Below are 144,179 nucleotides of genomic sequence, written 5' to 3'. Positions count from 1 at the left end.
CGAAAGAAGCCTTTAAGTGGAAGGAAATACTTATGTGGAACATTAACTAAAGAGTTGAGAAAAAGACACATAAAGTGCTGCAAAAATATTTTTTATTTTAAAAAAGAAAAGACTGGAAGTTTTCGAAATGTGGATGTGGAGAAGAATGAAGAGAATTATCTGAGTCGAGCTTGAAACGAATGAGAGGGTGTTAGAAATGGTGGAGGAGAAAAGAACAATATTTTATATTGAGGAGAAGAAGAAGAGAAACTGGTTGAGACATTGCCTAAGAAGAAACTGTATCATGATGGATGTGCTAGAGTGCATGGTGGCAGGAAAGAGAGGGAGAGAGCGAAGAGGGCTACAATTAATGGACAATATTAAAACAGATTAAAACAGGAAAGTAATACGTCAAAACGAAGAGATTAGGTGAAGAGCATGCAGATAGAAGCTTCTCAGTTGCGGCAAGTGACCTGCCAATAATACCAGAATACCTATGATGTTGATTGGGGGGGGGGGATGGGAGAGTGGTGAAAAGAGGTCAGAGAAATGTTTAAATGTATAAATGTATTTTTATAATAATAGTATGCATATTAAAATATGTTTATTTAGTGCCACAAAATGATGTTTCAAGTTAAGTTTTGTAGCTGATATTGAAACTAGCACTGATAAGTTTAATACTTTTTTTTTCTATCCAGACCTCTAAGTTTAATGACAAGGAAGAAATGTAAACAAATAAAGATACATGTATCTAATCTTAATGAGATTCAAATTACGTAGGAAATAAAAATCAAGTATTTTAAAGCGACTTGGTTGTTTGCTAAAGGTAAAAGTTTTTGCATATAAAAAAAAAACGCATTTAGAAAAAGAAAGGATCCTGCATCCTGCTGTAAAGAGAAGAGTCTTGTACAAGAGCAAATAAAAACAAAAATAAAAGAATGTAGCAATATGATCATAACAGGGTTGCAAAAATCTTTTGGGAGAAATTCATCACATTTATTCATGTAAATTCCTTTATTCCAATGTGTTTAAACTGTAGTTGTTCTAAAATCTGAGTGGTAGTTTCTTACTTTTTTTTATTTAGTTTTGTTTTACTGTAAAAAAATATAATAATAATAATAATAATAATAATAATAATAATAATAATAATAATAATAATAATAATAATCATCTGTGGTGAGGAATTTTTCTTTTCGTGATTTTAATTTATACTTTGTTATGCTATTTCTGTTCACATTTTGCAATAAATGTTAATACTATTCATGGTATCTAAGGGACATTAGTTCTTTTACTTGACTTTCTTCTAAACGGACGAAAGGAAAGCATCTTGGTTAAATAATCTCTAACAATTAACAGGCAAAATTATTGCCAATTTCATTTAAATCTTTATATCATGATGTAAATCTTCACTACCACTAAAAACAACCCAAATAGAATATTTTTCTTATGAAAATTTTGTATGTAATTTGAAATTAAAAGAACACATCAGGAATTCCAAATATACAGCATAACAAAGCATTTATTTAGGCATAAACATAATATAGTATATATTATACACATAGTTTACTTCAATGAGCATCGCAGATAGGAGTACTTTTGAATCACTACGCTCGTACTAAAGAATGTTCAGCTCTTAATACGGACAAAGGAATTTCGGACAAAGATTGAGATATAGTTGTTTAGTCATTTTTTAACAACCAGTTAAATGAATTATAGTTGTGAGTGTGTCAGTGATGAGTAAAATTCTTTCTCTTAGTTGTTAAGTTAGGCATGGGCAAAGATGCAGGTCTATGTTTAGAAATTACTGCCAATTTATTCGTAAATGATATCGAATTAAGAGTGTCTTAATAAATTCATATTAATGTAGTTACACTTGTCACTATAGGGTATATAAAAGTGTGGTATTGTAAAGACTAAGAAAGGACGGAAGACTGCGTTTAGACTCTTAGTTTAGAAGATTTCTATATTTCCCAAAAGAAAAAAGTTCAGTGTTGAATTATGTTAAATTATTGTATGCACCGCTTACAGCGCTATATTGCCTCACCTCTGGTTGTACTAATGACGATTAATTTCAACTATAAATCAGCATGCATCAAGCGCATCTTGATTTTTTACATGAATCAAAGATAAAAATAATTTTCTTTGCATAAAAGTCCCATGATAAAGCTACGGGGTTTAAATTTTAAAATAAGTTTTAATGGCAGAATCACTTGGTTTTTCAATATGTATGAGCATAGATCTGAATCTATGAAAAATAATACTACTTCCTTTTTCTCTTTCCCGTGACTCTCGAAAGTGAAGTTATCAAAATTGCAACATATGTGTCAGGCATTTACATTATATTACACATGTTAAAAGAAAGAAAAAAAAAATTGCATGAAGTTGAACCATTTAATTCCCTGTATACGAAGCATTAACGATTCGCCGAACACCCCCTCAGGATTCACAATTGATATACAGTTCATAAACTGAGACTTGCTTGTCAGTCCTTTTTCTCTGATTTTATCAGCCTATTTAATCAGCTTCAATATCCTGTAGTTTGCAAGCAAGCCAGTAGAATAACTATGCATTTCCTTATTCAGTTTCATCTATTGCAGCTCCTATGGTACAACCTTCCATGGTATTTAAAGAATTGAAGATGGAAGGATTTATTGTGCATAGATGGACGAATCGCTGGGAAGAAGGTATCCAGCAAAATCTAAAATGGATCAAAGAGGTATGTAATTTTTATGTAAGTTTTTAAAAATATATTTACAAGGGATACATAGTTTTAGAAAGACTCTGTGCTATATAGGTTCGTAATGTAAAGCGAAGACAATCTAAATTCCTTGTAGAAGAGGGATTTTTCAATTTGTTTACTCGGGTATATGTAAAGAAAGAATTTGAACTTTCAAAACAAAATCATACAACTTTCGAAGTTCTTCGCCTCCCCCCTCCCTCCCGTCATATGAAAAGAATAGAATAAATAGGAAAAGTAACTTACCTTGTGCTTCCGCGTTTATTACTTTAATTGAATATTTCTTTCCTTGGTATCACCGGATCCTTACTTTTACATCTTCTATCGTAAATATTTGTTTTAAAGAACAATTAGTACGTAGTATTCCGTAACTTAATGGATTGAAATAGTGTGAGGTCACATCCTTCTCGTTGCTATGATAAATCGCAGTTTTATTTTCTAAATAACACTGGCTAAAGACCTAAAAGCAAAGAGAAATTATTGATGTGTTAATTTCAATACTGCAAACATTATAGAGTAAAAGAAATACTTGTATTTAAAAATCAATGGATGAAACTTCGAAAAATAGGAAAAGCAAATAGGTAAATAATATGTTAAAATACAGACAAGCGTTAAAAGGGAAATAAGTGAATTCACAGACCCTGTGAAATGTTTCTCCTGATGTCAGATTTTGTGTGTTAATACATTTTGACGTTTATAATAAAATAGGCGGTTTACACAATTTCACCGTTAAGAAGATTAGCTGTTTTATGAAGAAATCTAAATAGAATCTCAACAGGTGTTTTCTGAGGATATTTACATCACTTCGAAAGTGGATGTAGACAAATTGCTTCCTCTTGGAATATTTCCCATTTACAAGCTTTGCTTTAGTAGATTTGAATCCGATTAAAACTACTCGCTGAGCAAAACGATACGTGTATTGTAAACATTAATAACGTGTAACAGTTTCGCCAACTATTCACTTGGCTTCATCAGACACTATCTAGTGTCTGATGAAACTAAGCGGATAGTTGGCGAAACTGTTACACGTTATTAATTTTTACAATACGCGTATTGTTTTGCTCAGCGAGTAGTTTTAATCAGATTCCTCTTGGAGTTAAATCGTCAATTGAAAATTATTTCGCCACTTCATACCCAATGCCAACAAAAAGTGCAGAATTAGCTTTCAGAAGAAATTCTCATTGACGAACGACACAAGCCAAAGTAAGAGTTCAACCACCTAAGTTCTAGAATTCACAGTTTGTAAAGTGGTAAATCTGCCAGTGGAATTAGTGTTTACAGCAACCAAAAAGTGAATTGAGAGCCAACCACATAGAGCAATAAATTAAAAGACATATTATTGAAGTATACATAAATTATTAATGTGAATAGTATTTTCGTATAAACAGTTAGTTGATTTGTAAATAAAGAAACAGTTGTTAAGGGTAACGATAAACAAAGTTAAGTCACGGAATATCTCACTACTTGCATTTTAAAAGAAAACAAAAATTATTATAGGAGATGTAAAAGTAAAAATCTGGTGACACAGTAATAAAATGGTGCTAATAACGTTTCTAAAGAGGAAAGAAATATTCAATTGAAGTAATAAACGGAGAAGCATAAAGTAAAAACACTCTTCTTATAAAATGTGCCCTTAGCTTATATAACGAGATAAAAGATGATTTTTTTTTTTTTTTTTTTTTTTTTTTTTTTTAATTTAAGCCCAGTGTTAAAATAAAATTATATCTTGTCTAAAGAACTTTTTGCGTAACACCTCGCAAGCCTTCCAAATTTACCGAATAAATCTTGCTTTCAACTTTTGTCCAATTCACATAAGTCCCAATTTAATCTTGGATTTTTTGTTCTATTATAGAAGATATCCGTTACTTTCTTTGTAGTACTATTATTTGATTTTTCCAAAACTTGAATTTATTTCATGCAAAGCACAGTTTTTCAAATTCTGGAACAAATTCCAGAGTGAGAAATTCATTTCTAATGTCTTTATGTCCTCCCAAAGTCTAATGGCAATCTTTCTGTTTGTATTCCTAACATAGAACTCATTACACAAGCGAAAGACTTGGAAAATTCCACTTCTATAAGGTTATATGCGTTTCCACATTCCTGCTTATTTCACAGTTGCTTAATCCGACGTTGGCTTCAGAAATAATATTTATCCTCTCTTTTCAGGGTCAATTAAAATACAAAGAGACCGTAACCAATGGTTTCGAAAACATGCCAAAAGCCTTTATTGGGATGTTAAGAGGGGAGAACACCGGAAAAGCCGTTGTTCAAGTATAAAACTGAGCGGTGAGTATTTGTATTGAAGTGAACTGTAAATAATAGTTCTAATGAACACAATAGTGAAATTGAATAAATGACTACAGAAATACAGCATTTAATATATTAACTTAGGTTTGGATTTTCTGACTCGTATGCCGAACTCCAATGTTTCGTCGGTACAAATGATACAAGCATTCCGTCAAACTTCCTCCGCCGCCACCACAACCACCATCATCGTCGTCGTCGTCATTATTATTATTATTATTATTATTATTATTATTATTATCTGCTATTTGAATAGACCTGTTCTAGCAGAAACTGGTGTTATTTTTGCAGAAAAATTTGTGCTTGGAGAATGTCATGAAATTTTAAAAAAATTATTGGCAACATCAATATTCAGTGGTCAAACTAAGCTGCGTTCTCATTGCATTTATGAATCACTAATATAGTAGTAAAGTCCATGCAGAGATCAATAACCAGGCTGCCTTTATTTCCACAAAGATAAATATTCGATTACATATTTCAAAATAATTATGTGCTTGCTTGAGCACTTGCTTGTGTGTTGTTAGTATATAGCTACGTCCGGGCTAGCCAATGATGCATGCAAATTGTTATCTGTAATTTGAACTGTTTACTTGTACTCTTCATGTTTCCTTCTCAAAGGAAATCATCATATTGTATATATATATATAATGTTGAAATCTTACAATAAGGCGAACAGAGCTTGATATACAAGATATTTATTTATTTCAATGCCCTTGACAGAGCAATATTCTCCACATTTATCAAATAGCAAATAACGGGTATACATATGATAAATTACAATACAAAGAAATAATATTAGAAATACAAATAAAAATACTACAAATGATGTATGAATACATGAAAAATTGATAAGGTAATAATGAAGATACAAGAATGACTTCAAATTTAATACAAGACTACTATAAACAATTTAATACAAAGATATAAGACTATTGGAGTGTGCAAAACACGTGATTATACATAAATACTTCAAATTGAGACTTACATCTAAAAAATAATTGTACAAATAATCTGAATCAAATACTGTCATACTTGTAATAACCGGGAATTATAGATACGTATTGAACATAAGGGAAAGAAAAATGAATGGTTATCCCGTTAACAATTAGCTGATTGTGAGTATTATACAATCTAATTGCTGGAGAGTGTTAATGTTGAACAGTATTTGATTAGCTTATAAAAAATGGTGTGTGTGTGTCTGTGACGTTAAACGCACATATTTTACATTTAGTTTGATACATTGCATAAAGTTTTGAGCATCAACAAAATACATAGGTAATTAGTAATTCTATACAATATAATATTTTGCGCAGACAATCTACGAGTAACTAACAGGAATAGAAAATTTCCGCAGCATAGCAGAATACAATATGCTATTTACTTTTGCTGATCTATTGTATTTGTTAAAATACAAATAGCAAAGAAATTTATATTAAATACGCTCTATGTCATCAATGTGAATTTGAAATTAAAGACACCAGATTTCACAAGCATATACTAATTTATTACGTAAAATTGATAATATAACATTTTGATTGTAGAAATATCAGTCATAGGATTAATTGTTGTTCTTACAATAAAACCAAGGTGTTTATACGATTCGTAAATCAGTATTTCAAATGGAAATTAAATGTTAATTTAGTATCAAATGTAATACCTAAATCGACAAGATCGTTCTTATCCAGCTGAGTTCTATTGATACAATATTCATATTTTATGAACCAATTTTCTTCGTAAAAGTTCTAACAGGGGTGAATGTTATTGTAGTAGGTATACCTTATATACATGATCTAGCCAATTTCTCTTGTGTAAATGATGAAATATGTAGAGTAAATAACAAACTCAGGAAGTGGGTGAAGCTATACCCAAACTGTACATTTGTTGACGTTGATGTAGAGAGATCTTGCTTCACAAGACATGGGCTTCACCTAAATAAAATAGGTAAAGAAAAAATGGCAAAAACACTAGCAGACATGATACAAAATAAAACCAAATTGCAACCAATTCCTCTGCCATGGCATGAAATTAATTCCCCAATCATCTCTGATGGTCAGACCAATATGCCAGTAATGACCGATACAAATATCCAGGTATCAGCAATAAGTAACGATTCAAGTGCAAATGTAAAAAGTAAAGATTCAAGTGCAAAGGTTGTAACCGACCCAAATGCAAACTTTGGGAAGGGAGAAAAACAACAGAAACCAATGAGAAACAAAAAGCTTCCAAAAAACTTATCAGATGATTTTTTAGTGATGATAAGCACAAACAAAACGAACCAAACATAATTCCAATAAAGGTATATCACCAAAATGTGCAGGGGTGGAACACTCAAAAAAGGCTTATGTTAGAAATAGCGATGCTAGATGATTTACGTGATGTAGGAAACATAAAACCCGGTACAGATATCAATACAGTGAAACACTGTAAAGTAAATCAGCTTAAAGTATTCCATCACAATGTGCAGGGTCTTGGCAATAAGCTGGACTTTATGGATGTGTTAGTTGAGACAGTGTTGTCAACTGCACATGTTATTTGCATCACGGAGCATTGGTTAAGCTGTACTGATATTAAATCTGTAAAATTAAAAGGTTTTGATTTGGCAAGTCATTATTCAAGAGTTAACTTGATTCATGGAGGAGTTTGTATATTCGTTCATAATAAATTAAATGCTGATGAAGTTGATGTATCGATGTTCAATCTGGAACTTCACTTTGAAGTAGTTGCAATAAGTCTCGCTCATCAAGTGTGTATATGTAGTATTTATAGATCTAATTCGGGTAACTTACGGGTATTTTTTAGAAATCTTGAACTTCTTCTTGACCATCTGTGCAAAAGATACAATATTATCATTTTGTGTGGTGACATAAATATAAATTGGATGGTTAACACTAAAGTTAAAACTGATTTACAAAACCTATTAACTTCATTTAATCTCAAAGCTATTGTTAAAACGCCTACCAGATTTGGAAAATCAGCACTTGATCAAGTAATAGTAAGCAGAGAGTGTCATAACCACAAACTTGAAATATTCAACCCAGGATATTCAGATCATGATGCGCAATTAGTTAGCTTATCGCTTCCATCAACTAACTTACCAGTGTTGCAAAATACTACCAGAATTGAAAAAAGGTTATTTTCACCGAGTAACATTAGTTACTTTTGTTATTTGTTGGCTCTTGAGCCATGGGATGGAATCTATTCAGCTTCCACTATGGACGAAAAATTTAACTCCTTCTTAGATGTATACTTGCACTGTTTTAATGTAGCTTTTCCTCTCATGCCAATTAGTAAATGTAATAAAATTAAGAAGAGTTGGATTACAACTGGTATTCGTAATTCCAAACGAAATTTAATTAAGTATGCTAAACTGCTTAATGATACAAATGTTTCTGATGTATTCAGAAATTACGTTAAAAAATATAAGATAACATATAAGAAAGTTATTAAGACAGCAAAGCAAATGCATAATTCGAAAATGATTAATAACTCCAGAAATAAAATTAAAACTATGTGGAATATTATTCACCAGTCGGTAGGACTACATACAAAGAAGGGTAATATTGCAAATTTGAATCACGTCATTTTTGACAATAAAAGAATTACAAACCCTGCTGAAATTGCAAATAAATTTAATAATTATTTTATAACTTCTCCTCAGGTAGCTCTTGGTGCTCTATCCCACCAAGCTGGTACAAGTGGTTCTTCAAATATGCCTTCTTATCCAAAATGTATTTTTGTTACCCCGGTAACTATTGATGAAATATTAGCAATTATAGGAAAGATGAGAAATAGCAGTTCTGCAGGTCTTGATGAAGTACCGTCCACTATTATAAAACAATCTGCTTCGATAATTGCTCCTCACCTGACTCATGTAATAAATTTTTCCCTTCAATCAGGCATTTTCCCACAACGGTTAAAAGTGGCTAAAGTGATTCCCTTGTTCAAAAAAGGCAGTCGTTACGATATTAAGAATTATCGCCCTATCTCAGTTTTATCTGTATTTTCAAAAATTTTTGAGACGGTAATGTCAAATAGGATAAGGAATTACTTACGTTCCAATAATCTAATATCATTATCTCAACATGGGTTTTTAAGTGGCAAATCTACTGATTCTGCAATTTTCGATTTTCTTAGTACTGTTATGCATGCAATAAATAATAAAAAATGGGCAATTGGACTCTTTGTTGATCTTACTAAAGCATTTGACACTGTAAATCATGATCTCTTACTCAAAAAATTAAGCTTTTATGGTATAAGAGGAACTGCCAATAAATGGATCGAGTCTTACTTGAAGGATAGGTATCAGATAGTTCAAATTACGAACGAAAAAAATGGCGAAATGCATAAGTTTAGTAGTTATAAAGGTACAATACTAACTGGTGTACCTCAAGGATCAGTGCTTGGTCCATTGCTCTTTCTTATTTACATCAATGATTTGACACATGAAATGTTGCCTAATAAATGTGTTTTATTTGCTGATGACACCAATGTTATTATTACAGGTAACTCACGACATGATATTGAATATAATCTAAACACTGCGTTTTCACGATTAAGTAACTGGTTAAGTAACAATAAGTTAGTTCTAAACAATGATAAAACTTCCTTGCTAAATTTTTATTATCCTCTTCAAAATAAATTTATTCCTTACGTAATGGTAAATAACAAAAAAGTCGACTTTTCTATTTCAACTAAATTTCTTGGTGTCACCATAAGTTCGAAACTAACTTGGAATGAGCATATTTCTCAACTCAACAAAAAATTAAGTAGTATTTGTTTCGGCCTCCGTAGACTAAGAGGTAATGTCACAACAGAGGCCTTAGTTTCGGTGTACTATGCAAAATTCCATTCTTTAATAACTTACGGTATTATTTTTTGGGGTCATTCTACTGAATGTACTAGCACGTTTCGCTTACAAAAGAAAGCACTAAGGGTTGTGTTTGGATTGTCACCAAAATCTTCTTGCAAGCCCATCTTTCGAGGACAAAAAATATTACCATTACCTTGTGCGTATCTATATAAAGTTATCTTGTTTACCGTAAGTAACAAACACTTATTTATAGAAAACAGTAACGTCCATAAATACAATACTCGATTCGTTAATAATTTGCATGTTATCCCCCAAAATTTCTCGTTTTTTCAAAAAAGCGTATATATTAACTGTACAAAAATTTTCAATAAGTTACCTGACTTTCTAAAACAAAACAAATCATATTCTATGTTTAAATCGGATCTTCATGAGTTCTTAGTAGATAAATGTTACTACTCGGTAAATGAGTTTTTTGAAGATAATGTATAAATGTTTTTTTTTTTCTTTGTTAATTATATTATGATTGTATAAGCTTAAAAAGTCATAGTTATGTATGTATTATTTTATCTAAGTTTTTTTCTATACCATATATGTAATTATTTTGTAATTTTGACAACTGTATGCGTGCTCGAGAATACTCTCATTTGTATGCAAAACAGGCAAATAAATAAATAAATAAATAAATAAATAAATAAATAAACAGACCATTTACTAATATTGAATGGTAAATTGTTAATTATACTCCAATGATGGCATGAATCAAAGTCCTGTTGTAGTTCAGAAGAATCAGTAGTTGAATTAATCCCCTTATAAGTTTTTAAATCATGAATATTCAGTAATGACTGAGTATTTGACAGCAGATGACAAGTCGTTAATGAAAAGTAAAAACAATCAAGGGCCGCACCGTAATTTGGAAGTCGAGAATGAGAGGTCTCTTCTTTCCGATGGTCTTCCTGACCGTTGTAGTGCGTTGTAGCTGCATGGACTCTTTCATTTGTTGCTCTTCGGTTGCAGAGTCAATCTGTAGCGACTGTATTTCGATAGAAAGTCAAAAGTATTTTGTTATTCGTCACTTTTTTTATTTTCTATTTATATTTTCATAGACTTAATACTCGACACAACACAAGACCTAGCATTGCATCTTAGTGTGCTTAGAGTTACTAATTAAACAGTTTAATAACTTTGAAGAACATTAATAATTAAACGATGTCTCTGATCATAAATTTATATATGTGTAACTTGTTTTTCTATTGCAAATTATTCAGTGCGTCAGAACTTGTTCAGATGTATTGTTTGAGCATATATTAATGAATTTCCAACCTTGTTTCAGGTACATGCAAACTTCAGATAACTATTTTGGGCGGCTAAGATCAACTTTACCTGATGTTGTGCCACATAATAAGTTCATTGGAATCAAGAGTAACAGCGAATTAATCACTTTAAGAACAGCTTCCATGTATTATGTATATCGTAAATGATTTTGACTGATTTGTATTTAAAATGCATTATAAAAAATCGCTTCAAAATATGTACAAGTATATTTTTTGATTTTTAAATAAAATTTTCTTTTCTATATATATATATTTTTTTTTTTTTCGTGTCGCCAAACTTATGAAGCTTCTGAGCTGCCGTACCGTTTTTAAATCCTACTGTGAGCTACCAACCAAAAGAATTACCAACTTTTAAAAATTGTTTATTGCTTTTAAATTTACATTTTTAGTAAATATGAAATCAAACTATCTAAGTTAGCAAATGTCTAATATACACACGAAAAACATAACGTTTAACAAATGTCTAATATACACACGAAAAACATAACGTTTAGCAAATGTCTAATATACACACGAAAAACATAACGTTTAGTAAATGTCTAATATACTCACGAAAAACATATCACGAGCTGAGTCCTTTTGTGGAAGTTCAATATTAGTGTTTCAGTTACGACGCTAGAGAAGAACAAGAGGAGTTCCCCAAAGGTATCATCTGCTCCCTACTGCCCCCTTCCCCAGTCCAGGTCTATAGCTAAGATTATTTCATTAGGGCACACCTTCATATTGGAAGATTACAAAATTATTTTCATGATGCATAATATTATTACTGGTGTATATATATATATTAACTTTTTTTTTAAGATTTTGCTTCTTGCATCCCTGGCTTTTTGGGCTTTTTTAGACTTTCAGTCAAGCAGCTACTGTATCGTCACTATTTATCCTAGGATCGTGGTTCATACCTCATTCTCTTCAGAATAGAGCTGGCTTTCAAATGGTGCCACTTGCATGTTCATACCATATACCAGAAGCGGGAAAAAAATGTCAAAGTGAAAATTTCGGAGGGAAAAATTTTTTCTCGAACTTTGGCCCCCCCTGGACCCCCCCCCCCTGTGTGATCGTAGTCATCTAAAAAAAAACCTGATAAATAGTACTTGGTATACTGAATGTGTGTGCCAAATTTCAAGTTTCTATCTTGAATAGTAAGGACGGGAGAATTTTTATCAAAAATTCCCACAATGCCCCAAATTACCATAAAACACTATGATCTCAGGGAAAAAAATTCCTGAGACATCCCTAATTACCCTAGGACTACAATCCGCCAGTCATTCTCTTCAGAATAGAACTGTCTTTCAGGCGGTACCATTCACATGTCTCCATCATGTATCTAAGGCGGGAAATTCCTGAAAAAAGGGATTTTGGGGCAAAATTTCCCTTTTTTCAACTTTTGCCCCTCTAGACTCCCCTGTTTTTACGCAGAAATCGGAAAAAAACTTCTGGTAAATACTACTCGGTGGACTGAATGTTTGTGCAAAATTTCAATCTTTTACGTGAAAAAATAGGCCCGCCAGAAAAAATTTCCCTACCATGTCCCACTTTTACCCCATACAGAAGTATATTTGGATAAAAATTCACTGAGATGGCCCTAATTACCCTAGAATAATAATTCGACCGTCCTTCTCTTCAGAATGGAACTGCCTTTCAGACGGTATGACTCACGTGGTCCTATCATGTACGTAAGGCGGGAAAATGACGAAAAACGGGATTTTGGGGGTAAAAAATCCATTTTTTTTACCCCTTTGCCCCTCTGGTTCCCCCCTGTTTTAGCACTGACATCGGAACAAAAAACCTGGTAAATACTACTCGGTGGACTGAATGTTTGTGCAAAATTTCAATCTTCTACGTAGAAAAATAAGCCCGCCAAAAAATATTGAACATAGGCTTAGAAAATGAGAAAAGAAATTTTTGACTTATGACGTCATCACCCCCTATGTCTGGACGCAGGACGGTCTGAAACCATACGTAATGTCTTCTACAAGGCCTGTGGACTTGGAAAACAAACAAACAAAAAAAAAAAAACGGACGAAAAAGCTCAAATAGAAGAGAAATAACGCAATGTACCATGAAAAACGCGTATGGTACAAATTGTACCATAGGATCCCCAAAGGGTTAGGGCACACCTTCATATTGGAAGATTACAAAATTATTTTCATGATGCATAATATTATTACTGGTGTGTATATATATATATTAGCGTTTCTTTTAGATTTTGCTTCTTGCATCGCAATTTATAATTTCTGTATCGCATTTTCGGAAGCGAAGGCTATTTTAGCTGTACATGAAATAACAAATGTAAACAGTTTTTATATGTAACGAATACTTATATATTGTCATTCTACGGATTACGTAAGATGTATCTGGTTTAGAATATATAGTTTTTTGTTTCTTTGCCGAATCCGTAATATCATCGAGAAACGGAGGATTGGCATTACGTACTCTACAAATTGAGCCTTCATTTTTTGTGGCAAAAACAATAACTGAATCCGTAAAAATGTTAATTTCCGAACTTATATTATAGCCAAATGCTGCCTGGATCAAGTTCATTTTTCCATTTTTTAACAGTTGTAAACCAAACACTATTTTTCTTGTAAACAACTTCAATGAAAAAAAGCCAAAGTAGCAAAAGAACATGTCTGTATTATCATTTACAAGGGAAGCTTTCCAATTGCTCGATGAGTATCGCATTGAAACGCACAAGTGGAAGAACATATTGCAAGATGGGAACATGCTTACTAGGGTATTGCAAAAAAATTTTTTTTCGAATATTTATTGTCCCCTCTATCATATTCTTACAATTACTGAAACAAATTTGTGTGCTAATTTTAAGGTCTGTAGGCCACGTTTTGACCCCCGCCCACCCCCAAAAAGTTTTAATTAAAAGCGCACACACATAACACGAAGTAACTTTTTTAATGTTTTTGCTTTTTTCCTTACATATTATAACCAAGGCAGAAATGAGTAAAGTATAGAAAAAGAAACACCTCAGGACGCGGTTCCTCCAATTTTATCCACAACAGACCGACCAGTGCTTCGAAAGGACGGTAAACAAATGTCTAAAGCATGGCTCTTAGGTAATTTGTTGCAAGGTTTGACCCCGAGAAAAGGACCTCAACTGCCCACCAATGGGGATGTGCTTCGCTATTTTCTTTTCCTCACTCGTGGACCCATGCAGAAAGATAAAAGAGATGATGTTATAAAACACGTTATTCTGAAGGCTGAGCCATTTTCGGAACTTTCTGACATTCCTGTCACTGCTATCAAATCGGGACATTCCAAAGCAAAACTCAGTAAATTAATTGTGCAATACTAGAATCTGCGGAAACATAAAACAAGAAAGAACTTCCCAGCTGAGTGTGAAAGCTTTCTCAAATCTCTTCGTCTACTCTTTGACATAGCGCACGACAATGCTATTTCTATTATCGAACATGACAGATGTAGAACTAAGAAAATGCTTCTGGAAGATGTACACTTTTTTAGAAGATCAACGAACATGTCGGAAAATGGAGTTATGTGGTCTTGATAAGACACATTTTGCGAAAGTTATGAGGAAATTATCTCATCACGAAAAGGAAATTGAGCGTCCTGCAAGAGAGAAGCGTCGCCAAGAAGCTTCAGCAAAGATAAGCGCAAGTACTATCCTGGAACTTGATGAGATCGATAGCCTCGATTTAAATGATTCGGATAGCTTGGAAGTTGAACCTGAACCAACTGAAGATCCTTTGTTTGTATTTCCATCAACAAGCAATGGCGCAGCTGGTACAGGTACTGCTCGTAGAAAAAGTGCATTGATTGATTTGAAACTACCCAGAAATCCATTTACAAGCCATATCATATCAACTATGGGGGACAGGCTTAATCTGCCAAGTGGTCAACGAACAGCATTCATGGGAGCAATTCTTACAGAAGGGAGTTCCATTGGAAAAAGCTACTCTTTCAACTAAAAGCACATGGACAGCAGGTAAAAAAAAAAGAAAACAAAGAAAGATTAGCGATTCTGGTATCTGGCATTCCAGGCTGTGAAGAAGGCAAAATTCTTGGCATCCCAGTAATTACAAACACAACAGGTGAAGAACAAGCAAGAGCTACGTTTTCCCTTGCAAATGAGTGAAATGTTTCAGATAATGTAAGATCCCTTGTTTTTGACACTACAGCTTCGAACTCAGGGCGGAAAAGTGAAGCTTGTGTTCGGTTGGAAAACCTCTTTGACAAGAAATTGTTTATTTTAGCTTGTCGGCATCATATATTTGAAACAATCCTAAGTTCTGTTCACAAAGAATTGTTTGGTGCAACATCAGGTAATGAAAACTCCGAATTTATTCAATTCAGAGACTCTATTTGGTTAACTATTAACACAGAAGCTGGTTTTAGGACCCTGGAAATCAAAGACAGGAGTCTGAAACTTACTATGAAAAATTCTAAACAAGCACTAAAGAGAATACTTTCTACTTCAAATAAAAAAATTACTACCTCATGATGACTATCGGTAGAGTGCTGAATTGATGTTGATACTCCTGGGTGAGACACCTGAAAGAGGAATACACTGGCTGAGACCAGGAGCAACGCATCATGCTCGATGGATGTCATCCATTTTGTATCCTGCAAAGATGTTTGCTTTCAGTGCTCAAGCAGGATATGACAAGGACATGATTAGTAAACTGGAAGCACTATGTAAATTTAATATCCTATTCTGCGTTGTAAACTGGCTCTCTTTATCCATTGGGGCTGATACAGCGTATAATGATCTCAAGCTATGGCAAGACTTAAACAAGTATTGCAAGTATGATCCATAAGTTGCAAATGCAGCCATAAAAGCCATGAAAAGGCACTTCTGGTATTTAATCGAAGTATGTGCTGTGTTCACTCTATTTTCGAACATACTTTCCTCTTCAAAACAACAGATTGCTCGAACATTACTCCGAATTCCTCAGCCAAAAAAAGTTTGAAAGGTGCCATCCAATTTTTCCTATTCTTAGCCAAAGTACAAGACTATCATCCCTTATTGGGCCTAAATCCTGGTTTTTGTTTCACAGCATGGGAACTGACCGACTGGCTAGGAAAACCTGTTAGTGAGTGGCACAATGATCTCGATTACCAAGAAGCTGATATATATATATATATATATATATATATATATATATATATATATATATGCAGTATGTCAAAGTGGTGAATGATCTGTTAGAACGGGCTGTGAAACTAATCCAAGACTTCTCAACAAGTGTTACCAATGATGAAAAACAAAAACAGTGTTTATTGCACGTGGTCAAATATCACCACAAACAAATCCCTAACTTTCGAAAAGAGACATTGAAGAAATTGACATTCTCCTCCACAAAACCTTAAACCAAGTCATTTGATGTAATTATGTGTATTATGTAGTACTCTGTTACTAAACTTGTTTCTATATGTAGTTGGCAAACAAGTCTTATACAATACAAGTAAAATGCTGTATTTTTAATTTATGTAGAAAGATAATATCTTATAATCAATACATCTCACTAAAAGTGTCATTGAAAAAACAAAATTAAGAAAATTTTAGCAAAAATCCTCCTATCGTAAAAAATCTTTTCGCTTGAAAATGGAATCTAAAGTAAAAAATGAAAATCTATAATTTCAAGATATTTAATGTTCATAAGGATATATGTATAAGTTAAGTAAATAGTTAATCGTTGTTGGGCGGGGGTCAAAACATCACGAAATGACCTAAAATTTGGTATGCATTCAGATTTGGTCAGTTGAAACAACATAGGAGGGAGGCACCATACAATTTTTAAACTTTCAATTTTCCCATACTTACATGCAATGCCCTAATGCTTACTATGACAATTCTCAATGTCGTCGAACAGGAAGTATAATGAGTTTCCTCCATAGCCCTTGAATGTTATGTACTTTGGTCATACATGCTTTGGATGGGATATGAATCTGATACACTGGAACTTGTTTTCTCACGAAGACAAATGTTGCAAACTCAAGATGATAACAGTCGGTGGTGATTGTGATCTCTAGTACATCATTAATGCGAATCGATGTCAAATGGAACACGATATGTGATCGTAAGTTCAATACGAACACGTTTACTCGGTGCAGAAAAGGGACACGCTGAAACCACAACGCAAAAATGACTTGACTTGACAAAAATTTCCCTTTTTTGTGAATTTTCTTCTCTATGGTAAATGCTTGAGAGATTAGAGTGGTTCCATTTGAAAGACTGGTTCATTCCAAAGAAAACGAGGTACGTATCATGACTTTAGAATAAATAGTGATAATACTGCAGATACTTTACTGAAATAATTGACTAAAAATGTGTAAAAAATGAAAAAAATAAAGAAATCGAGATTTTTTTGACACACGTCTGTTGACTCTAGCAACATGAGTCATACCTCATTTTCTTCAGCGTAAGGCAGTCTTTCAAATGGTACCACTCAGAAGATAAAAATGGGGAAAAGGGAATTTTTTCTTTTAAAAAATCCCCTTTATTCCATTTTGGACGAGATTTTCCCGCTTCTGGTACACGATAGGGACATTTGAGTGGTACATTTCGAAAGCCTGTCTCATAACGAAACCAACGAGGTACAAACCATGATTCTAGGGTAAATAGTAATATGTCAGGGATTTTTTGAAAAAACATCTCAAATATACCTTTTTTTAAAACCCATCGTCCATGTTTGTGACGTCACAGCCCCCAGACAGAGCACGCGAGGCTGCAAAATGCCCATAAAATATGTTCTATGATGCTTCCATATTTGAATGAATGCAGAAAACCCGGTCTAAAAAGCTTTACGAGAGACTTATAAAGCAAATTCCGAAGGTCGACGCCATGGCACAGGTGTTGTGCCATTATAATTTAAAAGGGATAATAAGTTGCTTGGAAGTTAAAATATCTTTTTAAGATAAAAAAAAATACTTTACCTTAAATAGGGATGCGCACGAGACGAGTCGAGACAGGATTTTCCTGACAAGATTCGAGTCGAGACACGACTCTTCCAATAGAGAAACTTTTACAGTACATTTTCGAGATGAGACAGTCACAAATCTTGTCTCGTGCGCATCCCTAACCTTAAATACAACTAATTTTTAAATATATAAGTGTTTATGTTATCCCTTATCCGTTTAGCAACTGTAGAATAGATTGCTTTATATTTAGAATACTTCTCATCAAAGCCGTAGCTAAGTTGGAGGGCCAGCGCGGCGGTTGACCCGGGCGCTGATAGCAAGAGGGTGCCAAACGAGCAAGAAGAAAGAAAAGTATAGGAAATGAAAATAGATTTGTTAACAAATTTTTTGCTCGCTACGCTCGCAATCCAAACGTTTCAATAAGAGTCAGAACAAGTTTTTACTTATTACTTTTTTAAAAAAAAAAAAAAAAAAAAAAAAAGCTATTAAATACGTATGATTTCTTAATGACGATGTGACACAGTAATGCTGCCAAGTAATGACTTATAGTGTACACAAGAGCGTTTCCAAAATCAGAAACGGTCACAGTCTTAAATACGTACGTATTCGGTGTTTTGATAATGATGAGTTTGGTTAGTTAATCACGTTTCTCTACCCAATCGTTTTAATCACGACGGTGAGAATAAAGGTATGAAAAATGAAAGGAGTGAAGAGACACACAAGTTGTTGTTTGCGTGGAAATATTAAAAATGAAGGTAAACAAGGGGAATAATAACGTTCTTGAATTTGAAAAGTTGTATAATAGAGGCTTAATGGGTCAAACTTTACCCCATGAATTTTTTTCTTTTTCAAAGACTGATCGCTACTAGTGATTTTGTTTTTATTTTATTGACATATGAAATGCTTCTAATTTAAAGGAATTTATTGGGATCATTTCTCCATCAACCACTTGTATCGCGAGGATCCTTTTTTGTGCTTACGTATCTAGTTGTGTGATATTTTTTATTTATCTACATACATACAAAATACACACACACACATTATATATATATATATATATATATGTGTGTGTGTGTGTGTGTGTGTGTATTTTAATATGTTTATTAATAAAAGTAACCTTAAATTCAAAATTTTCAGTCATTAAGAAATTAAGTAAGTACTATAACTTTAAACATACACTATGTCATCAAAAGTATCCGGACACCTGGTTGAAAATGACTTGTATGTTATACGAAACTGAAAACAATTAAATATCAATTAATTTCGAAGCTCTAGTAGTAAAAATGACACTAAAATAACACACTATTAAGTAAGAAGTTGTGTCAAATATTATATAAATTATCCTAACAGTGATGGACATGCTACTTATAAACATAGTTAAACAATTAAGTTGAGTTGATTTTGAGTTTAACGTCCCTTTCAGCAGCGAGGCTATATGAGACGAGACCTACTGATTAACGTGGAATCCGAACCACATGAGCTCCCACCGGGAAGCGAACCCGGCTCTCCCACGCCAAAGGCACGTACGCTAACTGTTTAGCCACAGAGGAGCTCAGTAAAACGATTTTGTTCGTGAAAGAAATTATTTAACTGTCAGGTATTCATTGTTATTTAATATTTGGTGGTAATATACCTTAAGTTAAAGTTTATCTGGGAAGAATTGGTAGTAACCACACCACAAAGGTTGAGAAATGCTTTAATGGCATACAACAGGTTAACATGAACTATTATGAGTGTATTCCTATTTCCTGCAAATGGGTGTCAATTTAATTCTGGTGTTAGCTATGTTCTGTTTTGAGTACATAAGCTTTTCAAATAAGTGTTGGTACAGTTCCCATCAGACGAGATATAATAAAATGTTGAAAAATATTCAACATAGCTGGTACCCTGAATTGAACTTGAACTTTTAGACTTAGTATGTGAGCATTAATGGCGAAATAGGATTATTAGGTCTATTGAATTTAAATATGTGTACAATCTGAAGTTTGAAATAATTCACAAAGATAGAAACATTAGGCTATGTATTGTGGTTTATCATATTTTCTTTTTCACGAGTAATGTTAAGATCACGTGAAAAAATAGAGACTTTCTGAACCTATTTTGTTACAAGTTCTTGTAAAATTGAGAAGATACTTAAAAATAACAAGCAGCAGGTGGTCGAAATAGAAAAAAAAATTTTAAAAAAATCAGCGAATTTCGATGGTCAAACGCAATTTTTTGCTCAGTTTTATCAGGCAGATATCGAGATAGTATCATGTTGAAGGTCCGGATTATTACTTTTTATTCATAAATATACCTAGTAGATACCTGTAGCCTCTATGCTGATAATGATTTCTTCTAAAAATATCCTACTGGTAACGTGAGACAAAACAAAATATCAGAGAGCTGCATTTGAACATTATTTGCTGAAGGAGTGTTCTTCACAAGAGTGAAATATAATTTATCTTTGCTACTGGGAACATTTTTATTCATTCGACCGGAGAGAACCAAATGAACGAAAGTATGTCTGGAAGTAACATTGCTGTTGGTTGCCCTAACCTTCTTTCCCTTCTCTTGCTTTCTCTCTTTTTTCTAAATAGCGTGATAATTTTAGTTTGGCGAGAATCGGTCACATGCTATTAAAAGTCACGTTATACTTTGTAGATGGTGTGGGGAGCCCCAGGCTTGGTCGGCAAAAATTGTATATGACGTGAGGTGTCAAAATGTAAATTATGCTGAGGCCCTGGAGGGAGAAGAGGAAGGCGTACCAGTGATGGTGAGGTATGTCTCTCTCCCTTCATTTGACAGCAGTCTTACTTCACACCAGGGAAGACTGTCTGTCATCGTGGGTCCCATGAACTATGAACTTTTCTTATTTGCGGTAGAGACTGAAGAATAAAAAAAAATGTTGAGACTCTTTAATTTGAACACAATTTAATTAGATAGAAAATCCAAACTGTTCCTATGTAGATCTATGCTACATTTAGTATTAAAAAGAAAGTTCCGATTTTGAGATCTACACAGGTCTCATAGTTCATGTGGCCCACCTTGATTATTCGCTCTCGAAGTGACTCATGGACTACAAAAAACAATAGTGGCTCATGTAACATGAGACTGATCTAGTGACACCAACAGAATACACATTACAAAGGAATACTATTAGCAGTTAAGTTCAATGAAGCCGCCGAACGACGTCCACCTGAAAAATAGAAGTTACAATTCATTTGTTATAGTTATGTACTCACCACTCAACATGTGACCATTGAGGATACCTTCAGGGATTCCAGAACGAATCTGACGTGAAGTTAATTTTGATAACGTTTTAATATATCTCCTTGCAAAACAAACTTTATATACTCTTTCTCACAAATGCTGTACACATTAAAAAAAATAAATTTTACTTTTTACGCAGTAGCTACTGTATTCATGTTTGAAAGTTCAAGTCCACGCGCGTTATTTTAAAGTGGTCTTCTTACGACATGTCCTCGATGATTCCAGGTCTTCATCACTGTCTGGTGTCTCCAGTCCGCACGCATTCTTCCGTTTATGCGTGACGTCCCTCTTCCCAATTAGGACGGTTTTTTCGAAGCTCGGTCTCGAAGATCACGCTGGCTCCGTAGTTCTCTGAATTTGCATCTCTCTCTTAATTGTAGAGAGTAACTGTAGTCATGTTCACAGTAAAGGTGACATTGGCGCGTCACACATTACTGGATCCTGGGTTACGTGGTTCAAAAGTCCCACTATTCAAAAATATATTGGTTAAAATAAAAAAAACACTGTTCATGGTGTGTTTACGTGCGATGCACAGGTTAAAAACAAAATATCTATACCGATGAAAGATTGAATAACATCGCTTTACTATGTACGAAAATGTTCTAGCGAGTTAAGAAAACTTGCAGGAAGTGCGTTCATTGTATAGGGGTGCCACACTGTTTGTCCACTAACACAAGTTAATAATTTTCACCGATTGCGTACATGTTTCAATCGATAGCTGGATTTGGTGCGTACTAACACCCCTAACTACCTTGCGGTGATGAAGAAAACTAAAAGTTAATTCAGAAAATCACACTCCCGATGGGGTCATATATAGGTGATATTTCCCCTATCTTTCTATCTAAGTAAGTTGATACACATTATAACGTAGTTTTTATACACTAGCAAAGACTCGAAGCAAAGTGTCTGATGCAAAGACATGAAGTATCCTATGACAAGAACCGAAGTGTCTCACTCTCAGAAGCGAAGTGTCTGATGAACAGCCCCGAAGTGTCCTGTGACCTCCCTGGCAACCGTAGATATTCGGCTCGCAGGAACTACAAAAATATAGACTCACTTTTTGTCTATTGTTTTTCTTATGGGTCAACGTTTCCCTGTCTTACGGTAAATACAGAATTCTTAAGTAGGTCACCACTTTACACACTGATATTTTGTTTATATTTACACTCTGGTGAGTTCGAGTTAGTTCATATTATACTTTGAACTTTAACAATCCAAATGATATGAAACACTACACCTGTCATGCACAGGAAGACAACAAAATCATTAAGCAAACAAAACATATTAAAAAAATACACATTCCCCATTCCATCAAGCACTCACGTGACAGGTGGTGCCATCTGTAAACAAGCCATGTCTGACGCGGGGTGTAATCACAATACAACTTTAACTTAATTACACTCACCCCTGCTTATTTAACATATATGCAGCAAAATTAAACATTACATTAATAACAATACACAATTTACTTGATAAATGTACTATAATACATAACTGTCATTACCTTGTGTGGGGATAATTAATATTTTGTCTTCCTGATGCATCGGCGGCAGACGCCATCCTCCATTTTTGCAGACGGACGCTGCTCAACGGGTTCAAGAAACTGCCTGGAAATAGTACTTTTAAAGCGTACTATAAGAGTACGTTATACTTTCGGATATGGGACATACCGTAGTAAATAATCAATTTGTAATCGGTTGCATCCAAGAACCTTTAAAATTTAAATACAATCAAATTTTCCTAAAGCCAACTCACATTTTCAAAATCATATTACTCCGCGAATGGCTGACGCTAAGTTAGTTCTAAGCGGTGGCGAGGGACGCGGGTAAGGTGTTAGAATACGTCATCAAGTTCGTTTTTGACACCGTATTGTTCCCAAAAACCAGCACCAATGTGCGACTTGGATACAAAAGAACTGTTCACGTCTGAACGGCGCTATGTTGGAGAGTAGCAAACCCATCTCTCATCCACTAGTCCTGGACATACAATTGTAGTTCTCTGCACAACTATATCAGAATAGTCCTATCTCTGGTCTCGAAAAGTGTAGATAGCTGGAAACAGTTGTACTCTCTCAGCTGCAGTACTTGGGTGTTCTGCTGGAGGCTACGAGTTCGCTGAACTGTATGTTGAAAATTTTGAAACGTCTCCAAAAAAAAAAAAAAAAAAAAAAAACGTAGTGCTTGAAACTCTTCCACCCACTTCCATGAAATTAATATGAATTCAATACAGAGAATATGAGTACTGTTGGCTTTTAACATTTAATTAGCATGATTTGAATATTCAAATCATTTGATATAATATATAAGTGATTAATGATTTACATATAATTTCCATTTTGATAGGCAAAAATTCTGATACATCATTTGCATATCAAAATTTAAATGACGTACGCACTAGGTCTTTACAAATTCCCCCCCTTCGATATGTTTTGAGAGTAAAAGATACTTAGCTATCAAAACTTATCGAAATACTTCATTACACAAACAGTATATTACAATAAGTGCGGACATAAATGAAGATATTTCTAACAAAACAATACTAAACAATACATAATAAAAACAATAAAGAAACTTGTTCCCATAATAATATCATAGCATAATACATACACAAATGATGAAACTATTAATGTTACACGTAGATAAATATTTACATGAATATAAAACGAAGAGCTCAGTTCTTCGTTGTTTCAGCATTCTCTTCTTCAGTTGCTGGAATTTTTCTGACTTTCAGGTTCTCTTTCTTGGTACCGCTTAAGCAAGTAAGCGTTTCTTTTCATCACTGCCACTTTAATCTGTGGGTCAGCGAGAACATACACATTCTTGTCAGTTTTATAGAGGATGAACCAGGGCCCAGAATACATTAGTAGTATCTTTTTCGAAATTCCGGCCAAAGCATCAGATTTCGGGAATACACGTGCTAGCACTAACTGCCCTACATCATAATCTACTAAAGTATGATGAGAATCGAAGTATTTCTTCCTGGCTGCTGCATTCTTCTTTAAATTCTTGTGTGCTACTGCTACGAAGTAATCCTTATCAACTGGCCGTTCAACTTCGGGTATCTAAAATATTCTGGCAACGTCAGCAGTGGACGAAACTCTTAGATGCAGCTCATAAGCTGAAAACCCTGTACTAAGATGCTTAGCACTATTTAGGCATCTTTCCACTTTGTTTAAGTGTCTTGGCCAATAACGTTGATTGTTATGGCAATACTTTCTCAACATCCTGGTTGTACTCTTCACTACTGTCTCTGCAGGTTCCGCTTGAGGGTAATAGGCAGTAGACATGTAATGCTTCAGTCCTAAGGCCTGGATCTCTCTCTTCCACTGATTACTACAGAACTGAGAACCATGGTCCGTCAATATAATTTCAGCTCGTGGACACAGTTTGAGAAACTGTTTCAATTTCTGTAATGCCGTGTGAGTGGTTGCGCGACGACATGCAAAAAGACCAACTAATTTAGAGAAAACGTCAACAAACACAAGGATGTATTGGACACCACCAATACCTCGCACTAGTGGTCCACAGAAATCAGCTGCAATGAACACACCAGGCTTCTCAGGAATAATTGAGTTTAGTGGCCCACACATGTAGGTGTGTGGGGCAGTAGCCTTCTGACAGATGACACATGACCCGCAGTATTTTCTTATCTGTTCTCTCATTTTGGGCCAAGTGTATGTTTCGACAAGCTGTGGTATCAGCTTCGAAGCGGATAGGTGCCCACTTTCATCGTGGTGGTACTGCAGAAGAGGTCGAACCAAAACTTCTGGGATACAAATCTTTACACCATCCTTATCTTTCTTACATAAGTTTCCACTAAACACAATATACTCATGATGTTGGCTTTTGATCTTTCTTGACGTTTCGGCACTCTGTGTCGCCTTCTTCAGAGGACCGTAAAAGGCATCTGAAGATTGCAGTTCTGGCAACACTGCTATTAACTTCCGGAGTTCACACGGAACTTCCTCTAGCAACGACATTAATGTCTCGCATAACACTGGCTTACTATCAAAATTTGTCACGTTACTAGTCTGCGCTGGGTAGCGTGAATGAAAATCTGCTTTATTGTCGCGTGAGCGAACAAATTCAAAGGAAAAATTTAAATTCGCGAGCCCTAAGGCCCAACGTGTAATACGTTGATTTGTCAATCGACAATGCAAAATGAACTTCAGTGATAAGTGATCGCTGCGAACTTTAAATTTCCTTCCTATTAAATAATATTTGAATTTAGCGACACCCTCTACTAAACTTAAAAGTTCCTTCTCTGTTATAGAATACGCCCTCTGGGCACTATTGAAAACTTTTGAAGACATCCCAATGATCCTGTCTTCACCATTGTCGTCTATCTGATATAGGATACTATTACAACTCCTATCACTTGCATCTACTTCTAAAATGAACTCCTTATCTGGAAGTGGTTTCTTTAGAACGATTTCTTCTTAAAAAATCTCCTTTATTTTGGCTAAGGCATCATCATGCACTTTTTCCCATTTAAACTTAGTGTTCTTCTTTAGAAGATCAAACAGTGGAATTAGTACCTCAGAATAACGATTACTGAAGGGTCGATAATGTTGGAGGAAACCTATCAACTGTCTAACTTCCTTCACCGTCTTTGGAGGTCTAAAGTTTACTACTTTCTCTATCTTTTCCCTGTCTTTTCTGATTCCTTCAGCAGACAATTCGAAACCTAAAAGTTTGACATGTGTGCGTGCAAAAACACATTTCTACAATCTGAGCGTTATTCCGCAAGTTTCTAGCCTAGTGAAAACTTGGTCTAGATGGTCTAAATGCTGTGTAAAATTATATGAGCCTACTGCTAGGTCATCTACGTACGTTTGACAAAAGCTCTTTACATCATCTCCTAGTACCAAATCAAGTGCCCTTATACAGGAAGACAGAGACGTCTTCGTACCAAATGGTAATCTGACGAAGCAATACGAAATGCCTTCGTGCACAAATCCAAGATACTTCTGAAATTCCTCTTTTACACGTACTTGGAAGAAAAAATCTACTGCATCGAAAACTGAAAAAATATTTTTGTCGCTCAACTCTTGTAAAACATCAATGGCGGGGATTGGTTGGTCTGTTTCTCCACAAGTGACCCGCGAAAGAGGGCGCCCATCGATACATAGGCGTAACTTCCCATTCTTCTTCGGTACAACTACTAGTGAATTGCTATACGGCGTGGCAGCCTTTTTCACGATTCCCCATGCTAGAAAACGATTAATCTCATTCCGGACCTGGTTCTGGTAACAATGTGCAAACGGGAACATTTTTGAACGAATCAGTTTTGTGTCGGTTAGGTGTATCTCATGTTCATAACCTTTAATGCAACCGGGTTTCTCATCAAACAGCTGTTTATGTCTTATGAGGAGGGAGGTGAGTTCTGCTCTCTAAAAATCAGTGAGATCAGTGTAGCCATCTACGTGCTCTTTAATATCACGCTCAGTCGCGCGTGTTTGAAAACTTTTCCACTCTTCTGGTGAAAACACGGTTCTGGCCAACTCTGTGGGTGTCGGGTATCCTCTAACTTGCGACTTTACGGGTGGGTTGCTCTCAACTAGCCTATTCTTCCCTAACACCGTACCCATCTCATGAGTGCCAACTTGTCTACCTCTTACAAGTGAATAACCGTTACGTTGATCTCCGCCTTCGAGATCGTCAAAACTAAAAATCTCCTCAATATGTCTTAGCACTAGATCTTCATATGATATTTCGACGTCTTTGAAACTCACATCTACTTCTACTGGCTTCTTCAAACTGAACACCCCTCTCCCATAGTCTAACACAGCGTCAGTCTCAGCAAAGAACTGAGAATCAAGAATCAACTTTCTATTCAACCCTTGCACTACTAATGACATAGTTTCAAACTGTTCTCCATTGATCGATACTTGCAATAAAATTTGACCAAGAATCTTAGCAACATTACTTCCGAATGCTGACGTTACTTTCATGTTATTCGTTCTAAGGAACGCAGGTCTGGGGTTATTATCCTGTACTGTTTGCCACAATTCACTACTGATGGCGTTGATACTCGAACCTGAGTCCAACAAACCAAGTACCGGTTGAGCGAACACGATAACTTCAATTTCTGGTAAAGTTATCACGTTATTTCTAACAACTAGGTCATCACTAGTGTCTAATAAATTATCAAAAATTGCATTCGCTTGATCATATTCAGTTCGATTCAACAGTATTACATTTCCATTTCTCAATCTCAATTCTAATTTCTCACTATTTGTACCAAAATTGACTGAATTTTCCTTAAAGTGTTGTTTGTCAATAATTTCCTGGCACTGATTACAACTGTCACTAGCATTTACATCTACTTCTTTGACCAATGTCTCATTTTCATCTGTCTCATTACTCGAAATTTCCAGCACACATTCAGTTACATAATTCGATCTCATTGGTGTGTAATCGCTATCCTGAGATTCCACGCTAATGGGATTCCAAATGTGTGCCGAATGTCCTCAGTTACGAGATACATTCAGGACACGCCCACTGTTATCAGACTGTACTTGTCTCGAAGTACTTGCGCTAGTCTCGTCTCGTGTATCGTACACTTCGAGAACCTGGATTTGTTCATCTCTACTGTGTCTCGTCTGGTGGTTAGGCCTATTCCTATTGCCTCTGTTGCTACCTCTAGTACCTCTATACGAACTAGTTCCACTGCCTCTGAACCGATTCTGTCGGGATTCATTTCGAGGATTACTACTAGGCTCACTATTCTCATTAGATCGTTCTAGCCTGCCCCTACTATTTCTAGTATACGGCCCCTGTTGTGCTCTGTTACGTCTCGTGTTACGCTTGAAGTTCCCCCTGCTGATTGATTGTTTTCTGTCACTTCAATCATGTTTATATTTCGTCGCTGCTGGTGATTACCGTTCTCCCTTTGCGTCAATTGAACTTCGTTTACTAACGCGAGCAGCTCTGAGATCCTTTGTGGCTTCGCACTAATTAAACACCTACAGATCCACTGAGGGAGCTGTCTCGGTAGTAATTTCAAAAGGTTTTGTTCGGAGGGTCCAAAACAGCATTTCTCTGCAGCTGAGTAAGAAGGTACTCACTCGGCTGTCTGAAAATTCGGGGGTCATAATGACTCATTAACAGCGTTGCACGCAGAGAGGCTAGACGATCGGAGCTTAAGTAATTTTTCTTAAATTCCTCAATGAAACTAGCGTAATTGGTGATCTTATGTTGCATCACCTTATACCATTGCAAACTAATTCCTCTTAATGAGCGTGTTAAGAAGCTAACTCTGTGCTCTGGCGCTACTCCTGTTAATTCAAAATAATTATCTAAGTCTATTAGATAATTATGGGTAGCTGATTCGTCCTCATTTCCATTGTATGACGGTAACTTCAGGTCTCTGTGCATGAATGAGTTCATTGCAGTGGCGAGTTGGGCTGCTTCGCCACTACTTTGAACTGTGTGAACGCTTCCGTGTCCTCCCACACGTGATGTTGATGGCACAGGTTCCCTACTGTTACTCGACAACAGTACAGGCGGGGCTAACAAATAGCTCGTGCTGGGACCACTTTCGACGACTACTCTCTCCTCAGTTTGTTGTGTCTCGTTGTCGCTTGAACGAGACGACAACCCGTCTCGTGCAGTTAGTAGCGTCTCCATCTCGAGTCGTAAACTCTGTTTCACTTTTTGTATCTCACGGGACATTTCGTCTCGGAGATCCTTAATTTTGTCTCCCAGCTGTGCTGTGCTTTCAGATCTCAGTGTAAATTCACATTGCACTGTCTAAAGTTCAGCTCTGATTTCGGCCTGACTGTCTACAATGTTTTCTACGCTTCGGTCGACTCTCTCCATTCTCATGTGCATGCGCTCTACTGCATGATCGATGTCTGTTTGTTTGGTGGAGAGGTCACCTATCCTATCACCGAGGTCCTTGGATCGAGTCTCCCCGTCGCTGATCTGAACTGTCAGTGAACTTTGAGCATCTTTCACTGACTGCTCAACTCTGCGTATCTCGCTACTACATGACGCAATCGAGACTTCATTAGACTGTACCCTATCACTAACTTGTTCTAATGAATAATGTATCCTCTGACTTGTACACACTAGCTGTGTCTGCAGCTCCATGTTGGAGGTGTCAAGTCTCCGATTGACTGAAGCAATTGAATCATTCAATTGTTCAAACCTCTTATTGTTCTCTTCTACAAAAGAATCTAATCTTGCTACTAAAGACTTCTCCAGTTTTTCACAAGCAGACTGATTACCGGTACTAGCTCTATGTTGTTCAGCAACCAATGCACTAGACTGCTCAATTTTAGCCGAAATAGAATCTAATAACCCGTTTAGTAGTCTCGATAAGTCTGCAGTTGTTACGAATTGAGCTCTGGACTACCCACTTCCGGTCTCGGCGACTTCACTTCCGGTATGTACTACTTCGCTTTCCCTGTTTGTTGCCTCAGCTGTGTTTTCCTGGACAGGTTGGCCACACTGTCCATCAGCTGGGTCACTGTTTTCTTTCTCAGTGACGTCACCGGAACGTAGGTGACTGTCACCGGTTTCTGAACCTGCTACATCCTCGGTTACCCTTTCAACGCCTATTACGCTATGTAATCTATCTAGCTCATTGGCGTTCTCTGTGATATTGACGGTAACATTATCGTTAACTACTTCCGCTTCCAGCTCAATACGCTGAGCGTACTCATCTGACCTAAATTCTTCTTCCATCTTACGTGTCTGAGCTCGCGTTACCGGCATTTAATCAAAATCAAAACAAACTCTAATTGCCTAATGATTATCAAAGCACAAAATCTTTCCCCCCTAATTTTATGCAACTACACATGAAACAATTTTATAATCATAATAAACACACATTCAAAAATAAATATACGACACTTCAACAAGGTTCTTGGATACCAAGGGGACTGAATTTCAAAATTTTCACGCGGCATAAGAGATAGAGAAAAAAATGAAAAGTTACTGCTCTACCCTTGTACTTCTGTTGGTGTATCAAGGTAGGTACCCTTTCGGCTTACGCTGCAAGCGTATGCTTAGCCCCTAAAGCTCGGGCGCCAAATTGTAGATGGTGTGGGGAGCACCAGGCTTGGTCGGCAAAAATTGTATATGACGTGAGGTGTCAAAATGTAAATTATGCTGAGGCCCTGGAGGGAGAAGAGGAAGGCGTACCAGTGATGGTGAGGTATGTCTCTCTCCCTTCATTTGACAGCAGTCTTACTTCACACCAGGGAAGACTGTCTGTCATCGTGGGTCCCATGAACTATGAACTTTTCTTATTTGCGGTAGAGACTGAAGAATAAAAAAAATGTTGAGACTCTTTAATTTGAACACAATTTAATTAGATAGAAAATCCAAACTGTTCCTATGTAGATCTATGCTACATTTAGCATTAAAAAGAAAGTTCCGATTTTGAGATCTACACAGGTCTCATAGTTCATGTGGCCCACCTTGATTATTCGCTCTCGAAGTGACTCATGGACTACAAAAAACAATAGTGGCTTATGTAACATGAGACTGAGTCTAATGACACCAACAGAATACACATTACAAAGGAATACTATTAGCAGTTAAGTTCAATGAAGCCGCCGAACGACGTCCACCTGAAAAATAGAAGTTACAATTCATTTGTTATAGTTATGTACTCACCACTCACCATGTGACCATTGAGGATACCTTCAGGGATTCCAGAACGAATCTGACGTGAAGTTAATTTTGATAACGTTTTAATATATCTCCTTGCAAAACAAACTTTATATACTCTTTCTCACAAATGCTGTAAACATTAAAAAAAAATAAATTTTACTTTTTACGCAGTAGCTACTGTATTCATGTTTGAAAGTTCAAGTCCACGCGCGTTATTTTAAAGTGGTCGTCTTACGACATGTCCTCGATGATTCCAGGTCTTCATCACTGTCTGGTGTCTCCAGTCCGCACGCATTCTTCCGTTTATGCGTGACGTCCCTCTTCCCAATTAGGACGGTTTTTTCGAAGCTCGGTCTCGAAGATCACGCTGGCTCCGTAGTTCTCTGAATTTGCATCTCTCTCTTAATTGTAGAGAGTAACTGTAGTCATGTTCACAGTAAAGGTGACATTGGCGCGTCACACATTACTGGATCCTGGGTTACGTGGTTCAAAAGTCCCACTATTCAAAAATATATTGGTTAAAATAAAAAAAAACACTGTTCATGGTGTGTTTACGTGCGATGCACAGGTTAAAAACAAAATATCTATACCGATGAAAGATTGAATAACATCGCTTTACTATGTACGAAAATGTTCTAGCGAGTTAAGAAAACTTGCAGGAAGTGCGTTCATTGTATAGGGGTGCCACACTGTTTGTCCACTAACACAAGTTAATAATTTTCACCGATTGCGTACATGTTTCAATCGATAGCTGGATTTGGTGCGTACTAACACCCCTAACTACCTTGCGGTGATGAAGAAAACTAAAAGTTAATTCAGAAAATCACACTCCCGATGGGGTCATATATAGGTGATATTTCCCCTATCTTTCTATCTAAGTAAGTTGATACACATTATAACGTAGTTTTTATACACTAGCAAAGACTCGAAGCAAAGTGTCTGATGCAAAGACATGAAGTATCCTATGACAAGAACCGAAGTGTCTCACTCTCAGAAGCGAAGTGTCTGATGAACAGCCCCGAAGTGTCCTGTGACCTCCCTGGCAACCGTAGATATTCGGCTCGCAGGAACTACAAAAATATAGACTCACTTTTTGTCTATTGTTTTTCTTATGGGTCAACGTTTCCCTGTCTTACGGTAAATACAGAATTCTTAAGTAGGTCACCACTTTACACACTGATATTTTGGTTATATTTGCACTCTGGTGAGTTCGAGTTAGTTCATATTATACTTTGAACTTTAACAATCCAAATGATATGAAACACTACACCTGTCATGCACAGGAAGACAACAAAATCATTAAGCAAACAAAACATATTAAAAAAATACACATTCCCCATTCCATCAAGCACTCACGTGACAGGTGGTGCCATCTGTAAACAAGCCATGTCTGACGCGGGGTGTAATCACAATACAACTTTAACTTAATTACACTCACCCCTGCTTATTTAACATATATGCAGCAAAATTAAACATTACATTAATAACAATACACAATTTACTTGATAAATGTACTATAATACATAACTGTCATTACCTTGTGTGGGGATAATTAATATTTTGTCTTCCTGATGCATCGGCGGCAGACGCCATCCTCCATTTTTGCAGACGGACGCTGCTCAACGGGTTCAAGAAACTGCCTGGAAATAGTACTTTTAAAGCGTACTATAAGAGTACGTTATACTTTCGGATATGGGACATACCGTAGTAAATAAACATAATTTGTAATCGATTGCATCCAAGAACCTTTAAAATTTAAATACAATCAAATTTTCCTAAAGCCAACTCACATTTTCAAAATCATATTACTCCGCGAATGGCTGACGCTAAGTTAGTTCTAAGCGGTGGCGAGGGACGCGGGTTAGGTGTTAGAATACGTCATCAAGTTCGTTTTTGACACCGTATTGTTCCCAAAAACCAGCACCAATGTGCGACTTGGATACAAAAGAACTGTTCACGTCTGAACGGCGCTATGTTGGAGAGTAGCAAACCCATCTCTCATCCACTAGTCCTGGACATACAATTGTAGTTCTCTGCACAACTATATCAGAATAGTCCTATCTCTGGTCTCGAAAAGTGTAGATAGCTGGAAACAGTTGTACTCTCTCAGCTGCAGTACTTGGGTGTTCTGCTGGAGGCTACGAGTTCGCTGAACTGTGTTGAAAATTTTGAAACGTCTCAAAAAAAAACGTAGTGCTTGAAACTCTTCCACCCACTTCCATGAAATTAATATGAATTCAATACAGAGAATATGAGTACTGTTGGCTTTTAACATTTAATTAGCATGATTTGAATATTCAAATTATTTGATATAATATGTAAGTGATTAATGATTTACATATAATTTCCATTTTGATAGGCAAAAATTCTGATACATCATTTGCATATCAAAATTTAAATGACGTACTCACTAGGTCTTTACAACTTACTTTTTTAATATCAGAACATGAGCAACTCTAAAGGTGTGACTTCATCTTTATAACCATCTCAACCCCTGTGGGGGAGAGGGGGAAGCTAACGTGCAAATATTAAATTTAATGTTAAATTCGTAGTAGAAAGACATAATGTTCGATTGGGTTGGGTTTGAATTTAGCGACCTCTTAAACAGCGAGACTATATGAGAAGTGGGATCCAAACTGCATGAGCTCCTGCCGAGAATCGAACAGGATGTCCTGAACCGGAGAAGCGTACGTTGACTATATAGCCACGGAGGAGCTCTCATCATTTGCGAATTCTAATTGGGAAGTATTGGATTTTAATACTTTTTTCTCTATACACTGAAAATAATTATGAATTTTAATTAGGAAATAATGTCTTGTTTTGTGCAATAGAAAATATTAATTTAGCCGAAATCATATATTGTATAGAAAGACTGAAACTAGATTGGAATGATGATTTCTGGTGAGTCTACCAGCAAACCTCAGCAACGATTCGCGAGGAAAACTCAAGAACAAGTTTTCTCTTCTGAAAGCAATAAGACCAGACCAGGGAGAAGGCCGTGGAAAGGGCAAGAGACCACATGCTGCTCGAAAACCCTTTCATCTGAGCCGTTTTTACGCGCCGTATTTACTCTCGAAGTTAAAAGCAGCCAGATTTTTCCAGCGTATAAAAATTCGGTACGTAAACGTACGCCAGGTCCCATACACTAACGTATTGACAGCTGGTACAAGACTAGCGTACGAAATGTTATGGTTACGACTGAAAAATACGTCAATGTATGACCGACATAATGAAGTAAGAATGGACCATGCTAGTTTCAAAGTCATGTCCGTGGATACAGTGAAATCCAACACGCTTCCTATTGCGGAATAAAAATAACTATTTGAAATTCAACAGAAAGAGATCAAAAACCACTTTCTAGATTTATATGACGTCGAGCCGTCGCCTCTGTAACAAGATCCCGTGGTTTTGCCATTGGGTCACTCATGAGTATTCGCTCTCATCTTTCAATAGTTGCCAATTATATCAGCCAAGAAGTCGAGCCGCGGTCAGTTATTCAAAGTCTGTTATTGTGTGGTAGTGTATGTCTTATCGTGTCGTTTCCAAAATTACCGTGGAAACGGATGTTAATACTATTGTAATGAGTGGATTATAAATTCGGGCCTCTTGTATCTACAGCAGTGATAAGTGAAAAAATGTTAAATTCTTTGTACGTAGGTGTTTCTTTTAAATGAAGCTGCTGTTGAATCGGGCTCCACGGTTCTCGTTGCCTATTCATATACTACAATTGCTATCAGAGTAAGAACTATATATACACATAAATTTGGAATAAAATTTTGTAAATCGAAATGTAACTTCATTACACCAATTTCTGATAGCAATATTAAGATTTACTACTGATAATTTCTTTTCTGATTTTTTATCGCGTCACAGCCATAGCAGATAATTCCATTACTACCAAACTGTAGGCCTATATATGCACACGATTATCATAAATACACACAATCTACGTACTTGACATAGTTCGTGGATCACAAGTGTTTACTGATATTAATGTCCTTAAGAAAATATTTTGTCGTGCTTGTTCCGGAAAGTATATCCTCCCCGGAAAAATATTTTGGGGCAACGTGCAGTGGGCGTTCCTTTGCAGCCTATAGTACCTCTTGTTCACTAATACTGAAACTGTCAGTGCTAATGGCCTTCCCTCGTTTTTTTGAATGGTACAAATTTTTCTGGGTGTACGAAAATGAAAAAAATTGCCAAAATTCTGTGCTATCTAAAACTTGAATTTGAAGATGTCAACTACAGCTGATCGAAGTGACCCAAATTTTTAAATCACCCTCCCTCGTTTATTTTAATTGTACAAAGCTTATTCTTGGGGGACAAAAATGAACAAAAATTGGACAAAATTCTGAGCTACTTAAAATTTGAATTTGAACATGTTGCACTAGAGGTGACCGAAGTGCCCCAAATTCTGAAATGGCCCTCCCTCGTTTATTTGAATGGTACAAAGTTTTCTGGGTGTACGAAAATGAAAAAAATTGAAAAAATTCTGAGCTACTTCAAACTCGAATTTGAAGATGTCTCACTACAGGTGATCGAAGTACACCTAATTTTTAAATGGCCCTCTTTCGTTTAATTAATTCGTACAATTTTTTTCTTCGTTAAACAAAAATTTAAAAAATTGGAGAGAAATCTGAGCTAGTTAAAATTCGAATTTGAAGATGTCGCACTACAGTGGAACGAAGTGTCCTAAATTTTAAACGGCCATCCCTCCTTTACAATTTTTTTCTTCGTTGAACAAAAATGGACAAAGATTGGAGAAAAATCTGACAAGGAAGGGTCACGCAGTGGCTCCGCTGAGATCCGAACGAGACAACTGTGTTTGCATTTGATATGTTATAACTAGACGAATCCCAAAGTTACGTGCCACCGGGCGGTATATCGTGAGTTACAACATATTTTGTAATGTAAGAAGTACAAAAAATTACCTGGCAGAATAGTTTAAACCGAGTCATTTGTTCGGAAACGGTTGGGTAATTGGAAAACTCGGACAATACGTATCCCATCATTTCCAAGGACACAATTTTTTCGGATAAAAAAGTTTGCCCCAGGGTCCTCGCGGGGTCCCAGACGGGGTCCAACTCAAAATTTTCGAATGGCAAGGGGTGTCAAGTAGCACATCGTTTGAAAGCTGTTGTAAAGTGAAAGAAAATGCAGCAAGTCTCGACTCTCTACGATAACCCTGTGCAAAATGGCGGAGGGCCAAAATGTAAACAAAAACTTAATTTAAAAGTCCATGGTCACCCCTATAAATCTTAAACGGTGAGACAAATGTGAAAATAGGAAAGGGAGTGTGGCATTATTTTCAAAGTACAACAATTTAAGTGGGTCAAAGTACTCCACCTGGGACCATGTGGGGACTCTGGGACAAGACGTTTTCACTTAAATCGTTGTACTTTGAAAATAATGACACACTTCCTTTCCTGTTTTCACATTTGTCTCACCGTTTAAGATTTATAGGGGTGACCATGGACTTTTAAATTAAGTTTTTGTTTACGCTTTGACCCTCTGCCATTTTGCACAGGGTTGACGTAGAGAGTCGAGACTTGCTGCATTTTCTTTCACTTTACAACAGCTTTCAAACGATGTGCTACTTAACACCCCTTGCCATTTGAAAATTTTGAGTTGGACCCCGTCTGGGACCCTGCGAGGACCCTGGGGCAAACTTTTTTATCCGAAAAAATTGTGTCCTTGAAAATGATGGGATACGTATTGTCCGAGTTTTCCACTTACCCAACCGTTTCCGAATAAATGACTCGGTTTAATCTATTCTGCCAGGTAATTTTTTGTAGTCCTTACATTACAAAATATGTTGTAACTCACGATATACCGCCCGGTGGCACGTACAACTTTGGGATTAATTTAGTTATAACATATCAAATGCAAACATAATTGTCTCGTTCGGATCTCAGCGGAGCCACTGCGTGACCCTTCCTTGTGAGCTAGTTAAAATTCGAATTTGAAAATGTCGCACTACAAGTGAACGAAGTGTCCTAAATTTTAAACGGTCATCCCTCCTTTATTTGAATAGTACAACATTATTTTTTGTGTGGAAAAATATTGAACAAATTTCTAAGCTAGTTAAAATTCAGATTTGAAGATATCGTACGGCAGGTGACACAAGTGTGAAAATTTTTAAATGTCCCTCCCTCGTTTATGTGAATGGTACAAAATTATTTCTTGGATGGATAAAAATGGACAAAAATTGAACAAAATTCTGAGGTAGTTGAAACCCGATTTTGAGGATGTCCCAATACAAATGATCGAGATGCCCATTATTTTTTAATGGCCCTCTCTCCTTTATTTGAATGGTAAATTTTTCACGTGCACAAAAATGGACAAAAGTTGGAGAAAATTATGAGCTAGTTAAAATTCGTATTTGAGGAAGTAGCACTACAGGTGATCGACGTGCCCCAAATTTTGAAATGGCACTCCCTCGTTTATTTTAATGGTAAAAATTTTTTCTTGGGTGAACAAAAATGGACACAAATTGGACAAAATTCTGAGCTACTTAAAATTTGAATTTGAACATTTCGCTCTACGGGTGCTCGAAATGCCCCAAATTTTGAAATGGCCTTCCCTCGTTTTTTTGAATGGTACAAATTTTTCTGGGTGTAAGAAAATGAAAAAAATGACAAAATTCTGAGGTACCTAATACTCGAATTTGAAGATGTCGCACTACAGGTGATCGAAGTACACCTAATTTTTAAATGGCCCTCTTTCGTTTATTTGAATGGTACAATTTTTTTCTTCGTTGAACAAAAATGGACAAAAATTGGAGAAAAATCTGAGCTAGTTAAAATTCGAATTTGAAGATGTCGCACTACAGGTGAACGAAGTGTCCTAAATTTTAAACGGCCATCCCTCCTTTATTTGAATAATACAACATTATTTTTTGTGTGGACAAATATTGAACAAAATTCTAAGCTAGTTAAAATTCAGATTTGAAGATATCGTACGACAGGTGACACAACTGTGAACAATTTTTAAATGTCCCTCCCTCGTTTATGTGAATGGTACAAAATTTTTTCTTGGATGGTTAAAAATGGACAAAAATTGAACAAAATTCTGAGGTAGTTGAAACTCGATTTTGAGGATGTTCCAATACAGGTTATCGAGGTGGCCAAAATTTTTAAATGGTCCTCTATCCTTTATTTGAATGGTAAATTTTTCGGTGCACAAAAAAGGACAAACATTGGATAATATTCTGTGATATTTAAAATTGGAATTTGAAAAAAAATGCACTACACGTGACCGTAGTGTCCTGCTTGGTGAATGGGAAGGATATTTTTAGATTCTAGGTAGGAGTGCAATCTTTCAACGATGATGCGTTTTAGAATTTTGCTAAAGGTAGATGTCATTTGAATAAGTCTATAGGAAGATGTGGCAGTAGGGGGCTTGCTTGGCTTCAAACCCATGAGTGTTTTAGAGGTTTTCCAGTCCATTTGAAAGAATTCGGTAGGGAAAATGAAAGTATAAATGAGGCCAAGAAGTGTCAGGAGTATAGGAGGACTTTCCTTAATGTATCGGTACCTGGGGCAGAGTTTCGTTTGCGATTAACAACAGTAATAATTTCAGCTGTGGAAATGGGTGTTGTAAGTGGATGATTTGGAAGCACATGAGATATATTGGGCTGTAACTGGGGAGAGTTCAGAGTTAGGTTGGAAACAGGATGCTGAGCGGTGATATCGGAAATCGGTGTGGGTGTGAAAATTTCCTGCAATGATCTGCAAAGGCGTTGGCTTTATTCTGATCACTTTGAAGTGGTGTGTCATTATGGAGTAGAGGATAGTGACGTTTAGTGTATTTACCGCACAGAGCGTTAAAGCGTTTCTAGAATTTGGAAGGGTGACTAGTGTCATTGAGGTTGTTACAAGTTTTAACCTAGTTTCTCAGTTTATATGCCTTGAGATAATTTCGAACAGTGCGTTGCAGTTGATTAAGGTGATGAAGGGTTTCTGGTTTGCGAGTACGAACATATTCGCGATAGAGCTGGTGAGAACGGCGTGTCATAGTTAAGTATTGAGGCGGGACATGTGGTTTGTATGGAATGGAAGATGAACATGGAATATAGAGTTCTGATGCATGAGAAATGGTAGAACTGATTGTAGTAATCTCTCGTACAGCTGCTCTTCCGTATCTGGTGGTTTTTGATTAGCAAAAAATTGGGAAACATGATCACGATATTTGTTCCAGTCTGCTTTGTCGTAACGAAGTGATAATCGAGGGAGGGGTGTGTTGGCAATTTGAGGGGCGTGAGTGTTTTGATAGGTAAATTTGAGAGGTGCGTGATGGCTGCCAATTAGATAGAGGACTTCGACTGTGCAGTGGGAAGTTATAGTTAGAAGAGATGGCCACGTCAGGCGTTGTCTGAGAGACAGGACGAGACGGTTTGCGTAGATCATGAAAAATTTCTCTTGTATGCGAAGTAATAAACTGTAAGAACGTAGTACGTTCATTATCTGTGCGACTATGGAAGTTAATGTCCGCCATGATGAGATAATGTTTATAAGTATTTGCGATGAGTTGAAAAAAGCAAGAAGGGTCTGATGTCCAGATCGGATATAAACTATGATGAGAATGATTGCGATATTTGGAAAATACGAAGTTGTGATAACATGATCTGGAAGGTTGGGAAGCGGACAGGTATGGCGCCGAAAGGGCAAAGTATGGTGGAAGCCAATGGCTGCTCCACCGTTAGCTCGTTGAGCAAGAATCTGGCTATTGCAGCGAAGTATGTTTTAACGGGGAATGCGGATAGTATCAGTAGGTTTTAAAAAAGTTTCGTTGAGAAGGAAGGCATTCACATTTTCTTCCAACAGGAGCGCATCAAAGAGCAGTTTGTTTTTGGACAATGATCGAATGTTCAAGAATAGAAATACAATACCCATGATAAGAGGTAGTATGTGGAAGTAGTTATTGGTTGGACGACAGATTTGTGGAATGAACATAGATATCAGTGTTAGAATAGGTCGCATTGAAGGAGGCGTGGAATATGATGCCGGCAGCATGAGTAATTTGTTGTAAGATATGTGGACGGATAAATGGATGAATTTTTTGTAATGCTAGAGTTGTAAAAGCTAGAAGTCTATCAATAGTGACGGGGGTCGATTCTACGGGAAAGTCGGTATTGGTGGATGAATCATGTGTTTGCTGGAGCTACTAGTTCTGGATGGGATGTTTCTGGCGAAGGTTTATCCTTGCATTTGTAGCTGTAAGTGGAATGTTGTTCGTTGCAAGTAGCGCACCGAGGTGGCTGAGTTAGATTCGTATACGAGCGAGTAGGATGTGTGCCAGCACAGTAGCCACATACGACAGTATTACGGCAATTGACAGTAATATGTTGGTTATATGCTTGGCGCTTCTCACAACGAATTGGTAATGGGGGTGAGGACCGAGAGGGTTCCACACGATGTCGTTGCTTATATATGTAAGCACCATTAGCAGGTAAAATATCGATGGTCTCCTGAGAGGCACTGAGGATCCGCACCTTATACGTGGGTCCTTGATCGCTCTGAATGCAAAGAGCTTTTGTGATGGTAAGACCCTCTGCCCGTAACTCTTCTGAAATTTCATCGTCGGTGTACTTCGGATCGACACCACTTATAACCACAGAAAGGAGAGGAGATTTCTTAGGTGGTGGAGGTTGTTTGCGCCCAGATAAACTAAGAGTTTCTATGGTGGCGTTCTTACCGAAGATTTCAAAGGAAGGTTTATTACGTACAATGATGGCAAATTTTGGATCATGCGACTACAGTATAATTCCGTTACGGGTTTTAACGACTCTAATGAGATTGATGCTTGGAAGATATTTGCGTAACTGTAGAACTACAAACTCGACATTGTCGAATTTTCGGTCAAAAGTTTGGAGTAAGAATGAATGAAGCTGATGATCGGATGTTGAGGGAGTGCTCAGAGATGATTGTGAAGAGATATCCGCAGTTCCCACGTCCATGGCGTTAGATGTTGACGGCGATGTTTCAGACATGCGCAGTCTCTTAGCTGGCGGTGAATTTCTGACACGCTCAGCGTAGTTCTCCGTGTGAATGGGCGATCGCGATCGGCTGGAGGCGTTCGAGACGGTGGAAACATTGGAGCGCTCTGAGGCTCTACGATATCTATTGCCGTCCTTCCGCTTTTCCACCTTCGTGGAATGAGCCGATGGGTGACAAAGACTGGGGGAAATCCCCTATGACGACCATCCATCAAAGCTCCAGTGATCTGAGGAGGATCCGCCATGGAGATATAGAGTGGGGCCAAATCCCGAACTTGATGAACCTAAGATGTGTACAATGATGTGATGAAAAATGATGTAGGTGAGGTGACCCGTTCGGATAGCCACCAAAGTAGGAGCAAGTTTCCGGACAGACCCGTAGCTCTGCACACCCTGGCTTGATCAGTCTGGAGAGCAGAGCTCGTAGGAATGATGCAGAAAAGTGTCCAGGATATGGAAAAGGAAGGTTTACAAAAAGCACAATAGCCACGCTATTGCGGTTGTCACTAGCAAAAAACGCTTGCGATCGAAAGTGTAACGTTTAAAATTATTGCTCAAAGCCTTTATGTTTTAATAAGTCTTCTCCAAAATCAATGCAAGTGAATTGTGCTTCCATCTCCCGAGTCCTTTTAAACTATATGTTGTGGACGTTTATATGTTTGTGGTCAATCCTTTCGACAATTAGATCTCGGAAACACAGGCTCTAGAAAGATAACGTTTTCACTGATCGATTGGAAATTTTGTGTAGATTGTCCAGTTCTAATTGAATATATAAAAGAAACATGGCCATTATTTCTTTATTACATTTCTAAGAGTACACTGGAAGCGTTGAAATTAAAAAAAAAACTAAAGCATCGTACCCTACGCATTATACATTCCAACACCACACTGTTGGATATAGATGTTGCATATGTCTCAGGCGTTTGTTTCAATTCCAAATAATAATGAAAAAGGAAGGATATTTTTCTAACCTTTCTCCAGTGTACGATTAATCTTTATTTTTGGAGTGTTTTGCCCAATGAACACCATATATAACTGCCATTATAATTAATTGTGTATGTAATGTATTTTCTTATTACATACTGCATGCAAGAAGAAAGAAAACACTGGTCATGCATGAATTAGAAACTCCAACCGGAAGTAGGCTCAAATCTTGCAAACGGTGCGAGATATTGAGAAAAAATAATCGAAAAATCTCCCCTTTATGATACCCCTTGCCGATTTTATTTTATCTTTCACTTTCGACGTCTTTCGCTTGTGTTTGTAAAGGGACATGTACAGATGCTGTGAAGAATGAGAATGATATTTATGCTCATATGCGAATGATGCGCTGTGAGAGAGCGCAGGTTCAGCTAGTCTATCTATTAAAATGCTACAATAGCAATTAAGAGCGTTTTTTTAGGCTAGCCGTCGGCTAGCAACCTGTAAGAGGGCTACACCCTCTTTTAGGGAAGGAAAGTTATAGGTTTAGTAGGAGTGGGAAACGATGGATGAGCTATGGGTTGTTTTATTGATAACTTTATTTCATCATTTTTCCCTTTGAGGTCTTTATGATCGTTGCGATCATACACATACAGCAGAGGTAGAAGGAGCTATACATTGTACAGAACTATGGAAATAACAAAATAATAATACAGTAAATGAAAGAATACGGAACAAGAAACAAGTAATTACAAAACTATCTAAATTAAGAATATATAAGAGCGAAAATAATACAGTAAACGAAGGAACTTAGAACAAGTAACAATAAAAAAAAGAACTCACGAAATTAGGGTATAACTAAGGTACAAATTAGAAATGATAAGCACTGATGGAGATGAGAGATGAAATGAGGTGCACTTGACGTCACAACACATCATGACGAATGTTAGAGAGACAAATGCGGTTATCTTCTGCCTAGGGGTTGCTCTAGGCTGATGAGGACTTAGTGAGCCCTGTTAGTAAATTATGGAATCACTGTGCACAAAATTATAGAAAAATATGAGGGAGATGAACATGCAGGCGATATTCGTCAAGGAGTTGTCGATTGAGGTGGTCTGGTGGTACAGTGTAGCAGTATAATGTAAACAGAAATTGAAGTGGGGTATAGTGATATCGTGCGGGAGCAAAGTGAAGTGCAAGGTGATGCACTGTGTCAAAGAGAAGAGGTTGATGATGTATGTAACTCTAAGTGATAAACTTTAAACGGAGTGCTTCAAGGTGATAGCAGATGGTAGGAAATGAGATCAAGGAATAGAGATCACGAGTCGGACTTGGCAGAGAGATTAGAAAGGCAATGCGAAAAGCATGTCTTTCAAAAATGGCTAGTTTGTCATAATAGGAGGATGAAGCGGAAATCCAAGCCGGAAAGCCATATGTAAGAACTGGCCTGAGGAACACTTTGTAGGTGTTTAATACAACGTTGGCTTTAAGACGCCAGGTAGTACTGGTTAAGCGTTTGAGCAAGTTCAGACGGTTGTAGGCTTTAGTTTTGACACTTTGGAGGTGCGGTTTCCAGGTGAGATGTTGATTAAAGATAATGCCTAAGTATGGGACAGTGCGAGTTGGAGTGATGAGTGTATCATGGACAGTGAGCGATAGGAGGGATGGATTGCGATGAACTTTGGTACGTTTCCGAGATGGAACAAAAGTGATGGCTTGAGTTTTGGAGGAATTTATTTTGAACTTCTATAGAGAACACCAGTTGGTGAAACGATTTATAGCGGCTTGTAATGAAATGTTTATGGTTTCTATGGTTTTGCCTAGAGCAAGAAAAGTAGTGTCGTCAGCATAGTGGAAGAGGTGAACGTCGGGAGGCAGCTGCGGAAGATCTACAACAAACAGGATATATAAGAGAGGGGAAAGAGCAGAACCTTGAGGGACCCCACACATAAGAAAAATAGGATGGGAAAGCTGCTCATTAATGGCAATGTATGAGATGCGACATGCTAGAAAGTGGTAAATAATGCAAACATAGGTTATCGGAAACTTAAATTTGAAAAGCTTGAATATGAGTGCTATGTGCCAAACCTTGTCAAATGCTTTTTCGAGATCAAAGAAGAGAAGAACGGAGGGTTGAATGGAGTTGTAATGATTGGTGATAAGAGTTGTGAGGCGGAGTATTTGATCGTTGATTGAAAGTGATGGTCAAAAACCGGCTTGATATGATGGGAGTAGTTGGCGGTCAAGTAAATAGGGATGTAGGCGCTTGACAAGTATTCGTTCGAATATTTTGCTGAATGTAGACATTCACTGTATGGGGCAATAGGATGAGACATTCGATGGAGGCTTGTTAGGTTTGGGGAACATGAGTGTTTTAGACACTTTCCAGTCGGTAGGAAAAAATCCTGTTCGGAGTATATATAAATGCCAAAAGTGTAAGTAGTGCTATAGGACTTTTTTAATGTGTCTGTATGTAATAGAATCGAAGCCAGGTGCAGTGTTTCGTTTTCGCTGAATGACAGATGAAATTTCGGAAACTGTGATAGGGCTAGTGAGAACATGGTCGGGAAGTGCATGAGTGGTGTTCAGTTGCAAAGATCTAGTGTTAAGATTGATTTGATCGACTGGATGAAGTATGTCTGTGTTGTCCGACTCAGATGGGGTGAATATTCCCTGCAGAAAGTCAGCAAAGACGTTTGCTTTATCTGTATCTGAATGAAGTGGAGCATCATGCAGTAGAAGAGAGTATGAAGTCCTGGTGTGTTTACCACAGAGTGCATTGAAGCACTTCCAGTACAAGGTAGGATGAGCTGTGTCGGAAAGATGATTGCAGTTTTTCACACTCTGGCGTAATTTATAAGCCGAAATGTAGTTATAAACTGTTCTTTGGAGTTGACGATGAAGGCGTAGGGCTTCAGGATTTCGGGTGTGCAAGAATTCTCGATATGACTGACGTGAGCGACGAACAATAGCCAGATATTGTGGTGGAAGTTTCGGCCGATATGGGATGGATTCAGACTGTGGAATATATAGAGATGAAGCCTATTGAATTGCAGTGGTGATTGTATCAACCTGGTGTGCGAGTTCATCTTGTGTAGTTGCTGATTTGTAATCTGCCAGTGCGTTTGATATATAGGAGCGATACGATGACCAATCAGCTTTCTCGTAACGTGGTGATAGACGTGGCGAAGGTGATGTTGTATGAGAAGTAAAACTGAAATGATAAGTGAGCTTGATGGGCGCATGGTCACTCCCCATTAAGTCCAGAACAGTTACTGTACAACGGTTGTGATAGTGTTGGAGACCAAAGCTATATCCGGTTCAGTATTACTGATGGGACGAGTTGGGGACGGTAGTGCAAGAGTGCCGCTGGTATGGACTGTAATGAATCCCGTAAAGTCATCTCACTCTGCTTGAGAACGACTATGAAGGTTGATGTTGGCAAGAATAATAAAGTGTTTATATGATTGAGAGATGTGTGAAAAAAGTCGTGAAGAATAGGAAGGAATGGGAACGGATGTAGATTGTGGCTAGAGTAAGAGCGATATTTTTGAAATATAAGATAGTGATGACGTATTCGGGGATATGTAATATAGGACACTGGTGTGATCGAAATGGAATTGAATGACGAAAACCTATCGCAGCACCTCTCTTGGCTCAGTGCTGGGATGTGACTTTCATGACGTAATAAGGTGTATAGCGGGTTAGTGCATGAGGTAGGGTGCTTCAGAAAGGTTTCATTTAACAGAAATGCTGTAACGTTTTCTTCCAGTAAGAGTCTCAAATATTGCTTTGTTTTTAAGAAGAGGACGGATATTGAGAAATAAGAAAATAATATCCATAGTTGATAGAATTATACTGCTGTTTCGAGTTTGGTGGTGTGGAAATGAATAGTTGTTGGAGTATATAGCGTATAATGACACATGGAAAGTAGATTTGGCGGAAGTAATGATATGTTGAAGAACATGTTGACGTTGGAATGGATGAATATTTTGTAATATCAGAGCAACGAATTCAAGTAGTTTGCTAACGATGACAGGATCGTCAACGTACGGTTGGTAGAAACGGTTTGTTCTGCAGTCCGTAAAGGTACAACAAGCTCTGGATGAGATTCTTGAGCTGTAGGTTTGCCTTTACATTTATAACTATATCCGGGATGTTGATCATTGCACGTGGGGCATTTCGGAGGTTGTTGCATGTTTGGGCAGATGCAAGTTTGATGGGGCCCTGAACAGTAACCGCAGACAGTAGAGTTTGTACACTGAGAAGTATGATGAGAGTTGTATACCTGGCATTTTTCACACCGAAGAGGCAAAAGTGGAGAAGAACGCGATGGTTCGACACGATGTTTTCGTTTATAGATAAGTACCTCTGCCGCGAGGAGGTTATCGATGGTCTTGAGATGACGTGAGGACATGTACCATGTAAGTGGGACCAGGATTCTTTCGAATACGTATGACTGCTGATGGTATGTCCTTCGTATTGAAGTTCCTCATGAATCTCCTCATCACTGTAGGTTAGGTCGACTCTTCGAATCACTACTGAAAGTAGTGGAGGTCGTTTTGGTGGAGGTTCTTGTTTGCGTCGAGTTGAGCTGAGTGAGGTAATGGTAGCCTGTTTGCCGAAGATTTCGAATGAAGTCTTATTCCGGATTGTAGTGGCGAATTGTGTATCTTGCGATTTGAAGATGCATCCCTCCCTAGTTTTAATGACTTCTGTTAAAGGTATGCTGGGTAGATATTTTCGGAGTTGAATTGTTATGAACTTTTCGTTGCTGAACTTTGTATCGTATTGCTGAAGGAGAAATGAGTGAAGAGAGGGCTTATCCGGAGAGGTGTGATTGTTATTGAGTGATGACTGAGTATGATTGGTTTCATTAACAGTATGGTCATCGGCTGCATCCATATCCGAAAAGTCTGATGGTTTATCTCGATGCTCCTTTTTCGCCTGATGGCGAGGCTGCGTTACAGTATCAGAATATAGTTGCTTGCTTCGTGGTGATCTGGACCGCGTGGAAACGTTTGATGTGGTAGAAGCAGTTGAACTGCCCGACTGGGTGCGTTGTCTGTTACCCGTATCCTTCAGCTTGACCACCTTCCTGGCCGAAGAGGAGGGAGGAGGAAGGAAAACAGGTGGTAGATTAGCGTGTCGGCCATCCATTATGGGTCCAACCGAAGTATTGGAGTCCGCCATCTTGCTGACCGGGAAAGTAATAAGCCCTGACTCTGACCGATGAGATTCTGATGAAAGATGAATGAGATGATGAAGGTAGGACAACCCGTTTGGATAGCTGTCCAGGTGGAGCAGCCCCTCTGACTCGAACCGTAGATCCGACCGCCCTTGACTGGATAAGTCTGACGAGAGGATCTCAAGAAAGAGACAGACAAGAAGCTCAGGATGTGGAACAGGAAGGATAGTTCAAAACTCGTTATCATGCACTTGATAACGCTTCAGAGCTAGCTCTGGAAAAGTATGATGATGCGATTAAGAGCGTTTTTAAACTGCCTTTCATTCCCATCTTGCGATGGGCGGGCTGCAAAAGGTTACGCCTTCTCTGTGGACAGTGGCGTACAATAATAATGGATGGTTACTGTAGGGATGATATACAGGGTTCAATTACATGTGTTGAGCCAATAATATAAGTGTCAATGTGGAGGCACCATAGAATGGTATGATAATCTTAGGCTAAATGTGTGGTCTATGTGCTCAGGTCATTATCGATATAGATGTGGATTTGTTTGGTATATATTGTACTCCGGGTTGTAGTCAGGTGAATTTGTTGCTCTTTCGTAAATTGCGAGGAGATGGTCCAGAGGAGGATATCCAGAACGGGGGAGAGTAGAAATCTAATCCAAGAGTTCTGTGATTGTAATATGAGATGTAGCTATGTGATGGGTGATATATCGGATTCGGAGGTTATAGAGATGGTCCAAAACAGGTGGCATGGTGGTATTTTGATAGAGTTCAGCGTTTGGGGTTTGGTATGAAAGAGAGTAGGCGATGCGTAACGCTTTGCGCTCGAGAAGTTGAAGACGGTCATAAAAATGTGGTGGTGCTGAAAGCCACGCTAGATTGCCATATGTCATAGCTGGACGGACAAATACTTTATAGGTGTAGAGTAACACTTTGGCGCTTAGGCCCCAAGTTGTGCCTTTCAAGTTCCGTAATAGATTTAAACGTTGGCGGATGTTTTTCTCGAGAGCGGCGAGGTGGCTGCGTCATGTTAGATGTTTATCAAAATAGACCCCAAGATATTTAACGCTGTTTTGAAGTGAGATAGCTGAACCGAGTACCGTAATATGGAGACGTTCAGGACTTCGTGAGGGGCAGTATTTATGTTTCTTAGGACCAAACAGCGTCATCTGTGTTTTAATTGGATTCAATTTTAGTTTCCAACGTAAGCACCAGGAGATTAAGGTATCTATTGCTGTTTGTAGGTGGATATTGATGCGGTCTACAGAGGAGCCGAGAGCAAGATAGGCGGTATCATCTGCAAACTGTAGAGCATGGATTGGAAGTGACGGAGAGGGATATCGGCGACATATATGATATAAAGAAGCGGAGAGAGAACGTATCCTTGTGGCACTCCTGCTCTTAAGAAAAATTCCTGCGAGTGTCCCTGGTTTCATTGAATGAGGGCACGGCGTTGATACAGAAAATTTGCTATCAGGCGGACATAATGAAGTGGTAGGAGACGTTTGAGTTTATATATTAATCCCTCATGCCAGACAGTATCGAAGGCACGCTCTATATCGAAAGAGATAAGCACAGATGGAAGGTGCTTATTAAAGTAATTCTGAATAAGGGTTGAGAGTTTGAGGAGCTGATCACTGGTTGCGAAAAATGGTCGGAATCCTGCTTGAGTTGGGGGAAGGATGTTGTGTTGTGCCAGAAAAGGATGGAGTCTTTTAACTAGAATCCGTTCTAGTGTTTTGCTAAATACTGAAGTCAGGCTTATCAGTCTATATGAGGAAACATGCCGGATCCTTTTGTAGTTTTAGAAAGTCCACGAGTTTGGCAAGCTTCCACAGGTTAGGAAAATATCCTGTTGAAAGGATGATGGTATAAGGAAGGGCGAGCAATGTATGAAATATTGGTGGTGCCTGTGAAAGTAGCTGGTAGCTCATAGAGTCTGGACCAGGCGCGGTATTAGGTCTGTTATGAAGAACGTTCTGGATATCCTCTGGTGTAATTGGGACTAGGAGACCAGCGGCATCAGTAAGTGGATCGCCAAACTGTGCCTGTAGGGTTTGCTGAGTTGGATTACCTTCTCTTTCAATATGTCGGTGAGAAGGATGCGCAAATATTGGATCGGAGTGAGGAGTAAAGACGGTTTCAAAGTATTTTGCAAAGGCCGTTGCCTTGTCGGTATCTGTATTTGGATTTTACGAGTAGAGGATATTGCGGACCATGTTTCTGAAAAGTCAGGCGTTTAAATAGGTTCCAAAATTTTGTTGTATTGCGCTCAGTCTGGAGTTTGTTACAGAAATTCCGCCAAGTAAGGCGGTTTTTGGCGATGACATAATGTTTTACCATTCTCTGAAACTGCTTGTGTAGATGGAAAAAATATGGATCGTGTGTTCTTCGGTACTCGGCAAGGTAAGCGTGGGAGCGCTCTAGGAGCGAAAGTGCATATGGAGGTAAATTAGGCCGGAATGGGTGACAAGTATGTTTAGCTATTGCGTGTTCGGTGCCATCACTAATTGCTTCCGTGAAAGTCTCTGCAAATTGGTCTATGGATTCAAAAGTGGTAAGAGTGGGATCAGTTTCGGCGAGTCTGGTCGAGATGTGAGTTTGATACTTGGTCCAGTTGGCCTTATGGAAATTGTATTTCGGAGGTGGAGATACTAGATTTTGGGTGCGAGCGGGTTGTTGTATCGTAAATAGAATCGGAAGATGATCACTCCCAATGGTGTCCAGAACTTCAATAGTATAGGAAGTCAAAAGGTTATTTGCAAGTGTTACTACATCGGGAGTGGTTCCACTTTCGGGGCGTGTGGGTTGAGGAATATTAATGAATGATGCATTAGTAGTTAGCAGGAAGTCTTGGAAGCGTTCTTTTTGAGCTGCAGTATGAGAATGGTAATTAAGGTCAGCCAGTAGAGCGTATGTCTTAAAATGGAGGTCCAGATATGTAAGGAAACGATATGGCAATGGCTTGGGTGATCAAACATAAATACTTGTGATCGTGATAGCTCGGTCTGGAAAATAGACGTTGGCAATGACGTGTTCCGGATATTGTTCAGAATGAGCGGGAATAATGGAACATTTCGGTAGACAACACTTTAGAGCTAAGGCAGCACCGCCTCGGGCTACATTCTGTGATAAATCGGATCGGAGTAGATGATAATTTGGTATATAACAGTGGTTGGATTTTTTCAGAAATGTTTCGTTAAGAGCTATACAGTCAACATCGTGGGCTGTTGGCATCGTTTCCAAAAGTAATCTGTTGGTGGGTAGAGAGCGTATGTTATTGAACATGATACGGATAATTTTCGCCGAGTTGGATGATTCATACTGCGGTACCAGAATGGAAGTGTAAATAGGTGTATAGTCCGGAATAAGTAGTTGACATATGTAAATGGAAAATATCAAAGGCCGCCTTTTGGATGTTCGAGTATTCGCTGGTGCTCAAATGGAAATAGATTTTGCAGTACAAGAGTCGTAAAACGAAGTACATTTTCGATTGTAGGCGGTGGGAGGATTGAAGTTTGAGTACTGGTTGTTGTAGTTGTAGTATTTGGATCACTATGAACATGGAGCGGAACTACCGTTTCCGGTCTTGCAGGATTTGGTTTTGGTTTACTGGTGCATTTATATGAATAAGTAGGATGCGGGCCGTTACAAGTATTACAAGTAGGCTGTTGGTTGAGTTGAGTACGGTTTTTAACCATGTGATGTCCTTTACAGTGAGGACAAATAACCTGGCTTGTACGTTTATGCGTAGGATGATCATTATATTGTAAACATTTGGCGCATCGAAGAGACAGCGGAGGCGGTGTGCGAGAGGGTTCTACTCGGTGGTAACGACGATAAATGCAAACCCTATTCTCCGTCTATTAATTCTGGATTGTCTGTCAGGAGTCGTATCATATAGGTAGGACCATCGTTGTTCTTAATACGAAAGAGCTTCGTCGGATGGATGTTGTCAGCTTGCAGTTCTTCAAGAATTTTTATCTCTGTATAAACAGGATCGACGCTACGAATGACATCTGACAGTAAAGGAGCTCGGCGTGGAGGCGGTTGTACTTTGGTTGTAGATGATTTTAGCTTCTGCATTCGGGTAGTTAGACCAAAAGATGTCTCGCCGACTTTAAAGCACAGATGGTTATAGAGGGGTTGGTTTGTAGTTTTAAGTATGATGCCATTTTCTGTAGGAGTGATGCGATAGATATCCTCAGGACTACAATGTCGAAGTAGCTTCTGGAAAAAGTTTTTAGGATGTTTGAGATCTTGAGGTAAATTGGTAAACAGTATTGCATCGATAGAAGGTGTCGTGTCGGTAGATTGGTAGTCCATAGTAGGATCAACTGAAGGAGCCTGTGGAGCAGAACGGGTTTTGCCTGGAGATTTAATGCCTGGAAACGATTACGAGAGCCTTGCGAACTAGTAGAAGCAGTGGAATTTCGACGCAATTGGGAGCGTGCTTCCATGTCACGTTCTGAAGAACTCCGTGAAATGCCCGTGACAATCTTAGGATTTGTTTAAGGGCAACCGAGCTCCAACTTATAATGTTAGCTTTCAAACCTTTGATTTACGGTTTTTTTTTTTGCTAGCCGTGGCTAGCACCCACCCAAAGGGTTACGCCCTTTATTTGGGAAGCGGAGTTTATAGGAACTGCAGGTGTAGGTTAACGTCGTGAGGCAAAGGAGATTTTACTAACTTTATTAAATCCAAGTTCATTCAATTGAAAGGACATTATGGCCGTTAACCATAATCATAAAGACAGGAAAACATGAATAAGTGTGAGCAATTCAACAGGAGAGCGTGAGAGCAGAACAGTGTGGAGAAATGGAACAATGAGGTGCACTTGACATCACAACACAACACAGAGTGTTAGAGAAACGAATGAATGTTATCTTCTGTCCAGAGGCTACTCTGGACGTAATGGAGACGAGTGGAGCCCTGTTAGTGCGGTGAAATCACTGTGCAACATAAGATACGGTTATTTGTGATTTCACGTTTATAACAAAGACAAATATTTTATAAAAAGGTGTACTTTAAATAACCTCCGGGTTCTATAGGCCATATAGTTAGTTAGTTAGTACTTTAAATAAATTACTTAAAGAGATCTTTTTCACGAAGCTTGTCCTTTTAAATTATTGTTCAAAGCCTTTGCCTTTTAATAAGCCTTCTCCAAAATAAATGCAAATGAATTGTGCTGCCATCTCTGGAGTTTTTTAAACTATACGTTTGTGGACGTTTATATGTTTGTGGCAAATCCTTTCGACAGTGAGATCTCGGAAACTACAGGCTCTAGAAAGATGACGTTTTCACTGATCGATTGCAAATTTTGCGTAAATTGGCCAGTTCTAACTCAATATTTAAAAAAATGGTCATTGTTTATTTATTACATTTTTACGGGTACACTGGAAGTGTTGAAATTTTAAAAAAAAATTAAGCATCATATCCTACCTATTATACATTCCTACAACGTATAATTGTATATAGAGGCTGCATATCTCTCAGGTGTTTGTTTCATGGCCAAATTATAATGAAAAATGAAGGATAACCATTTCTCCATCTAAGTTGAATCTTTATTGTTTGGAGTGTTTTGCCCAATGAACACCATATATCACTGATATTATAATTGATTGTGTGTGTAATGTATTAGCTTATTTTAAAATGTATAAAACGATAATCATGCCTGTTGCTCTGTATGGTTGCGAAATATGGTCTCTTACTCGGAACGAAGAACATAGATTGAAAGTATTTGAGAACAAGATCCTGAGACGAATATTCGGACCCAAGAGAAACGGGAATAGGGAATGGCGGAATCTTCATAACGAGGAACTACATAATTTATACGGTTTATCCAACATTGTTAGGGACATCAAATCTAGGAGGCTCAGGTGGGCAGGTCATGTAGCCAGGATGAAAGAAAGAACGAACGCTTTCAAAATCTTAACTGGAAGAGCAGCCGGAAAACGACCATTAGGAAGACCTAGGTGCAGATGGGAGGACAATATTAAGATAAATTTCGCAGAGATAGAAATACAAAGTGGATCCAATTGGCTAAGGATAGAAGTCAGTGGAGAGCTTTTGTGAACGCGGCATTGAACCTCCGGGTTCCATAGGCCATAGAGTTACTTAGTTTATGTATTTGCTTATTACATACTACATGCAAGAAGAAAGGAAACTCAGATCATGCATGAATTAAAAACTGCAACCGGAAGTAGGCTCAAATCTTCCAAACGGTACGAGATATTGAAAAAGTAATCGAAAAAATCTCCCCTTTACGGTATCTCTTGCCGATTTTTACCAAGACTTCTTTCACTTGTGTCTGCAAAGGGACATGTACAGAGGAATAACAAGGAGATTCATGCTCATATATGAATGATGCGCTGTGTAAAGAGCGCAGGTTCAGCTAGTACATAGTAAAAGTTTACACTAACCAGTCACTGTCTTGTTCTTATTTTATTAATAGGCCTATTAATTCTTATTATTCTCTTATTAATCTCCACAATCTGCGTGTTGTCTTGTATACACTCTTGTATCAAATGGTTTTGCGTCCAATGTTCTACCTGCAACCGAAACGCTTCTTCTGTCAATTTTTTTGCACGCCACCTCTATTCAGCTTTTGTCAGTAGTAGGCTACAATTTCCCGATTTTTCATTAAAGATTCTTCAAAATGTTTATGAATATCAAATGAACAAAAGGGAAATGTGATGACTTGCAGAGTCGGATTTAGGTTTAGTGGGGCCCTAAGCTATTGAAGGTAATAGGACCCTTTACGTGTCCAGGTGAACGTAGGCACCCTATATACAGAAATGGATAAACTAATATTTTAGGAAGCAGACTAGCAGAAGAGGCACCATTACTTAGATCATAGTAGCCTACACAACAGAAAGCACTGTTGCTATGTCCTAAGTATATGTAAATTTTATTTTATTGATTGATTTTCTTATACTTTGGAAATGGATATCCAGTTTTCTGCAGGTTTTCGGGACCCCCAAAACAGTTTGGCCCTAAGCTATAACTTATTTAGCTTATACGTAAATCCGGCACTGATTACTTGCAACAAGTAAAGAAGCTTTCAACGAATAGACTATATCAATTTATTTCAAGATAGAAAACTACATAAAATTTATGCCAAGTCTATAAAAGAACTGATAATGACTTGCAGCACGAACAAAACGGCAAATGCCAACTAGGTATTTTAATTTGCCAACTTGTTAAGAAATTGGGAACTTTGGGGGGAGGGAAGCTCCACCCTACCCAGGCCCGTATCCAGGGGGGTCCAGGGGGTTCTTCCCCTAAGATTTTCACGGTAGGCTGGCAAATGAACTATAATATGGTTGGATCGGGGCCCTCCTAACTTCAGCCGGGCCCCCCTACATTTTTGGGCAGGCTACAGGCCTGCCCTTACCCCCGTTAACGACGCCCCTGGATACCACACTATTTTTCGATCGGTATGGTAAAATAGTATTTTCCATACTATTTCACCGTAAATTATTATTAATTATACGTAAAATTTGTTATATTTAAATGACTGAAGCGAGGTAATCTTACGATGATGTTTTATAGGCTGGTCATTTGGGGGGGGCAAGAACTCATTTGGGGTGCCTGGCCCCGATGGACCTCCCGTGGGTACACTCCTGGGCGTCCCCCAATTCCTAAAAAAAATTACAATGGGCAAAGATGGAGTGACGTCACTGGACGGGAGACGGAGTAACGTCATTCGTCCGCTACTTGTTCATGGGCCGTTTACACTTGGTCGATTTAGTCACACGGCTAAATCGACTCGTTGCATTTTGACTAAATCGAAGCAACTAGGCCGAATCAGATCGATGGATGTGTTCAATTGTTTCAACCGAAATTGAATGCTGCTTGTAGACTCGCTCTCCTCTGGTCGATTCGAAATCGACTGGCAATTTTAAAGATGTCCAAGCAAGCAGTAATTGGTACAATTTGCGGTGTTATAGCAGAAGAAAATAGAACGTCTTTCAATTCAGTTGCCAGTCGATTAGTCGCCTTCGATCAACAAGCGATTAAATTGAAGTCCCGTTTACACGGTCGATTAAGTTGAAAGTGACGTCAATTCAACTGAATCGAACGCAAATCGACTAAGTGTAAACGCCCCATCAGATTCACTTTTACGCATGGTCACACCCCCTTGTATAGCCTAAGGATACTGTAAAGGTCGCTACTTACTACTTGGAGTATACAGTAAAAAATTATTTTATCTACTTAAAATATAGTATGGCGTTTCCTAATATAATGGGGCCTTATGCAAAGTCGTTCCGACGCGTGATTAGTGCCATACTAAAGAATTCGACTAACATATGTTTTTTGAAGTAGTAAAACCTTTAGTATGACGCTAATCATGCGTCAAAATGACTCTGCATAAGGCGGATTATATCTTTCTATCTATCTATCTACTCTCTCTCTCACTCACTGCAAATATTGCGTTATTAACGGTTAGGAAAATGCCGAGACAAAACGCCACTGATATTAAAACTTACTGCTCCAACGAAGCATGTAATATTCATTCTATATTTATGGCTTGTCTTCAACTTTTTCTTTCATACATGTGGACAAGTAGAATGTTGCTAGACATAGCAGCACGCGGCTTAACAGCATTAGTGCAAGATAAACCATGCCGCCTAAAAGAACGAATCACAGTTATACACTCATGCTTGTTCTCTCAGCGTTTCCCTTTATCAGCCAATCACATCATACCACGATCTAGTGTGACGTATTCTGCACACTATAAACACTTTTACACAGAAGGAAGCTATCGTCATCAGATCAACAACGAAAGAAACTTGTATTAACGCTTCGCTCATCGAGAGTAAGACTATTTAGCGTCTCCAGCCAAGAGATGGCACTGAACTGTATAACGTTTGTCAAAGTGTTGCCATACGTAGGTTCGGGATTATGTACTACATATTTAAATAAAGCGTTGCCAAGCTTCAAAGAGAGTTTTCAACTGCTTCCACCTCGCTTCATATACTTCCTTTCATTATAATCTATACTGACAGATTCCCTTCTGATAGAAGCAAGGTGGTGTTGTGAATCCTATTTTTAAAAAATGGCAGAAACTGCTTATTTAGCTATTCTAGATACCTCCTCTTGATAAAGGTTTTTAAAAGCGACAGTGATATAGAAAAAATAAGGTGAAATGGGAAACGAATATTTCAGAAAGACGAAAAGAAAGAAAGAAAAGGTATTAGTTATCTTTGAGCCTTGGAGTGAAATCGGTGGTTGATGAGTTTCAAACAACTTTGAATTTTGTGTATACTGGATTGTGGGAACAAATAAATTTAGGCTGTAATCTGTGATAAAACGGCATGTTTCATTGTAGTGCTGAAATTGACTCCTACATATCAAAAACCTATATCTGTATAAATAAAAAAATAAATGTAGATATGTTTGTTTGCTACCCTTTCCTAGACTGCTTCACCAATTTTGATTATTTTTGATACACGAGTGCAACCTAACCCTCCCTATGTTTTAGTACGTAAGGGAAGAAGGGATAACTAACTAAATCTATGGCCTATAGAACCCGAAGGTTCAATGCCACGTTCACAAAAGCTCTCCATTGACTTTTATTCTTAGCCAATTGGATCCAGTTTCTACTTTGTATTCCTATCTCTGCGAGATCCATCTTAATATTGTCCTCCCATCTGCGCCTAGGCCTTCCTAATGGTCGTTTTCCGATTGGTCTTCCAGTCAAGGCTTTGAAAGCGTTTCTACTTTCTTCTATTCTAGCTACATGACCTGCCCAGGCCCGTAGCCAGCCCAAAAATGTAGGGGGGGCGGCTGAAGTTAGGGGGGCCCGATCTAGCCATATGATAGTTTATCACTGTATTATAGTTCATTTGCAAGCCTACGTGAAAATTTTTGGGGGCCAGCAAAAATTTAGGGGGGCGGCCCCCTAGACCCCCCTGGATACGGGCCTGGACCTGCCCACATAAGCCTTCTAGACTTGATGACCCTAACACCGTATAAAATATGTAGTTCCTCGTTATGAAGTTTCCACCATTCCCCATTCCTGTTCCTCTTGGGTCCGAATATTCGTCTCAGAATCTTGTTCTCAAATACTTTCAGTCTATGTTCTTCCCTCAGAGTAAGCGACCATGTTTCGCAATCATACAGAATAACAGGCATGATTATCATTTTTATATAAGTTAAGCTTCAAACTCCTCGACAGAATTCGAGACTACAAGAGATTTTGAACCGAATAGTAACACGAATTCCCTCCTTTTAGTCGACATTTTATTTCTTCATGAATATGATTTTCGTCTGTTAATATTGATCCTAGATACGTATTTGAAAGTATCCACTTTATCAAAAGTATTATTTAATATTTTAACGAATCCATACTTTGCTGTATTAATGTCCCAACGCACTTCCATATATATAGTTTTCTCTGCATTTACTTCTAAACCCATGTCCCTGCAAGCGTTTAATAAGATCTCTGCATTTCTTTCTATTGTTCTCCTATCATCTCCTATTAAATTTACACCATCAGCATATGCCATAACCTGGTGAATACCGTTCAACTCTAGGCTCTGGTTGCTGTCTTTGACTTTCCTTATAGCGTATTCCAGAACAAAGTTGAATAACAATGGCGACAACGCATCTCCTTGTTTCAGGCCATTCTCGAAGTGAAAACTCGTGGACAAAAATTTTCCTACCCGGACTTTACTTTGGGATTCATTTAAACATATCTTAATTAATCTAATTAGCTTTCTCGGTATTCCAAGTTCTGTAAGAACTTTGTATAATGCTTTTCTCCTAACCGAGTCGTAGGCCTTCCTAAAATCAATAAATAGTTGATGTACCGGGGTATTGTATTCCCACTTTTTTTCGAGTATTTGTCGAATGGTAAATGTTTGGTCGATAGTTGATGAAAGGAAAAAGGGATAACATGTTAAACTGTGTTTGACACCTACATCGCTGCATCGATTTAATGATTTTTAGTATATGTGTGCCCTAATTTAGGTTTTTAGCACATTTTTGGTAAAGATTGAGGACTGACGTAAAAATAATCGAAAACTACCATATTAGTGTCCAATCCGGAGGTGAAATGAATAGTTAAATACCCAATGTCGTTTGAGTCAAAATTCTACCTTCATCGATATGGGGAGGGTCGAGAGGGTGGGAAGGGGATGGCATGTAAAATCGAAAATAAACAGTTTTGAGAGATTCTGAGATAAATAGTAATACTCTCGATGTTGTTTAAGTTCAAATTCATTCCCCATCTTCAAGGGGATGAGGGAGGACAAGAGATTGACACGTAAAAATAATCAAAAACAACTTATATTAGTGTCCACTCGATGTCGCTGAGATCAATAGTGACACATTTACTTTCAAATTCAATTCTAAGAAGGGAAGACGTTCAAATATTTTCCATACACTTATTCTTCCCGTCTGAAGAGAGAATTTTGCAGCTAGCCTAATCTAATACATAAAATTGAAAGTGACTATGTTTGTGATTTTATAACCCTTGAACCATCCGACTCATCTTAATCAAATTTCAATACAGACGAGGTTCGGGCCTGGGAAGTTTATCATTTCACTTTCGTTTGATTGTAGGGAGGAATAGGGGAGGAATAGGGGAGCGGGTTGAGTTGATTTTGAGTTTAACGTCCCGTTCAGCAGCGAGATAGATAGATAGATAAGACTTAATAACTCTTCAACCACCCGATCGATCTCTATCAAATTTTCAGCATAGATGAGGTTCGGGCCAGAGATGGAGTGGGTCAGTGGGTCGGTGGGTCAGTGGGTTAAGTGGGTCAGTGGGTCGTGGGTCAACAGCATGTGACCACTGTGACCCACCACCCATGGCCCACTGCGACCCACCAACCACCATGACCCACTGTGACCCACCACCCACCATGACCCACTGTGACCCACCACCCACCATGACCCACTGTGACCCACCACCCACCATGACCCACTGTGACCCACCACCCACCGTGACCCACTGCGATCCACCGACTCAGTATGATCTACCGACCCTCTCTGCTCACTGCATTGTAGACAGTATCTTCTGAGGACTGGTAAATTTGTCTCCGTTTTACTTTCAAGACCTTCATTTCCCTTTCTTTTCCACTTGTTTCTGTCAACTTACCTGAGGTGAGTATATCTAACCAAGTGAAAAAAGAACTTCAGGCACTTTTGGATATTGATATTTTTAACAGTAATAATAGCAATAGCACTTACACTACTACTTGGCTTTCGAGACCTGTGAGTTTTTAGAGCTAACTACTGGAAAAAATACATTTTTGAATCACTGTAATATATAAATTATTATATAAAAAAATTGAATGTAACTATGTGTGCCTGATCATCACGGTCAAATTGCAAAGTCAAATGAAATTACTTTTGGTTTATAGTTAGGCCTTATCCAAATTGGGATGTTATATTGCTTTTATTATAATGCATAATATTCTAAGGAGATAGTGAGGATCCGAATTTTTGCGGGAAAAAAATTAGTATCTCGCAAGCCGTTAAACTTACGGAGATGAAATTCAGTGTATTAACTCTTTATTGAAAATAAACAGAGTGTGTCCTAGCATTTTTTTAAATTCTCCTTTATGTGGGGGGAGGGCACTTTCTATATATGGAAAATTGGTAGTGAGTTGGTTTGTAAAAATGATCAAAAACGATCGATGTTATTTAAGAAAGAAAAAAAAATAGAAACAAAAAATACAGTACTTGGCTTCATATATCCATTGCTTTCTGCTATAATAATTGCTGAAGCTTATGTTTATTATATGAAGCGCTTACAGCACAGGGCAATCAACCCATAAAGTTGTGAGAAAAATAGGCATAAAATTTGTACTGTAAGCTTAATTACACGGAAATTTTAAGTTTGGATTGTACGCATAATTGTATGGAAAATTTTACACTTTTTCTCCCGTTACGTTGGTCTACTTACTTTGATTTGGAACTTTCAAATTTCATCCTTTTTTCCACTGAAAAGTATTGATAATTCAACAAGGAAATAATAATACTATGATAATTTAATTGAAATTCATCGTAATTTGGCAGACGGCAAACAGCAGTGTGGTAATTGAAGTTGAAGAAGAAGGGAAATTCCCATTCAACTCTGAACACTTTCCGGGAACCTCGTTCCCTTTCGCTTTCTAGACGGGGGAGGGAACTTGACAGGGTGCGAATTACCGGGGGGGATGAAGGGGATTTTTCCCCTCAATCATATTTTGATCCCCCCCCCAAAGAAGTCAGCTCAAGTATCCCCACCGGGAATGCTCGCTTTCCCCCCCAAACTATGCTCAGTATAACTCCAAATTTCACTGATTTTGTCATTTCTTGTAAGTATAATCTTCTAGCTGTATTTCGAAATGATCGATGTAAACTATTCAGTTTTGGTGATTTCTACTTACCACCTAATTACCCACTATTTTCAACGTTGTCTAGTTGAACTATATTATTATGACTACGGTTGTTACTTGCAACTGTATCTTCGTACCCTTCAGTTCGTCATTGTTCGTGAATTTGAATGTACTAATTGCGTATAACAAAGCCACATATGGATGTATAAATGTTCTTAGCGGTTGGCCAAGAAGAAGTAAACAAATACCTTCTTCCACCATACTTGGCGAAGTTCAGACATGTCATATTCATCCTCTACATTTATATCGATTATAATCTTATTTTAATTTTTGCTATAACATGTTATTTCATTTTCCAGTGTACTCTTTGTTAGCACATGGTCTTCATTCCCTAATAGGATGTGTGTATGCAACTCAAAAGTTGCATTTAATTTGTGATAATTAGCATAGTAATCACTGCCTTTTACAGTTTACGAAAATGAACTTCTGAAACCGTACTCAAAATCTGAGATATAGGTATTCTCTCGCAAGTATATGTTAACGTACACACTGGGGATACGCTTCTAGTGAGCAGACATGTTAGTGAAGGTGATTTTTAGATGAATAAGCGCACAATTGAAGATTTGTTTCAGCATTTCTTAATACGACTGGTTCTCCGTGTCATTGTCCGTGTCTGTATAAGCATTTCAACTTGAGCGGGATTTTTAAAGTTAACCCTTCATTTTTCATCTTTCTTTTCGCTGTACAGTTTGCTGTCCACGCTAATAATATTGTCTGAAAAACTTCAATGTAATGTTTTACTTTATTTGAATAACGAAGCTCATAGTGAATCAACTCATCTGCAACCTAACAGTAAAGTAATTTTAAGTGTTGGCTTCCTGTGCCCCATCACGGAATCAATATTTGGAGAAAAAAGTCGTGATGAGCACAGCTTTAGCGGGAAGTAGAAGCACAAGCTCGAAATTTGAATTGAGATATTTTAAATATTTGGCCTTCGATTTGACCTTGATGTCAGAAATCGGGACCATCAACAATCCATTTCTTATTTGATAGATTAATATCTAGATATTCTTTTTTTCTTTTTTTTTTTAAAGTATGTCCGGTTTAACTGATAATTTTAGTGGTTTTCACAAGACTGAAATAGTTTTTTTTCACAACCTGTATGTAATAACGCAAAGTGGAAGCTTTCAATATGAGTGGAAAAATTAACATATACTTGTGATCATGGCTATCGCTCGGGCCGAATTATTAACTAAATAAAGCTTAGAGAGCTACGGGGACAAGAGTGAGTACAACATTTAAGCACGTTCTGAAAGGTTTAGTGGGGTGTGTGTATGTCAGACAATATACTGTATATGTGCATAGTTGTTGCCGGTAGATTTATTAAATTAATAAATCTCTTATTTATTACAGATGTCACACACACACACATATATATATATATATATATATATATATATATATATATATATATATATATATATATATATATATATATATATATATATATATATATACAGGGTGAGTCAAAATAAGTGTTACAAGCCAATATCTCGCGAACTATACATCATATATAAAAAATATTAAGAAACAATGTACAATACAAAGGGGCCTAAGAAATGAGTCAAACATTAGGTTTCCCCCGCCCCCCATATTGGGGGGAGGGGGGTGAACGTGGAATTTTTTAATGGGAACATAGGTCGAGTGATACCTCGTTCGAAAGAGCTTGAAAAATTGAACAATTTTTGTAGGAAACAATTTTTGATATGGGGCACCGTTTTCAAGATGGGCCCCAAAAATGGTCCTGTATCCGATAAAATTTCCAGTACTTATAAATCGGAAACGGCTAAGTAGAAAAACATGAAACAAAAAATGAAAAAGGTAAACGCCATAGGCAACGTGGAATGGTGTTGTCGTGGTGCCCCAGGGCCCCCTTCATGGGGCCTCGGGACCAATTTTAAAATTTCAAATCTGAATATAAGTGAACACTCAGTTTGAACACTGCACTTTCTATCTGAATGTGGAACCATTTCCGGTGGCCATTTTGAAACAGGCCTGCCCGAAATCAAAATAATTTTTTAATAAGCTGTTTGGTTTTCCATAATCTATCAAACAAGGTATCACTCAACCTACAGGTATATTCCCATTTGAAATTTTGAAATAGGTCCCGGGGCCCCATGATTAGGGCCCTGGGAACACCACAACAACATCATTCCACTTTGCCTATGATGTTTTCGTTTTTCATTTTTTGTTTAATCGTTTACTACTCATACGTTTCCGATTTATAAGTACTGGAAATTTTATCGGATACAGGACCAATTTTGGGGTCTATCTTGAAAACGGTGCCCCATATCAAAAATTGTTTCCCACAAAAATTGTTCAATTTTTCAAGCTCTTTCGAATGAGGTATCACTCGACCTATGTTCCCATTTAAAAATTTCACGTTCACCCCCCTCCCCCCAACATGGTGGGTGGGGGAAACCTAATGTTTGACTCATTTCTTAGGCCCCTCTGTATTGTACATTGTCTCTTAATATTTTTCTTATATAATGTATAGTTCGCGAGATATTGGCTTGTAACACTTATTTTGACTCACCCTGTATATATATGGAGGTAAGGTATTTATTGTTTCATTTTGAAATTTGAACCTTCAGAGTTTATGTCCTGTTGGCCTAATTTTATCCCCTCCAATATAGATTATCTAATTCGCACATGTGTAATTACAAAAAATAAATTTATAAGCAAATAAGAAATCATCAGTTTATCAGGCTTTAATTGATAATTTGTCACAAGATTCCCTATCAAAGCCGTGGTAGATGAAGTTTCTGTTCTACATGGGTCGACATTGCTAACTGACATGGTCGATATGGAAAAGATGTTGTATGGTGATAGAGAGATTATACTTTTTGCTGAATATTTCAAACCTGACAAAGAAAAATCGTTATCAGACTTAAGTCCAACAAGTAGATTGTCGATGAGAAGTTGCAGAAATCGGGTAGAAATATTATCAATTTCCACGACAGAGTACGAAGGGGATTTCCCCTTTTGAATTTACAGATGACTAATATTAGAAATACACTAAGTGCTCAAACATTGTCTAACTTGTTGCTCATCAATGTTAATGGCCCACCGCTAGACAAGCTCAAAGTAGAGGAGCTAGTTATTTCTTGGCTGAAGGATGGACATCATTCCACTGCGGATGATTTACCGCCAAAAAGTTACCAACAGGAAATAAATCCGATTTTAGATTTGTTTTAAGGTGGAAAATTACGAGTTACGAAAAATGTATACTTGTATTACTAATAGCTTATTTGTGTTATTCAACTTTGTACCTAATTTTTAGTAAGTCTCTTCTTTGCTTTAGGTAAACTACTTTGAATAAATATTCATAATAATTGCAATTATGCATATTTGTAACTTAAATATAACGTGGTGTTTTAGTGATCACACAAATTACAATTATGAGCATACTTAATGGAGATGCTCTCACAGAGGGTACCCGAGCACATTTGTACCCTATGAACAACTGATTTTTCAAGTCTTTTGTGAGAAAAATACTGTGAACTGAGAAACCATAACCTTTTCCATATTACAAGGGTATTTTCCTGCGAATAGAAGTTTCTTGTGGAATGCGTTCAGAAATTAACACTTGAAAGAATACTCTCTTAGTACAAGCATATTTTAGGCACACACTAATTTCCTCCCACCTCGAACTCTTTCAATTTCCTCACTGACAAACACATTACCATTTCATATCGTAAAGGTCAGATCCTCTGTTATTGTAACAGAGTGGTGCTTGAGCGATTGACTAGAAATTCAAACTCCGATTAGTGACAATTTCACAGTCTTGTTTTATTACAAGTGTAAACTCTAGTCAGTTCAGAAGAGGCCGTGGATCGTGTTCAGAGTTGATGACAATGGATTTTGGTGAGTCAGAGTAGGTCAAAGTGGATGAGAGTGGTTCATGGTGGGTGGTGGGTCAGAGTGGGTCACGGTGGGTGGTGGGTCAGAGTGGGTCACCGTGAGTGGTGGGTCATGGTGGGTGGTGGGTCGTGGGTCACGGTGTGTGGTGGGTCAGTGGGTCATGGGTCACGGTGTGTGGTGGGTCAGTGGGTCGTGGGTCAAGTTTTCATTGACCCACGTCAACTGGTTCGGGTCTGGGGTGATTTCTATCATTTCACTTTGAAGGTGCAACTTAGAGTAGGAGAAGGGGCGATATTTAAAAATGGTCGAAAATGACCGATATTGATGTCGAATCCACAGTTTTCGGGGTCACTAAGATGAACATTGATACTTTCGGTGTTGTTTAAATCCCAAGTCAGCCCCGCAACTTGGAACAGGGGGAGATATATAAAAATGATCGAAAATCACTGATAACAGTGCCGAACCCACAGTTTTCGGGGTCGCTGAGATGACAGCGACTCTTCCGATCTTCTTTAAATAAAAATTCAGCCCCGCAAGTTGGCGGAGGGGGGGAATATATAAAAATGATCAAAAATAACCGATATATGTGTCGATAACATAGTTTTCAGGATTGCTGAGACGAACAGTGAGACTTCCGATCCTCTTTAAATCCAAATTCAGCCCCATTAGTATTTTATATACAAAATGAAACATATTCTTCCCGTGCGAAGACCGGGTATTCTATTAGTATATATTATGAAAATGAAAAAAATGTTTGCTACATCATAACGGAAAAACGGCTAAATTGATTGAAATGAATTTCTGAACATAGCACCAGACTATATGTGCTGTATGTTATAGTACGGCTTTGTCGTCTGTCTGTCGACAGGTATAAGAGCAAAAATGGTAAGATACATCAAGGAGCGGCTTTTAGCAATCTATTCTTTGCCCCAAGAACAGATTCCATCTCCTCCATTAACCGTTTATTCAAACCACAAGTGGTTCAAATTAACAATTTCAGGATTCAACACTTATCACCATTGAGCAAAATGGTAACAGATAGCCACAAGCTGTTTCCTGTTAGGTTCGGAGTATCAAGAGAGTATATAATCACAATCCGCAACACTCCATCTAAACCAAAAGTGGTTCACAAGATTTAAGCAATTTTAAATAAAATCGCGTGTAACTTACAAACGTAATGTTTTGGAACACTGCATTTTAAACATATAATAGCTAGATATATAAGGAGAACATTAGTGCAAGTTCATTAGCTAACATTCAGTATGATCATTGCTATTGAAATATAAACTTTGGTGCAAAACAGTCCCATAGGTGGGGTTACTTTGCACAACATACAAAAAAAGTATGTTCAACATACGAACATTACGTTTCTGTGCAATGTTTTCACTTCAGTATTTATACATTTTACTTTCTACACAAAACTGCATACAATCTACAAATATTTATATGAGAATAATGGTACTGGTATCAGTACTTAGTTTGAATTATCAATATGTGTAAAGAAAATTATGTCTTTTCTGGTTCCCTACACAGGAATCGCCTTCTAATAGTTCAGCATATATCCCACAAAAATGCCAACTGAGGAACAGGAAAAAAAAATCCCCGTGAAATGATTCGTCTTCGTTATTCCTTATGTCCAAAATATAATCCCAACCGTAATCAGTGGAAGATTTACGAGATTTGGGACTTTCAGCCTGAAGTCCACCCAAATTGAATGATTTCTTTTTTTTAAAAAAAAAATCTAATGTTAGTCATTCCTATGCGTATAAGCTGCAAGCCCCTCCAAAGTCTAGTGATTTCTTTAAAAAAATAAAACAAAATAAGAAAACGAAGCCTTTGTTAGTGAAGCTCCTCTCAAACTACTTTTCTGGATCCGACACTGTTCATAATTTATTTTCCAAAAACAAATTCATTCCAGCAGTAATAATCTAAATAGGGAGTTTACCTAAAATGAGAATGCAGTAGGTTCCAGTAGTAATAATTTCCTATCCAAGGGATATTTTGGATTGGTGCAAAGTAACCCCGAGTAGAGGCTGAAACCGCCTTCTCCCAGTTTTACTTTTTTATGACTTTAAAAAGTTTCACATTTCAATTTCAACTATTGCATCAAAGTACCATTCAGTCGTTCTTTCAGAAAAAATGTTCCGGGGGGCACCCTTAGTATTCGGGGGGTACTATTGGTACTATTATATTTATTACTATATCATAGACGTATTATTTTCGTCCGCTCCGGGGGCACTCTGAGAGTTCCGGGGGTGGTAGTGCTCCCCCAAAAACAGGTCTGGAAGAAATACTGGTCCCATTATACACAGTAGTATTCTACGAAACTGACTTAACTTTGACGGAAATTCTTGTAAGTGATGTCTTTCAAATTTTGGTGTCCTTTAAAGTGACTGCTTTCCATAATTACTTCTACAACAACTGCTTTTCATACCTCCCGGTAATTAGAACTGGTGTTAACAGCCAACATTATATCCAAAATACAGTTAGGCCAGCTTTAGACGAAAGCATTTATCGTAGCATTTCTCGTAGCAGATGTGCTGCCAAAAATCTCGTATAATATTCTATGGCATCAAAAGTATATTGTGCTTTTACACGGTAGTATTTTGATAAGCATTTTGTCGTGACGTAGCAAACAAATCAGTGGAGAAAAGCGCAATTATGGCTCCAAAACTAAAAACAGATATTTCAGTCACTATTTCTTCTAAAGCCCTTTTTTGCATATGCTTATTATTGAATTGAATTGAATTGAATTTTCTCTTTATTTCAGCGGGCGAGGTTCAGCCGGAGGCTGCTCTGCCACCTAACCCTTGTCATCATTACAAAGAAAAGAAAGAAAAAAAAAATAAAGACACAAATAAGATACAAGATACAAATAACAACATAACATGATACATTCAATAATACTAATGATAAATAAAACACTCAGTAAATGTAAATAAAAAAAAACTATACTCATACTGCTAGTCCAATTTCAAACTGTAGTAAACCTGTCATGTGTGCCAATGCTTTGTCTCTGATCTCTAAATAATAATGTTTGGAGTGATGATTTAAATAGATTATACGGTTTGTCAGTGATTGACTTTGGTAGGGAGTTCCAGATTCTTACTGCCGAGATTGAAAATGCCTTCTCCGTTATTTTTAAAGAATGCCGGGGCATATTCAGCTTATTGCTTCCTCGGGTATTGTAACGGTGAATTTCTGATCTACATGTTAATTTATGATGCAAGTAAGGTGGTGCTTTATGTGAATTTATTTTGTATAGTAAACAACAGTATCGGAGATATCGTCTTCGGGACATGGTTAGGATATTGTTTTCATTAAGTACCGGCAGAATATGCTGAGACTTCCTGTAATTGAGAGAGAAGCGTATAGAGTAATTCTGTATTTTCTGAATTGCTCTAGTATTTTGAGTGGAGAGAGAACTACCATATATTGAATCGCAGTAATCGAACAGAGGCAAAATCAGAGTGTTAACAAGATATAGTCTTGTTTCTTGCGATAAATAGCCTTTCAGTTTATAAAGCTGTCGTAAGATGCGCTTAGCTTTAATACACTGTTCAGAAATGTGTTTATTCCAGCTAAGCCCTTGGTCTATTATTAAGCCTAGATCTTTAACAAAGGGAGAAAATGGAATACTGGAATTCACTACAGTTACTTTTAGGTCATCAGGGTTGATTTTGCTCAACTGATGTGATGTTCCTAATACAGTGAAAACACATTTTAATGGATTAAGTAAAAGACCATTCTTAAGACACCAGTTGCTAACAGCTGAAAGATCCGTATTAAGTAACTCTATTGTGTCCATAATATTTTCAGGTGTACTACTGATGAAGATCTGGGTATCATCCGCATAGAAGTGAACTGATGAATGTTTTATGACTGTAGAAAGATCTGCTGAAAAGAGGGAAAATAATAGGGGACCTAATATTGAACCTTGCGGAACTCCTGCCTTTATCAGGGATGGGGTAGATACCTGAGTCTTTTCTCCTCTTAGTATTACTTGTTGCTGTCTACAAGAGAGATAGCTGTGGAACCATTTAATAACTGATTCCGAGAAGTTGTAATATTTCATTTTGGCCAGTAGGAGTTCATGATTTACTAGATCAAAAGCCTTCGAAAGATCCAACAAGACCAAAACTGTTACCATTGAATTTTCTATTGAATTCAAAATTGAATCTGTAATTTCTAAAAGGGCTGTGGTTGTGCTATGTTCTTTACGGAAGCCGGATTGAGTAACAGGCAATACTTCATTTTTATTGATAAAAGATGTTAATCGCTGAAATGCTACCTTTTCTAGTACTTTGGAGATAATTGGAAGTATACTGATGGGACGAAGCTCATCAAGCGACTGTACAACTGTCTTCTTGGGCAGTGGAACCACCTTCGCTCGCTTCCACAGTTCTGGAAAACAACCTTGAGTTAATGAATAATTTACTATGTGAGTAAGTGGAGTTAAAATAAACGGAACAGACAGTCGAAGCATTTTTCCTGTTATTCCATCAAATGCACATGTGTTGGATTTAATACTGTGTATTGCAGTTTTAACTTCTGTTTCGTTTACAGTGTGAAACTTAAACGTTTCAATATTGCTATTTAGTTTATGCGATGAAAACCAATGCGTTTGTTGATCAAGTACTTCAGTGCTTGTCTCAGACATTTTATAGACACTTGTGAAATGTGAATTTATAGCTTCAATGTCATTTACATCATCTGGAAGAATCAAGCATGAATCGTTTTTACCTACACCTAGATCACGCAAAGTTTTCCAAATGTTACGTACTTCATTAGTAGATCTCATGCGATCAGAAAAATACGCAGTCTTTTCTTGTCGCACAACAGTAGTTGTGAAGTTACGCAAACGTCTGTAATCCTCCCTATGCAACTGATTCTTCGTTCTTTTATATTTTCTGTAAGCACGGTCACGCAACTTCATTAAAAGTTTTGTGTTACTTGAAATAAAGGGAAGAGTGTTCTTAGATAGCCTTTTCGTTTTGAGCGGTGCATGGTTATCAAAAATGTCAAGTATAGAGTTTTGTAAAAATTCAACTTTATTATCTATTGTTTCCATTTGAATAATATCATCCCAGTTGTAATTTTGTGCATCATGATAAAACGATTCGGTATTAAATGAAGCGTAAGTACGACACTGAATTACTCTACTGGGAGTTTTGGATATTGTATGAAGCTTGAGAGTGACGTGAATTACGCTGTGGTCTGATGTTCCAATGGGTGGACTAACTCCAAACGAGTGTACCTGTTCCGGGTTGTCAGTAATAATTAAATCTAGCAAAGATTCGGTAGTTTCAGTGACTCTCGTGGGTTCATTTATTAACTGTGTGAAACCTAATATGTTAATAATAGATTTCAAGTAAATAGTTTCTTGTTTATCTGGACAGAGTTGATCGCAATTGAAATCACCAACAACGAATATTTGGTCGACTTGTGGATATAGTTCCAATACGGCATCTTCGATCGCTGACAATTCCCTATATGGTATGCTGGGAGATCTATATACAGCAGTAATACCAATTGACAAGTGGTTCACATTAACAACAAGATTTAAAATTTCTATATCTTGATAAACATCGTTAGATTGAAAGTCAACAACTTTCACTTTAATATGTTTTAAGTAGTAAATCAGCATGCCTCCACCCCTTCCTTTGTCACTGCGAATGACTGAATATCCTGGAATCTCAATTTGCCTTGTACTTATAGAATCGTCCAACCATGTTTCCGATATAATTAAAATGGAACATTTTGTGGAGACAGCGAGTAGCCGTACTTCGTCAATTTTAGGAAAAAGAGAACGGACATTTGCATGCATAATCTTAAAATTTGACGAAGCAGCAGATTGAGTAAGGATCTGAAACCCCACATTGTTTATGTTTGTACTACCCATGTTCAAATACAAAGATTATAATTAAAATGTATGTAAAAAACACCATTAAAGCAGTAATTGAGCCCTGACGAAACTGAAACGCTACACTGACACACATGACATGATGACTGCCTTTTCTACCGATAAACATAAAATAAAATACCATAGAACATAGATGACTAAACTTACAGTAAAGAAGAAATAACAGTATGGGAAAAAATTGCCTTATAAATGCAGTTCTAACATAGGCGTTTTTGTATTTGTCACTTGACGCACACTTAATAAAACAGTGCTTAAAATTTAGCATTTTCATCGTGTTGTTAAGTTGTTAACTTCATCGTGTCCAGTTGAGATTTGTAACGTGATGAGTAACTAACTTACAACATTGGTACAAGTACCCTTGTACAAGTTCAACTTCTATATCCACTAATATATTATAAATTTGTCAACTCACGGTACACAGATAACAAAAGAGCAAAATTGATTTCGACTTACCATAGTTGTCCTTTAAAGTATAAAATATATTTATAACATAGAACAGAACAGTTAACTGTAACATAAATACACTTTTGCACTACCTGCAAGTTACACACTTTTGCACTACACACAAGGTCATCATTCACACACTGTAGAGTGCAAACGTTACAGCTCCTGTAATTGAGAAGCGTTCGTAACGTAGTTCTTTTTGCCATTGATGATGACAACAATTTTTCCGTCCCTTGTATACACATTCTTGGGGTCAAACTTCTTAAGTGCCTTTTGCAGTAGCTGCAATCGTGAACTACATAAATCTTCTCTTATTACAATTCCAGAGTTCTTTAGCTTCCGTTTCTGATTAAACACTTCAGCCCGTGAGCGATAACTAACAAATTTAACAATAATTGGCCGTGTACTACCAGGCTTCTTCTGTCCTACTCTATGAGAACGGCAAATGTCCCTTGTACTTAAATTTACGCCCAGTCTCTTTTCAAAGATTTCCAGTGCAAGGTTGTCTGTGTTTTCATTTATCTTCTCAGGTACACCGAAGATCCTTAAGCTGTTTCTACGCTGATATTGTTCTAACTCATCTATATTTTCCTGCAGATCACTTATTTTCTTGTCTCTTTGTACCAACTCTTTCCGTAAGTCCTCAATTACTTCAATATTGAAATTTAGCGTTTCTTCCAAACGTTCTATCACAACACGCGTTACAGATTCAATTATTGAATCAACGATTAGCTTCATGACTTCAGGTGTCTGCACAGTACGTTTCACTTCATCACATATATCCTTCATAATTTCTGACCTACTTGAAGCTGCAGCCGGTGACTTCAGTCCATTGTTTCTGTCCATTTCCATTGTGTCCATTTTTATTATGATACAAAGGACTTTTAACGGTGCAGTTATACTATACAGATCCATAGATTTTAAAATTTACAGAAGAAATTTCTAATATTTTAATAGAGTAGTGTATAAGTAATGGAAATATGCTGTGCACTTACATCTTAGATGCGTATTTACGTGGAAATATAGAAATTAAAGTCGAACCTGAAATGCACGTAATCTTCAATAAGCTGCCATAAAATTTTGGCAAGTCTGTAATTCGACTGAGTTAAAAGCATTTTTGTAATCTATTTTTAGGACTACCTTCTTCGAATCTTTATTTGCTTTTATGAATGTTCTGGTAGCGTGGATAATGACCTCATTGCCCTTTTTTGTGGCAAATCCCAATTTTGTGGCATATGCTTGTGATTATGGCTATCGCTCGGGCCCAATTATTAAGTAAGTAAACCTTAGAGAGCTACGGACACTAGAGTTAGCACAACATTTAAACACGTTCAGAAAGGTTAGGTGTGGTGTGTGCATGTCAAATATATATACATAGTTGTTGTCGGTATATTTATTGAATTAATAAATCCCTTATTTATTACAGATGTCATATCATATTTGTCATATTTATGTGTGTGTATGGGGGGGTAAGGCATTATTGTCTCATTTTGAATTATTACACCTTCAGACTCTACAAATTGGCTTAATTTTATCCCCCCCCCCATATAAATTGTCTAATTCGCACACATAGTATCCCTACTCCAACTCATTTTTCTTTACTACAATTCAATTTCCCACACAAAACAAAGAGCATGGATATTTGACACAAAATCTTTTGCTTCCTTTTAACACACCACGGCGCTGCAATCGGAGCAGAAATGCTGGGGAAAAATGCTACGAAATAGAGCAGGTTCTATCGACAAGAAATGTCATAGAATATGCCATGGCATGGGAAATGCTATACACGGTAGGATATCGATGATACGATTTTTGCTACGAGAAATGCTACGATAAATGCTTCCGTCTAAAACTAGCCTATTAGATGTTCTATCTTACGGTGGCAGTTGAAATTTCCTGTTTACAGTTCATGGTTTTGCCAACAAAGGACTGTGCAACTCGTTTCATATTTTATGCAAAGTAACCCCTGATATGCATAGTAACTCCGTCTTACGGAACTACTTCCGGTTTCAATACTGATTTTCATAGAGTAAAAACCGTAAACAATATCGAGATGCTCTTCTTTGCAATCAATCCCAAGAATACGTTCCATCTTTTCCGTTAGCTCTCTATTCAAACCGGAAATGGTTCAAATTAACCACTTTTGGTTTTAAAGTTTGTGGCTCTGTAACGAAAACTGTAATATATAAGGATAAGAGGTTTTTGCAAACGATTCAACGTCTCAAGACAACATACCATGATTGCGCGCAACACTACCAAAACCAGAAGTTTTGCAAATTTACTGATTCTTCCGGTTTCAATACTAATTGCCAGACAGTAAAACGGTAAGAGATATCGAGATGAGTTTTTTTTTTTTTTTTTTTTTTGCAATCGATTCAGTGACACAAGAATAGGTTCTATCTCCGCCTTTAATCCTCTATTCAAGCAATATTTGGTTCAAATTAGCCATTTTCGGTTTCGTTATGTATCACCATAAAAAAAATGGTATTATATATATAGGGATGTACCTAAAGGGGTACGGGCCCCTTGGGGTGTCTCATTCGCATAGAATTATTCTTTCCAGATTGAACATAATTTGTCTACTATGTTTGGTTAAAATTACTCCAGATCAGTGGCGTATTTAGGGGGGTGGCTTCCGGGCTTAAGCCCCCCCCCCGAAATCTTACTTACTATAGTAAAATATATGAAATATCTTGCAGAATTTTCACATTTTCAGGCAAAGCCCCCCCCCGAAAGTTAGCAAAGCCCCTCCCGAAACAAAATCGTAAATACGCCACTGCTCCAGACATTTCGGAGTTACGTTGGAATATACATTCATACATATACATTTAAACATATACAGGTATAGAGGTCAAAAAACCCCTAACATAGGGTAACTCTCTCATTAGTCTATCAGAGTTGCAATAAAATGTAAGAGGGGAAACCGTCTCCAAATATGAGGTTTTCCATCTAAAGTGAAGGATTTTTTTTAAATCGGATGCGCCGTTTGGGCTGTACACTCTTTATGCGCCCAATGTTAAATGAAAATGCAACGTTGCCATTTACCTGGGGCTGGGAGAAGGAAGAATGGGACCGGAGGTGAACAAATTTTGTAGGACAAATTTTGTAAGACATAACAGTCAATAGTGCATGTTTGAAATGGGGGCTGGCCATCTACACGTTAGCATAAAAGTCAATAACTTCGCTCACTTGTGTTGAGAATCCAGGTAAGTGGCAACGTTTCATTTTCATTTAACATTGGGCGCATAAAGAGTGTACAGATCAAACGACTCATCCAATTAAAAAAAAAAAAAAACTTTCATTTTAGGTTGAAACATCATATTTGGAGACGGTTTCCCCTTTTACATTTTGTTATAGCTCTGATAATAACAGTTACCTTATGTCAGGGGACTTTTGAGACACCTTGTACATGATAGGTGAGCAACGCCTTTGGCGTTGCCCCTGTATATTCTCAAGCCAGCTGACGTGCTCGTTCATGTCTAAACTTGGGATTAAATGCCATCGTGATTGTAATCAAATAGCTTGATGAACCCAAACTATGGATTCGATGCTAATCTTAGTAATTTGAGATACTTTATTTTTCACGCGTTCTCACCCTCATACCGATAAGGGCTGAACGTGACTTAAGCGCTATCGGGAGTGTAATTATGAAACTTAGCGATATCGAGAACTAAGGATTCGACATAAATATCGGTCGTTTTCAATGTGCTGATGACGGTTAAACTTAGACTTAAATGCTAAAGAGAATGCCACCAATCAACTTAAGGTCTCCGAAAACTACGGACTCGATACTAATGTCTCTCGCCTTTGATTATTTTTCATGTCACCACCTTCCCCCCACCCCTCCCCGAGGAGTACTAACGGGGACTGAACTTGGATTTAAATGGCGTCGTGAGTGTCACTGACCCCAAAAAGTATGAACTATATATTAACATCAGTTGCTTTTTTTTTTATTATTTTATATGTTACCCCTTTCCACTCTCCCTAGGTATGCTAAGGGATCTTACTCTTACTGGAGGCCGAACTTGAACTTAAATGTCATCGCAACTGGCACCAATCAACTTAGTGACCCCGAAAAATATGAATTAAATAATAATATCAGTCGTTCTTTCTTTAACGTTTTTTATGTCTGCCATTCCCACTAATCCTAGGAGTGCTAAGGGGATCTTGTAGCCACTCGGGATTTAACGGACTTAACTTGATGTTAAATTTCGTCAGGACTGTCACTAATTAACTTAGCAAGTCTGAAAACTAATGATTCGACACTATTATCGGTTGTTTTTTGTTTTCACATGTCACCATTTCACCTTCCCCTGTGTTCTAATGGGGACTGAACTGGAACTTAAATGTCAACAGGAATATCAGTATTTAACTTAATAACTCCGAGAACTATGGATTCAACATCAATATCGGTCATTATCGTTAATTTTTATGTCTTTCCCTCCTCTCCTCCTATGAGTGATAGAGGGGCTTACATCAACTAGGCGCTGACCTTGGAGGACGCCGAAAGTATCATCAATCAACTTAGTGACCCCCAAAACTATGAATTCGACAATATTATGGGTAATTTTCAATTATTTTTATATAACACTATCCTCCCCTTCAGGAGTACTAATGGAGGCTAAATTTGGATTTTTAACAGCATCAGAAGTGTGATTGTTCATCTCAATGACTCAAAAAACTACAAATTTGACACTAAAATTGTCCCTTTTGATCATTCTTATGTATCGCTCTAGGTGTAAAAAGGAGTCTTACCTTCATTAGACTTAAAGGGCATCGAACCAGCCACCAATCAGCTTATGAACCTCGAAAACATCGGATTTGACACCAATATCGGTCGTTTTCGATCATTTTTATATGTCTCCCCCTTCCTCTCCCGCGTAGATGTGCTTTGGGGGTCTTACGGTGCTCTTTTCTACACTACAATAATACATGTACCAACTTTTATTAAAATTGCTCCTGGCGTTCCAGAGTTATGGTGGAACATACCCCCTACATATATCCATTAAATGTATATATACAGAGAGAGGGTGAGAGAGGGAAAGAAAGAAAGAAAGGAAGGAAGGAAGATACAGATATGTAAATACATTTGGTGCTTTGATCAGTTTTGTTTTCTGTGAAACATTTCCAAAGCTTTAATGAACAATATACAAGTTTCTCAATTAATATTAAAACCGTAAGTGTGAGTATATTTATACTTCTTGTTGTAATTTCATAATCATTCACTTTCAACAATCATGTGTCTTCTTTAGTTTAAAGCGCATTACCGTGAGACTTTAAAAAAAAGTATCACTTTCACCTCCTGTTTTAGTAAAGATAGATTAAAGTGGAGATTGGATGCTTAACTGATTGCAGAGAAGCGCGCTTCTTGCTGTCTATTGTCGTTATTACTCTCAAGGATCTTATAAAATATAGGATCTGCCCTTACAACAAAATCTTGAAGCCATACGTCACAGTTTCGCCACCCCTACTCTGCCCACTCTGCCTAATAGGATCGCTATGTTTTGAGCCAACAATCATGGCGGAAACGAAAGTAGCCAACCAGACGATGCAAGAAACGAGAGTAGTCAATCACACTTAGCGATGCTCGGTGCTTTTTTTTTTTTTTTTTTGGCTTCATTGATTTAATAGGATGAAGATACATATGGGCAGATCCTTTATTTTATAACATCCTTGAATACTCTAGCAATCAACAATAAAACCGGAAGTGACTGATTTTTGTCTCTTCCGGTATGAATCTCACAACTATTAACGAACTCAATTCTTAAATTTTCACGCTCTCCATCTTGGACAAAATGAATATGGTGATGCATCAAGTACTGTAGTTCTTGAGACTTTGTCTCACATACGAACACACGGATAGAGGAGGGATATAAGAGAAGGGGATTTGGTAAAACAAACTCCTTAAAAATTGGTTAGTTTGAATTGAATTTAGCGTCCAGTTCAGCAGCAGGTCTATATGAGACGTATGTTTACAAATTAACGTGAGATCCGAACCACATGAGCTCCTGCCTGGAATCGAATTTGAGTCTTCAGCGTCAAAGGTGCGTATGCTAACCGTACAACGACGAGGGAACTTCCCTTAAAAATCAATAATGTCTCGTTTACTGAAGGTTATGGACAAGAATATGTGAAAAATATAAATTTGGGATTCCTCCTTTTTTTTCATCCTCCTCTGTGCGTTGGTTTTCTTGGAGTTCTTCCGCTTCTTCCTACTTTTGTCATTTCACCATCATTATCATTTATTTTTATATCATCATCACCGTCTTTCTTAGCCTCGGTGCATAAAATGGCGCGTTGAACTAAAAAAATTTTTTTTTCTCTCTTTATAATGATTTAATTGATTTTTACGACAAACTATTATACAATGATATAAAAATGTAGATACTGTGTAGAGTATTTAATAATGAGCATGATAACACTTACTAAACATTCAATGAACTTAAAAAGTTCGTTACTGAATTCTCTATGTATGTGTATTTGTCTGTTATTTGAGTTTTTTTTTTTTAAATGAGCTCTCCCTTCGATAGAACTTTAAAACCTATGTGAGAAAGTGATGAATTTTTTCGCTCACTCTTACCGTTCCAGAGATATTGGCCAAAAATTGGCCGATTTCCGGAGATTTGAGGAACCATATTTCGGGAACCATAAATTATACACTGTAAAAAATGAGGTGTTGAAACAACACAAAATGACTACCACTTTAGCGTGTTACTTGTGTGTTAATTCAGCAACTAGCTTTTTTTTTAGTTAACCCGATCAAAGGGTTAAGCCCTTTCTTTGGTAGGAGGAATTCTAGGTATAGGGTTTTACTTTATTGATAGTTGGGCATTGAGAGTTTGAGAAGCATTAATTTATTTTATTCCTTTGTGGTCATCATTTATTTATTTTTTCTTCAATATGGCTTTGGAGGCATCAGTTGGCATAAGGAAGGCATCAGTTTACGTAGGTTCTATTTATTATTCACTATTGCCTCAAGGATGCCGGGCTATGGTTCTGGAATGAGGGATGAGGTGAAGTGCTCATAGACGCCACAACAAAAACAGGGATATGCTTAGTATAGACGAATGAATTATTATCTTCTGCCCTGGGGCGTCACAGGGCTGATGATGACAGATGAAGCCCGCTGCTAACAACATTGATGAAACACTAGTGCAGAGATGGATAAATGCATGGACTAAGATGAGGTGGGCGGTATATAGCAAAATCAGCCTTGTGAGGGTCATTATCGTCTAAAGTGTTATGGTAAAGAGTAAGAAGATGTTGAAGAGGTGTGGCTTGATGATGAAGAGGGATATCATTAATGATATCCTGGTGAAAGGTGTCGAGGAAGAGCGAATTACCTTCGATAATGACTTTTGTAATGTATTTTATGCGGAGTGTTTCCAAGTGTTGTAAGATGGTGGGAAAGTTGATACGGCGATATAGATCAGCAGTTGGTGCTGGTAGTCTTATGCGATAAGCAAGGCGGAGAGCATAATGTTCGGATATTGCAAGTCTAGTATATAGTGCATCAGGTGCAGAGATCCAGTATATATGGCCATTTGTGAGAGCAGGTCGAAGGAAAACCTTATAAGTTTTAATAACAGTATCAGTATGTAAGCCCCAAGTGGTGCCCACTAGCCGCCGGAGAAGGGTTAATCGATTTGTAGCCTGCGATTGGATTTTCTGTAAGTGGGGTTTCCAGCTGAGTTTTGAGTCAAAGATGATTCCGAGGTATGTTACTTGTGATGATGGGCGTATGAATGTGCCATTGACGTGAATATGAAGAACAGCAGGATTGCGATAAATTCGTGATCGACAGCGAGGTGGAAGAAAAATGATAGCCTGTGTTTTGAGGGGATTTATGGTTACGCGCCACTTTTCACACCAGAAGGTGAAGGCATCTATTGCTTGTTGGAGTGTTCGATTTATGTGTTGAACAGTGTTGGATGTGGTGGAAAAAGCTGTATTGTCGGCATATTGATATAATGAGACATTTTTGGTAGAGGGGGGAAATCTGCTACATATAATATATAAAGAAGGGGTGAAAGAACAGAGCCTTGAGGAACACCACAGTGAAGAAAGATCGGATGTGAAAGTGATCGGTTGATGGTAATGTAAGTCATACGATTTGAAAGGAAAGAATGGATACATCTGATGTAGGAGAAAGGAAGATGAAAAGAGTGAAGTTTTGTGATGAGGCCGGCATGCCAAACTTTGTCAAAAGCCTTTTCAAGATCGAACAGTAACAGGCAGGAAGGTTTGAAGGTATTATAATGATTAGTTATGGCGGTCGTGAGGCGTAAGAGTTAATCGGAAATACTGATGTTTGGGCGAAAACCAGCTTGATGAAGAGGAATGAGGTTTTGTTCAGAAAGATGGGTATGAAGGCGACTGACAAGAATGCCTTCAAAGATTTTGCTGAGTACTGATGTCAATTGTATAGGACGGTAAGATGAGAGTTCTGTAGGAGATTTATTGGGTTTGGTGAAAAGCAGAGTTTTTGAGGTTTTCCACTGTGGCGGATAAAAGCCGGTGCGGAGAATGAAGTTGTATGTGGCTGCAAGAAGTGTATATAAGACGAGAGGAGAGGCTTTTATGACTTTATAAGTGATATGGTCAAAGCCAGGTGCCGTGGTACGTTTCGATTTGATGGAAGAAGAGATATCTGCAGGAATAATGGGATCATTAAGAGGTGAATCGGTGAGTTGATGCTGAATGTTGGGTTGTAGAAGCGGGGAGTGCGGATTTGCAAGGCGTTCGACACATCGGGTGATAGTTGGGTGTGGTAGTTGTACGGTAGGGGTAAATATTTCTTGGAAGAAGGCAAAAGCATTTGCTTTATCAGTATCGATTTGGAGAGGATGATTAAGTGAAATGATAGGGTATGATGTATGTCGAGGTTGACCAGTTAACTGATGGAACTTTTGCCAGAATTTGGTGGGATGTGATGTAGTTAAAAGGGAGTTGCAAGTGGGGATCCATCGTTTTCTTTTATAGGCAGTGAGGTAATTATGAGGCATGCGAGTCCAACGACAATGCTGTGCTAAGGATGTAGGATTATGAGTACCTCGCGGAATGAGCGGCGAGAAGCAGCAAGGATGGAGTGATATTGCGGAGGAATCGGAGGTTTGTGTGGATGAAGTATACGTAGGGGTATGTTATTGTGGGTGGCTGTGTCAAGAGATGCTGTGAATTGGTCAACAAGGTCATAGAGTTCATGCTCTGAGGTAGGCTCTTGAAGATGTTGTATCGGATTGGTGAGATCCCCTTGGAAATTAGCCCAATTTGCATGATTATAATCAAAGTAGTGAATGGGCGGTGGTTGTGATTGAGCTGAGTGGGTGAGAATAATATCGAGTAGTATCGGAGCATGATCGCTGCCGAAAGGTGGGAGAACCCTAAGATTTTGAATATTCAGAGACGCAGAACTGATAACTATGTCTGGGGAGGTGTTGCTGATGGGGCGAGATGGCGATGGGAGATGATGAAAATCGGCGGCAAGGATATTAGAAATGTAGTTGCAAAACTGTTGTTTCTCAGCCTGCGGGCGCCCATGAATATTTATGTCTGCTATGATGATGTAATGCCTAAAAGTATTGTCAATGTATTGAAAAAAATCATATGGTATGGGGTGGCCTGGCCGAATGTAGATAGTGCATAGGATGATAATTTTGGTGCGAAAATATAGCATGAATATGGAATACTCGGGAAGGATATGTGGCTTTGGAAAAGAATGAGTGCGTACAGGGATATTGTAATATGTTCCAATTGCAGTGCCTCCATTTACTCGTTGGTATGTTCTAGAGCAATCATGACGGTGTAGTTAAAACTGGGGAAAACGAACATGATGTGTAGGTTTGAGATATGTTTTGTTCAGAGCAAAAGCCTGTATTCGTTCCTCTCTTTGGAGATGTTCAAAAACTGCTTTGTGAGTGAGAAGAGATCGGAAGAGGAAATTGAATGCCACGAAGATTGATAGTGTTTTAGAAGTTATTTGGCGATAATTGTAAATTATAGAGATGGCCATTTAGGGATCTGCTTTAGTAGATGTGATGGAAAAGTGAGCATGTGGACCGGTGTAAGTGGCAGAAAGTTGCAGGCCAAATAATTGTTGGGCAATGTGATCGACCTGCATAAGAATGTGTGGGCTTAAGAAGGGGTGGGTGTTTTGAAGAATAAGAGTGGCGAAGCGGAGTAAGTCTTCTGCCGTGATGGGTTCTCGTAAGGAGTTAGCAAGTGGTATAGCGGAATCGATCGTGCGGATGGGAACAGATAGTTTAGGTTTATCAGTTGGTGGAGCAGGTTTTTGATGGCATTTATAGCTATAGGTTGGCTGTTGTTGATGGCAGATATTGCATAGAGGTGTTTTTTTTTTTTTTTTAGGTTAGGACAGTTCTTAGTGGTATGGTCCTCATTGAAGTGTCCACAGCGGGATGAGTTTGGAAGTTTTTAGTCAAGTGGGAGGCATATGTTTGACATCTTTCGCAGCGGATAGGAAGTTGTGGTGAAGTGCGGGATGGTTCTACTCTGTGGCGTCTGCGATAGATATAGGCACCATTTTGAAGCAGATCATCTACTGTTTCCTTGGATGCTGTGAGAACTCGAACGAGATAGGTGAGACCTGACTGACACTTGATGTGAATGCATTTGTGTACTTCATAACATTCGAGTCGTAATTTATGTCAAGGATTTCTTCGTCGGAATATGTTGGTGGAACGCCTTTTATCACCACTGAGAACATGGGTTGGCGTCGAGGTGGCGGTGGTTGCTTTTTCTAATTTGAGAGAGAGCTTGAATGTTAGCTTTGTCGCCAAAAATGTGAAAGCCTGCTTTGCTCCTGATTGTAGTAGCGAAGTTTTGGTCTGGAGATTTGATGATGATTCCGTTTCTAGTGAAAATGATTTCTGATACATTAGCTCGCGGATAGTATTTCATAAGTTGAAGTAGGATATATTTACGATGAGAGTATTTGGTGTCTGCATTAGTGAGAAGATAATTGAAGGTTGCTCGAGGTTGGTTTGAAGCGATGTCCATAGCTAGATCATAGAGGTCACTTTCGGATGCTTGACTGACAGGAGATCTTGATCAAGGACGAGGTTGTTTTTTTCTGATTTTACGATTGTAGTGTATCACCTGATCGTTTTTGAGAATTGGGACCCGTTTTGGGTTTGGCCCCCTTGCACTTCATCGAGTTCAGAGCGGACTCACCCACGGATCGCAAAAACTGCGGAGTGGCCGAAGCCAGTACAACATGAGAAGCGAACAACAATGATCAGTCTGGTTGATGTCGAAAATATGAGATGAGATGATAGGATATGATATGATCAAAGGTCGCACAATGATGATGATAGGTTTGACCCTCCAGCCCTGAAAAGTACTGTCAATCCCAGTTAGAACGTATGCGTGCTGGTCTCTATTGTGCGTATACAACACAATGTCCTCGAAAGTACGTTAATGATTCCCAGCTAGGCTAGGCTTGGTACAAAATACAGTTTGTGACGTATGGTACATCAAGCTGGTGAGAAAGTGTATCAGCACCTAGCATTTTTTATTTGCTAGTCACGGACGACTAGCTCCCGCCCAAAGGGTACCGCCCTTTATATCGGGATGTGGAGTGAAGGAATGATGGCTATTAGGAAAGTATGGATGGGTTATGTTCGAGTTATTAAACTTTATTTCAACATTATATTGTACATAATCATAAATATATTGAGAGGACATTTACTGACCAAGAGAACAGTAAATCATATATTAAACCAAGAGGTGGACATTATGGCCGTTAACCATAATCATAGCTTAAGGTGGATAGGGTGAATGGAAATAAGGTACACCAGACGTCACGACAACGGGTTTTGTTAGCGAAACAGATGTGGGTTATCTTCTGACCCGGGGGCAACTCCGGATCTGATGGAGACAGGGGAAGCCCAGTTAAACACGAGGACTACTGTGCATAAGATGGAATGATGCAAGGTGATGCCGTAGCGGTGGTGTAGTCTGTGATGAATAGACGGTCGGGACTGTCAGGGGGTAAGGATAAGTGGTAGAGGGTAAAGAGCAGTGAAAGAGGGGTATGTCGGAGAAGGACATTTGAAGGATGTAAAGCAAAATGATGCATTGTGTCTAGAAGAATGGGATGATGAGTTTGACGAATCATGCTCTTCGCCAAAGTTCAATTGAGAAAGAATCTTGTCAGAACTTTTAAATGAATCTGACATAGAAGAGAAGGCAGTGGGCTCGAATATAGCAAGGTGAAAATTAAAAACACTGTCACATTTTGATGCAAATGACAGTGATTTGAACATTTTATTTGATAATAAAAATGGAACAAATGGAAGCAGTGGTACGTTTCCTGCAATGAATCCCTTGTAATATTCATGATGTTGTAGTGGTGTTAGTTTACATAACTGACAGACAAGTCGTAGCTTCTTTGCTTACGTTTTACATGTTCATTCCATAGGTGCAAAAACCTGACATTGTGCTAAGAGGCGAAATTTAGAGGGGCAGAGAGGGGCATTTGCCCCCTTGAGTTTGAGATTTATATAGATTTTATCAATAGAATAGCACTAAGTCAGTGAAAAACGCGAAATTTTACTTATATCAAGGGATCTTGCCCCCCAAGGCAAATCTGAAATGACGCTACTGGTTGTGCTACTAGAAAAATTGTAACTTGTGTTGTGTTGGCAACACTGCTTCTCTGGTGACATCTCCTACAGTGTCCAATGAACGTTTCTTACACTGTATGTCTTTTCGCGGAAACAAAATTTGAAAGAATTTCGCTATTCCAAGGATAACCGGGATGGAATTATAAAAGGTTAATACTGAATTCATTGAAATACTGAAGTATACGCCACTCTTCCCCATTGTACCCCACTATACTGCGCTGCCACCAAAATGCTTTTAGAACCCGCCTTTGTGCACATACTACACTGTACTAAGTCGCTGTTGATCTGTTTGATAGTTTTTCTACACAAAGAAATAAAATAACTAGGTCATAGTTACTGACATAAATTTAAAAAATTGTAACTTAAACAATTACACACATATAGTTGGCAACACTGTACTTAGAAACCTAGTAATAGTAGAGAATAAAAATATATGATGTCTTAGACATCCCAAGTTCATATCAGACAAGATAAATTATTTTCCATGAGAAATAATGACCTTTATGCTGTGGGTCTCAGAGGTCACCCCATTGGTGTTCCATGTAACCCAAAAATACCTTGGTGTTCCTAGGATTAACTACATATTGTTATCACTTATTATAAATTGAAATTCTACAAAGAAAGCCTGTGGTAATATGAATGAAATCAGAATACAGATACAATATTTTTATAACTGTTGAAATATTGTTCGTGGCAAAAAATACTGTAAATACAATGAGTCTGAAGGTATATATTTCCACTTAGTTTTAGTCAGACTCTAAAGAGACGGTGCATGTGTCCTCGCAGTCACTATCATATTCATCAGTAAAGGTATATGAGGCTTGGACAATAGTTGTAAAACATCTCGAGGAATTGCTTTGGATTGTCTTGACCGTAATTTTCGCAAACTGGTGACATAAGTATCTGAAGAAATCAAGAGTCTGTGGAAAAGATCTGTCATTGTATCCTGTCTTGAAGTTTTTCGTGTGAACAGTTCTCTATAGCGCCTATTGTCTTTGTTTCTTACCTCTTGTGCTTCCTGAGATAGTTGACCAATTAGTAAAATGCAGTATTCAATTATTTGCTCCCATGAATCAACAACTTGTGTAAAGTTTCTGGCATATAAAACCACAGACCAAATGCTTCTTTATTAATGGTAAGTTATATCCATTTGCTATTGCTTCTAATAGTATCCATAAATGTTGTATGAGATCGATATCTATGCCTGTTATCTTGAATGATAGGGAAGCCTTCCTGAAAAATCTACTAGCTGAATTCCCATCATTGGAGTATCCACTTACTTGCTTTGGCATATCAACATACAGACCCATTTCTTCTCTGAACCGATCCTGTATAGTAGGATGGAGCGAATTTTTTTTTCGAAATTCGAATTTGGATAGGGGGCAAAAGTTGCATCATATCGTAGTACTTTACCATAGAAAATTTTAATTCTCTAAAATAAGTTTTAGCCGGGGCGCAAGGGGCTTTAAATTTGAGATTTTGCAAATCAATTTCCTTTTGCTATGTAACTATTTAGCAAATTGCTGAAAGTAGACTGTAATTTGTATTGTGGATCGAGAGCAAAAGATGCATCCTTTGTCAATATATAACAACATGAACTTTTAATTCTCTAAAATTATTTTTAGTCGGGGTGCAGTGGTCCTGAAACTTGGAAATAATAAGACGAAAAGTGATCAACTATAAGCATTTTGCGAGTTTGTCATAAAGAAGGTTTTTGCTATTTAATAAGTCTTCTGATATCCTACAATGAACTTTTGGCAGTATTGTCAATAGTACAATAGTTTGGTTGGTGATGACAGTGACGTAACTAAGGAAGGAAACGGGGCTTGTGCCCCGGGCGTCGAATTGGGGGGCGCAAAACTGAGCAAATATTTATTTTCACTATAAGGCAAGGAAAGGAGTTTTAGCAAACTAAAGATCATAAAAAAAATACCTCAGAAACTTAAGAGGATAACAACAACTCATCAACTGACACTCATCACAAGTTAGCTTCAAAGTTATCTTTTGAGAACATTATAAAAACTTTTGCAGCCAAAAGAGCCCGCAAGGTTAAATTTTAGTTCCATCTTTTTGTGTTTTCATTTAACTTACATCGATTTAAGAGATTTGTAAAATGTCCGAATATACTCGAGACAACAGCTTGATTGTTTGTCATAATTAATAATTCTATTCAAAAGCAAAAGACTGTTGATTCATTCTACACATATGCACATCCCGATAAAATTCGAAAAACATTGCGATTTGCAGTTATTTCGTTAAGATTGTAAGAACGTGTCAAGTATGCTACTCTGAGATTATTTGTCAATCAGTTACAAAGCAGTTTAGTGTTTTATCTTGTACTAAAAATTGAAGTATGTACTACAATTTTGAAATCAAGCGTTACCACTTCAAGAAAGAATGGAATAGGAGAACTACTATCTGATGTCAATATCAGGTATAGTTGGGGAGCGTTTTGGTTTGGTTGGTCGGGGAAGGGGGGCGCTAAGGCGAGTTCTTACCCGGGTGACAACTAGCCTAGTTGTGTCACTGGGTGGTGAGTAAAAAAAAATATATTCGGTATTATTGATATTACTTGGACAAAGACATTCACGAAAAGAGAAGGAAGGAAAGCCAAAATGCGATCTTACGGTGAAGCTTTCAACCAAAGAGTATTATACTCTACTAGTTACATTGTGGAATCTTCAGACTACTTGTCATCTTCGGAAACAAGATAGGAAGGCAATAAAGAACACGCTGAAACTATAGAGGAGATCCTATTTTAGTTGGAAGTATCCTTTGAAGAAGACAAGAGAGCAAGCACAGATTGTGTGCACGCAAATGAGAAAATTCGTCCCAACATTAGCAAAAGTGAAGTAGAAAACCGGCGTGACTAGAAGAAAAATTGCAGTAATTGCTACTGCGGTTTTGGAAAATTTTAAATAGAACAGTCCCAAAACATAATTGACAGAATTAAAATTCAAAGAGAGGTTGCGAAAAATCCTGTAAGTGTAAGAACTAAAGAGACTGTTAATAAAGTGAAACCTCGTGCCATCTATTTTGATTGGAAGAAAGACCAAACGCTCGTGATGTCCGGAGTTAGAGATATGAAGATGGAAAAACATTATTGTATCCATGAAGAACCGGGTAACAAATTTCTCGGCTATGCATCTTTGACCGGATCAGCATCAGCAAAGAATATTGTTAGTTTCATCTGCCGCGAATTACAAGAAAATAATGTGGACCTATCAGATGTGGTAGCTATCGGCTGCGATGGCACTAATATTAATGTTGGTTCAAAAGAAGGAGTGATTAGAGTGCTCGAAAACCATTTAGGGAGGCCCTTGCAGTGGTGCATATGATTATTGCATTTCATTGAACTACCACTTCGTCATTTACTAAAAGAAATCGATGGTGTAAGTACTGGCCCTTATACTTTCTCTGGCTCTATTGGTAGATCATTTGTGAATTGTGAAATAAATTCAGTGTACGGCTTCGAAAAGATTTCTTCAGAACCTTCTACACTCCTAAATGTGAGTGATCTCAGTTATGATCAAAGGTACTTGTGTGAAGTACTCCAATCTGTCATAAGAGGAAACTGTGATAAAAGCTAGCAGATTAAGAAACCTGGGAAACTTGGGCATGTTTTCTGGTTAACAATGGCTTACGGACTTTTGCGTCTATATATATCAATGCCAAATCCTTCAGAGGAGCTCAAAACTCTCACAAAGTTTGTGGTAAAAGTATATGCACCAGTGTGGTTCAACATCAAACTGAAACCTCTTGTCAAATACGGAGCTAAACCATTTGTTCTTGACCATAAGACTCTCGCGATATTTGCAAGAGCCAAACAACACTCTAGTCAATAAAGTAATTTCCAGAAATGCATTCTATACGAATCCTTAAAACATTCTCATTGCCATGATTGGTGACGACAGATCAGCTACACGAATCCTTGCTGCTGATAAAATATTCCAATCCTAAAAGCATTTTAAACCTTCTGAAATTCGTTCCTTCGAAGTGCCAGTATTAAACTTCGAGGCTAATAATTACATAGAAATGATAAACTGGAGTGAGTGTAACATAACAGAACCGCCAATACTGACTCATGTGACAGATAAAAAATTGCAAGAAATTTGCTCTTCAGAAAATACATGTGTTGATATCCCTGAGTTCAAATGTCATACGCAAGTAGTGGAGATTAGTGAAGCTTCTTTCAGTATGTGGGGCACGAGAGAGCGATTTCTTTATTCGTTCCAAAATTGACTCGAGAAATTACATGCCTACTTTTGAGACAAAGTCGCAGTATTTTGCAGGAATACGCGAACGAAACTTATGAAACATTCAATCTAATGTTGACGGGTGGGTGGGATTGAACTCGACGGAAGCCATCTCTTAGTGGTGAATTCTGGGTTGATGTAGCCTGTAACGTAGAATATGAACTTCGGTAGCTTTAAAAAATCATCTCGATCGACAACGAATCCTAACACCCTCAAATTACAATCTACTTCAAGCGAAGAACTAATAATTACGCAAATACACAACAAACATGTATTTGTTTACAAAATCTAGAAAACTTAAGGCCTATTGAGCCCCGGCTAAAAAAAAAAAAAAAAAAAAAAAAATTAGAGAAATGAAATTTTACTACGATATGATGCAACTTTTGCCCCATATTCAAATTTGAATTTAGATTTTTAAAAAATGGCCTTTCACTTATTTACATAATCAATCAAACTTAAGGCCCATTGCGCCCCGGCTAAAAATTATTTTAGAGAATTGAAATTTTCTATGGTAAAGTGCTATAATACGATGCAACTTTTGCCCCCTATCCAAGATCGAATTTCGAAGAAAAAAAATTTGGCCTCTTTTCACTCCACCCTACTGTACAGCCTTCTTCCTCGTACTAACTAATGCCTTTTCCCTGTTCCTTTTTATTTGTCACTTACGGACATCTAATCTGAATGCTATGTGTAGCAGGTATTCGAAACATCGTCTCCATGCATGCAATGGCGATATCCCAAATATCAAAATAAAAGGGTCATATTCTTTATGAGTCACTTTACTAGTGTTCATTTCTTTGGGAGGTGCCTCACCAGTGGCATATTTACGATTTGTTTCGGGGGGCTTTGCTAACTTTCGGGGAGGCTTTGCCTGAAAATGTCAAAAATCTGCAAGATATTTCATATACTTTACTATAGTAAGTAAGATTTTGGGGGGGGGGAGCTTAAGCTCGAAAGCCCCCTAAATATGCCACTGTGCCTTACATATATAACATCTTTGAGATGACTGGGAATATAAGGTAAACCTTCCTGTCCACCATTGTTAACTGCAGCTCATGTTCAACATCAATTTTGAGTTTATCATTCACAACTACCTCTGTTGGCACCAAACCATTTTCTGTGTGAATACTTGTTACCTCTTCTCTAATTATATCCACAGTTTCTTTTAGGGATGGGCACGAGTCGAGCTGAAACTCGACTCGACTCGAATTCGAGCCGAGTCAAAGGTAGTTTTCTCAAGTCGAGTTCCGAGCCGAGTTACTGTTTTTGAGATCGAGTTTCGAGTCAAGTCGAGTTTGATACATGGCTCGCTCGTTTAGCTCGTTTTAGCTCGTTTTGAAATCATGGCCTGATTAAACTGGACAGCGAAAGCCATGAGAAATATAAGCCGTAAAATGGAATATTTTTATTGTTGTTCACGAGAGGGGACACTGCTTGCATCTCATCTCGTCTCGATAACGAGACCACAATAATTTTTTATAAAGAGACAGTATCAAATGTCGTGAGCACCAATATAAGTATGTACTGTAGTTCTTAGCATCAAGGCTGAGATCTGCACGGTCGAATTTCTGAACCTAAGCAGAAGCCCAACCCAGGTAGTGATGTCAACCGGCTCGGCTCGGTTCAAGTGAGCGAACAGCTAGAGCCGTCTCTGTTTGGACGCCGATGGCCTGAGCCGGCTCGGTCGGGATGAGCCACCGATTCGGTTCGGCTCGGATCAGGTGAGCCATCGGCTTTTGCCAGCTCGGTTGGGTGAGGTGTTGGCTCGGCTCATTTCTCGTTCCGGCTCGATAGTAGATGAACTGCGAGGCAAGCCACTCGAGCCGTTGACAACCCTAAACCCGGGCCGAGCACCGCGGTGATTCAGATAACTGCTACTTACAGAATAGAAAAAATAACAGAGTTGCCGGGGTATTCAAAGATGGATATAGGTCTATACAGGATGTGTCTCATGTAACTCCGCTTTAATCAAATTGATGTCGATATCAATTTATCTCCTGGTACCTTTATACTGTAGCCGTGTTGAAGCAGCTCTCACGTTATGAATACTCGTAACATATTACGTAATTAATACGTAAAATTTACCACATTTTCCAATATTTCCATATGGCTCCTATTATGAATGATTAATAAAAGGGATAATTCAAAATTGATCACTTTTCTGAATAACTTATCACAGGCTATAGGGAGAAATTACTAATTTTTCAGTATTAACATATTGCTTTATTAGTCTGTTTTTCTGTTAGTATCAATCATTATAAAGAATTCTAGTGACAAAAGAAATCGTACTTAACTTTAAATTATTTTCATAATATTTTTTCGTAATATTTCTATATTGTCTTTAGCTGTATAATTTTCCTATGGTATTTTTAAATTCCCCATATTTAGAATTTCTTGCGAGAAGAATAATTGTCATCTAGTTTGTACATATTATTATTATTATTATTATTATTATTATTATTATTATTATTATTATTATTATTATTATTATTATTATTATTATTATTATTATTATTATTTACTAGTTCTTAAGCTGGCCGAGAAAACCAATATTTTCATTATCAATAGTGAAAGGGTACCAATATTTGCAAAAAGTCTATTCCGGACAACAATGTTGTTATTTGTATAATATGGGCAGCTCGTATAAACATAATGGTATGCCACATTTTCTAACTTTCGAGTAAGTATGAAAAGTAAGTTCATCATTTCTATGCAATTCGATACAATGGCACATACCAAACAAGTTTCCCTTGTGGTTTAATATCAATCTTATGAAGAATATAAAGAGTAATCTTATGCAAGCAAATTATGAAAGTAATTACTTAATTGGTAGCCTACAGCGAAAGGGAGGATGCACTTGCGTTCTTTTGTTACTGCTGCAATAAATCTACGGGTTCATTAAGCCGTAAGAAAGAACATACTTTCATTTTTAAAAACACACACACACACAAATTCGGGTCCCGCAATGTAATCTGGGAATCAGGTTTACACCCCCCTCCAACCCCGGATTGGTATGCGTCCCATACTTGCTAACTAAAATTTTAGTCATCTTCCAGTGAGCGAACCGCCCCATCCAAACGATCCTTCTGGATCCGCTAGTGCTAACATAGAATTCCTTGTCTCCAAGGATTAGACAGAATAGGAATTCCCGTTCTGCCTACAGATAAGATCATTTAAAATGTTTTCTACGAAGTCCTAGAGGGCCTTTAGGCAGAACGAGAATGAATCTTTTTAATATTTCACCCCTAGTTGGGGGGGGGCGTAAGGAATTTATTTCCGGGGGTGTTCGAAAATTTTAGGAGGGTGTTGGGGGGTGTTAGGGGGTGTAGATAAATCACTGTGTTCAACGTCAGTGAAACACACACACACACAAAAGCATAAACTTCTTGACGGAAGTAATAATAATAATAATAATAATAATAATAATAATAATAATAATAATAATAATAATAATAATAATAATAATAATAATAATAATAATAATAATTGTAATTATTGAGAATCTCATCAAATACTTTGCTACTTAAGAAAACAGAAGAAAGCTTTTCACTGTATATAAAATGGAAACACAAAACTGAACATTAGTTTGTGTCTTACTGTAAATTTTGTATAACTTCGGTAAACAACATTTTATTTAATGATTTGTTATTGTTTATATAACACACCAAAATCTTTTAAGGGCTTGCGGTCTCTAAGAATCTTAATGCGTCCGTGACAGTAGTGAACAAATCGTCGCACATGGATTTTTTCAGTTCTTCAATTCCCTCACACGTTTTCATTCTATTAATTATTTATTAATCATTCATTTAGATTATGATTACAAGGCAAAAACGCGAGACGTGAAGCAGAAATTTCACTTCGTTTCACAACACAAATGAATAGAAATATCCTAGGTTCAGTATATTATTCTGGGTATGGCAGCACTACATGCACATGTAGCGATTGTCATGCCATCTCTCGTTCGGAGTACGAACTTGAATTCTTCACTTCAGTTAGTGATTTTATACTTGTGTATCTAGTTACACATCTTAAAACCGAAATTAGATGGCAATACAAATTAAAATGAAGTTAGCAGAATGTAAATTACTTTCAATGAGTTAGGTGCTGGCTGTAAGTTAGGGGTAATATAGTTAACTGTGTTGAATCTAGATTACGCGAAGAAAGCTACGTGTTTGTCTTTGTAACAGACTAACTTGTGTTAAGCATTTGCTATGTGAACGTCACACTGGGCGTTTGTCAGGTGAATATACTGTATCTTGTTCAACCTACGCCGACAGTAAATTGTAGACATTCCAGAACTTAATCATTTGAGAATGGAAACCCGGGAAAGTCGGAGAATTTTGTTCCTTTTCGGTGAGTATGAAGTAACTATAATACAAAGATATGTACCGACATTGTATATTGCTTCTTGATTTTATTTTTACTCGAGCTATGCTTCCTATTCTAGCAGTTTAGAAATTATCGATAGTTTAAGAGTATTTGCATAGTACTGCTGGATGAAAAATAGTAATAGGATACTGATAGAATAACGGTGCAGATTAAGTTCAAAAATACCACAGATTGGAAATGAGGGTGCAGATTAAGAATAGCCCGGCAAATTAAAAAAAACTCCTTTTGGCAAATTTTTACTTTGACTCCAACTGTGACTTCAACCGATTCATGTGACCCGGTTCCCGGAGCAGTTTAGGAATCATTCCTAAACTGCTCCCGGAACCGGATCACATGAATCGATTACAATTACTAACACAGTGAAAGTAATGTACGATGTTAAGAATTATACTATAAGTACAAGGGCCACAATGTTACTATACGATGTTAAGAATTATACTATAAGTACAAGGGCCACAATGTTACTATACGAAGTTAAGAATTATACTATAAGTACAAGGGCCACAATGTTACTAAACATCAATTCAGGTGAAGCGGTGACTATGAATTTTGAGATCTAAATGGGGGGCTACCGCCCCCCGACCCCCCGCGCAAGTACCATAAAAACATCCAAAATAATAATAAATAATCACACCACTACTATAAAGCTAAGATAAGAAGGGAAAAATTAAAAAAAAAAACACTCGTCTCGAATCATAAATCAGTGCATGACAAAGAAAAAAAAATTACATCTCAACAAGACAATAGGACAAGCAGCAGCAAACCAAATACTTTGCCTAATACTCAAATGCAAAACAAATCAAGAATAAAAATAATATGAATTAAAAAAAGAAAACACTCACCATTTCGCCATAGGAGAAATCTCATGAATAATGAACTCATAACTGCTGATTCCACACACGAAAAAATAAGATACCAAGAACACATGCACAATACTCAACATTACTCAAAAATTTTCCTTTCCGCACACACGTCGTTTTATTAAACCGAGCACACTTGCTATTATTACAAACAAGAAGCCAATAAACGTCCACTTTTACAATACGTCGAAAATATCTTCAGATTAGACCACAACTATGATAGGTTTTCTCTAACTCAATTCAACCAATTCAATTACGCGCTCCCGCATGCCATAAACAGCAGCACACACATACATCACACAGAACATGTGACATCACACTAACCAACTATCATATGACTACACAGACACCTAGTGGGAAAAATATGAACTAAGACGTCACACCAAAGGCACAAACAGTTCCAGGAAGTAACTGAACCTATAAGAACCGATTAAAGTCACAGTTGGAGTCAAAGTAAAGACTTACCCTCCTTTTTTTGGGGGGGGTTAAATGATTGTCTAAGGCGTTCTAGACTGTAATTACCCTTGTGTATACGGTACTCAAATAAAGACCCATATCATTCATCACAAATCTTCGGGAAGGTTCTAGAATGCTGGTCCGCACACATAGATGAAGGTGGGTTAGTAGTCATGTTCGCCCCTTTCTTATTCAAAGTTCAATGCTCAAGTCACGTAATAACGCTGAGCGAGCGATAGCGAGTGAAGGAGAGTTAAGTAGCCAGGTTGATTACTTCATTACAACTCAGTGGATATGGACCAGGGTTCTAGAACCCTGCCCAAGTCTTCTTTAGCCTCGGTGCGTAATCGTGGAACATTGAATTAAAAATAAAAGAATAACAGTACTTCGTAAAGCAGCATTTCACAATTTGTCTGAAACCTGTACTCAATCCTTATTTGTCAAGTAATGTGCACATTCAAAAAAAAAAAAAAAAAGCGCGTACGTTGTGAAGGAAGAAAAAAGGACACGTAATGTTGATGGGAACAGTAATCGTGGTGCTTCTATTATACGAAATTGGAAATAATCGCGTACAAGCACTCTAGACAGGGTTTCTCAACCTGTGGTACGCGTACCACTGGTGATATGCGAGCCGCTGTTGGTGGTACATACGACTTATGATGGTATCAATAATTAGTATGCTTTGATGGTTCGCCTGTGGAAGGGTTGAGAACTACCTGCTCTAGAACGAGAAGATATATGTGCTATCGAAATGCCAGCTGCCTTCGTAATGCGTTGTAAATAATTTTGAAATTCCATGTTTGTCACCAATCCACGGACAAACCATTTTCAGCGCTAGACACGATTTTAAAACCGTTAATTTCCACGAGGAATCACTAATGTTGGCTGCCAAGGATCTGTTGGAAACAAGAAAGTGGGGGCCAGGTGTTACAGAAGAAAGGAATCTCGCCTACTCTGTCCTAACACGTCTGTATCTCACTGTACTTGTGGGAAGCTTTGGAACTGGGGGGCCAATACAAAGAAGCTAACCTTACCTAACCTGACCCAACAAAACATGCAGAAAATATACCAACAAAGTAAGGAATTTTAACTCAAAATAATTCTGGTCCCCCAAACCCAAAAATATGCCGTAATTGTTCTTAAGGAATAAAAATTTGACTTGTAGGCAGATGCACCCTTCTGTAACACATTACCCAAAAACAAACTCTCTTTGTTTCTTGTAAAAATTGTTTACTTTTCAAAAAATTCTTCGTGTATTGGCTTTTTTCTACGTTTCCTACGTCCACACTTTCACTTTTTATATTATGGAAGCGTAATGATTGCCAAAAATTTAGTTTCTTCTTTAAAAATATAGTTTCCGCTGTCTTAATGATTGTTTTCTTACGGCTTGGTGGTCACACAGCAATCATCACTGTAGGTATGCAGATGGATTGTTTGGGGTGACATGTAATGACGTATATAGTGCTGCTGCCTTTAATACTTACCTTGATTTGCGAGTATTCACTTGTATTCTGTATGTTTGCACAAGGAGGAATATTTAGTTATCAATCAAGAAGAGTGCTGTTGTTAAGCTTAACATGCTTGGAATTTTTATATAATACGTTATAGGAAATTAAAAGAAATTATCTTAATATAAATTGAGAATAGGCCCATCAACATTTGAGAGTTGTTTGATATTTAGCAGTGGAGCACGACTTGCGAGCTTTTCTAGAGGGTAAGAAATAGCTTCTGGAATCACTCAATGATCTGATAGGATACACGTCGAACGTTAATAATATTTGTAATTACTCGCTAAAGCACCATACTAAATTATATTTCGGGTACGTAAGTGAGTTTTCTTTTTCGAGAATCAGGGAGGTTCCACACGTACATCTTATTGATAAAGGTCTTCACATGTTGGTACTTCCAATGTCAGTGTACGCTTTTATATTTCCATAACATATTTTTCAAAGTCGTGTGAAAAATCATGTTACTGTATCCCTGTATTGTAGAATAAATTATCAAAGCTATATTCTTAATCACGCTGAATAAACTTCCTTACTTTTAAAACTAAATAAATAGTGAACTTTTTGAGTAAAAAGATAAAATGTACCGGCTTTCATCCCTGAGCCCAATGCAAGCGAAAACGTAAATAGAGAATAGAAGAAAACTTGGATAATTACATCATTAACTCTTTGGTACATTCTTTTAAAAATAAACTAGTAAATTCAAAGTAAGTAAGAATGTAGCTTTGATGATGATTTATTCCACACACAGAAATGTTACTGATAATCTGGTTTTTCAAACAAGATAAAATTCTTTAAAGAAGTCGTAGTGAGGAAAGGTTTTTGGTCGATAACTTAAAAGTTCAGAACGATTTCTTCTTCTAGGGAATACCCACTGAAAGATGAAGAGGCTCTCCTAAACTTTCAAATTATCAACCTGAGGAAGGTGGTTAACGTATGAGATACTGAAGAGGTGATTAATGGATTCTTTTAATTTCCATTATATCCCCTCTGTGCTTAGGGAATTGCAAATAGTTCTTTATTTGTACGATATCATCATCCAGTCCAAATCAAATATAATCTGTATGAATAGTATCAAAACACCAATATGATTGCTGGACATCAAATAATTAAAAAAAAAAAAAAGTCTTGTTGAATCCTCTAACAAGAAGACATTTTCAAATTAAACTTTATTTTAACTACAAGCAGAGTTGGCTGGTTTAAACCAACTGTTTAAAAAAAAAAAAAAAAAAAGTTTAAACCAAAAAATAGCGGAAAAATGCTTTAAATCGTGTGAACTTATGATGACGTTTCAACATATCAAAACATCTGCATTGTTTGTATATCTTTTTCACCTTTTAATCAAGGCGCTCCATGTTCAATTCTCGGTCGAACCACAACCCTTCATTCAAATGTAACCAAGTAGCGGTTCGGGTGTCACTTTTAGCAAAAGTCTTCTTAATAACCACGATATTACATAAGGATGTTAAGCCTAAACATACGAAACAAAACAAATTGTACATTTCTGAATGTCTGGTATTTTAAAAAGAAGTGTAAATATATTGATAGAAATTGGCAAAATTTATCGACTGTCTACTAGCTTCCAACATTAGCTTGGATTGAACTTTGTTTTAATTTTATAGAATGATATCTACATACTAAATTTGTAATACCTCAGTTTTAGTACACTGATTATGATAAGTTGGCCTTAAAATTTTACGTGCAAAGCAATAACAGGAGTTTGTCGTTATTACTTTCCATTTAAAGTAATAACAGGATTTTCCCAATGAGTAAGATGGCAGTTTCGCGATTTATATATAATTCTGCATAATAGTTTCACTTGTGCAACTATTTATCTTTTTGTCCTTCTGAAATGACACTTGATAATTATATTAACAAGTATGTAAAGATCAGTACAACGTATTCCTATCAGGAGTCCTTCGTAAGTCAATCTGAAGGCTCATCGCATTTGTGGCCAATTAGTCCCGGTTTCAAGTCCAAATGAAGAACAGTTTCTCTCGGTTGTAAGTCGAGAAGCGGTTTGGATTCCGCTTTAAATTTATGTGATCCCTTCCAGCATAACCCCTTTGCATAACAACATCAAGGAGAAACAAACATATTTCTGTCCATAGACACTGTATATATCTTTTTGCAAAATTGTACATGGAAATGTGAAGCATGAAGAGCACTATTCAATTTTCAGAATGCCCATCGTGAGCTGGATGTAGGCTCGGAGTTTGGGAGTCTCTCGTCAATGGAATTACGAACAGTGTCGATTAGTCCAGTCAATATATATATTGTAGAGTGCATGGAATATGTGAGACTTTTTGACTTCAGAACTTTGTTAGGAGTAGTTAGTAGGTAAACGTACTAAAAGTCCCCCGCCCCTGGGAAGTGAGCTTAAGGTGGGAGGGGGTAGGAAAGATGCCATTTTTGGGTTTTTCGATTATATCTTGGAAACGGTGGATCCTAGAAAAAATATGCCCCATTTGAAAATGAAAGCTAATTAAATTTCCTATAAAATTGCTTCCACGATTGTTTCTCAGAAAAAAAATTCAGAAACGAAGTTGTAGTGTATTAACCCCTTCGTTCCAGTGACATCCAGGTGGATGTCACGAAATGCTCCGTGCAAAATACCAGTGACATTCATGGGGATGTCATAAAAACGAATACTTTATTCAGGGTCTGTTAATCCTGGAGATGATGAAATTTTTAGTGGATGCAAGGCACGAGTTTGTAAATATATATATATATATATATATATATATATATATATATATATATATATATATATATATATATATATATCCGGTCAGTGTTGCCAACCTGAAGCAGAATAAAATCCCTTCAGAACATCAAACTTTTTCAGCAACAAATGTTCCACAATGCAAATACTTTTATCACTAATATAAATGAACACACACACACACACACTCTCACTCTCACTCTGTGTGTGTGTGTGTGCGCGCGCGCACGTGCGTGCGTGCGATTGTACAAAAAATTGTATTCGTTGAACTTTATGCAATAACTATGCCCTACATAACGGTCTAGACAGTCTTTTAACAGTAAATGAAAACCTGGTATTACAGCACACACACACACAGAAAAATGACACCTGCAGCGCAAGTGATTAAATTTCCTTCAATTTGAAATACACTTTTGCTACTTTATCTTGAACCAATCAAAAGTTATAGAATTTCTAACATGTACGCTTAGTTTCGATGTTCCTCTAGAACAATAGAAATAAGGCATTTGCAATGGACACACGACACTTTTTTTATAATTATACTAGGTGGCTTATATTATTTCGAATCACGTAATGAAAGTATTTACATAAACTGATAGTATTCGATGTCGCCTTCTTCCTGAATTAATATGCCAACTCCGTTGTTGCAACTACCCTTGCAATTCGGGCATGCGACAGAGCAGTTTAACGACGCTTTTTTACAACCACACCTGCCACTGTCACATCCTTTTGTGCATCGGCAAAAAATCTTCAAAATTTTGTCAGGGGCAGCATTCAACTCAGAGTTTCGGAACTAGTTGGTCATTTCTTCTCTCCCAACCCCAATTAGGCGCCCCACCATTAGGTTCCTCATTAACCACAGGTGTACTTGATAGTGTCCGGAATGCATGCTGCTTAACAGCTTCTTCAGTTGGGGGGAGAGTTGAGAGATAAGGCTTCATGTTTGCAGCTGCTTTGATAAATGATTTGCAGCGGAACTCGTTGAAGTATTTTTCTGTGGTTGGAGTTCCATACCATGAGAGAGTAGTCATGATTCCAGCTATCTCAATGGAGTCAGGGGAAGAAGAACTGCTGGTAAATACTTCAGCTGCACGTTGTATGATTTTGGACTCCTGGTACATTTTGACAAAACCCACTTTACACTTGCGATTCGCTGCGGATGTTGAGTCACAGCCTGTGAATGCATGTAAGAATAGCAAATAGGAATTGTCCTTGATTTTCAACTCCTGCTGCAGCTGTTGTGAGAAATATATAGTAGTCTTGATGACCTTTCCTCTTCTAGGTTTTACCAGCAGAATGTCACGACCAGTTGGGGTTTTGGCTACCAAGAGAACAGCCAAGTCGACGTCCTCTCCAATAACAGCTTCCGAGGAATTTTGCGATTTGTTGATAATTGTCTTCACAATATCGACGTCAGCATCATCTGAAGCTTGGAGCGTATTTATCCCAGTTTTCTGCAGCTGCACGACCAGCAGGTTTATCAGCTGACTCTTATTATAAAAGTTGGAAAGGAAATCCTCTTGTTTGAATTTCATTTCACTTTCCAAACTGACATTGATGGCCACACATCTCCTGAGCCTATATCGCCGACTCTGTTCAGCAGCTTGTGTGCTCCCTGATGTGTCGGTGTACCCATCAAAAACCACTGTACAACCTCTCCCATTATAATGGGTCTTCAGAAATTTAACGTAACCATCACAAATGGTTGATACAGTTGTCTCTTTTTGCCAAACAACTTTGTGGACTAGGAATCCCCCATCAACAACAAATTCAGAGGTAGTTAAATCAACGTCCTTATCAATTTCCTTAAACAATTTGTATAGTGCTGACTTCCTGCACTTCCTCATTCCACTTTCGTTAAATAATGCCAGGGAGTAGGGCGACAATTCATACTGCATATAAATCCTCAAATCCTCGTCCGATTTCTTGGTGATGGAGATTCGCTGAAAAAGCAAGAATGAATCCACGGTAACTTTTTCATTGTCAGTCTTGATTGTCGAATTCATTGAGGAAAGAGGAAGTGCGCAATCTTTTCGTGTCAGTTTGATATTTGTCAATGGCAAGTTTTCCATTTTTGCCATTGCTCGTTTGCTTATTGTAACTGCATCATGACAAAAGACTGTATTATCACCTATGATTCCTGTCGCGATTGACAAGATTTTCTCGGTCCTCAGAAAAGGAGGGTGATTATCAACCCATTGTGTAAGCTTGGCAATGTCACTTGCATTTCGACTTTGGCGAGCTTCTCCAAAATCCTTGTGCTGCTCAATTGATGAAAACAAAACATCACAATATTCTTCGAGTGAAGCACATATGTCTTGAGTTACAGTCATCCCAATTACCCATTTACTGAGAGCACTATCTGTCATACCTCTACCACGGGTCATTCCACCTCGGCTTTTGAATGACCGCGTTAAGGTTGTCTCGATGGTTATGTCTGACCATATGCCGGACCAGAACTGGTCATTCCTTCTCATAGTAAAGTAGCCTTTGTTCATGAACTTCTCGTACCCCTCTGGTGTCAACAGAGTATAGAGGCTTTCCATATCCTGTACATATAAGTGGCAAGACTTGGCATAGGGGAAGTGTCCAGCAGCGTGAAAATAGGGTATCACTCGCTTACAGCAATTCAGGCGAGCAAGGAAATCGCCAGACCTCTCTGCATGGATGTAGTCCTATATCAATTTCATCATTTTAAAGTATTGGATCCATAGCATTGCAGTGGGTCCTTTGTTGCTGATCCTGTTCATCGCTTCTCCAAATTTGATAGCCACTAATTCGAGTAATTTGTTTTGATTCAAAGAATTCAGTGACGGAGGCTCGTGGAGGAAATCTGACGTAAGGGTGTTGATGCACGTCTGCTCTTCCTCAAAGAGTTCTAATTCGTCTAATATCATATTTGATAAGGCATTTTCAAAAGAAAATGACCCCGTATTGCTCTGACAAAGGCATGCCCATTCATCATTTTGTCCACCGATAATGGAGCATAAATTGTGGATAAAACTTATTTCAAACCAGCTCCCATCATGAGGTACCCTATACATCCCATAAATGACATCAGCAGATGAAACCCTCCGAGACGTACAACACAACTGGATAGCTGGGCACCCGCAACAATATCCTTGGTTTTCCAATAGAGTGGTTGATCAAAAGTTACGAAAACATGCTTTTGATCTATTTCGTCACACAACTTACATGCATAGTGCAGCACTGTATAAACTGTGTCATATTCTGACGGGGGGATTTATGAAAGGAAGGGCAATCACTCGACCCTTTTCACTTGGCTTTCCTCTTGTTATACAATGCATGTACCCCTTCCATTCAGGGTTTGCAAGACCTTGCTTTTTTGCAACGAACCACAGGATGTTATGTGGTGGCTCTTCTGGTATATCAGTGGGTGCCACAGCCACATTTTGTAGACCTCCTTTCATCGCTGTGTATGTTTCTAGGGGAATAATTCCGAGCAGGGTTGGCAAAAACCTTTTTTTTTTTTTTTTTTGTTTAAATAATTTACTCTATGTATTTATATTAGATATGGACAGAAATTAGTTTGTTTCGCCTTGACGTTATTATGCAACAACAAGGTTATGCTGGAAAGGGTCACATAAGCTTAAAGCGGAATCCAAACCGCTTCTCGGCTTACATCCAAGAAAAATTGTCCATCTGGACACGAAACCGGGACTAATTGGTCACAAATGCGATTGCTGACCAAGGTGACCAGACGTCCTGTTTTAGCCGGGACAGTTCCTTATTTTCAACCGTTGTCCCGTTTTTCTGATTCTCAAACGGGACGCTTAAATGTTCCGTTTTTAAGCAAACATGACCCAGGTATCCCGTAATTATTATTCAAAATATAAATGGACAATGTTAATTCTACACTCTTCCGTACTAACGCTCATTGGGAAGGTTCAGCCGTGCCTAGAACTTCTGAATATTCAAATGAGAATTGAGTGTTCTGTGGTTCAAGTGGGAATCAAGTGATAATTCTGAGTGTTGAAGTAGTTAAAAGTATTTTTGGGTAGTACTTAAGTTAGAAATGCTGTGTTATCATTCTTACTTGTGTATTTTGTAAATTGAAAATACTGCTGAGTCCCAAAATGCAATGTGAAAGTCCCCTTCCCCCCCCTCCCGTCGCCGATTCGTATGCATCCCGTTTTTAAAAGTAAAAGTTCCGATCACCTTGTTGCTGACTCACTCACAAAGGACTCCTGATAAAAAATACGTTGTACTGATCTTTACATAGGCCTACTTGTTAATATAATTGTCAAGAGTCATTTCAGAAGGACAAAAAGATAAACAGTTATGCAAGTAAAAACATTATACAGAATTATATATAAATCGGGAAACTCCCGCCTTAGCCATTGGGAAAATCCTGTTATTACTTTAAATGTATTTGTATGTAAAATTTTAAGGTCAACGTATCATAATCACTACGCTAAAACTGAGGTATTAAATTACAAATTTGGTATGTAGATATCACTCAATAAAATTAAAACAAAGTCAAATCCAAGCTGATGTTGGAAGCTACGTAGGCAGTTGATAAATTTTGCCAATTTCTATCAACATATTTAAGCAACCTTGGCTTCTTTATAAAACAACAGGCATTCATTCAAGCAGAAATATATAATTTGGTTTCATTTCGTATGTTTAGGCTTAACATCCTTATGAAATACCAAGGTTATCACGGAGAAGACTTTCGCTTAGAGGGACACCTCGAATCGCTACTTGGTTTACACTTGAAAGATGGGTTGTGGTTCGACCGAGAATTGAACACGGGACCCCTTCATTAAAAGGTGAAAAGTAGATAAACGTAATGCGGATGGTTTCATATGTGGAAACGTCACCATGAAGTTCACACGATTTAAAGCACATTTTTCGTTTTTTTTTTTTTTTTTTTTTTTTTTTTTTTTTTTTTTTTTTTTTTTTGTTTGTTTAAACTTTTTTTTTTAACCAGCTAGTTTAAACCAGCAAACCCTGATTCCGAGCTTTCCAGTTTCAGCACACGTGGGCATCGTGTTCAGTCTTGGTATTTGTTTACCTCTTTCAACATGTTTGGATGGAGTGACACATTTGATCCCACCCATAGCGTGGAAGGTATTAAGCCCGTCTATGGTGCAAACATTGAGATGCACGATATCAAAAACGAGTTGGTTAAATGCAGCTGGCTTGTAGGTTAGCTGACCGTGGGCAATCGCAGACAATTCCAATTTTTGTGCTTCGTAGTACGATGAGCTGAAACCAAGACGTGCTAGAAGATCAATCAAGTTCTTTGAGGCGTATTTCCTGTGGAGCAGAAGGGAGATGCCTGTCAGCATTGGTGACAAGAAGGTACGAGGTCTGACAACTGATGTGATTGCGTGTCCAATAGCAACACACTTCTTCCTTGATTCCTCAGTTTTCGTGGTCTTTTTTAACATAACCTCCTCGAGAAAGGTATTGGGAGAGAGTATCAGCATCCTTCAAGAAGTTCTCTTGGCGGGTAAGAGTTACAATTGTACACTACACTCTGAATATCTTGCCTTATTATCTCAGCAGCTTTTCGGACGATCCTCAATCCCTCTTCTTCCTCATTATTCTTTCCTTCTTATCATACCAAGTGTTGATTAGCAATTTATATCCGGTGTCTCTAAAACAAATTATTGGTACCTTGAATCTGTTGGATCCTGGGATCACGATTATGCGATCCTCATACTTCAACAGATCTGTTTTGATAGTTCTCCACTCAAGTTTCTTCCCAGCAATAGCGCCCATAATTTCGTTTACGGTAAACTGACAGTCACTATTTCCCTCCAGTAAGTCAATAACCTGTTCCATTGCGTTTGAAACATGGTCTTCAGACGTGGATGTTGAGGGTTTATGGTATAACGGCCTCACAAAGTCCAACCGACATTCATCGTGATACACAGTCTCCTCCGCAACCAAATCATTTACGGAGGAAAGACGACCCATCACTTCTTCTCCCCATTTGTCATGTCTAGCTCGAGCAGCATCCATAACAGTTACTTGTATGTCAGTTTTCTGCCGCCCTTTTGTGATATTAGTAACTGAAAATATCTTCCTACGTCTCTCCTTAGGCTTCTTTTGCTCACCCTCAACAGTTTCGGCACAAAAGAAACACTTTGTTTTGAAATCGAATTTACAGTTTTTGGACCTCAAAGTTGCAGGCTCAGGTGGTCCAGAGGACGTTGAAAGTGCCTTTCTCTTTAAATGAGCCTTGATGGATTGAGGTCTGGGTGTAATTTTTTCGACATTCAATATGAATGAGAAGGGTGTCCAAACCCTCTAAAGAGGAACTATTGCCATCACCCCTCTCTATGCTTACTTTGACGAGTGACTTTTTTTTTTCTTTGTCACTGTGGAAATACCAACTCCTGGTCCATCGAATTCTGTAACTTTTGATTGGTTGAAGATAAAGTAACAAAAGTGTATATCAAATTGAAGGTAATTTAATGCTCTACAACTTCGTCTTTGTAAATTTTTCTGAGAAATGATCGTGGGAGGCACTAGAAGCAAATGTTTGACAAAAAGAGTTAGGTAAAAATGATTTCTTCGAAAATGATTGATTTTCAATAACGTATATCTCGAAAACCGTTGGAAATTCGACCAATATGTATGGAAACAATTTTATAGGGAATTTAATCAGCTTTCATTTTCATTTGGAACATATTTTTTGAAGAATCCACCGTTTCCGAGATATAGTCGAAAAACTCAAAAATGGCATCTTCCTTCCCCTCCCTCCTTAAGCTCACCTCCCAGGGGCGGAGACTTTTGGTATATTTACTTACTAACTACTTCTAACAAAGTCCTGAAGTAAAACTCTCGCATATTTCATGTACTCTACACCCCTCTGTTGAGCACTCATTGACTGGACTAAATGGAGAAGTCATGGGTTGCTTTGACCAGGAAGTGTCTCAGGGAGTCCAATTAGGCAGTCTCTTCCTGTAGGCCATTGATTGAAACACTTGACTACAGTTTGTAGTCAAGTGGGTTCAGATCCGGGCTGCTAGAGGGCCAATCTGATGTGGCGATTAAGTCTGGGACGTTGATCCATAGGCTCGTGTATTGACCGTGCCTTGTGCACGGGAACAGAATCTTGTTCGAAGGTGTACTGTTAGTTGGGGAACATAGTGGTACTTAAGTTCTAAAGATAAGTGCCCGTTGGAAGCACTTGCAATATTAACTTTAAAACATATGAAAGAAGTATTATTTATGTGGAGTTAGTAAATATTATTATAAAGTGTTCCATACGCTCAATAACCAATCATAAAAACTTCAATTTCATTTCAAATAGTAAAGTATGGATACAGGCCTCCCTTTTAGTTGATTCCGCAGGACTTGGTTTTCGTCGAGCTATCGATTTGGCGCATCCTACGCTTTGAACGTCGTTCTATGAATCCCGGCATACCATTGAGATACTACTCAATTGGGAAGATAAGTCTTGTATTGGATCTGATGTCCAAAACTGCATATGTAGCTGGTGTAATCTTAGCTGGTTTAAATCCTCGTAAAATAACGAGTAAAAGTTTATTACAATCAATTTGGGACAACTCGATCATCAAATTACATCAGTTAGTGTTGCTACAAGAAGCAGACAATCAAGAGGACAAGGCCAGGCTTTTCGCCTCCTCATCTCCAATTTCAGGTGCTGCATTACCATCATTCACCCTAGAACTGCGTTGCACCTTTCAAACGAAAGTTTCTGTATTGCAGTTGCACTTCGCCAGAAGTAGACATCTGTGAATCATACAACGACTCTAAATGTGGTACATCATTCAAACAGAATGACCTACACAGTCTCTCTTGCATAAGTAGCTCCGGAACACATGTAAGACATTCCAACGTGAATGACATAATCTGGAGAGCACTCACATCGGCGGAAATCCCATCTGTTCGTGAACCAGCGGGATATAACCGATCTGACGGCAAAAGACCAGATGGCATGACTCTGATACCATGGAAGAGGGGGGAGGGAGATCACTGGGATTTCACCTGCTCGCGTCATCCAACTTTACTCTTTCTTCGTCACTAGAAGGAGCTATTGCAGCCCTCAGGGAATGCGAGAAAAGAAGAAAATATAAAAATCTACTCGATAGATATACACCGTATGTTCGTGAACATAACCATTGAATCGAGCGCCACCTGGGGCCTCAAATGTCTCAATTTCATCAAACAAGTAGGACTACGTATGGTAAGGGTTACTGGTGACAATCGGGCTACTGCTTTTTTATAAAGCATATCAGCAAGACAGTCTATCTTCCGTTTTAGGTACATTACCTCCTGGCTAATTATTACAAGAGGTTTTTCTTTTATAACAAATTGTGCAGTCAGTTGCTGTTTTCTCATATCATTTTATCTTTACCCGTCATCTTTATTTATTTATTTTTTAACCTTCGAATTCATTAAAAACATAGGAGACAAGGGAAAGAAAGAATTGTTCCGACTATGCAATGAAATATATGAAACAGGAGAATGGCCAAAAGACTTTCTGAAAACGATCATGATACCGATGGCTAAGAAATCGAACCCAAAGAGATGTGAGGATTATAGAACTATTAGTCTCATATCTCATGCAGCTAAAATTCTGCTCCGAATACTGAACAGAAGGTTATATGGAAGAACAAATAAAGATGTTGAGGAGGAGCAATTCGGGTTCAGAAGAGGCAAGGGCACAAGAGATGCAATTGGATTATTAAGGGCGATCGGTAAAAGATTTATAGAAAAAGGGAAAGAGGTGTATGTTGTGTTTATTGATCTAGAAAAGGCTTTTGACCGCGTGAATTGGGAATTGTTGTTGGTAGTTCTAACAAAGATAGGGTTGGAATGGAAAGATAGAAGACTCATAAGAAACTTATACATGAACCAACAAGTAAGTGTTAGGATAGGGGAAGAACTGACGGAAGAGAGTACAACTGGAAGGGGAGTTCGACAAGGATGCTGCCTCTCGCCAACACTATTTAATGTCTATCTAGAAAAGATAGTGAAAAAGAGCCTACATGATGATGGCATTTCGGTAGGAGGTAGAATGATTAGATGCATAAGATTTGCAGACGATATGACGCTTGTTGCACAATCTGAAAAGAAAATCAATAAAATGTTAGAAAAAATGAGAAAGGGCTTTGAAGAATATGGGATGAAAATAAATGTTAGAAAGACAAAAGCCATGGTGATTGGAACGAAGGGGTCTGTGTCAAATATAAAAGTAGGAGGGGAGAAAATAGAACAAGTGAATAGTTTTCGATACCTGGGTAGTATTCTTAGTAATGGCATGAAATGCGAATGTGAAATAAAAGCAAGGATAGGAATGGCGAAAGAAGCCTTTAGGAGGAAGAAAAGTCTGTTTTGTGCAGGGTTTGCCCAAGTGGGCCCAGCCCGAAAAAACCCACCAGGTTTTTTCGGGTTGAACCCACCTGAAAAAACCCACCTTAAAACCCACCTGGGTTTTTGAGCTTTTTGTTAATATATTATTGCTACAACTAAGTTGATCACATTGAAAGTGATTTTTATCAAATTTTGGACTTTCCTCGGGCGAATTAAATGCTTTCACGTTAAGATATACAACAACATTCTACATAAGACGTTTATAAAGTTCTGAATGCACTGAATAAATGAAAAAAACCTTACCTTAGCTTGAGATAATTATATAACAAATTAATGTATTGATTATGCTTATAGCCTATTTGAAAACAATGCAATTTTATATTTTAGAAAATACTTTCCGTAAATAGTGTGCTCACCGACTCGGCTATGCCGAGGGACGTTATCCCTCATAGGGAAGACCGGGGAACATTGTCACAATTTTCTTGTGATGTTCGTGTAAAGCCGAAAATTATAATTTTTAGTATACACATACTTTGTTATCTTGTGCATAGCATATATTTCTCTGTCCAATGTAACTCGCTCTGAACTGGACTTATGTACTATGTTTTATGATCAATACAGTTGTGACAATGTACCCCATATGCGGGGTAAGTTGTCACAATATATGGGGCAAATTGTCACATGTTATTCTTGTGGCACTTTCCAGAAATTGGTAGATATTATTAATGCAACTATTACTAATGCAAAAAGACTGTAAATGTTACCAGCATTAAATACTTAGCGTCTGAAAGAGAATCAAAACATAATTAAATGAAAGGAGAAACTATATTAGTTAAATAGGAAAGAAAGTAGGAGGACATGTAGCTTATATTTTCTCAACCTAAAAGATTTATTATTACATCAAGCTTTGTAGGAAAACCAAAACTGCCATGGAAACAGAACTAACTCATAGCTAAGGAATCAAAACTACAAACTGAAAGGTCATAACAAAATGACGAAATTATCATATCATAGCGTACATCTCCAATAGGCCAACGCAAAATTAGCCAATTGTATTTAAGTTGTTTCTGATTGTAGTTTATGAACTGTAAAGAATTTCTCTGATAGGACTACTGTATAGCTAGAAGAGGAGTAAATATTATTACGAAGTTTAGTTGCGTTTTATTAGTACGCACCGCAAACTATTTTGAAAATGTTTATCCTTTTGCTTCTAAAAAGTACCATACCTGGAGGTCATCGTATGGTACTCTACTCGTAATTACAGTTAATACACACGTAAAACAAGTTCTGCTTCCCTCTGTTTTCGTAGGCCGATTCCGTACATCGAATGCACTGAATCCACTTATCGCTACATGTACTCGCACTGTATGGATCGCCATAAACTAAACAAATATACCGTCGTCCTCTGAGGAAAAATCGTAGTCTTCTTTGGACCTTCGTTGACATTGTTTATAGGTGCAAAACTATTTGCTTGGGGAATTCTTATAGCAAGATCACCATGTCTTTTCAGAAATACCGGATACCAGTCTGGGCCAGCAATGGCCTTTTCATTCCACGACTCTGGGCATTTCAATCCTAGCGCTTTTGCATAGTTGTAAGCCAAATAGCGAACCTCTTTTGTAGTGAGTCCAAATTATATGTGCTAAGCTTGTTTTGGTATGATACTAGTAATTCTTCCTAGTATTACGAAGAGTAACCCAATATAAATGAGCATTGGCCGAATTGTAGTTCGCCATCTGTAACACGTGCACAAAATCTTGCCAATGTTCTGTAGTTGACATGAAATTCTTTAGCAGCTTTAGGCCTACGTATTGATATGGGGTTATTTCTTTTCATAGCTCTTGCTGCAACCAGTAGATCTTCCATTGGTGGTGCTTTCCTCTTTTTTTTTTTTTTTTTTTTTTTTTTTTTTTTTTTTTTTTTTTTGTGTGTGTGTGTGTGTGTATATATATATATTCTCATTGTCTGCGAAACAGAGATAACCCTATCGTTTGTATTATACAGAACACACAGTGGGGCACATTGTTACAGTGACAACATGCCCCACGCGTCGCCCTTACTCTTTTTACAAAATATCTATACCAAACGACAAGATTAGGTGCATTCAAAGTAGCACATTATGAAGCTCTATTTGTAACCTACATAACACACACAAAAATATTTGTTTCTACCGCTTTCACGAACACACAAAACAGCAATTTCAGGGCTCGGAAAATTTACATTCCGGCACTGAAAACAAAGTTCAACTAACGCAGCACCGTTGTTGCCACGTATCTCCAATCGAGTACAGTTAGTAGTGGCATCTAGTAAGTAAACAAGAAAGCAGCACCGGCGCGCTAATGTTTTCGCTTTTTTCAGAATTGCCACTGTGACAACATGCTCCTTGTGACAATGTGCCCCGGTCTCCCCTACGTTTGACGAGTTTAAAACCATATGTGCCGGTACTACCAGTAAATATGTAGTGCTTTAGTAAAACTATTAGTATTATTTCTTACCTTTGATGGTAGCACAAGTATTCTTCAGTAAAATTTAGTTTTCCAACAATAACAGTTTAGTTCAGTTATTTGTTGGTACTCTTCAAATAAGCGTTCTTTAGAATCAACACCAACAATAGCGTGAAAATTCTTGTCAAATTTAAGAAGCTTAATGCTCCGAGTTCCGAAAGCTACGTAACACTTACTACTTGAAGTGCTGAATTCAAACGTCCGTACTAGTGGAAGTTTCGATATACAGTAAAGAAAGCTGCATTTTCGAGGGGGAAAAAAGTCGCGAAAGAAATGCTCGGGAAATTCCCGCAATTGAACGCACAAAGCATCGGAACTGAATACTTCAACAATAAAACTATTTTATTTTACACTGGAAGATAAAATATGAATTATATCTTTGTTAATTGTTTTAAATTAATTTTCTGGAAAGAAACGTCTTGCAACAAATGCTCGGGAATTTCACCTAATTGAACGCACAAAATATTGAAAATGACCTTCAAATAAAACCAATTATTTTACGCTGTTAAATTAATATATTTGGTGTTCATATTTGGCAAACGTCAGTGAGGCTTCTGGGATGATTCGATCTTCATTTGTTCGATCGTCTGCCTGTACCACACATACTACAAGGTACCACCTTCGATGTTTTAAGTTTAAATTTTCAGGGTACAAACACGAGACACACTAAATTTTCTGTACAGATTTTGGCGGCATACCAACGTACAATTTCAAAGTGGTGTCTTTAAAAAAATATAGCGGGTATCCACGCTACAAAGTGCAATTTTCGGTCTTTTAAGTTGAAATTTTTAGAATATAAGCACGAGACACTCTAAATTAGCTGTATATATTTTGGCGGCGATCTAACGTAAAATTTCAAAATGGCGGCCATTTTTTCAAAACAGCAGTGAATAGAAAATTGTTGCAAGTTATGACAATGATAATCTTGAAATATAAATCACATTTTAACATTTTTACTCCAAAGACATTGAAATATTTCGAAAAAACCCGATTAAACCTGAAAATACCCGAAAAAACCCACATGGGCCCAGGTGGGTTGGGCTTTTTTTTTAAAAAAACGGGTTTTTTCAAACCCTGGTTTTGTGGGACCTTGAATAAAGAGTTGAGAAAAAGACTCATTAAAAGCTTCGTGTGGAGTGTTGTACTGTATGGGGCGGAAATGTGGACATTACGTAAAGGTGACGAAAATCGACTGGAAGCCTTCAAAATGTGGGTGTGGAGAAGAATGGAAAGAATTAGTTGGGTAGAGCGGAAAACGAATGAGAGAGTGGTAGAAATGGTGGGTGAGAAAAGAACACTTTTAGATATTATTAGGAAGAGGAAGAGAAACTGGTTAGGACATTGCCTATGAATAGATTGTTTCATGAGGGACGTCCTAGAGGGTATGGTGGCGGGAAAGAGAGGGATGGGGCGAAGGAGACTACAATTAATGGATGATATTAAAACAGAAAGATCATACGCGAAGACGAAAAGGTTAGCGGAGGACCGTGGAGCATGGAAGCTTCCCAGCTGCGGCAAGTGACCTGCCAATAAAGGCAGAATACCTATGATGATGATTTTAACCTTCTCTGCCTTTTCTGTCTTTTACAGTGCAACAGTATTATACCAAAGCGATTATTCTACAACAATTCTCTAAAGTAGTGCAGCTCTGATGATGAGTTGCCTTTAAAATGTCAGTTTGAATAAAACTGAACATTTTAATCGTTTTAAAAAAATCTTTGTAAATAACTACGTGAACTAAATAAAAGAAAGTATTTGGAATTTTAAAAGATTTTTAAAAATTAACATTTTAATAAATGTAGGAATTAGTTTCGTGAGTTAACCGTATGAAATATTGGAAAACTAATAATAGTTGTATAAGATGTAGGAGTATGGAAATAAAACGAATACTACTTAAGGAAGAAAAGAAGAGGCTAGAGGTAATTCGAGTGAATATAAGGTGTATGGACATTAGTCAGCCAGAAAGTGTTGACGCAGAGAGACTGTAGAATATTCATTTAATGCAGATATTTTGTCGTCCAGCGTAATCCATATCACAAGGTTAATCGTAGAACGATGTTTCCACTGTACTATAAGAGTGCGCGGTTTAATAATCATATAATTATTTCTTTACAAACTACAATGCCTTTTTCTCTTAACTTTGCAGGTGTTTTGCTTACGTACGTGTCCTGTGTGTGTGGTCTTTATAGTCCATCGGATGATGTAGTAGACTTGACTGATTCAAATTTTGATAGACTAGTCACAAAGAGTGATAGTGTGTGGATAGTGGAATTTTATGCGCCGTGGTGTGGTCATTGTCAGGCACTTGCTCCTGAATACAAGAAAGTTGCAAAAGCTTTGAAGGTGGGTTATCGTATTTTTATTTGTTTTAAGACGAAAAATAAATGGTAATTTTAAGTGTAACTTCCTTAGTTGTATATACTTTCGCTTTCTCGTGTGATAATTTTGTTGCTATGCTGAATAATTTCCTCCTTTTGACGAAGTTTTATGGGAGAGGGTGGGAAATAGCGTGAAAGGTTTTTCTTCTAAGTTGATTTGGAAATATAATTAACAGTTAATTGTCTATTTATAGAAGTTATAGGGTACATGTTCATAAGAAAAATGGTTCATCTTGACCCTCCATATTTTGAGGAACAACAACATGGAGCATAAATTAAAGACCTATTGTGGAATTCCGCATAGATATTATTAATATGAATAGTGTTTATGCAAAAACTGTGAATTGACGTAAAATGCGAGGACAATCTTGTTAAGGATACTCAAGAGTCGAAATTAAGTCACTGACTACTTTGCAGTAAGTGTTCTCTAAAGAAAACAGAACTTATAGTACAGCAAGAGATGTAAAACTAGGGATCTGATTATACAGTAATAATAATAATGGTACTAATGATGTTCCCAGAAAGGGAGGAGATATTCAATGAAACACGGAGGTACGAAGTAATAGCAGATAATGTATATAATAGGTTTTTTTTTTTTTTTTACCAGTTTCTTTTTTTAAGAAACCCACCTCGAGTTTTATTAGGTAAAATTGGGTTTTATGATACTTTTGTACGTGCATATAAAGCTGTATTCGTAATTAAAATACCATTTTAGCATTCATGTTCTATTGTACACATGAAAATATGGAATTACCTTTTCGCGCAGAGGGAATCTGTGAAGTCCCATCCGTGTTTCGTGGGACACACATTGGCACCCGCTTATTCTATATTTCGATCTAGGAAGAAGGAAGTAGACACTTTTGTATAGAATGAAGTGGGTAATTCTCTATAAGATAGAATAGGAATGAAATTCTATATTACACAGAGAATTCAGATATCTGGGCGGTGAGTATTAGCATGAAATTCTATATTACACAGAGAATTCAGATATCTGGGCGGTGAGTATTAGCCTTTTTGCTTGTTTCTCATTAATGTTACGAATTCTTTTTCTTCAGGTTTTTGTTAGTTCTTACTTAGCTCTGGGTTAAACACAAAAGGTTAGATTCAGTGATTTGTCATTTAACAACCTGTACGAAGCAAGATGGTTTCTATTTAAATGTGTTAATATTATAATCTTTTTAAGTGAGCAGTTGTTAAAACTGCAAATCAAAATCATTCAGGTATACTGGCTTAGCAACACAAAACTTGATAAATATAAAATCTCACTATACATCTTAATGATACTTCTTTTCTATGTGTACTTTGTATATATATATATAATTCGAATCAGCAATCTAAACAAAGATGAAAGAGATGACACTCGTAGATCAGTGTTGCATACTTTGAGAAATAACGTTAAGTATGTGTCAAATTTAAACGCCTTTAACACACACAAGGAATGAAGTAGTAACTATTTGTGCACATTAAATTAAATACTGGAAAGAACTCTTTAAAATGACTTCAAGTTTAGAAGGATCAGTTAAACAATGTTGCCACAACAGAAGAGAGAAAAGTTGAGTTTGTAAATAGTACAATAAGTTGGAAAAGATCCCTAGTACAGTATGGTTTAAAACTCATAGAGCAAATCAGCATGTCATAAGGAGCATTGTCACGTTTATTTGAAATTGATAAGTCAAGTACTTACCGAGATATTCGGTACTTTATAAAACCTGAGAATTTTGTGCTGTACAAGATGGTAATGCTGTTTAAAAATTCCCCTTTTCCCCTCAGCATTGGAGAAATCGTGAAAAAATTATTAAAACGAAATAAAACATTATTGAATGGACATACAATAAAATGAAACCCATTTGAGTTCTTGAAGGGACTAATTAAACGTAATGTGGATATAAATTTTTTTTGAGTTAGTAATGCGAATTCACATTTCAACAAGATTGTAGAAATACGTTTACGAGAGTTACCTAATAGCTATTTCGTGCAGTGAATATACTTATTCTCGTGCAACTTTAGGGGAGTAATATCGAAACAGTTCAATATTATCTGTACCGACTTGTTACCATTTCTTTTTTAAACAGGAATGAATGAAATAAGTAACAGTTTGTTGCAATTGAAGCAATACAAAGGATTGTTTGCAGGCACAATTACTTTCGCTGTGTTGTAGCTGGTGGGTGTAACCAAGATGATTACTCACTTCCTTCGTTTGCTAACACAACGTCTAAGGAGATCATTCGGAAGCAATTTTCAAGAAATTGTACATACAAGGAATGCTAACAAAGTGATAAATATTGCTTTGCGGTGATGCAATCCATATCGGAATAATTCCCCAAGTTTCTCACATTACCCATCAGGTCACGAAACAAATTTCTTCGTGTGATATACTTAGTACAGATGATCTCTCACTTAGGAACTTAAAATTTTAGTCATTGGCCCTAACTATTTTTTTTTTTTTAATTTATTATTATTTTGCTACCATATTATAAATCTCTGCAAAGGTTAGCTGTATGAGTTGTAGCCTATATGCACCAATGAAATAGACATTTTGCTGGAAATACATAATTATATGTACCATAAAATTCGTGTATTGTTTAAATTTCTACTTTGCCGCCAGCTTGTCAAACTGCATGTTATCTTCTGTATTTGTCAGCTCATTTATTGAATGTGTAGTTACAATTCATCGAATAAGTTGGAAACGCGCTACTGCCTTTCATGTGAAGCTCGATATAATGTTTTAAGCACATTTTTAGGAATATTTCTCGTGTAGGTTTACTTTTGCCGCACCACTCGAAATAATTGTTCAAAAATTACAGTTTTTTCAAAAATTCCTTCTTATTGTTTACTAAATGATTTGCGCTGGCCGACATGAAAAATATGTCAAATGACATAGTTAAATTTCAAGGGTACCATCATGATTGTTGAAAAATTAAAATTCTTCTAGGATTTGCAAGTAAATACGGCATCCGGATATATGCATAAAAACTGCAATGCACCTGTGCTAGTAGGCCACTAAAAAGCACAAATGCTATCTAACCCAGTCACGGCTGGGCTAAGCTGGAGGGTCCGAGCTCTAGCGAGGGGTGCGTCCGAAGGGAACAGGTGTGCCAGCGAAGATTGTTATATGCAAAATTGAGGATAGTGAAAACGAGTGGATTTTGTCAATGATATGAGTTCAATAATACTTGTCACAGTTTCATAACTTGTAGCGTTCCACTTGTAAACATAAAATAATCTGTACACTGTGCGCATATACAGCACCGGTGGAAAATAGTTACTAATACAACCATCATTTATATGCACTCAGTTATTTTATCCGTAGTAAAGTACTCGTAAGGATTTTACACTAGTAACCTACACTTGTAAACATAAAATACAGGTGTATTACTTTGTATTTAACTCTATCGCTTGCAGAAATGTGTTTTTTATTGTCTTTTCATGCGAAGTACGGAATTTTACCTCTAAATCTTCCGAAATTGGGTGCGCCAAAAGTAAACCAGCACCATATTTATTATAAATTCAAAGGTAAATAAATTGACCAAAATGCAAGTAGTAGCAAGTAGTAAGACTGGCAATGTACTATACACAGGCTCACTCACAACAATGCGTGATAATTTTAACTTCTGTAATATAGTGCTGATGGGGTTCACTAAAATTTTACTTAGGTGTTTTTTTTCTTTCTTTTTGTCCTTGAGCAAAAAAATATAAATTAGAATACGTAGGTTGGCTTTGGTTAGCTTAGCAAAGTATACATTTGGTAAACTTCTATGATACTTCGCCAAACGTAAAAATATGTGAATTGTTCATTAATATCACAAAAATCACAGGTTCAAGTTTTCTTTTACATATGCAGCAGCTGGTCGTAATTAATGAATGTCTTAAAATGTTTTATATGGCTTGATTCTGCAGTGGACTGTGTTAACAAAATGTAAAGTTTGGCTTTTTTTGCGATACTTGGTATGCAGTTATAACTATTTATTTCATTATTTGCGTTCGTTTGCGATCCGCAAATTATGCGAACATTATTACGAAATTTGACTCCTATACTGTTATTTAGCGTAGCACATAGACTGTTATTTGTTATGGTACCAATAGTTTCTAATGTTTGCATTTAGTGTTTAGATGTACCGTTACGTACAATATTATGTCCTAGCAACTGTTTGGAATATTTTTTGCAATATATTATATGACAGTCATTTCAGAAGTTCTGCAAACTGAAAGAGTTATGCGAGTATAATTTATTGTAAATATCTTTACAGGCCTTCAATACAATATCCATACTTGTTTATGACAGATTCCCAACATTTGGTAAATTCTGTATTCTGGATAGGACACCTTCATTGTTGAGGTGTCTGATCACTCGGGCCACCTCACTGAAAGCTTCGTAAATCGAATCAAAACATTTTCCACAGAGTGTTTCTTTTAATTTGGGAAACAAATCAGTCTGGTGGGCTCAAATCAGGACTATATTGGGAAAAGAAGTATTTCCCATCCATACTTGTTAAGTGTCACCCTTACTTGTAGAGCAGTATGCGGCCTTGCATTATCCTTCAGAAGGAGGACACCAGCTGCAAGCATGTCAGGATTTCATTCACGAATTTTCGGGCGCAAAACATTTTGCAGAAACAGCTTGTAGAATATGCCTGGTACAGACTTCCTTGTGGCACTCTATTGTAGCTATCTCTCCATTCGTATCATACGCGAAGATCATCGTGAATTAAACCTTTAATTGTTGCTGGTGGAATTTTTTCGGGCGTGAAGAGTCTGAACTGTTTTATTCTGACGACTGAAACTTCAGTTCTGGTTCAAACTCTCGTATCCAGGTTTCATCAGTTGCAACAGTTCTTCGTAAAAACTGATTTCCTTCGTTTGATAACGTTGAAGCAATTTATCTGCGATTCTTTTGCGACATGCTTTCTGCTCTTTACTCAGATCATGCGGAAACCATCTCATCTTCATCTTCAGCTTCTTAGTAATGATTCTGTAAAGAAGTGACAGATATTTTGGCATCATATGCAATTTTCTTTCATATTTTCGTTGATCCTCTCTCTCAAAATGTCATTCAAAATAATCTCAGAGGTGTAGTCTGCAGTTGATGGTCTTTCACTTCTTGGGGTGTCCGCAGTGCTTACACGGCCTTCACGGAAACGAGCTGAGCACCGTAATACAGTGCTATGATCCACTACACTATTTCCACAAACCTCCCGCTAAGCATTGTAAATTTCAGTTGGATTCTTTCCACATAGAGTTTCGATTTTGATACAGGAACGCTTATGATAATGTGTAACGCCACCTCAGTCGGATTCACCACTGAATTTCTCACAACACAGCTACGCAAACCAGAAAACACAAAAACAATCGTCAAGCCCTAACTCTGATCCACAATTAGTCTAAAAGCGAACTTGATCAAAACACTCAAACGGTCGTGCATAGGCTGTGTGCAAGACTTTTGAAATGACCCTCGTACTTATACCTGGACCCTCTCATTTTGTAACGGTTTGCGTCAACACAAAGCAAAAATAAGCATTTCGGTTTTACTTTCACTGCTGATGTGTTTGTTTTCTACGGACACTGTCCCACGTTTGCTTATTCTGAACTCCAAGAATATGTTACATCATAATGACCACGTAGCACAGGATGGTTACACAGATGTAGCAAGTTTCTCTCCCTTGTATTCCTTTACGCGCATACACACTCGCTGGCATGCCTCCTCCATACGGACAAAGCCCGTGAGAATTTCCAACTTCGTTCGGTTCAAATAGATGAAATGATGAAATAGATGAAGTTTGTACGTATTTTTCCGAGAATAATCACTTTTCAGTCATATCATTTTACAGTATATCATTAATCTATTTAATTATTGTGAAGCATTGTTCAAAAACCAAAAGATTTTGATGGAATTATAATAGGAAAATTGTGTGGTTATGCCTTCTTAAAGTTAAGCTGCGAGGGCACGGAAGCTCAGTGGTAGAGCGTTTACCTCTGGTGCATGGGGTCCCTGGTACGATTTCTGGTCCAGTAAGTTTGTGGTGGATAACATCGTGTTCATGGGGTTGTCGGGTACTCTCGCTTTCTCTCACATTCTCATCCCATTAATTCTTCTATCGTCAGTCACTTGCCTTAATCATTGTCCCCCTTAGCCAAAATGGCATAAACGTGGGACGTTATACAGAAAGTTAAGCTGCGCTAAGGAATAGAATGTCACATATAATTTGCAGAAGAACTATGGAATATTCTTTACACAGTATGTTTACTTTATTTTGTTCACAAGGTACCCATCTTTGCTAACGCGCCTGGTCCCTGTATACACTTTGAGTTTCCAGTAGTTTCACCCTGCTCTGACTTGGTTAAATACTTCCTTGCTTTTTGTGTGGCCATCCAGCACATTTTTTTAACTGCACTCCTTTACTCGCCAGCTTACTACGGATCCAACTGTTCAGAGACCCACCAGGTTCTCCGTTTTTTAACAGATCAAATACATTTCTTTTTTTTAAGGGCTACCTAACACAGGTTGTTTGGTGTTTGTTCCACTACAGCTTTTATGGCATATATCAACGTGCTGTATTTTTACTCATAACGTTTGAGTCCTCATAAGGGAATCGGCACCTCTGCCGTGTCGTACAAAACGCTGTAACTTTGGCGGAGAAGTTTTGCGAAAATGAGCCGTAAAGTTTTCATCCGAAAATGTGATCTGTATCGTGTAGAACCAGTGTAACTAGGCAAAGATGGTCAACCAATCAATTTTCACCAAATTTAATCACACAACATGCATTTACGTAACATTACATGTAACCACGTGTTTCCAAAGTCAAGTTACACTGGTTCTACACGATACAGATCACATTTTCTGATGAAAACTTTACGGCTCTTTTTCGCAAAACTGCTCCGCCAAAGTTACAGCGTTTTGTCACGACACGGCAGACCTATGAATCCGTAAATGCAACTCACTTCTTTAAAATGGGGCCGCGGTGGCTCAGTGGTAGAGCGTTCACCTCTGGTGCTTGGGGTCCCGGGTTCAAACCCTGCTCCCGCCAAGTGAACTTTGTGGTGGACAAACACCGTGTGCGTAGGTTTTCTCGGGGCTCTCCCGTTTCCTCCCACTTTCTTCATTCCACCATTTCATCATCTCTCATCATCACCGTCTCCTTTAGCCTAACCGGCATAATCGTGGGACGTAAAACTCAAAAATTTAATTTAATTTCATTTCACTTCTTTAAAATAAAATGTAAATTATTTGTAGTTAATTTCGTGGTGAATGAAATACAAAATAAGTTGTGTATGTTCCCCTAAAATTGGACAGTACTTATAAATATTGTATGATGTGAAAAATTTTGCTACCATTTAACAGAACTTAGCCTATGTATTTTAACTAAAATTTGGCAACTATTAATATCTACGTTTTATTTTATTTTCTAACTTATATTCTGGAGAAAGAAATTAAATTAAAGAAATATATGTTTATGATGATCAAGAAACAATTATTCGTAACATACATTACAAAATTCATGAAACAGACAAAATATTGTTTTTCCTTATTTTAAATAGTTTGCTCTAGTTCGGCATGTCACAGAATTAAACCTCTGTCACAGGTTACTACTTTAATATTTCTCCAACGCAGAGGCGAAAAAAGGGAATTTTGAAACAGCGTTACCATCTTGTACAGCACAAAATTCTCAGCTTTTACAGAGTACCGAATATCTCGGTAAGTACTTGACTTATCGATCTCAAATAGACGTGACAATGCTCCTTATGACACTGATCTGCTCTATGAATTTTAAACCATACGTACTGGGGACCTTTTCCAAGTTATTGCACTATTTACAAACTAAACTTTTCTCTCTTCTGTTGTGGCGACACTGTTAACTGATCCTTCTTAACTTGAAGTCATTTTAAAGAGTTCTTCCCAGTATTTAATTTAATGTACACAAATAGTTACTACTTCATTCCTTGTGTGTGTTAAAGGCATTTAAATTTGCCACATGTTAATAAGGGGTGTTGAAATTCTACACTTGTATTCCACATGTTGCCTGGACTTCATTATGCTTCCCTGAATAAGAGAATGCAAAAGAACAGTTGTGCGACCCCCCTACCCCTCGCACAACATATTCCCCTAGGAGTCAAGGGTACCAAATGTCTTACAAAAGTGATCATTCCCCGTTTGCCCGTCTTTCGTAAATGAAAGCAGATAATGAAATGTAACTAATTACCACAATCATAGATAATGTTGTTCTACACCGGAAGAGATGAGAAGCATCGTCAGAGTTGCCATCCGTAGAAATAACAGTGTTACCAAATTGACAATTCTCCAAAAATGTAGCTTAATTGACGTATGGATTTAAACCCGGCTGTATTGTGTTAAATTTTATTGCTTATAATGCAATTATATAAAATAGAATTCTTTCATATTTAATAGCACGTAATTACGAGTTAGATTGTGAGGGTTACAATGGACAACCGCAGTCTTAATTCTAAGAAAATATAGAATACAGCTTAGGGTAGTGGAATGTGATGTGAAACTAAATATTTCTATATTTTTTCATTTCGGTGTTTACGAGGCACCTTGGCAACAGAACAAACCAAACAGCAAACATACGTACAAAAACACTATGAATTATGCATTAACACCACTGACTTTTCTAGTCAAATGTAAGAAGTGTTTTTCTTGATTCTTGAACATTTAAAATGTATTTGTTTCTATTAACATAACCTATTCTCAATTGAGCAGCTTGGGTCACCAAACTCACAGCACGTTCCCCGCCTTGACTATGACACGGTATAGGTTCAGTTGGAAGTGGTCCATCAAGAGCTTGAAGAATATCCTCACTGGTTACATTTCTCAGAATTGGAGAAGGTGTAATCGGTTCACATTCTCAATTAATCATATTTAAGCAATCGCCTGCTTCTAAATTAAAGAGTTTTTGGCAACTGGAAGTCTCTTAGTTTGCCAGAGGTTACTTGTCTTGCTTCAGTGATTTGCGGAATTGCCTTTTCTCTACAATACTTCTTTGGGTCAGTCAACATTGAAAGAAGAATATTTTCCGGATGAGCAAAATAAGTATTATTTTTCAGTACCTTTTTCATAACTTCCATGTGTTGTTGTTTTATATCATCAGCATCTCTTAATAATTTGCTAATATACCAGAAGTTTCTTGCTCCTTCCCACAAATTTGGATGCGATTTAATCCGAAACCAACCAGGCGCATACTCTCTCATAATTAATGTCACTAGATATTTTACGTTTTCTGATGGTTCACTTAGAGAAACATATAATCGAAGTATTCTATTGGCCTTTGTAAGCCATCTTGCATGATGCATTTTTCCTGGCGATCTCTTAGCTAACTGGTCTGAAATATTGCCGCAATAAATACTGTAACACATTTCATAAAGGTATTTTTGATCTGAGCTCAAAGTGACAACAACCTCTGCTGGAATTTCTTGAACACTGCTTTCTATTACGTCAAATTTGATTATTTTCAACTGAGTCAAATCCTTGCTAATTTGTTGCCCGATTTTCCCTTTTAAAGTGTGCGGCCCTGAGCTTTTACCATCTATTACTTCAAAAACATGCTTAAAGGGAAGCTCATTTGTGTGTAAAAGGCAAATGATTCATTGAAGTGGTTTGTTGAGATGTAGTTCAATCAACTTGATAACTCCACCTGCACGTCGCCCTATATTTACCAGAGTACCATCACATAATATCGCTTTAACTGTTTCTTTGCTCTCAGAATCTCCTAGGAAAGTGATAATTTCTTCAGAAATGCAGTGAGCAGTCTCATTGTCTGGAGTTACGTGGTCCATGTAAACATCTCCAGGTTCCTTTACTATAACATAATGCTCCATCCCATTTGCAGTTTTCTTTTCATTGTTTCTCCCGTCAAATCCAATACATTCAAGTTGAGCATTTTTTGATTTGATTTGTAAAGTATGTTGTTCTCCAATTCGTTTTCTTTTCCTTTCCACTTCCTTCTTATCTAACATATTAGACTGATCCAGGAGGCAGGAAAAGTTTCCACTATATTTGGATTCCTGGTTTTTACACTTATTAAATCTTACTGTAACTATAAATTAACCTAGTTATATTATAGAACATTGTATTCTGTTATAAATATTACCAAGAAAATAATCAACAAAAAAGTCGAACGTTCATTTTATTGATACATCACAACTTTGTTTGCTCTAATGAACACAATTTCTCACGAGTGGTTAATGTAAAAGTTGAAAGGAAATCTTTCCATGCAAAAATACCTGAATTAAGATTACGATTTCTTTTTTATATTATTTTAAACAATCCTGTTTCTATTATTTTAGGGTGTAATTAGTGTTGGAGCTGTGAATTGTGATGATCATAAACAACTAGCTCAACGCTTTGGAATCAGAGGTTTTCCTACCATTAAAATATTCGAGAATAAAAATAAACCTGAAGACTATAATGGAGGAAGAACTGCAAAGGAAATTATTGATGCAGGTTTAAAAGCAGCTCGATCAAAAGTATATGCTCAACTAGGACAGAAGGTAATCTCAATTTATTTACTTATTTACTAAGGTGTCATTTTACTGTACATCTCTCTGTTCGTGGTATTACTGACGTTGTTCTTAATGAAGATGGTTATAAACGAGGAAAATCGGACCTCTTCCTTCTCAAATATAGTGAACATTCACAGGTAAACATTTGTCTAAAAGTATTTCATAATCCAATTTATCAGCCAAAATCCACTAACAAATTCAATAAATGTCGATAATAGGTCACATATTAAGTAGAACCACGACTAAGTGAATTTTAAAAGTTTTTGTAATTGTCATAGGAAGTGTATTGTTTACTAAAGATTGTAATGAAATTTTCGCACTTGACAGGTTGGGGAAGTGTAGTGGTGCAAAGGGCTTTTAAAAAATATTTAAATAAATACTTAAAAATATTTAAATAATAAATTAAATAATAATAATAAATATTTAAATTTAGAAGTGAAAATTGAATCAGAAATAAAGTGGTGTAGGCAATGAGTACACTTTGAAAATGCAATTTGCTACATTCAATTTGTTGTTACACTTATACTTCTCTCTCTCTCTCTCTCGCTCGCTTTCTAAGAGCACCATTATTAGCAGCGCACACTCAGTTTGCGTTCTTTGAAAATGTTCAGTCAGAGATCTTTCATTTTTTCAAGACTGTCCTGTTGCGTTCACAATTCAGGACTACACTTCTGTCCATAGTACTCAGTATCATCTAGCACAACACAAAATACGTAATATTTGCAGTACTCGAATGCTCAGTGTTAATGACTCATTAGTTATGTTTTCTTTCTCTCTCTCTCTCTTTATTTTGATAACTATCTGCATATATAAATTGGATTAGTTGTCAAATAGAGAGAGAGAGAAAAAAAAAACGATTGCACATACGAAAAAAATTTACCCTATACACACTTTCGCTAAATATTTTATCAAATAGTGAAAGAAAGGGATGAAGAACGAAAACTAAAAGTATTTGCAAAGTGCCAGGGTGGATTGATTTAAATCAGTCTAATTTATATCATGATATAAATAAAGATTTAAAACACTTGATTTTTTAAGTAAAATTCATTGATTTAAATCGAATTACGGAATAAATTAATTTAATAAATCCGGTTTCTGTTCTGTTATTTCGATTATGGAAGTTAATAATCATAATACAATGAGACTCAAATGTACGGTATAGTATGAAAACAAGTGTCATGCAGAGGACGGGACAGGACGTTTGCGCGCGGACGTTTCGGTGCTGCCGTTTGGCGCCGGATGTTTGGGCGCGAGGTACATAGTAAAAATCACAATTTACGACATATAAAATATGCTAGGCACTGTAAACTAAGCACGAATCAAGATATATACATTTCCTACACTTCTATCTTTATCTCACCTCATTTATCTGTATATTTTCTAACTCTATCTTATTTATTCATTTAAATTAAATAGTTTAATGCGTTTGTGGCATTTGTTGCCTAACCTCGTCATGGATTGATTTTTCGCTTGTTCACAATTCTTGTACTTCTGATCTAATGTTGATCTAATTTTTGTATTATATAAGAAAGCTAGGAAATGAAGGAATCAGACGAAGTGTTAATAATTTTCTTAATGTTAATTAAAACATATTGATTTAATTTTTGTATTTTTTTTAATAAAAAGTTGATAATTACATACTTATGAATATTAAAATTTGTTTTCTTTCGTATTACGTTTGCCAGACTCTTCTTTTCCTTAAGTCCAATAAAGAACTACCAATAAAAGATTTCCGCGCATTCGAGTTGAGGGAAGTGGCGCCGCGTAGCGTAGTCGCTAACGCTCTCGTTTTCGGTGCGAGCGGTCCCGGATTCGATTCCCGGTGGGGGCACTCGGTCGAAAAAGTGTAACACGCTCTTTCAGGCCAGTCACCCTGAATGAGGTTTTCCTCATTCACACCAGGCAAATGCCGGGCTGGTACCTAATTTATAGGTCCAGGCCGCTTCCTTCCTTCCCTTTCCCCGGATAGTGTGCTCCCTCAAACGTGACGGGCTAAATGGCCTTAGATGCCGAGAGCCCAGAAATCTAAAAATCCTAAATCCTAATTGAGTTGAGGGAAAGATATTTCGCATACAGGGTGTCTAAGACATTGAGTTTAGGAACTGCAGTATGCCGTACTTCTAGTATCACTTTTTTTTTATTAACATTCTAATATAAAAATCAAAACTTAACACATTTTTTTTCGTTCCATTGTAAGCATTTAATCTCCATTAAAGAAAGTGGCAAAAGGAAAAAAAGAACGATTTCAAAGTGAAAAATAATAGTTAAGTGTACATATATTGGTCATTTAGCCACTAGAAATGTGTTTGACATTCACACTTATTGCATAACTACAGTAGGCCTGCTTTAAGTTTTTTAATGCAGTCAATCATATCTAGTCTGGTCTACTTACTTTTGGCTTGAAAAGTTATCAAATAAAAAGCACACTTAACTTTGGTTGAAACTGAAATTTACAAAATTTAATTGTTAATTCAGTTTTTAGAATTTGAAATTACAATATTTCTAGTATGTAAAACAAAATCCAGTATAATTCAAGGACTTCCACTATAGTTGTGATATCTTGATTCAAACTTAGTACTCAGCGCCTAACATAATGACTTTTTAATTTAACTCGCGCCAAAACGTCTGGCGCCCAAATGGCTTCGCGTCCAAACGTCCAGTGCCCAAACGGCGGGGCCCAAAGGTCCGTGGCCAAACGTCACGTACCGTGCAGAGGATGATTAGGGAAAATACCGTTTTGAACAGGTAACGGAGCAATCCTACTTTCTTCTTTTCGTAACATTGAGTTTCGGTTTTAAAATCGTTAGCTATTCCAACGGGGAACTCACCTTCGAATTTAAGACGAATTTTTTTTTTTTTTTTTTTTTTTTTTTTTTTTTTTTTTGCGTGTCTGTTTGTTTGTTCCCAGATAATAGGGCGTATTTAGAGGGGTCCTATTTCCTCTATTTATTTTATTTTATTTTATTATATATATATATTTTAATTTTATAACTTTTGGCGAAATTTATGTATTTCATGCCGCAAGCTAGTTCTGAGTTTTTAAAAATAGGTCCCTGCCAAATTTCAGTAGCTTTTGTGATAAAAAGTGTCATTTTGATAAACGTTGATGGACTTTTTCCCTAATGCTTAACCTTTTAAATTATATCACCTATTTTTAGGTGATGGGGTAGAGTCTTCATTATTCGATTAAAAAAAGTACCAATAAGGCTTTTTACTTCGTTTTCTTCAAGACTGGAGGCATTTTAGAACACGTTACATATGCTTTCACACCTTTCTGCGTTGAAGCATAGTGTGTGATGACGTCATAAATTTAACAAGATACTTTTTGCTATGCGTATTATAATTTTTTGCGGGTTACATTTTACGTTCAGAAGACTGAAATTTTGCACAGTCGTTCAGTGCACCCCTTAACAATTTTCAAATGTTTTCAGATCTCTGCGTGGAAACAGCGGGGTCCAGAGGGGCAAAAATGTTTCTAAAAAAGGATATTTTTAACAAAAAATAGCTTTTTTCGTGATTTTTCCGTCTCAGATGGAGTCATATGAATGGTACCGTTTGAAAGGCTGTTCTATTCTGAAGAAAATGATGTACGTACTATGCTCCTAGAATAAATAGGGATGTCTCAGGAAACTGTTACCTGAGATCCTGTTTTATATGGGAATCTGGGGTATTTGGGGAATATTATTTTTCGCGGGCTTACTTTTGCACCTACAAGAGTGAAATTTTGCACATTTACTCAGTGCACTCCGCAGTATTTTCCAGATTTCTTTCAGATCTCTGCCTTAAAAAAGGGGGAGGGGTCCACAGAGGTAAAAATTTAAAAAAAATATATTTTTAACAGAAAATGCCTTTTTTTTTCGTTATTTACTTGCCCCAGATACATGATGGAGACATTTGAAGGGTGCCGTTTGAAAATTTGTTTTATTCTGAAGAGAATAATGTACAAATCATGATCCTAGGATAAATAGGGATGTCCGAGGAAATTTTTATATTACATTCGGGTCATCTGGGGCATTGTGGGGATGTTCTTAGCTCATTGTAAAATAGTTTCCTCACCCTTACTACTCAAGATAGAAGCCTGAAATTTTGTACACCCCTTAGTATTTTCCAGTTGATTTTGAGATCTGTACGTTAATACAGAGGAATTCAGAGGGGATTAAATTTAAAAAAAAAGTTTTAAAAAAATGCCGATTACTCTCAAAATTTCCCACTTCAGGGACATGATACGGAAATGTGAATGTTACCGTTTCAAAAGCTGTTCTGTCCTAAAGAGAGTGATGTATGTACCATGATCCTAGGATAAATAGGGATGATGCTGTAGCTGCTTGACTGAAAGTCTATAATTTAGCTTTAAAAAGAGCCATAATTTAAAAGGGTTAAGAAACATTGTTTCGGATTGATATAGGTTAACGATTGAGGATAATTCAAAATTCAACCCCAATACTTTCCCTTAAATGGCATAATTAGCATTTAATTCCTAATGATTTTTCTTCAGTTCGCGACTTGTATTATACGAGGAGAAAGATTTGATTTAAATCAAAAAAATCAACAAAAATTTTTTTTTTTTTTAAAAAAAAAGTCATGATTTTTTCCACCCTGCAAAGTGCCCTGGTGAACTACGCCATCTTAGAATGCAAGGTCACGTGGTAGTGTAGGCAAATTGATGATAGAACTTATGATGGGTAAGGGTGTAGGAGAGCAAAGGAATATAATTAAAAGAAAACTGTAAATTAATAAAACGATTAATAAAAAAATACGAATGTTAAAATCTGGACACCACTATAATAAATAACCATGCTTACCTCAGGATGAATTACAGGTTGAGTACGATAGTTAACTTAGAAATATAAATACTCTGCTCTCAAAAAAGTACGAAAGGTAATCTTAAAATTATATAAACAGAAAAATTATTGTTTCGCTCTTTTTCTGATTACTAGAGAAGAGCTAACTTCCTATCATTAGTTGGAGTGACATGAATGTTTCAAAATTAGTATAAAGCTATACCACTGAAAGGTAAAATATAAGAAGAAAGAAGTATATAGTAGGATTCGTACTGTGCTATTAAATGGGAGAAATCAATTAGTAATGAATTAATATATTGAGCGTTACACAGAAACTGTGTTACTTGCGATTTTGAATACGGTATTTAATATAATAAGAAATTAAAAATAAACTCTGGTAGAAAGGATTACGCTCTGGAAGTTTCAATTCCATCCAGTAGATGTGAACAGCTGGAGAATATTTGCTGCCATCTACCGGTGTGATGTGTAACTTCTGCTGTTTTTATTTCAATAGTAGAACTAGGATATGATAAGTACTTTTAAAGTCGCCGTTACTTGTGAAAGTGTTAACGAATTGACCGCATTAAATAACTCGACCGAGATAGATCCCCTTTATTGCAAAAAGCAAAACTTGAAAATTCGAATTGACTGCATTAACGAACTTGGTGGAGATAATTACTCCAACCATCTTTTCCAAAAAGCAATTAAAAAATTTGCTTTCGTTCAAGAGTTATTGTGTGGAGTAACGAGCGTACTCTATTCTACAACATTTCAATCTTGTAAGTCCCACTTGCGTGATCCTAATAATAGAAATATGTTAAGAGTTTCCGATGATCCGGCATTAGAAACATTCGATAATTAAATATTAATCAAATGTGTCTCAAAAGTTCCCTGACATAGGGTAACTCTTGTTATTATCGGGGTTACAACAAAATGTAAGAGGGGGAAACCGTCTCCAAATATGATGTTTTCAATCTAAAGTGAAAGAATTTTTAAAATTGGATGAGTCGTTTGGTTGTGCACTCTTCACGCGCCCAATGTTAAATGAAAATGCAATGTTGCCATTCACCTGGACCCACAACATAACTGAATGCAGTTACTGTTTGAAATAGGGGCTGGCTATTGACACGTTAGTGTAAAAGACGGTAACTTCATTCACTTATGTTGTGGGTCCAGGTAAATTGGAACTTTGCATTTTCATTTAACATTGGGCGCATAAAGAGTATACAGGCCAAACGGCTTATCCGATTTAAAAAATCTTTCACTTTAGATTGAAAACATCATATTTGGAGACTGTTTCCCCCTCTTACATTTTGTTGTAACCCCGATAATAACAAGAGTTACCCTATGTCAGGGTAAATTTTAGACACCCTGTATATAAAAGTCAATTCTTACTTAGATCGTATTTGGTTTGAGGTGAGAGTATTAAGCGTTTTATTTATAGTTGTTTCTAATAAAAGTCAAGTTGTGTACTATTATTTCTTCTGGGTGTGTTTAAAGATTAATTTATATTTTTTCTTCATCCATAGGACTCCGGTGACCCAAAAGATGTAATTGAACTAACAGATTCAAACTTCGACAAAGAAGTACTTGAGTCAAAAGATATGTGGTTAGTTGAATTCTATGCTCCTTGGTGTGGACATTGTAAAAACCTGGCACCTCATTGGGCAAAGGCTGCGTCAGAGTTGAAAGGCAAGGTGAGTACTGTAACAACCTACAAAGAAGTTAAATCTTTATGAATGTAGTGTCTATATTTATCGCGTCTCTAAACCAAACTGACCAATGAACGGTGACATTATTTTCATCGTTGATGATAAACACAATAGCGAGATCAAAACGAACTTACAGATTTAAAGATACGAATTTCATTTCTTAAAATTCGATGCAGTATTCAATGTATTGAATGTTTTCAGTAGTCCTGTTTATATTCTCATTGGAGTAGTTTTTCGTCCTTTGGAGAATTAACATTAAAGAAATTGCATATACAGTGAAACATCTGAATACGAACACTGATGAGACATGATTATTTGTTGATGAGAGTTTCGTTAAAGAAACTGCACATATTTTACACATGAAAAGTTGATAACAGCACGTCAATGTATTCATTCTCAGTGACTGCTGAAGTTCTTACTTTTAATTAGCTTCACTACGTTATGGAGTTTTACGTTCATTGATTGTTCACTTTTTAAAAATTGTTCACTCTTCAGTATATAAAAGTATAACAAATCAAAAATGTGTACTGACTTGAAAAATATCAATTTTCTGTTTTCTGGCAGGTTAAATTAGGAGCACTCGATGCGACGGTGAATACAATTAAAGCTAAGCAATATAATATCAATTCCTACCCAACAATCAAATTCTTCCCAGGTGGTGTGAAGGATGGAAGCTATGAGGATTATACCGGAGGAAGAACTTCAGGGGATATTGTCAATTGGGCTTTAGACAAATTAAGTGAAAATGTTCCTCCTCCTGAATTGCTAGAGGTTAGTACTAAGAATTGTAATAATAGTTGAGAGTTTTAACGTTATAATATGCTAGTTTAACATAGTTATTTTAAAGTCACAGAATAGTATATTCTATGAGCCTCACAGCTTACAGTATAGTATAATTCTCTTCATTATGTAGTAAAAGCACCGAAGGTAGAAGAATTAGATATATGGTAAGTGGTTAATATATCATTGCTAAAGACGCAGCAGTATTACGATATTAATATGTTCTTCATATGTTTTATTTTTTGTCAATGAAAGTGAATTTCGAAAGAAAATTATATTTATTGTTCGTTAATATTATTTAAACACAGATTTTTTTTCTTTTAATAAGAATTTATTAGGACCATTGGTCAAAGAACCGTCTAGGCGATCTGATCTTGACTAATCATGTCTGGAAGAAATATTCGTGTTTGAGCATTGATTTTCATGTATGTGTATGTTGCAAATAAAACGATTAAAACGCTTATTGGAAAAGTACAACATACATTCAGTGAAACCACATACATAATGTGGCACACAATATTCCCGGACTGATTTCATATGGTAAAAATTTTACTTGCAGAATGGTGGTACACCTTTAGCTTTCTACGTAAGCACGTCCTCTATCGATGCACAAATTTGCTCTTCAGTACTTGGACTGGAAGCTGTTTTAGTAGTTATCTTAGATGCCTTTCAGTTCCCTTGGCACAGTCGTCTTGGTGGGTTCGACGTTCTTAAATATGTTATCATTGAAGTGAAGTTTCAACTTCGGGAACAGCAAGCAGTCTACGAGAGCCAAACCTGGTCAGTATAATTTATGGTTGACGACATTGACCTGTCTTTTATTCGCAAATAACCGCTTGGCAGTATTCCGATTGTGTTACGGGGAATTGATGTAGATAGGATCCCAGTTGCCGGAGCTTGATTGTGGTCTGACACAGGTCGTTCGCTAGAGGAGTCGCTTCATAGTCTCCGGATAGATCATGTAATCTGATGATATGACATTCTGTAACGAATGCATGATGAATTAGATCCTTGGCATCAAAATAGACTTGACTCCTGACTTCTGCATGCGCACCCTTGTCTTAGCCGTGGGAGTCCCGGGTTCGATTCCCGGCGGGAGCTCATGTGGTTCGGATTCCCCGTTAATCAGTAGGTCCACGTCTCATATAGCCTCGCTGCTGAACGGGACGCTAAACTAAAATCAACTCAACCTTGTCTTAGCCTCTCCGGACTGACCCACGCCGACGACTGGTAAGCAGATTGTACTTCAAACATCATGTTATGATAGTCTTTGTAACTTGACGATCGCTACGTCTTCTGTTCAACATTCAAACGCCTAACGGGTATTTTTATTGGTGCTAAATGAGAATACTATTATTTTTTCGGAGTCTCAGATGATTGTTATCAAGAAGGTTCCTCACGGAGTATCCAGTTTTGCCACCTCTGAATGCGTGGAGTCTTCGTCGTCCTCCAAAGATTTCGTACTGTCACAAAAGCGTGTGTATCACTCAGATCTGCCTGTTCTGAAGAATGCTTCATGCTCGTAATTATTCTGTATCAAGCCACGAGTTTCCATGTCTGATGTTCACAGTTTTACATAGAACTTGATTGCAACCCTTTGCCCCATACAGAAAATATTACTTGACTCTTGGTCGAAGCATATTAAAACTGGCTTTAGTCTCTCTACAAACATGTGCACTCTCGGCGCAGTTGTTGTTCTTCCTGTGATGGACTGTCTTTTTCGGTTGCAAAAATAAATAAAGTATCAGTCTAGAAACTTTACCCGTTTCTCGTATACTTTAAGTGAAGAAATGAAAGTTCATAGTAGCGAATCCTAAATGGTCTAGAAAAGTAAAACACTAGTGGCTAGCACTAAGAACTCTTAAAATCTATATAACCAATTCACCAGTACATTCAGTTGATGAAATGAGATAAATGTTGTGGTACATGTATCTTTTGGAGTTGACGGGCCAAATTCACGGATAAATACAGTGATTTAAAAATAATTATTCATTACAGGTTTTTTTTCTTTCTTCAAAATTTCTGTACCACTGTTATTTATATGAAAACTTTGTTCTTAATATCTTGTTAGGTTTATATATAAGTCGAATCTTCGAAGTTGAGCTTCTCTCAGAAAGCTCGTTGTATTCAACACCATGTAGTTAGATGGAGGCTTTTTAATAGCCCGTCAGCCAACTGTGACATTTTAATTGTTAGTGCGGGAAAGTTTATAATTGAAGTGAATAAAGTACCTTACAAAAACGATCCGTGAGATTAATACTATACGTACTGTGTGTTTAATTTTTTGTTTGAATTTAGTGGCATACTTTCGGAATAGGTATTTGTAATCTGATTCTGAACAATTAGGAGAATAAATTCAGATTGCGTCCGTGAAAAAGACAATATTTTTGTTATGATTTCAGTAGTCTCTGCTGCTTATTTAACTTCATGAACTGCTCCGCTAAAACTCATTGTGTATCCTCTCATCCTGTGACTATCTCAGAAGAGGACAACGACGTTACTTTGCAAACATAGGTGAAAAACAATTTACGAATGACACTAAATCATAAGGCACTTGTACCGTGTTCTGTAAACAATTAAAATCAGTACTATATATTAAATTAGTAGTAAATCACTTGAAGACAGTCACTAAACACCAGTAAGACAGTTAATCTGTTCATTCTGCACTTCATGCTCGCCTTGGAAAAATAAGGCGTAACACATGTTCACACAGTTTGTGCCTTGGTTAACTTGTGCGTAGATATGTAAAATTATGTAATTGTAGAACTTGCTGTAATTACAACTACCAAAAGCTATTGCTGTAATATTATAAAAGCAAAGGAAAACGACGGTCATTTTTAATATTTTCCACAAATATGCCATTTTAGGCAGTGTTGCAAACTTCGTCAATGTTTATCATCTCGGGATCGATTTGAGATATCGAAGTGCTGTAAACGGCAAAATATTTTGTTCGTCCACAGCAAACCATACAAGTACTTAAATATGATACTTATCTCGGCATTTTTTTAAAATTTTAATTAAGCCTTTCGGGGGAAAAAAAATCAAATTTTCAACCTCTAGTATCTTTGTTCCGATTTATTCGAACGTGTCTTATCATGACCATGCTATCGAATGCTGAAATACTTCGGATGTGACTTGCCTCGTCCGTCTTGGTTATGTGTTAATGCGGTAGAGGATTCCAAACTCTCCGTACTGTAGCATCGTGTTTGCAATGCTGTAGACGAAAAGGAAACACTATGTTTTCTTTTCCAAGATTACGGGACGGAATCTGTCTGATGAGATCCGGATTTTGAACAATAATTTCTCGTATCTCGGGGAAAAAAAAAATATACACCTCTTTTCTTATTTTATTTTGTATTGCTTTATTTTTCATTCTGTCTGTGTTTTGTTGCATCTGTTTCTTTCATATAAATGTATTTACTTCTTCTGTATGTGTGTATATTTATTATTATTATTTGTCTGGTCCGCTGTACTACGAACTACCCGAATTAGTCATTTGTTTTGTCTGTTACACTGTATTGATTTATGGGGGCGCGGTGGCTCAGTGGTAGAGCATTCACCTCCGGTGTTCGGAGTCCCTGGTTCGATCCCAGCTCGCGCCGTGTGGACTTTGTGGTGGGCAAATACCGTGCTCGTGGTTTTTCTCGATGTTCTCCCGTTTCCTCCCACTTTCTTCATTCCACCATTTCACTCATCTCTCATTACCGTCTCCTTTAGCCTAACCGGCATAACTATGGGACGTAAAGATTTCATTTCATTTTTTTGTATTGATTTATATATCATGATAGAAGTGCGTCTGTTCCTTTCTCTCTCCCCATGTCTATGTAATTGACTGCTACGTTTCTTATATTGTGAAAGAATTGGTCATACAAAACAAACAGTTACTTTGACCTTCTTCTGTGACCAGCTTCATGGAAGACACTTCCGAGCTACGGTGCTTTCAAAACAAAGAGAAGTGCTTACACACTGGGCTACGTTTGTGCTGAGCGCAACAAACAGAAAAAAAGCACGGAAGATTACAAACTAGCAATATAAAGAATGTAATATTAGGTTGTGTTTTCCAAAGTACTTCAGATTTACGATACCCATGCTCGTGTATCAGTGTGTCATATCATCACTGGGAAAGAAACTGAGTCCATGCGTACTTCTAAGGCACGGAAGGAAACATTCTGAATTGTTATAAATACATTATATTACGTAATTAATGTACTACTTTTTTATTTTCATAACAGCTATTATAGTAATTTTGTAAGTGTTTTCGTTCATTGATTTTATATTGTAAGTATTATCATGCATTTCAAATTGATAATTTCTGCGAGGAGTATTCGAAAAGTAATTACACTCTTCCATAAAGTAATCATATATTTTACACTTAAATTAGTGCTTTGATTGTTTTGAAATGAACATCTCTATTAGTCAAACAATTACTTTTATTAAGTATGTTAGAAAAAATACTTTATTTTCTCATTAAAAAATTATTACTGTATTGGAACGCATAATTTTGCATTGTTAGTTTTATTCTTATAAAATACATTTGTATACGTTATTATTACTAACTTCTTACGCATAAGTGTATTTTCAAGTCTTCTTCATCAGAATAAACATATAGTGAGGCATACAAACATTAGTTCAGAATCTTGAAAATATATTTTTTTTCGGGTACTTGAATGGTGTGTAAACTTCACATTCGATATATATTACATACTCGAAAGGCCATATATTATTGTGGAAAAAGAACTATGTTTCTGTCTTGTATAGTCTACTTCTTATATTTGTATATAAAAGTAAAACGCTCGTTTTCTCAGAGTTGCATCTGTCTAAAAGCTCCGTAGTGAATGTGTTAAAATATTTATCTTGGAAATATTGTTTTAATTCTGTCTGAGAACAACTTTTATTGTGTCTTAAAAAGTTAGTGTTGAAACACACTATCCGAAGGTGTTTAATAACACATTTTCCATTACGTTAATAATAATAGCTTTGTTCTTTGTGTGCCAAAAATATCTGTCATTAAACCAATTGAAAGTTTGGAGTGTTGCAAGATAGTATATTGTCTTAATTTTACTGTTTTAGATTATATTTTAATAGTGCAGTTCTAGTTTAAAATTTCCTGTAATGTAGTGCCAAAATTTATTTAAATTGCGTTGATTCGCGTATTGCTTTTAACCTAATACACCAGTATAATATATACCTCAAATTCCGATTTAGATTTGTATAGTATTTTTATATTATCGATTATTTTTAATACTCTTGGAGAAAAGGTTTATCAAAGCATTGGATAAGACGTATAAATTCCTATAAAGTTAGGTAAATTGAAATCGCTACTTGAGAAAAGCAAATATTGGGCATACTAAATTTGAAAGCTTATAAATGTTAAAATCGATATAATTATAGTAGCATGCTCTTGGATACATAGCTCAACCATTAATTAAACATAGATCTGATACATCGTTATAGAAAACTTAAGTAAGAATTGTATTATTGGAATGTAGCTTTCCAAATTTTCAGTTATTATATAGCAAGGATATTTTTGACAAACGTAATATAATTGAGATTTCGTTCCCTGCATCCTAATTTATGTTCCTCTAATTATTACGAATCTCAGCTTTCTTCATGCCCATTTGAATACCCACAAAAGGGTTGAAAGTATGCTGGTTCATACATTAAAAGTCTTCTTTCGAGATTAAAGTATGTTCTGTGTGTGTCAGAAGCAATATGTTCTTCTGTCTGAAATTAGTCGTAAACAATTAAATAACATGTCAGTAATACTGGAAAGATGGTGCTAAAGTATTCTTGTCATTCTTACCATTTTAGTTAACCTCAGCAGATGTACTGAAATCAGCCTGCGAGGAACATCCTTTGTGTGTGGTCTCTGTTCTTCCTCACATTCTGGACTGTCAGTCGGAGTGCAGAAACAATTACTTAACTATACTGAAAAACGAAGGAGAGAAATTTAAGAAGAAACTCTGGGGGTGAGTGAAATGTTGTTTAATACTAGAACATTTTATTTCGCCACGAGCTGTAAATTAATTCCTCCAGAATTACATACACAGTTTTAACCTAGCATTCTTCTAGACTTAATGATATTAAAATCTACTCCTATTAAAATTTGCTTTTGAAATAAATAAAAAAAATAATGAAAGTAAATAGTTCTTAAACAAATAAACCACATTTTTTAAAAAAAAAAAACTTTAAAAAGTGCCTACATCGTCAGTCGTTATTGAGAGGAGGGGGCACGGTGGCTCAGTGGTAGTGCGTTTACCTCTGGTATGTGGAGTCCCTGGTTCAATCCTCGCCCAAATAAGTTTGTGGTGAACAACATCGTGTCCGTAGGTTTTCTCGGGGTACTCGCGTTTCGTTCCACATTCTTATTCCATCATCATTTACGGTAATCATCCGTCTTCCTTAACCCAAAGAGTATAATCGTGGGACGTTACACTGAAAAATTTCATTTCATTTTCATTTCAATCGTTATTGCTTTGCCACGAAATAATAAAATATAATCAGTCGATTGAAACTTAACCATACAGACCCTTCTTTAAGAACTATATTCTGTTTATAAGCATTATTTTCAGCAGTAACTTCTCATTAGGTAAGTGTTCGTTCCTTGAGATTCCTAAGATGACATAGATGTGAAGTTGTTACTAAAATTAACTGAAGCAAAAAATGAGTAAAGAACATTTTCTTGTTTCTTGCATTCGTTATGGAATTTATTTGTTCTTTAATTATTTTTGTTATAATACGAAATATTTTAAAAGGCATCTGATACATTAAAAAGTAATGAATGATAGCACCTGAAGGTTCAGATAATATTTGAGTTCTCAATTTCTTGTGGTAGTGTTAACTTGCATTAGTTTCCTTCATCTCACTTTAGATGTAATGGCGTTGGCGTAAGATGTTTAGTACTACAAGCATAATCGTACTAAGACACAATCTCAAAATAGTATAGTTGTTCGACAGAGAATGTGAAGACAATTGTTTCATATTTGTTCGTTTCTATTTTCTATTAACAAATGCGTAGAAAACTAAAACCATGAACCCTCTTAATGTTACAGGTCTAGAATATTTTACGTACCGACTAGTGTGATTGTTTTTTCAGAGTAACTTCACAAGTTTTCCCGTTACTGAAAGTATTGTTGTATAATTTCTTAACTAAAACGTAATTCAGTGCTTCCTGACGTATTCAAAGAAATGTTGCTTCCTGACGTATTCAAAGAAATGTTGCTTCCTGACGTATTCAAAGAAATGTTGCTTCCTGACGTATTCAAAGAAATGTTGCTTCCTGACGTATTCAAAGAAATGTCTTGCCGGATGATAGTTTCTAATCCATTTATCCAGCGCAGCAAGGCGAAGCATCTAAGCCAAACTGAGTGCGATGGCTAATTTTAATTCTGTATAGCTCTAAAAGACTTTATGGAAAATTTGGAAATTAAAAAAGGTGAAGGGATAGATTGAGGATTAGGAATCAGCAAAAATTGTATGCAAGAACTGAGTAAGTGTGGCTTTATTGCACAGATTCTCACTTCAGCACCTTAACTAATATTACTCCAATATATATAAGGCACTCTTGATTTAAAATGACAGGTTCTAGGTAAGAGGTATTTCAAGAATTGCTCCCTTTTGTTTATAACTTTTAGAATAGTATGAGAACAGATATATTCCTGTTGATGTCATGTATCGAGTCTGAATTGTTAATTTCCTCTTTGTAATTTCCAGGTGGGTGTGGACAGAAGCTGGTGCTCAGCCAGAGCTAGAGGAAGGTTTAGATATCGGTGGCTTTGGATATCCAGCTATGGCCGTGGTCAATTCAAAGAAGATGAAGTATTCTATTTTCAGAGGGTCATTTAGTGAGGATGGTATTCACGAGTTTCTGAGGTAACTTCTATCCTTACTTCCATCGTCCTAATTAAAATGTATATCTAAGTAAGATTCAGTTTATATTATGATGTACAGAAGATTCAGTTAATCTGAAGCGAAAGCTAGTTAATTATATCACGTAATGTATATAAAACAAAATGTGCATCACTATTATCATTATTTGTTTTATTTTATTTTATTTGTTTATGTTTTGAAGTTTAGCGTCCCTTTTCAGAACCGGTACTATATGGGACATGGACCTGCATTTTAATATAGCATCCGAAAAACTAATGCGTTCGAATTTCAGTGCTTTCTCACCGGGAATCGACCCGGAACCCCGTGCACCAAAAGCGGGCGCTGTAGTCACTAGATCAGCAAAGAGAGTTTGTACTTTTTATGCTCCAGTTAACTCTTTGAAGGAAGATAGTTCATGTTCATGGTGGATAACTGTGCTAACCACTTTACAACTGACTTTGAAGCTGTATTAACCACCTATTTTTGTTTATGACTGAAAGGTTAACTTTAGTGGCAACTGTATTTTCCTAGTACGAAATAGTTTTTGGTACCTTCCATTTCAACTCAGGCGAAAAAATAAATAAATAAAATAAAAATAAAAATATAAATAAATAAAATTGTACCATCACCATCTCAGATATTGTTGAAACTTTTTTTTATAGCAACTAGACATGTTTTTAAAAGTGAATTTTCCCGCCAAGTAATGGGCCATCAAAGACGGGGAGTACAATTTATGAATTGTAAAAGACATGAAAAATAGTCAACTTCGGAGCCCCACCATTCAGCCATGGAGCCAGGTAGGGTTATAATTTTTGTTGTGGGATGTACACACATGTCCAAAATGATTGTCGCATATCTATAACTGTCTTCTTGTAAGAATATAATTTGATAATGATCTTGCAGGGCACTTCTAATACTGATACTATGTGTATAATCGGGAAATGTATGTTTGTGGTAAATTTCATAGGGAAAGAGTTATAAATACGAAAATTAGAATGGGTAAAACAAAATCTTGCTAAATGGAGAAGAAAGTTTTATTTTGGTTTTATTGTTCTTATTTATTGCTCTTTTGACATGAAATTTGCCACGTACATGTCTTTGCCGATTATACACATACTAACATTATGAGAAATACCGGGCGAATTCGTTATCAAATTATATTCCTAGAACAACATATTTATAGATATGCGACAATAATTTTGGACATGAGTGTACATGAGGATATAAATAAACTATATTTTATTATAGTTCGGTTTGCGCATGCGGATCTCTTTGTACATAAATTAACAAATGAACGTCAGTTTATCTGAAAAGTCGAAGTTTGCGAATTTTTTTCGAGCACTTCCGGTTCGAATTTTAAAATTCTATTTTCACGGTTGGTAAGACCTAGTTACCCGCTTTCCGAAAAAAAATTGTATCGCTTGTGTGTGCAACCGTTTTGTCGCAAAAAAAAAAAAAAAAATCGAGAAATTGTAAAATTTTCAAAAATCGCCATTTTCTCGAAAACACCATCTTTTAAAATTCTGAAATTGTGTCAGATGGTTCAACTTTACATGAATAATAAACACACCAAGTACCATTCTCGACCAATGCGTCATGAATTAACTATAGTCTTTTGAAGTTAGCGAAGTTTCATTAACTTTGATGTCACAGTTAGCAACACTGGAAACAATAAAAATGCAATGATTTGATGATGTTTGTGGTTCACATTAAATAAATGAAGAATAAAAGGTTTTCCTGACTGGTGTTTTATTATTTAGATCAAAAAGGCTCTCGGAAATAGTAAAATGAGCCTCCCCCCTTCTTCTCCGGTTTTTTATCAACGAAGTAATCTGAGATGGAAATTACGATTACGAAACACACACATTTTAAGTTCACTTACTTAAAATGGTCTTCGGAAACAAAATTTCACGGATTTTTTTTTTTTTTTTCCACATGGGCCGATCATTTGCCTGCTTGGTGTCTCCGCTAATAGCATGTAACCTTGTAGATGCTCCAATAGGTGTTGGTACACTCACAACTCGTCCAGAGGTGGATCCAGGGAGGCGATCGCCATCCCAAAAGAAGAAACTTTCTTGTTTTATATATAAATAAAACCCACCCCAGAGTTGGGAGCTCTTGAAAGTAGCTCTAAGTAACAGTATTACACCTCCGCCCCCCCTCTCCAGAAGTCCGTTCTGATCCACCTCTGCGTAACCTGTACCCAACTGAAGGTCCATGTGGAAGCACTTCAACTTTACGTAATTCATGATTTATTCATAATTTTGCTACGCACCACTGGTTATCATACGTATATGCAAGGGCTCCGATCCTGAAGGGGGGAGAGACCCGGGCCGCCCAAAGCTGATGTGGGCCCCCTATTGTATTTATGAATATACAATATTTGGCATAATTTAAATGCAATTTGTCATAAAATCCTCATATATATATATATATATATATATATATATATATATATATATACCTTCTGCATCTGAATGCCCACACCCCCCAATTTACAGAGAAAAAAAAATGTTTCGTTTCTAACTTTTTGTCCTTTTTCGATCACTGTAATGACATCGCACTTAATTGAGACTGTCTGGAGCATTCCAAAACATCACTGAGGTAGTAGTTCAGGCTTTTTATAGATCATCAGAATTTATTGGATGGCCATTTTAAGTAAACTTAAAATTTGTGTGTTTCGTAATCGTAATTTCCATCTCAGATTACTTCGGTTTAAGAAAACGGAGGAGTAGCGGGAAGGCTCATTTTACTATTCCAAAGGGCTTTTTTGATCAAAATAATAATGAGCAGTCAGGAAAACCTTTTATTCTTCATTTAATTAATGTAAACCACAAGCATCATCAAATCATTGCACTTTTATTGTTTCCAGTGTTGCTAACTGTGACATCAAAGTTAATGAAACTTCGCTAACTTCAAAAGACTGTAGTTATTTCATAAGCATTGGTCGAGAATGGTATTTGGTGTGTTTAATATTCATGTAAAGTTGAACCATCTGACACAATTTCAGAATTTTAAAAGATGGTGTTTTCGAGAAAATTGCGCTCAAAAATGACGATTTCTCGACTTTTTTACAATTTCTCGACTTTTTTTTTTTTTTTTTTTTTTTTTTTTTTTTTTTTTTTTTTTTTTTTTTTTTGCGACAAAACTGTTGCACACAGAAGCGATACAATTTTTTTTTTCGGAAAGCTGGTAACTAGGTCTTACCAACCGTGAAAACAGAATTTTAAAATTCGAACCGGAAGTGCTCGAAAAAAATTCGCAAACCTTGACTTTTCAGATAAACTGACGTTCATTTGTTAATTTATGTACAAAAAGATCCGCATGCGCAAACCAAACTATAATAAAATATAGTTTATTTATATCCCTATGTACATACCACAACAAGAATTATAACTCTACCTGTCTCCATAGCTGAATGGTGGGGCTTCGAAGTTGACTATTTTCCAGTCTTCTACACTTCATAAATTGTACTCCCAGTCTTTTGATGGTCCATTACTTGGCGGGATTTTTTTTTTTTCGACAAAGCAAAAAAAAAAATATATATATATATATATGAGTCTTTTGAAAACATGTCTAGGTGCTATAAAAAAAGTTTCAACAATATCTGATATGGTGATGGTACATGCTCTGCCTGAATTGAGATGGAAGGCATCTTTTCAGTTTCCCTCTAGATGTTACAGTATTAGTACCAAACAATTACCACAGAAATTTTCTTGGTGGAGTATAGCAAACTGCTGCTGAAAGATTTTTTATTATTATTTAAAGCCTGTTTCATGCATAGGAAATATAGGTATCTTTTCTCTCATTGTTGGAAGAGTTAAGAGTATATGGTAGAATAAAACATCTAGTTATTTACAGGGCCAAGACACAATGATGCCTTATATTATATTCGCCGAATATTCTGCCCTGCTTTTACAACACTTACTGCGTTAACAGTAGCCCTCTGTTACATTGATATTTTAAAAGAATCAACTTTGGTGTGAAATGGGCAATTACAGTCTTAGCGTAGTCTGCCGGCTCCTGGGAGAAGGGTGCTGGGTCTGATTTATGTTTAGATAGGTGAACATTGCGACTTTCCAGATGATAGTATAACGGCGTTCATCCAGTGTCGTGAGGACAGTTAAAAACAAAAATGAAAGATAGGTAGTGGATTCAGTTAATAATAATAATAATAATAATAATAATGAGATTGACGATTATCTGACCACATATAGGCCTACTCAAACTGAAAATTACCAACTGGTCTTCGTAAGCCGTTCGGAGCTTCGTGTTAGGAAGTATCGTTTTATTAGAAAATCAGAACGCACAACTCACAAAGGCAGCATAACAAAGGCGCCATGTAAATACCAATCTGAGTGGTTTAGATGCTGATTAATTTTCTGTAAGCGTTGTTTGACCTATTCCGGGTGGGAACACTGTGGTTCGAATCTCGTGTAAACATTAATCTTACCGAACGGACACAGACACTCCAATTGTCTAGTCCTGTAAAATATATTGCTATTTAATTTTATTACCTTTTCTTAAATTAACTAGTGTAAATAAAGCAACAATATTTAGAAACTACCAATTTCGAGTACTTTTAGATGGCATTTCTTTTTAGTTTATATAAGACGTGGACCGACGGCTTAACATAAATTTCGAACATGTGATCTCATCGGGAAATGAATTTTGTGCTACGCTCAAAGAGAACCGGCGTACAGCCAATTCAGTTTAAAGTATGTTTCACCCAGTCTTTACGAAGTCAGTCAGTCAGCACTAGCGTACGAATTGAATAGTTTTCCCGGGGGGGGGGGGGGGGGGATGAATTTGACCCACATACACACCTGGCCATCACACACTATATATACTAATTCGAGCAGTTGTTATCATCTTCGTATTACAAATAATTAAGTGCTTCTAAGTGACGCTTGATCACATCCATTTAGTGAATGTTGTGACTTGGGCACTACATACAAAGATGATAAACATTTGGTGACTTTTCCACCCCCTTTGAGTCTTTTTAACACCCTACTGGCAAAAAATAATGTCCTTTTCGCATGAGGTAAATACTTCAAGAAGCAAAAGAAGGTGACTACAAAAAGGTGTTTTATTTCAAATGTCTTTTTTTTTAAAAAATAAATAAATAAATAAATAAATTACACAAAATAAAAGTTGTAAAAAATTCTAGAGGGGGGCCAAAAAGTTATCCCTGCCTAGGATGAAAATTTCTTCTCCCCGGGGGAATAAATTTTGTCATGGGGGATCATTGGCATCCTCCGTCAGTTTGCACACTGATCAGCACTCAAAAATGACGGATTTGATTTCAGTGTTAATTAGCCTTGAGGGCTGTATATCTGGAAGATTGCTAAATAAATGATTCCTTCGCACTGATACAGCTCACAGTAGGATATTTTACTAGGGGAGCCATGACCCCATACTTCTGAGTACTGAAACAACTTTAACCTGTGGTTCAACCTGCTGTTTCCCTGCCTATGCTTATAGTATGTGTAAAGAATTGACTTGATACGTCTATGTGTAATTTTCTTTGATTTAGCACATTGAACGAATAAAATAGTATTTAATGTATTCATTTTATTTTTCAGGGATTTGTCGTATGGCCGAGGATCAACAGCTCCAGTGAAAGGAGCTTCTCTTCCAAAAGTTAATACTAGAGAACCTTGGGACGGCAAAGACGGAGAATTGCCACCAGAAGAGGATATAGACTTATCAGATGTGGAATTGGATGATATTAAGGAAGAACTCTAAATGAATGGGTGCAGTGGGTGAATTTGTGGTACTGCGTTTTTTAGAGTGAACTAAGTGAGAAAATGAATTTGTCTCAGGCATTTACTAAAGTACACAAAGAAGTTAAGACTTCTCGAAGATAAATGAAATTGATTCCATTTATATGATATGATTCCAGTTCAAAGTAGAAGTAGTGTGTTCGTGCTAATACATGAATGAACGTTTGAGCAACTTTAAACTTGAAGGATTATTAAGTTAATGAAGTTAATTTATTTTTAATGAAGTTTACTTGGAATATCTGTAATGCATTGGGTAAATGGTGAATGTGGTAACAGCTGGGGAAACCATGAGAAGTTACCACATATACTTGAAAAACCTAAGTATGCTGATAGGTGAGTCTTCCTCGAAGTTAATGTTGTAGGTTATACTTTTTACGTACTTATTCAGTTACTTTACTTCAGTCGTGAAATAAATCTTTTGCCTATTGTATAATTAGCATAATTACGAACATTCTTTTCGTATGTTTCATTGTACTAGTACGATGATGTTAAAAAAAGATTGATTCCAAACATAAAATTTGTTTTTCAATTACTAATAATTTCTTCCTGTAACCTCCAGTGACAAATATAATGTATCTGTGTAAACAAGAACTGTAATAAATTCAGTTCATGTTGGACAATGTGAAATAGTAATCGAATTAGAAGGGTGACGAACTGTGGATTAGATACCATTGTTTGAGTGAGGTAAGACTTTACGAAATTCACAGGCTAGTTAACTACAGTCATAAGCATCAAGTAAGTTTGTTAGGCATAATCCATATCAATTCAAGCAGCGAGATACCCTGATAATTTCAGATGTTATTGAATTTACAGATGTTAAAATTCAGGACAAAGTAAGAAGACCGTGTGTTTTGTTTTGTCAAAAAAAAAAAAAAAACTGGTCTTTGCTTTGTTAGAATATCAACAATGACACCAAGTCAACAAGAAGTCTTCCGTGGTATGCGTAATGATTTTGTAGTATCTGCAGAAGAAGAATTATATTCCCTGAATATCAGCTGTAGAGACTGATGTTAGTCCTGTTGAGAAACTATAATC

General features: G+C 37.0%; 4 protein-coding genes across 6 annotated transcripts in view; 2 read left to right on the top strand and 2 right to left on the bottom strand.

Annotated features, from left to right (window-relative positions):
• Nucleotides 1-11,407, top strand: part of LOC145683896 (prostaglandin reductase 1-like) — a 124,521-nt gene extending 113,114 nt beyond the window's left edge. For all 3 annotated transcript variants that reach the window (XM_081755551.1, XM_081755550.1, XM_081755549.1), the window contains exons 9-11: nt 2,577-2,695; nt 4,883-5,002; nt 11,161-11,407. In XM_081755551.1, the coding sequence (XP_081611677.1) occupies nt 2,577-2,695; nt 4,883-4,993 (230 nt within the window). In that variant the 3' untranslated portion in view covers nt 4,994-5,002; nt 11,161-11,407. The remainder of the gene's footprint in view (nt 1-2,576; nt 2,696-4,882; nt 5,003-11,160) is intronic.
• Nucleotides 11,408-50,893: 39,486 nt separating this feature from the next.
• Nucleotides 50,894-70,201, bottom strand: LOC145683053 (uncharacterized). Its single transcript, XM_081754413.1, has 2 exons — nt 67,939-70,201; nt 50,894-51,426 (listed from the first exon to the last, which is right to left on the bottom strand). The coding sequence occupies exons 1-2, from the start codon at nt 70,199-70,201 to the stop codon at nt 50,894-50,896; spliced, it is 2,796 nt and encodes a 931-aa protein (XP_081610539.1).
• Nucleotides 70,202-70,822: 621 nt separating this feature from the next.
• Nucleotides 70,823-71,527, bottom strand: LOC145683052 (uncharacterized). Its single transcript, XM_081754412.1, has one exon. The coding sequence runs from the start codon at nt 71,525-71,527 to the stop codon at nt 70,823-70,825; it is 705 nt and encodes a 234-aa protein (XP_081610538.1).
• A 20,056-nt stretch (nt 71,528-91,583) lies between these two features.
• CaBP1 (Protein disulfide-isomerase A6 homolog CaBP1) lies at nt 91,584-143,586 on the top strand. Its single transcript, XM_081755548.1, has 8 exons — nt 91,584-91,922; nt 111,473-111,669; nt 122,001-122,204; nt 128,527-128,694; nt 129,274-129,480; nt 135,301-135,458; nt 137,203-137,361; nt 142,944-143,586. Exons 1-8 carry the CDS (start codon nt 91,883-91,885, stop codon nt 143,104-143,106), a joined length of 1,296 nt encoding a protein of 431 aa, XP_081611674.1. The 5' UTR covers nt 91,584-91,882; the 3' UTR covers nt 143,107-143,586.
• Nucleotides 143,587-144,179: the final 593 nt, after the last annotated feature.

The sequence above is a fragment of the Thermobia domestica genome, chromosome 4 (genome assembly GCF_964235325.1).
Source record: "Thermobia domestica chromosome 4, izTheDome1.hap1.1, whole genome shotgun sequence".
NCBI lineage: Eukaryota > Metazoa > Arthropoda > Insecta > Zygentoma > Lepismatidae > Thermobia > Thermobia domestica.
Note: the sequence above shows the minus strand (reverse complement) of the source record. Positions and strands in the feature narration are given on the sequence as shown.

Coding starts and splice junctions, on each gene's coding strand:
- LOC145683053 (XM_081754413.1), bottom strand. CDS start 70,201: ATGGGTAGTACAAACATAAACAATGTGGGGTTTCAGATCCTTACTCAA. Junction 51,427..67,938: donor AGTAACTGTAGTGAATTCCA/GTATTCCATTTT, acceptor AATCGTTTCCAG/GCATTAAATCTCCAGGCAAA.
- LOC145683052 (XM_081754412.1), bottom strand. CDS start 71,527: ATGGACACAATGGAAATGGACAGAAACAATGGACTGAAGTCACCGGCT.
- CaBP1 (XM_081755548.1), top strand. CDS start 91,883: ATGGAAACCCGGGAAAGTCGGAGAATTTTGTTCCTTTTCG. Junction 122,205..128,526: donor ATGCTCAACTAGGACAGAAG/GTAATCTCAATT, acceptor CTTCATCCATAG/GACTCCGGTGACCCAAAAGA. Junction 129,481..135,300: donor CTCCTCCTGAATTGCTAGAG/GTTAGTACTAAG, acceptor TTACCATTTTAG/TTAACCTCAGCAGATGTACT.